This window comes from Cryptomeria japonica, chromosome 11 (assembly GCF_030272615.1).
Source record: "Cryptomeria japonica chromosome 11, Sugi_1.0, whole genome shotgun sequence".
Classification (NCBI taxonomy): Eukaryota; Viridiplantae; Streptophyta; class Pinopsida; order Cupressales; family Cupressaceae; genus Cryptomeria; species Cryptomeria japonica.
The window spans coordinates 189,314,823-189,459,001 of NC_081415.1; the positions used below are offsets into that span (position 1 = coordinate 189,314,823).

The 144,179-nt window shown below is 38.3% G+C and overlaps 2 protein-coding genes across 7 annotated transcripts; one reads left to right on the forward strand and one right to left on the reverse strand.

The window, feature by feature from the left end:
• Positions 1-25,542: 25,542 nt before the first annotated feature.
• LOC131071100 (transcription factor bHLH121) lies at positions 25,543-117,094 on the forward strand. 5 transcript variants are annotated; one of them, XM_058006802.2, is made up of 6 exons: positions 25,582-25,847; positions 25,948-26,048; positions 113,669-113,796; positions 113,987-114,721; positions 114,900-115,075; positions 116,794-117,094. In XM_058006802.2, the coding sequence occupies exons 1-5, from the start codon at positions 25,711-25,713 to the stop codon at positions 115,053-115,055; spliced, it is 1,257 nt and encodes a 418-aa protein (XP_057862785.2). In that variant the 5' UTR covers positions 25,582-25,710; the 3' UTR covers positions 115,056-115,075; positions 116,794-117,094. The 5 variants fall into 5 exon arrangements, with proteins under 5 accessions (XP_057862787.2, XP_057862788.2, XP_057862785.2 ...); XM_058006803.2 differs by having other exon boundaries at positions 116,809-117,094; XM_058006804.2 differs by lacking the exon at positions 116,794-117,094 and having other exon boundaries at positions 25,543-25,832; positions 114,900-115,469.
• Positions 104,789-108,176, reverse strand: LOC131859826 (uncharacterized). 2 transcript variants are annotated; one of them, XM_059213981.1, is made up of 5 exons: positions 108,041-108,176; positions 106,463-107,799; positions 106,019-106,354; positions 105,813-105,885; positions 104,789-105,710 (listed from the first exon to the last, which is right to left on the reverse strand). In XM_059213981.1, the coding sequence occupies exons 2-5, from the start codon at positions 107,795-107,797 to the stop codon at positions 105,181-105,183; spliced, it is 2,274 nt and encodes a 757-aa protein (XP_059069964.1). In that variant the 5' UTR covers positions 107,798-107,799; positions 108,041-108,176; the 3' UTR covers positions 104,789-105,180. The 2 variants fall into 2 exon arrangements, with proteins under 2 accessions (XP_059069964.1, XP_059069963.1); XM_059213980.1 differs by having other exon boundaries at positions 106,463-108,173.
• Positions 117,095-144,179: the final 27,085 nt, after the last annotated feature.

The window sequence follows — 144,179 nt, forward strand, 5'->3', positions numbered from 1 at the left end:
AGTTGCTCTTGCAGCCACATGAAATCATCATGTACTCAGCTTAGTACAAACTTGACCCACTGGGGTTTGAACACACGGGGATAGGTTAGGGCTTCAGTCAATCCCTTGATTTTGATGTGCTCATACTTGCTATCCATTTACCATCTGTGCACAATTCATCATATGCATCTTTGATCTCAACATGACCGAGTTCTTCAACACGACATTTGGTGAAGAATCTCACATCCTTGACTAACAAGACTCGATCTAGGATGAGTGAAAAGGCAGTTTTGTCATCCGGTTCAAATGCAATTTTGGGAGTCAAAGAGTATTTTAGTGAGGGCTTCTCTACATTCTTGACAACTATGGGGTCTTGGATCTTAGGTGCCATTTTGATTTCAGATAAAAATTGACACAGGAACCTTAGGGTTTGAGAACTTAACAAACGGTAGACGCTTCACATTCAACAGATAATAATACTCAATACGTTCGGTAAACCAGCTTAGCAGTGCGATGAGATTTGATGTAAATACCTTAAATTTCACTTTGAAGATGGTTTGATCGCCTTGATTCACTCTGCTCTGCTTCTTGAAAACTTGGTGAATGAAAATGATTGTGTAAAAAGCTTTAAGTACACAATAAACCTTATCGAGCTTCGTGCAAGTTAGGTCAAAACAATAAATGCACTTGATTTTACTATACTTTAGTCCCTTTTTACGCTTGAACCGAGTAACCAAATTTCCTTCATATACTGACTTGACAGGCTTCTTGTAAAGTGCTTCAAAAACTTTGATAGACTTTTCAAACTTACTACAACATCTTGCTATGCAGATTTTGAATTAAGTACATACTAAAGTAGGAACTATTAAGATTTAACCTTATGAGAATGCAGTCCCTTCATACCTTTACCAATTAACTTGGAATAGGACCACCTAACTCGGTAGGTAAGGTGCTTTCTTGATTTGGCACAATTTCCTTCTTTCTCCAAATCATCTTTAATTTCTCTTTTATTTCCTCAGTGTCTTCTCTAGGTTGATCTCTGCAATCTCCAGCCAAGTGTCCAACTTTGTGATAGTGAAAACATGCCATACCAGGATTTCTCCATGATCTTCGGTTGTTCATTCCAAACCTTATAAAATAGTTGGCACTTATATGTCCATATCTTCCACAACATTCACACCATATCCTTGTATTGTAATCCCATGGTACTACAGAATATTGTCGGTAAGGATGTGTGTGAGCTCGGTAACCTCTAGTATTTGCTCGGTGTGCAGACCACATGTGGTTCTTTTGCTTAAACTAGCACTTCTTGGTACTATGTCCATATCTATTGCAGTTTTTACAAAACCCTTTGAATTTTGCCTTCTGATAATTGTTAACAGACTTTGTCCTACATTGATTAGATGTGTGACCATATTTATTGCAATTGTAACAATAACCATTGGTCTTAGTGGCATTCGGTTGCTTACCTTTTCTAATTTGACACATGTTGGTAGTATGACCTTGATTTCCACAGTAGTTGCAAATAGGCTTCTTTTCTTTTGATGTTCTTCTTGATTCCAGCTTGCTTTAATGATTCTCCTCTCTCGATAGTGCAGATTCCCTTCTCGGTAGAGTCTTTTCCTTTGTAACCGGGTCCTACTTCTTTGTATGGTCGTCTTGTATTTAGTTGCTCATCCAACATCTTTGATGCTTCATAACTCTTCTTCAGTGTTTCTTTGGACTTCTCTATTTCAAGTTCATTGGTCAACCTTGATACTTCAAGTTTCAATGCTTGATTCTCATCATCTTTCAGATTTGCTTCATGATGTGCATAACCTAGTTGATCTAACAGATTTTGTTGAATCCCGGTCAACCTTATGATTTCATCATCTTTATCAGATACTAAAGCTTCAAGTTGTTGTTTCTCTCTTTCTAGATCTCTTTATCCTCAGTTGTCCTTAATGCATCAAGATTTTCAGTCATCTGTGTACTGAAATGTTCATGTTCTCTTTTCATTGCTTTTAGTTGACCAGCCAGTGCTTTGTTCTTTTCTCTCAATACTCCAATCATTTCTTCGGTCTCTTCAAACATACTCTTCTCAGATGATGTCTCAATTTGTTCCACTAACTCTTGAGAGTCCTACAAATCATCAGATAATCTTCTTCTCACTTTCAGAGATTTTTGCATTTGCCTTTGCATGTCTACAATCACTTGATTAGCATGATCCAATTCTTCTTGTAGATACACAATCCTCCGAGATTGTTTGTAGCCTTCCATTGATAAGATCTTTCTCTTAAGGTAGTTAAACCCTTTTCCAAGATTCAAGCTCTGATACCAATTGTTAGGCCCAATATGGAAAGCTAATGTACTGAGAGGGGAGGGGTGAATCAGTACTTCAAATCCTTTTATCAACAATATCTTTACTGTTATGCATAAACCAAAAACTATTGTAACATAACATAAAGCTAAAACAAATAAGTAACAATCATACATGATTCACTCCATAACACATATATTTTAGTTACGTAGAAACTCTTGGTTAGAGAGAAAAACTGTGGTGGGGATGGCACCCACAACTTCACTACTGCAATAATAAAGAGTGCTCAGTTAGAGCTACATATTTAGCTATTTCTGATAGCTTACCCTGTTAGGAGTAACAAGATCTGTTAGATCTACCTTGCTAAAGGATTTTACAACAATTTATATAAATGTTGCACCTGGTTAGAGGCTTTACAATTTATAGACTTGATTAGAGTCTTTTACCCTATTAAAGGTTTCTCTTACAACTTCAAAATTTTCAATAAAATCTTTACAAATATCTGCAACTTTACATCTGATATGTTGTAGCAGATTCTATGTGCTCAAAATAAGATTACCTTGCCTATAGCATACCTCAATAACTTATAAAGTAACTTGGTAAACCCTTATGTTTACTCTGTTCTTTAACTGTTCTCTGAAAACCTTCTCGGTGACCTCTGTGTCTCTGTAGCAGTCATAACACTTCGTGATTTCTCATGCATCACATAAGTCTTGCTTCATACACATGTGCACACACATTTTCCACTATGTTCTAACCCTGAATTCATGTTGTTTAAATAGATCTCTTATGTCAGTGATCTGATTCATTGCTTCGATCTTACAAACATGATTTCTCGAATGAATAACCATGCAAAATATTTCATTGGTTAGATGACCTCAAAATCATACAAAATCTATATGTGCAATTTCCAATGTAATAACGGTTCTATGTGCCTTGATCTTGTAACACGTTTTCTTAAGTGTGTCTAGGTTCAATGAATCTGGTAACATGTTTCACTCGGTGTATATCAACTCGGTGTATTATCTTTACTGCTCGGTAGACATGAAATGATGCTCGGTAGAAAGCTCGATGTGTACTGGGCTCTGTGACTATTTTCTTTCTGTAACCGACTAGACTGTTCATACCGACTAAATATTTCGGTAGTAGTAACCGACTAGAGTATATAGAATGACTTTGGATATAAAACTAATGGCAATTTGATAAGTAGTAACACCTTATTTGTTCCATTTCTCATGTCTTCATAAGAAGAGAATACGTGCACAAGATTAAGGCACCTATCCTTAGAAACTCATAAAGTTGAAGCAAAAGAACTATCATTTTTAACTTTAATGAGTAAATAGATAACAATTTACTGAACAAGGACCCTATTATACTCATGATTGCATTGAGCATGTTTAGAATGACTATATAACTATTTGTTATTTATTGTAGGTGAACAACAAAACTCCTAGGTCAATGACCTAGGACAACTTTTTGAGAAAAGATAAAAATAAAGCTTTACCAATTTTTTACTGTTATCAAATTGTTTCAACTAAATGAAAATAAACAATTTATGAAAGAATGAAGTTCCTTGAATAAATGACATCTTTTTACCTACTAATCATTTACTTTTTCACCACACAATATTTTTTTCTCTGCCTTTTAAGAGCCTTAAAAGAATAACAAAAAATATCTAAACAAAAACTACATTTCTTTAACCATGAAGCCCTACTAATCAAACATATAAAAATAAAACCCACTTTATTTCTTCACCTACTTGAAGGCTAAAATGAGTGCAGTATGCTCTTAGAACTATACTTTTGCTACAATGAGAAGAGGACAATACTAAAAATAAAATACAAAACCAACCCAACTCATTTTATGTTTTGGTAGTTCTCCATATGACAACAAGCATTAGCCCCTTTCTTCCAAGCTTTGCAATGAAAAATAAAGTATTTTACACCCAAAAAAGGAAACTTATATGTGAACTTTTGAAGAGTTGCTCTAAAATCTAAGCTAGAACACCAAGTGCTTAGGAGGGTCCATAATTGTACTTTTGGTATACAATATGAGTGAACACTAGTAAAAAATGATACACAAAAGTAGGTCAACCTCTTGTACATTTTGGTATCTCTCCTTCTAGGTAACAATTAACAACCCCTTCCCCTTCCATCTAGGCTTTTACATGTAGAACAAATTTGACTCAGTATCCCAATCTTGTTATAAACAAGGTATAAAGGAAATTCAGATATCAACTTTAAAAGATATATAATTTTTAAAAGTTAGGAAACCTTATTATCCCTTGCCAATATATGTCTTATTGTAGGATGGTCTATTAAAGAAAATATAAATTAATGTTGTAACTAACATAAATTCATCAATATCCATATAGCTTCATAAGCATCTACAAATTTGGAATTGAGAAAATATACGTTCTAATATTTGCCCATATCATATTATTGGGTATCTCATATAAGACCAAAAAATATGCAAACCACTTTATTAAAAGATGAAGGAATTTTAAGCTGATAAATCCTCTCTTTCAGGGAGTGGCTCGTCATGTCCAAAATAACATACTAAAATGATAAGAAATGTGTTACATAGATTTAGAAGCTTCTACAAATATAAAGTTGAAAAAATATTCAAATTATTATCAACCCACATCATATATTGGACATGTCATCTAAAGCCCAAAACAATTTATTGAAAGATAAAGAAGCTTTCAATTATGAATCTTTTCTTTCAAATAGAAGCCCATCATGTCCCAAATAACATGTAAAAAATAATAAAGATGTGTTTATATTTGATAAACATAAACATTTCATTCACTTCTCATGTCTTAAAAGAAAAAAATTCAAAACCAAGCAAATGATCAAAAACATAACAATACATATTCTTATCTAGCTAAATGTGGCAAAATGACATTTCAAGGCTTAAAAAATAACTGTCAATCTATATCTAAATTATTTTTCTTATCTTCCCATTAAATGACAATTTTGGTAATAACAAATTACAAAGTCTTATGCAAATACACAATTTTAATAGGAAGACAATCAATATTATCAATATATTGGAACTCATTAAATTGACAATGAGAAAATATACATGAATCTTAGTTGCCTATTTATCAATGCTAATAACAAACAAAAAATGAGGATACATTTAGAATAGCCATGTGACCTTATGAGGTTTATTATATGGTTTGTGAAAACAGTTACATACATCCTGCCTATACTCTTCTTAAGCTAGCCTAACAAGTGACCTCCCCCAAAGTGGATTAAAGGCCTCATTCCATTATGAACATAGGATTTCCCATGATGGTGTGAATCTTCCCATGGGTTTATTTTATTTATTCTGATGGATATCTATATATGTTCAAGTTGCACAAGTTGCTCTTTTCGAAAGGGCTTTTAAAGCTTGTAAGAAAATGCAAACAACAACTATAAAGTCTAGCTCCAAATCCTTTTACTAGCATCTTCTCTACTCATGTCAAAATCGTAGCTTAGGAAGAGAGTATGAAATTACATCGAAGCATGATTGTAAGATAGAACTCAATGGGATTGTAGATAAATGAATAGTTCAAGCACATAAATAAAGATGTATAAAGTCTTCAAACCACGAACAAAACAAAAGTGCACACAATATAAAAGCTATAAAACCTTGAATATGCATTTAAAAACATAGATATGCTTGAGAAAATTGAAAAAAAATAACAAGCTATCTTTGGTAAAGTTGAGTTGTTCATGATGGATCCAAACTTAAGAAGTATGAAAAAATAAAGCTTGTAGTGTAAAACATAGCTATTTGTTTATTGAGTGCTATAGGAAATCCATATAAATTGTTGGAAGCTATAGATGTAAAGGATGAACCACCATGCCACCCCCATGAACCCTAAGGAGGAAACCCCTATGCACCTATTTGCCATGGTAGTTTTTCCTAACACTGAAGTGAGGGTTCTACGAGACACCCACACTTTACATTCCTCTTGAACTAGCATTCTATGCTCCTCCCAACATACGAACATATAAATTAAGAAAACTTACTGATGCACTGCAAAATGGACAATGTTAGACTAAAACCAGTGGTGGAAAAACACACAAAAACACAAGAAACAAAGACAAATGTTAGTGTTAATCAACCAAAAACTAGTCTAAGCAGACATATCAAAAGAGACACTAAAAACATGATAAAATAGTTAACTATGGAAGTAAATACAACAAAGCATCTCCAAATGCCTTCTACCATGCTCTTAGCTCCTTCTCCCTTGTTCCTCTCCTCTCCAAGTTCCAAATTAGTGTAGCTCTCAACAACTTTTTGCACTATGGATGTCTTATGGAGATTCAAGATTGAAAATGCCTGTAAACTTATGCTATGCAAGTGTAAAAACAAGCTAAATATGATATTTTATGAAATGAACTAAGATTTATTTTAATCCAAAATGACAATACATTAGTGATTTCATGCTAAAATGCTCTCTAAAATTGACTATAGATTAAATGCATACAAGTTTTCAAGATCTGAATTATGAAGAAATGGGCTCTATTTATAGGAAAAATGGAGCAATGGATGGTTGAGATTGAGCAATGGATGGTTGAGATTGAGCAATCTCAACAAGGGTTAGGATTGAATGATATTCAATCTATGTGAGGGCTTTCAACCCAATCTCGAGATGACAAGTGTCAACATGAGATGAGTTGAGAGGAGAGGGAATAAACATTAAATGCTTGATATGACCTGAGAGTTAACTTAGGAGTTAAGGTTAAGGTTTGGTTGAGTGAATAAATTTATTATTCAAAGAATAATGCTTTTATCCAATGTATAAACTCTTGTGCAAAGGTTAAAGAGATAACCATGGTCAAAAGCAATAAATGCTTGAGGAGACACATGGGTCACATGAGGGTTGAGTTAAGGGTTAAAGTCCTTAACCATGGGTGCAAGTGGAATTAACCATAAATGGTCATGTAAGAGCCATTAGTGGTTTGGAAGACTTTAGGGGTTAAATTGTTGAACACACAAAGCATTTAATGTTTTTCAAAGAGTTTGAAGTCTTTGAGAAGTGACTCCAAGTTGCTTAGGAATGTGACAATATTTAAGGGATGGATTAGGCTAATTAGGAACGGGTTAGAAGAATCTAGAAGGGGGTTAGGATTGCAAGTGGATTTGGTGGGTGAGGGAAAATATGATTTTTATTAAAATAAATTTCATTTATTTCAACAAAATATGTGCAAGTTGCATTTTTAGGAGAATGCAAGTGGGGGGATTTAATGATTTAAATAAATGTTTTATTTAATTTATTTAAAAGAGAAAAAGGGATTAATTTGAATAAATAGGATTTATTCATTTAATTGATTGTGAATTTGGTTTAATGAATGAATTAAAATAAATTGAATAATTTATTTAATTAATAGGAGAATGTTTTGAAGATGAATATTTTAATTAACTGATGGCTAGTGGGTTTTTAATCAAATAAATAGCAAATATTCATTTAATTAAACTAGACAGATTTATGTGACTACATTTGCCCTTCTTTGAGACGGTGCGGTTTATCGTGTCATTTCAAAGAAAGAAAAACAGGTGTGAAGAAATGCCCCATAAAATGTTAATTTAATGGGTTGCATGCCCCCTCGAGAGATGGACCGAAAAATTTCAAAAAATCAGGCGATCTCTCGAAAAAAAATGAAAATTGGCAGGGTGGTAGAAGAGAAGATTTTAACAATACTGGTGAAAAATAGAAGAAATCGAAGATAAAATGAAGAAATGGGAGGCTCGGGAAATTCACGAGGACCACGACGATGAGCGGGGGAAAATTAGGGTTATGATAAAGGGTATATATGGGGGGGAAGGGGTGAAAACAAGCTCATTTGCATTCGCATCCATAGTGAAATTTGAGCTTCGGGAGTGACTGTTTTGAAGAGCAAGCAGCAGTCAGGATGTCGGTTCCCATAGCAGAGCACCGATTAGAGCGAGTCTGTCGATTCCAACAGTCAGACGACTACGGACCAGCGGTATGTGAATTTGAATTTTTGAATTTCATGTATTTTTGGTATGTTTTTTGCTGAGTCCAAGTTGAGTCAACACAATAGCGCTAAAACTGTGTTTTGGCACTTTTGTCAACTAAATTAGCGCTATTGTGTTGCTATAGCGCTATTACATAGTGGTTTTAGCATTGTTGTCAAGTCTAGCGCTATTGTATAGCTACTTTAGGACTTTAGTTTGTTTAGCGCTATTGAATAGTTGATTGAGTGCTTTTGTTGTGAGGTAGCACTATTGTATACGTAATGTAGCGCTTTTGTTGGTTTGGCTCTATTGCATAGTTGATTGAGCGCTTTTGTAATCAGATTAGCACTATTGTGTGCAAAATAACGCTTTTGTTAGGAAAATAGATGCCCCAGTGTGTGTGAACAAGAATCTCCTGATGCTAATGATGGATGGATGGAGAGGTGAGGTGAGAGTTGTTTTGAACCATAGTAGTCCTTATGAGACTTAGGTCATTAGGATAAATATTCATTGTAGTCTAGGTGTGCCATGATTGCTTACCTGTTGAGACCCGAAGATTCTTGATCAAAGTATCTGTTGATAGTCTAGGTTTAAACTTAAGAAAGTTTGAAATAAAACAACTGATGATGATGGTTGATGCACATGTGTAGGAGGATCTTCGCATCTTACAGATGTGCGAGAGGCATCCCACCACATAGGGGCTGCGTGAGTGATTGACAAAGGTCGAGGTGGATTGCATTACAGCGAGAGGCCCGTACGATGTTATGCATATGCCCGTGATTTAGACAAATCGTGGGTTGATCACAACATTGGTAGAGCGATGGCATAGTGAGACATGCACGTTTCACTTGGCGCAGGGGGAGATGACAGTTACACTGGAGGATGTATGGTGCACCCCACACATTCCTATTCGAGAAGAGCTAGTGACATATGACCGAGCGTGGGGGACATTAGCAGTGCAAAGATTCTCTGAGGATGTCTACATTGATGGTGGGTCGATAGCCTAGGAGGATATAACAACTTTGTATGAGCCATTACGAACAATGCTATCAGGGATTGTTGGGGGACTGCTATGTCCAGATAGACGATCACATGGACTGGCCATTGGTTGGGGTTAGGTGATCGAGCAAATGATTACAGAGGGGACTCGGTTTGCATGGGGACCGTGCGTGCTATCGCACTTATATCGGGATCTACATGAGGTAGCATACCGAGGGAGGGGCTCATTGGGAGTAGGGATCACATTGCTGCATATTTGGGCGTGAGAGCACTTACCGGTTACCCGACCAGTTAGTCTGATATTTCGAGTAGTGGACCAGCTATATGTATTCATGTATGGAGGTATGATGAGTTAGCCCCACCTGGGGAAGTTAGAGTGGTGGTGGCGGGCACTGGATGATTTGGATACAGTGATCTGGAGGCCGTACATTGAGTGTGAGCCATGGGAGGATGATGTGGAGGCATTGTCGTACATGTTCATGACACGATACCTCATTGGTAGGACAACCTACAATGTGGAGAGACAATTGCCTAGCAGAGTTTTGAGACAGTTTGGGCAGCGATAGGGATTGCCTAGTGGTTCGGGAGAGTATGCATGGGTGGTACGAGAGAGGTACTTATGGGGGCCAGTGCTACCTTATGATTAGGTATTGGCATAGTTCTACACGCTACAGGTGAGACCATGGCATTGAGGTTGAGGATGGTAGATGCAGGGGTGTCAGAGGAGTACACTCAGTACATTGTGGCACATCCGATTCCGTGGATATCAGATCTAGCAGAGCCGATTCTAGATTTTGAGGAGGATAGGGGTTGGAGATGGAGGAGGAGAGTAGGTTGTGGATTAGTAGGTGGATGAGGGAGAGGGGATGGTGGTGGTGGGGATGGAGGAGGGGGTGATGGAGGAGGAGGAGGAGGGGGTGGGGGTTTTCGAGGGGGTGGTGGATTCAGAGGTGGAGGTGGGGGTGGTGGACGATTATAGCGGGGAGGGAGAGGTGGGCAGCCATTGCGGTTATCTCATGGACCTTTGATACAGGGAGGCATGAGACTAGGTGGCAGGGATGTAGGTGAGGGACAGGCATCTATGGATACAGAGGAGGGAGCCACTGGAGAGAGGGAGCTACTGTGGAGGCACCTATGGATATGGGGGAGGGAGCTACAGGTGGAGATCTGTGGGACCATATGATACTATATTTGCAAACACGACTCAAGGATATGGAGGCAAAGGTGGCAGCTAGGGATGTGCAGTTGTTTGCATGAGAGTCAGAGTTGACCGTAGTGCTACAGGAGAGGGATGATGCAATGGAGAGATTAGCAGAGCTGCAGGATAGAGTCTGGGTTGGAGTAGGACCACAAGGTCCTACTGGGGAGGTGATGAGGGAGATTCGATGAGCACAAGCTGAGATAGATTATTGGCGAGGGTTATATGAGCAGGTGGTGCCAACTAGTCAGCGAGCACTGAGCTATTCCTAGATGCGGTGGGCGAGATCAGAGCGGTCTCAGAGGATGCAGAGCAGTGGGGGTGTGATGGGTCCTCCACGGTGAGATAGATCAGGTGGTGCAGGGGGTAGTGGGGGAGCAGGTGGTGATGGTGGTGCGGGTGGTGATGGTGGTGTAGCTTCCGATCAGAGTGGCATCTAAGAGAGCATTTTGTATACTTTGATATTGTCATTTTGGACTGTACCTTGGATGGCTCTTGGTAGCCGATATTTTGGACTTCATTGTACTCTGATACATGTATGTTTTTGGCAATATGATAGGATATATGAGGAGATCCCATATTTGTTGCTGATATGCATTTTGATGATATGTATGGATGGTATGCAGGATGATGATCTTATGATTTATGCTTAGATGGATACTTATACTTGCTATATGTATGTGTTTATGAGATGATTCTTATATGCATGTTTCGTGATGATTTATTCTTACATGATGTCTATATGTATTTTTTATGAATGGGATGCTAACATGTGGATGCAGGTTGATGTGCATGATTTGATGTCATGCCTTATGTGTGTGGTGCCATGATGATTATGTATGCATAATGAAATGATGATTATGATGGTACTTTGGATTTTATGTTTGATGAGATAATGAGATAATGATATGCAATGATGTTATGATATAATGCGTTAAATGAATGATTTATATATGTAAATGTATCTAGATGTTTGTTAAAAGAATGTAACATGGATAAACAAATGTAAAGTACAAATGATTAAATGATGATTTCTAAATGAACGTATATGGATAATATATGAACCTATGTGGAAACAAATGGTTTTGTTTATGATTCTAAATGGCGAAAAATATGATGAAGTGAAATGATAATGTAATGATAATGCAACTCATGGGTAACGAATAACTGCACCTTAATGCAAATAAAAAGTAGAATGAATGCATTTGTAATGAATCCTAAATGAAATAAAATGAATGATTATAAAAATATACTAGATGGATATAATCAATGCACTTGTCTAATGGATAGATAAATAAATGTATGCAACTATGGGAATCTAAACAAATGTATGGTAAATAAGTCTAAATGATAATAAATGATGAGTTGTAAATGATACTAAATGAATGCATAGTAAATGGCTAATGATAGTAAATACAAATAAGGACAATTTTATCATATAAATGAATCTAAATGTCATGATTATGCAATGATGAAATGATATAATGAGACTAATGCCAATAAATGATAATAAACTATATGTAGTTAAATGTAATTAAATGATATGAAATGCACTCTATGCCAATGCAACTAAATGTAATGATGATGTGATTATGATAGGTGAATGCAAGGTTGTTTAGACTTTGCATGATGTAGTGATGATGTATCAGAGCACTTTGTCGTGATTGTATCCAAGACCAACTCATTTTTCCATAACTTCTCATATTAATCTTGTTCACAGTTGCATACAAAATCATGCATATGAATAATGAATGATTTAAATGGATAAGTGATATGCAATAGAATGCAATATAAACAAATGAGATGGAATGACGATCCATAGTGCTTTATTTTCATCATTGAGCTTAAAAATGTTATAAGAAAATACAAGCCACTTGATATAATGATTCAAGATGACTTGAGTATTCCTTACATGGATTTTTGATATAGCAAGTTAATACAGGCAACTTGATATAATAGATCAAGTTGAACCTGAGTATTTCAAGGATTATCTCCTTTCATGCATGACTTGGAACATCCTCCTTGATCTTTTGTCGATCATATCTTGAGACAAGTTCATACTGTAATAAGAGATAAACCATTATCGAGCTTGGATGAGGTAGTAGGAACCAAAGATGGAGCATTGTACCTGCAAGCAAACAACATATATAAAGAATAAAGAATATGGACCCTCGATAATGGTTCATGCTCATATGGTCAAGGTATACATTGTAGTCAGCAAGCCATAGTGATCCATGACTATATGTTTGCATATGATCACATAGCTTAGTGAACTTCCCACGTAGACACCATTAGTACATGCCCCAGAATTTCATCAGAATAATTCGTAGAAGACATACAAATAATGCTTAGGAACCATCCCGGCCACTCTAATCATTTTGTGGATATCCCGGAGTAGCGTAGGAACCTGATATAAATGAATAAATAACCTACAAACCAACCAAGTACTTGATAGCTTAAACATAATTTTCTTGTCAAAGAAAAATGTCATCTTGTCTTTGTTTTGATAAGGAAGGATGCATCCTTGTTAAGATAGTTTGTGTGTTGATTGTCAATTGTTTGTTTGATCGGAGAAGTGGTCATCTTTTGAGTATTTCAAAATGTTTGTTTGGTATTTACTTGGATGCATATGTTAAAGGCATTACCATGTTTTTATTTGATTTTTGATGTTTTATGATGTTTTTGTTTTTTTGGATTATTTATTTATTTATTTGTTTTTTTGGATTTTTGGTGAGACAATTTTCCAATGTTTTTGGTGTTTTGAATGAAGAACTCAATGAATCATAAGTAATGCAGAATCCACTTCCACCAATAGGTTAAAGGCATTGCCCCCTTTTTAGACATGACTAGGAAAGAGCGGGATGTAAGACGCATGAAGTACTATCCTTGATTGCAGATCAATAACAAGCCATGGTTTTGGACAGATGAATGAATGGATGAAATGAATGTGATCACAAAAAGTCTGAAAGACAATGAAGCCATAGCCTTTACGAGTGGCGCCTGTTTGCCAGGTTTTCACCATCACACTTACCCAAGGTGCCACCGGAGTGGTTGTTCACTGTTTGGATGCATGATTTTTCTTTACTATTTTGACGTTTTGTATTTTCTTCAGGACATTTTCTGAATGTTTTTGGTGTTTTTCTGGTATGTAGGGGAGTCTGATGCTCTGTGCAGCTTATGTATAAAACTGTTTGAGGTGCATGTTGTTGATTGGATCTGCTAGCGGTTCTCCTTCTGAAGTAGCCAATTGATATGCCCCAGACCCAAATACAACATTGATAACATATGGACCCCGCCAATTTGATTCAAAATTTCCCTGATGTTCTCTGTTTGGTTGGTTACGAGGATTCTCTCGAAGAACAAGATCACCTACCTCAAATGTGTGAGGTCTAACTTGATGATTATAGCTTCTGCTCATGCGTTGTTGATAGGCTTTGAGGTGATTGTATGTAGCTTGTCGTTTCTCATCAAGTAGCTCTAAATCTTGGAGACATGATACTCTATATGCTTTGTCATCTATGAGATTATTCAAGGAAACCCATAGTGATGGTATCTCAACCTTAATAGGTAAGATAGCTTCTGCACCATAGACCAGTGAGTAGGGAGTTGCGCCTGTAGGGGTTCGAATGCTAGTTCGGTATGCCCATAGTGCTGGATTCAATTGAACATGCCAATCATGACCGACATCATTGACTATTTTCTTGAGGATTCTTAATATGTTCTTGTTTGATGCTTTGGCCTGACCATTTCCTTGTGGGTAATAGGGAGTGGAAAAGCGGTGTTGGATGTGAAACTTCTCATAGAGCTCACGGACATCCTAATTTTTGAATAGAAGACCGTTATTTGTGATGATGGACATGGGTACACCATACTGGTAGATGATGTAATTGATGATGAATGAGGCGATCTACTTGCTAGTGACTTGGGTAAGTGGAACAGCTTCGATCCACTTTGTGAAGTATTCGATGGCGGTAATAATGAATTTGTGGCCGTTGGATGAAGATGGATGGATTTTACCCACAAGGTCAAGTCCCCATTGACAAAAAGGCCATGGTGTTGTGATTGGTTGCAATTCCTGTGCTGGTGCATGTATTAGGTCTCCATGAACTTGACATTTCTTGCACTTTTTGACAAAATAGTAGGAGTCTTTTTCCATGGAAGGCCAATAGTATCCAGCGCAGATGATCTTCTTGGCTAGTGAAGGACCGCTTGAGTGAGTCCCACAAATTCCTTCATGTACCTCTTCCAAGGCCTTTATTATCTCATCTTGTTCCAAACATCGAAGGAGAGTACCATCAAGACTGCGTCGATATAGGGTTTCAGCAATAATGGTATATCAAGCGGTTTGGCGAATGAAGGTTTTACGTTGGTTTTTTGATTGGTTGGGAGGAAGTGTGTGATCATGGAGGTAGGTGTAGAACTCACCGTACCATGGGGATTCAGAATTGACAAGGCGACATATCATCTTAGATTCAATGATATCATAAGCGGGAACCCAAAGCTGTTCGACCAAGAACTCGTAGCGTGTTGAATTTTGTGGAAGATCTAGGAGAGATGCAATGGTAGCCATAGCGTCAACAACTTGATTTTGATCTCTGGGTATCTGCTCAAAGGTGATAGTAGTAAATGATGCCTTTAAATTGTCCACCATTTGCTTGTACGGCATGAGTTTATCTTCCTCGGTCTGATATTCATCTGTTACTTGTCGAATGACCAATTGAGAGTCACCATATATCTGTAACTCTTTCAATTTCCATTGTATGGCTAGTCTGAGTCCTATGATCAAGGCCTCATATTCTGCTATGTTGTTTGTACATGGAAATGTTAGCCTGTAAGACTTCAGGATGTTGTCACCTTGAGGTGTGATAAATAGAATGCCTGCCCCCAAGCCATGCCTAGTGTATGAACCATCAAAGTTTAGTTTCCATGGTTGTGCTGCTATGATCATGAATATCTCTTCATCTGGAAAATTGGAAACGAGAGGATGATCGCCCATGAGTGGTGCATTGACCAACTGATCTGCAATAACTTGTCCTTTGATAGCCTTATGGTCCACATACTCGATGTCAAATTCACTTAGAATCATCACCCATTTGGCCAAGCGGCATGTCAATCCTGCTTTGCTGAGTAAGTACTTTAGTGGATCGATTTTTGCAATGAGCTATACTTTATGTGTCAACAGATAGTACCTCAATTTAGTAGCTGCCAAGATTACTGCTAGGCAAGCTCACTCAATAAGTGTGTGATTGAGTTCATAGCCAACTAGTGTGCGAGAGATGTAGTAAACAACACACTCTTTCCCTTCTGCATTGTGTTGTGCCAATAGTACACCCAATGTTGTACTTGTTGCTAAAATATAGAGCAATAGAGGTCTACTTGGATCTGGTGGGATCAACAATGGTGTATTCATGAGATAATCTTTAAGCATCTAGAATGCTTGCTGGCATTTGGTATCCCATTGAAAGTGGATGTTTTTGTGTAATAGATGTGTAAAAGGATGACACTTATCTACCAGTTGTACAATGAATCTTCGGATGGATTGTAGTCGTCCTTGTAATGTCCTTAGTTGACTGATGTTCTTTGGAGGTAGCATGTCCATGATTGCTTTGACCTTTGTTGGATCGACCTCAATGCCTTTGCTTAAGATAATGTATCCTAGAAGTTTCCCCGAGGTTACTCAAAAGACACATTTCTTTGGGTTGAGTCGCACATGATATTGTTCCAGTCTGTCAAAGATTTTCTCTAATATTTCTAGATGACTTTCTCTTGTGAGTGATTTTGCCAATAAGTCATCAACATAATCTTCCATTATGGTATGCATCATGTCATGGAAGATGGTGGTCATTGCTCTTTGATAGGTCATTCCTGCATTCTTTAGACCAAAAGGCATTACATTCCAGTAGTATGTTCCTCATGGACATGTGAAGGTCATCTTATGTTGATCTTCTAGTGTGATCTTTATCTGGTTGTACCCAGAAAATCCATCCATGAGTGAAAGCATGGCATGTCTTGCTGTTAGGTCCACTATTATGTCGATGTTTGGTAGGGTGAAGCCATCTTTAGGAAATGCTTTGTTCAGACATTTGAAGTCAGTACAAATACGGATGCCCCCATTTGGTTTGCCGACAGGCACAATATTGGAGAGCCAATTTGCATAATCAATTGGTCTAATGAAACCAACATCTAGGAGTTTCTTAAGTTCTGCTTTGACGAGTACTGTAATCTGGGGATGCATCTTGCAAAGCTTCTGCTTGACAGGATTAGTTCCTTCTACTATGGTGAGATGATACATGACTAAATTAGGATCAAGACCAGGCATGTCTGCATATGACCATGCAAAGTTGATTTGATGCTTTTTGAAGAATTCGACAAACTTAGGCTGTTCCTCTAGAGTTAAAAGAGATGCCAGATGTATGTGGTGAGGAGTTTCAAGAGTCCCCACGTTGTATTATTTTGTCTCTTCAATAAGAATCGTTGATCGTTCCTACTATGTACTAGAGAGGAGAATGTCAAACCTTTCATCCTCAAGCGCCTCAAAGAGGTTTTCACCATTGGAAACATTCTTTATTTTTGCTTTTGTGGGATCAAACAGTGCCACAGTGTGGTTTTCACTGGAAGATCCATGTTTTATTGTTATATTTTTGCAGCTGAAAGGTTTGGCATCCACCCCGAAGTATGCTATGCTATTAAGTTCTATGGCGAATCCATCTTTGTGATCCCCGCTTGGTATGTTATCTCGTAGTTCCAAAAAGTCAATGATCGCCTCATCATTTTGGAAGTGGTCAAGGCATGGGGGATTAGGTTGGTTCCATTCGATGAGTTTAGGATGGATGATGGGCATTACCTCATCGATTAAGTTAAGTTAGTTAGATGTGTCAATGAGGGTTAAGACGTTGTGGTGAAGGTCGTTGATGGTACTCTCCCTGTCAGAATCAGGCGTAGGATGTGACGTAGGGTCTGTGGAAGATGTGTCCAGTTCAGGAACCCAAGAGGTCTTTATATTTGTTTCTCCATAAATAGGGATGTCTTTGTGAGGTGGAGGTGGTGATGCATCTTCCTCATCTGAAGTGTTAAGCTGTATCGAATCAAATTCCCACTCATGCGAGTCGGTCTCTGAGTCACTTTCCAGTAGCCGATTACTGTACCATACTGGGATATCTTTTGAGTTAAATACTGCAGGTGTGATTGGTTGATGTACCTTTGTAGATGAAATGATCGATGCTGCAGGAAGAATTATGGGGATCAATGAATCCGATACAGGGAGTATTGGTAGTGTTGAATTTGCAGCTTCTGTTGGAATTGTCGGTGTTGTTGATACTGCTAGGAATTCTAATATAGTTGCTCCTGCTAAGGGTGCTATTGATGTTATTGTTGTTGCTAATGGCGTTGCTGGTTCAATTGGTGAGATGACTAGTGTTGCAGATGGTTTTGCTGGGATTTTTAGCCTTAATGGGATAGTTGCTATGATTTTTGTTGCTTCTTTTATAATCAAAGATGACCTCTTTGTAGTAGGTTGATATAGAGGTTTGTTGGGTTTCCCTTTAAATCCGAGCTTAGGAAGGGTCTCCTTTTGAAAGCCTAAGCCTATGTTATCTTTGGGTTTTAATTTCAGCTGCAATGTCTCATGTCATCGTTGCTTACAAGGTCCTAAAGCACTTTGACCATGATATCCCATTCTTTGCATTATGAGAAGGTCTTTTCCATATTGATATGTGGGAAGCTTATCTTGTGGGATTTTCATGGTGATAGGATCTTTATAGATCCATTCTGCTAAGTCTTCATCTCTGGTTTCTTCTTCTTGACTCTTTCCAAGGATGAAAGGTGTCAAAGTGCATGCCAGCTTGACCAGTGGCGTTTGAAGTAACTATTGAGGTTTACCATGAGTTCTAGGAGAAGTGGTCATTTGTCTAGCATAAAAGAGTTGGCTTAGATTATACTCTCCAGGACCTTCCTCTGCTATTTTCATCTTGAGCTTCTCTTGCTTGGGTATAGTGGTGTTTAAACTGGAAAGAGAGGCTGGACTTATGTATGATGTGGATGAGATGGTGTCTCTGTTGTTGGGAACTATAATCTCTGGTTGATGACTGGTATTGTGACAATATGCAAAGGGGTTTGCATCACCCAGGATTGTGATTTCTACGCCATTATGCGGGAAATTGATACATTGATGGTAGGTGGATGGAACAGCTTGCATGACGTGTATCCAAGGTCTTCCTAATAATAAATTGTATGGAAAAGGAAGGTCCAGAACTTGACAGATGATGTGTTTCACCATTGGGCCTACTCGGATTGGTAGCACAACATCTCCTTTGGATGAATGCTTTGCATCATCATAGTCTTTTATTGTTATCTTCTTGTGGGGATCCACTGATTCAATTGCATATCCCAATGCAGTGACCAATTGTAGTGTGCAGATATTCAGGCCTACTCCATTGTCAATCAAGACCCGCTTGATCCTATGCTGGTTGATAAACCCTTCAATATGGAGTGAGGCATTATGAGGTTGCTGGAAGGATGTGTTGTCACTTTCAGAGAAAGTGAGACAAGGTGATGACCTTAGACTTCCAACCATGGCTTGGAACTGATCTGTATTTAGGTTTGCAGAAATGACACCTCTTGGAGAGCTTGATCCAAGATTGTTTTATGAGATGGAGACAAGTGCAATAGCTCTAAGATAGATATCAATGTGGGCATTTTATTTAATTGGTCCACAAGGTTATACTGCTTTGGGATAGATGTGGTGCCTTATGGAGCTGCTTTTATGGTAATCTTGCCACGACGTGTAACAACATTGCAGTTGGAATTGGGATTTTTTATGGTAATAGTTGCAATTTGTTCACTGCCATCATATAGGTGATTCTTAGTCTAATTATATGTTGCTTGCGTATAATCAGTGGTATCTGTGTTTCTCCCTGAAGTGGAAGGTTCCCTTTGATCTTGTGATGGAAGTGGATTTTTGAACATGAGATGATCATTGTTGGTTGTCTTTAGGTTGTGTCCTTCGATTTCAATTTCACCTCGGTCAATAAGATCCTGAATAAGATCTTTCAATCTGTGACAATTTCTTGTCTTATGCCCTTTCCCTTGATGGAAATCACAATGTTCAGTATCCCTCCACCATGAAGGTTCGACTTGAGGTTCATAATTTGATGTTTTGGGTAAGGTCACCAGATTTTGAGAAACCAACTGATGTAACACTGTTTCAATGGGTTCCCCTAAGGGAGTGTATGTTCGTTTTGGTTTAAAATTTTGCTGACCCTGTCTGGGTTCGTCGTTGCATCCTTGATTTGGAGGAGCAACTATGTTATTCTTGGGTGGGGGGGTCTGTTTAGAAAATTGGACCACAGGTTGTGCACTTTTGATAGTTCTTGCATCCACAACCCCATCATTGACGACGTTTTTATTTTTGTTCCAAAACTTAGGCTTGTCACTATTGAAGCGTGGGCAAGGGCCATCCTTCGGTTCATTATATATCTTGATACGCCCTTTTTTGATGAGAGCCCGTTCACATTTTAAACCTTTGGTAATCATGTCATTGACAGAGTCTGTGTCTTTTACATATAGGTGAAATTCCATTTCTTCGTTTAAGTTGGAAATAAATATTTCCACTAGTTCTTGTTCAGGTAACTGAAGAGAACGTCTACTAGACATTTGATGCCATCGTTGCAGAAAGACTGAAAATAGCTCACCTGGTTTTTGTTTAGTGATACATAGATCAACCATTGTGATATCACGTTCAATGTTGTGTGAGTAGTGTGCTAGGAACTTTTGGATGAGTTCTTCAAATGTCCTAATACCACCTAGTAATCGGGAAAACTATGATGTGGTTGTTCCTCCCAAGATTTGGGGATATCCTTATATGCCACTTCTAGGCAAGCTGAATGGAATTCTCTAAAATGATCGCGAGGATCTCCTTTTCCTCTATACTTTTCAAACTTGGGTGTTTCAAACCCTCGTGGAAAAGGTGGCATATGTAGATTCCTATCAAAGGGATAGGGACAAATGTCATTAAGTGAAAACTGACACCACTATGAAGTTGTTGGGCGAGTTTTTCAACTTGTTGCCGCAACATTTTTATTTCATTTGGAGGAGGAGGAGGTGGGGGATTACCTTGATGAAGGTTGTATCTGATGTGATCATGACCTCTTTCTTCCTCATTGCAACTTTGGCGTTCTAATGCTTGCCTTAGTTGTGCAACATTAAAGTCAGAGGGTAGTTTGGCTCCTTCTTGAGCAAGTCTTAAAAAGTGAGTATCGACATTGCTCCTGAGTATTTCATCAAATAGTCTATTAAAGAGAGGGTTGTGTTGTGCCCTTTCTATTGCTGCAAGAGTAGGAGTACTTGGATTTTCGTCATTTATGTTTCCTCCCAGGGCTTCTTGGAATTCATTGATATTTTCCTCCTCTTCTTCCTCAATTTCTTGTTGTCTAGACCATGATCTGGTATGAGCCATTTTGTTTATAAGTTTTTGTTGAAGTTGGGTGAAAATGATGATGAGTTGTTGATGAAATGAGAGATTTATGTTTGGTGGAGTGTTTTGCATATGAATCTCTAGCACTAAAGGTAGATGTTACCAAAGTTCTTTCTTGAATTGCTTGTTGTGTTTGATTGACAAAGTGTGATGTGATAAGGTTTAGAGAGATCTGAGATGTGTTACAGACCCAACTACCTAGTAATGAGAGGATGCACTCATAGACTAGTTTTAACCTGTGTAGAAATGCCTCTTAGGATGAGTTTATCCTAGATGTAGAGACAATCTAAAAAGTGATGTTTTTGTGTTTGATTCAAGCAACATCAAAATAGAACTTAGGACAAGAACCTCTTAATGTTTTGAGAGTTGAAAACGAATTGATGATGTGAATGTGGGAATGGATGAGATGCTAGCTTCAATAAAAACTTCGTGTGATATAGGGGACAAATTTTTCCTCTTCTCTTTTGGGAGTTGGTGGTTCTTCCCAAGCTACGTTATATGTGATGCAAATGTCTAGAAAGAAGTCAGGGTTGATCTTGCCTCCTTTGTTCTTGTGACAACTTAAATCATGATATTGCATAAAAGCTCAACGGTTTGGTTTAATGACTCTTGATCAAACTCGTTTGATTTCCCTTGAAGATAGAGACGCATGTGACGTAGAAAAGCTCTATGAGAGACAAAGATTTGTCTATTAAGATAGAAGAATTTCCTCCTTTTAATAAAAGCCTTTGAGCTCAATGGTCTTCTCTTCAAGTTGACATGTTGATGAAGATTCTTCTTTCTCAAGATGTGAAGAATGGTCATATAGTTTGACACTTTTGTTATTTGCACTTGTTTTTGATCTCTTATTTTTGAAAATGTTTGTGTTGGATGAATAATTGTTTTGGAATTGGATTTTATGATGTTTCTTTGACAAGAAAACAAAGCAAGCACACAAACACAAGAATGTTGCCTCAAAAGGCACAAGTAAGTATGGGTCTAGATCAACCCAATCTTTTGAACTTTTTTATGACCCTTTCTTTTAAATGTATTTTAGGTATTTTTCAAAGCCTGAAGTCGGCTCAATTTGCATTGGTCTTGACCCAAAATGAAAACATTTCAAGCACTTTTTATCCCTAATGTCAAATGGCCAGTTGCGATAATTTCAGCCCACATCTTGATATTTCTTCAACTTTGGTACTACATACCTTATGAATCCCGTCGTGGCAGGTAAGGATGTGATATACTAAGTCTTGCACGAACATAACAAATAGATGATCCCTATGATGGGGGAGTCACCACTTTTATCGGGCTACAAGTAACCTTTCAAAAAGCTATATTTCTATTCAAGGAAATATGTATGGTGAGTATCTTGGGAGCAAAACCTTCTACGCTCTTGCACTAAATTTATCACAAATATCCTCAATCAATAGAATGAGTGGGCTACTACTTAGAGGTGTTTAGTATTTTTTGATGTTTTTGGACATAAGTTCATTCTGCAGTGACTCACTTAAGAGCCTTGTAACTTGTGGTGGGGCCCATTTGTCCTTTCGGCAAGTTACACTGTAGGAACAACTATACCCAAGGCTACAACTTTTGCTCACACCTGATTTCTATAGCGGCTCGAAGGATTTACTGCACAAGGTCGTTCCCAATAGTGATGTGTCTCTTGGCAGGCCTCTCTTAAAAATAGAAACTTGAGTGTTACTAACACTTTTCTCTTGCACCTAGGACCACGAAAGCCAAGGGAGAGGATAGTGTGTGTTAGAAGTAGGACCACTCGACAAACTCTTTTGCACAAGTGTGCCAAACATAAAATACACTTGTTCTTTTTAACTTGTCATTGCAATGATGTTTTATCTATTTGGAGATGTTGCTCCAACATCCATGGTGTTCTTTTTATCCTTCAAAGGTAATATGTTGAGTAAACTAGGAAAAATGAACTCTTGGTCAACTGGAATTGAAACACGTATGCATGAAGTAAATCGTTTTACAAAAATGAGACAAGTTGATTGTTCTTTTTACTTGCACAACAAGTTCAAGTGTTGATTGTGAATTTTTTAAAATTTGATGCAAGAAATGAGATTTTGCCTTGTCTTATTTTAAGCACCAAAATAAAGATTTGTTTCCTAACTTGCAAGTAAACAAAATTGTGTTGTGATTTTTAGAGCACCAAATGAAAGTTTGTTTCCTAAGTTGCAAGTAAACAAAATTGTGTTGTGATTTTTAGAGCACCAAATGAAGTGTTTTTGATTGTTAAGTAACAAAAGGGTTAGTTTAAAACCTACACATGAAACGAAAAGTTAGTAAAATCCGAAAATATGGTGGGCTTCCACAAGCCTAATTTTTTTATTATTATCGATTACAAGGCCTTTTTTTACAACGTTCTATTACAATAGCGCTACTCTGTGTGATAACAGAAGCGCTACTTAATACAAACGCGCTAAAGTATAGACAAAAGCGCTAAAGTAAAATATTTAAACAGCAATACAAATGCGCTAAAATATTGACAAACATGCTACTTAAGAGTCAAAAGTGCTAATATATGGATAATAGCGCTACATTTGAGACAATAGCGCTATTGTAAAAACAATAGCGCTAAAAGATCAAATTGCAATAGTGCTAAAGCGCGAACAAAAACGCCAAAGCGCGACCTGTGTGTCAAGCTCAACAGTCAAAAAGTTAGTTTGTTTTAAAAAAAATTGTTGTTGGATTCACATCGGGTTCACCAAATGATGCACTGCAAAATGGACAATGTTAGACTAAAACTTGTGGTGAAATAATGCACAAAAACACAAGAAACAAAGACAAACGTTAGTGTTAATCAACCAAAAACTAGTCTAAGCAGGCATATCAAAAGAGACACTAAAAACATGATAAAATAGTTAACTATGGAAGTAAATACAACAAAACATCTCCAAATGCCTTCTACCATGCTCTTAGCGCCTTCTCCCTTGTTCCTCTCATCTCCAAGTTCCAAATTAGTGTAGCTCTCAGCAGTTTTTTGCACTATGGATGTCTTATGGAGATTCAAAATTGAAAATGCTTGTAAACTTATGCTATGCAAGTGTAAAAACAAGCTAAATATGATATGTTATGAAATGAACTAAGATTTATTTTAGTCCAAAATGACAATACATTAGTGATTTTATGCTAAAATGCTCTCTAAAATTGACTATAGATTAAATGCATACAAGTTTTCAAGATCTGAATTATGAAGAAATGGGCTCTATTTATAGGAAAAACGGAGCAATGGATGGTTGAGATTGAGCAATCTCAACAAGGGTCAGGATTGAATGATATTCAATCCATGTGAGGGCTTTCAACCCAATCCCAGGATGACAAGTGTCAACATGAGATGAGTTGAGAGGAGAGAGAATAAACATTAAATGCTTGATATGACCTGACAGTTAACTTGGGAGTTAAGGTTAAGGTTTGGTTGAGTGAATAAATTTATTATTCAAAGAATAATGCTTTTATCCAATGTATAAACTCTTGTGCAAAGGTTAAAGAGATAACCATGGTCAAAAACAATAAATGCTTGAGGAGACACATGGGTCACATGAGGGTTGAGTTAAGGGTTAAAGTCCTTAACCATGGGTGCAAGTGGAATTAACCATAAATGGTCATGTAAGAGCCATTAGTGGTTTGGAAGACTTCAGGGTTTAAATTGTTGAACACAAAAAACATTGAATGCTTTTCAAAGACTTTGAAGTCTTTGAGAAGTGACTCCAAGTTGCTTAGGAATGTGACAATATTTAAGGGATGAATTAGGCTAATTAGGAACGGGTTAGAAGAATCTAGAAGGGGGTTAGGATTGCAAGTGGATTTGGTGGGTGAGGGAAATAAAGATTTTTATTAAAATAAAATTCATTTATTTCAACAAAATATGTGCAAGTTGCATTTTTAGGAGAATGCAAGTGGGGGGATTTAATGATTTAAATAAATGTTTTATTTAATTTATTTAAAAGAGGAAAGAGAATTAATTTGAATAAATAGGATTTATTCATTTAATTGATTGTGAATTTGGTTTAACGAATTAATTAAAATAAATTGAATAATTTATTTAATTAATAGGAGAATGTTTTGAAGATGAATTAATTAAATATTAATTTAATTAACTGATGGCTAGTGGGTTTTTAATCAAATAAATAGCAAATATTCATTTAATTAAACTAGACATATTTATGTGACTACACTTACAATTTCATTTGTTTTATATTTAACAATATACTATTTTTTTATAAATAAAAAAATAATATTTCCAAAAAAACAACCAACCAATTAATTTATTATTAAATATTAAATATAAAAAATAAAATAACATTAAAATAATAATTATTTTTGAAATTTACACAAATACTTACTAAAACAATGAGCTCAATAATAAAAATGAACAAACACAATTTAAGTCAAAATCACCTTCATCATCCCTATGATAAAAGACTTACATTATCTCTATGATCAAGGACTAACCAACTTACTATACTTATGCCTCCATGAAAGAGTAGTAAAAATAGAACTGCGATAATGAAATTTTAAACGAGAAGATAAATCAAACAGCGGAAAAAATCACAATGGAGTTTCCTTAATTTATTTCTTTTAAATTTTTTTAAAAAAGGTCCGGATTCAAAGAGAAAAAGATACGACAGATAACTCATCTAAAAAGCACGTTTTGACTGCCATATTATTCCAACGGCGGGCTCTTCCCATCTTCAATGGCTATGCATGCGCGCACAAATTCTTTCGACTCTCACACATTCTTGGAACAACGATATCAAAATATATTAATACAAGTTCATCACAATGTCAGCGAATTCAGGCGATGCCTATGTTTCGTTTTGCCAACCGTTGGGCGAAAATATTCTTGCTGATTTTTCTGTAATTCCAGAGCTCGAAAATGCACCAATCCAAGATTTTGATACGCAGTTCTGTAATAACACGTCTGTATTTATAATAATTTATTTCAATGCATTGTTCCTACACTCAAATTTACTTAAATTTTCATAAATTTCTGATCAGTTTTGGGGAAATTTTGTGTAGTGGTGATAACAGACCTGCAAAAAAATCGCACAAGGCAGATAGAGAGAAGCTGAGAAGAGAAAAAATCAATGAGCAATTTGCCGATCTGGCTGCTGCACTCGGTGAGTTGAAGGTTCTTAATTAATTGTTTTTCAAATTTTTGCTTCAAGAGGGTTTGTGAGGAGGTCTCAGTTCATAATTAGATAAAGAATTAGGGTTTTGTGGAAGTGGAGAGTGTTTTTTCCCTTTATTTTGAAAATCTCAAGGAGGTTATATGCAACCTTTATTGCGGTATGAGATTAGCTTGCACCTAGTTCTGGAGATTTGTAAACCCGAGTCTTACTTGAATTATAATTTGGGCCTTGTTCTTCAGATTTGTAAAGCCTTTCCCCTCATGAACGTATAGCTTGAACATCATTATGTATATTTGTGAATCTCATTCTGTATGTAGCTTGGACTTTATCCTCTACATATATAGCCCATGTCACACTCCATCATACCCATTTGTTATTGCAAATTAACCTTGCTCCACTGGAGTTATGGGCTGCCTTATTGTGACAAGTGGACTTTATATGACACTAGAATGCACCTCATAATCGCTACTCCACAATCTTGCCACCTGTTTGCTGGAGTTGGTGGCTGTCATTACATTAAAGGCAGCTTGTATCGCACTGGGATCTGCTTTTAGCTATAATGTACTTCATATTCAGGTTTGTACCATACTTGAATCTTCTTATAGTCATAATGTACCACATTATTGTTACCCTGCAACCTTGCCACATGTCCACTGGAGTCATATAGCACCTTATTGTGATGTAGGGGATTTAAGTCTCTCTCACTAGCATACCAGTGTCTTTATTGGCGTTACACTACAGCTCCTCCAACAAAATTGATAAGAACTATTGACTATGGCTTGAGAATCTCCTTTGGCTATCAATTTTTTCACATCAGTAGGAAGTGCAACTTTTAGTCTTGCCATAAGAGAAAAATCCTCAGCTCCGATGTTTGTTTCCAATCTGATCCTTAAGTAATAAGCAATGATGCAGGAGCTTCAAGCATTGATGAAATCCATCTTTCCTCAAAAGCCTCTACAAAAGTTGAGATTTCTATAACCAATATCTGGGACCATCCACTTTACCTATTTTTGAATATCGCCAAGCCCAATTTTATGAACCCCATCGTCATATTTTTACTATCAATTTTTTTTTGTAACAATAGTTACTGCAAGAGACTCAAAAACTATGCCATTTTGTTAAATTCTTTTTGGTATTTGTTGCCTGAAAACACCAGGTTTCATGAGAGACAATATGGACCCTCGGGAGTTCAAAATATTTTTTGGTAGGTCATGTTCATGTTAGTGTAGCCAGCATGCAACTAAACCAGTATATTAAATACATCAGAATATAAACAACTTTTCTATTGATGCTCAAACCAGGGGGTTGAAGACTTGAAGTGAAATATACCTTAGCGTATGCTAAGTACCAGAGTCTGGAAAATAATAAAATGACATTGTTAGACAAACTGGCAGTCCAAGCACTGGCAAGCAGGAGGATGCATACTCAGACCTATGTACAGACTAGATCAAACACTGGAGCTCACACATATCTCCATGCACACAGATCATGAGCAAAGCCATCCATCAAATTGACATCCTCCATTTTTCTACAAAACTATTCCTACACACCAGAAGAACATTGGCTGAATGATTCTGTCTGCAATTTAACCAGCTAATTACATGCCTTGATAACTTTAATCAGTTTACAGGTCAGATTCTTGTCAAATGGAATTGAGCTTTTTCTCCATTCTTTGGCCAGGCCTCTTGTCAGCTCTTGCTGCTACTGCATGAGGACTCTCAATTTGACCTTGATCCAGTTGCTGGTTTGCTTCATGGAACCATTTACCACTTGCCAACAGCAATTGTGTATTGAGTTCTCTCCTCTTTTCCCCTAAGTTTGGGTAATTACTATTAAAAATCAAAGCCAGTTTCATCAAAATCAGCACAACCAACCTCTGTGTCTCCCACAGGTGGGTCATCGCAGTATATCTAGCTGTCTCAGAACTATCTGAAGTCATCTTTCTTACCTCACATAGGGTTTTTAATACTTATTATTAACAACGCTGTTGGTCTGAAGAAAACAAAGAGCAAAGTAGCTTAAATGGAGAGAAGCTAGTGGAGAAGCTTCTATGGATATGGTTGATGTGCAAGCAATGAGAGAAGCTAGTAGCAGCAAACAATGTCTTGTGTCTCCAGAATCAAAAGCTTCTTGGGTGTTGAGAGACTAACATCATGATGAGATGTCGATTCTAAGTATGGGAGACAAATGTCGATTCTAAGTATGGGAGACAAATAGTGTTAGGATCTTACCTACAAAATATTATCAATTATAAATAATAACATGCGAAACATACGCATTGCTTGGAAAGTAGTTGCAAATATATTTATATTGATAAATGTAGAACAAGTATTACAGCCCTCTTTGAGGGGCCAACTTTCTTAAAAGCAAAGCTCTATTACAAATTATGATTCCAAGGATGATCTTCTCTTTATTACAACATCCATATAAAGGCCTCACAAATGTGACTTATGAGGTAAAATTTAAAACCAATGTGGGATAGATCTATGCAGTTAATATGAAATCATTACATCATTACAACATTATGTGATGCATGTGGGATAAATCCACACTTGTAATATCAACTAAAAAACTTAGCTATGATTAATATGCTGCACAAAATAATAAAGGGTTAGGATGTAAGGGTCCTAACATTCCTTACTGCTTCTGAGAGTCCTGTCCTCGAGGTTTAAACTGTGCAAAATGCTGCTGAACTTAATACATTCCCAAGTGGCATCTTCTGACTGCAATCCTTGCCATTGGACTAAAACCTCTACGCAGGCACAATTGTGGAATTAGTGCAATTGTTGGCCCAAAATAGATTCCAACTTGAGGATGATAGAACCTTTGTTGATTAATTCAAGATGCACTGACTGAATGTGAAACCATTGTCCAAAGACCTCCTTTAAGTAGGAGACATGCAGAACATGATGTATTTTAAAGGATAGAGATATAACTAGTAGTCTACTTTGCCCATTCATTATAGTATCCAAAAGGGTCAATAGAATTTTGGTGCTTACTTTTGTTTGCTTATATATTTGAGGGGTTTCTGCTAATATGGTTGAAGACATAGAAAGACCAAGTCCCCTTTGGTGAATTTGTGCTTAGAATGCTGTTGATGTGCTTGCTGTTTTATATGGTTTTGAGTAAGGGTCAAGTTTATTGGGACTAGGTGTTGTCGACCAGATAAGTCTCAGGTCTAGTTAAATTGTTAAATATTTTTAAATATTCTAAAACAGTGCACCTACATGGAAAATGGTACTCCACTTGGAAGGAATCTTGAGATTCTTTAGTTGTCATCCTTCCACCATGTGTCATTGTTCTTACGATGGTTGAGTCATTGAATAGGGGGCTACTAGGTGTACTATGACTAACATCCTTGTGATGTCCCCATCCAAGTTCAAATACAAAACAAGACTTTGTTAAGTATGGTGTTGATAACATGAGAAAGCTCCTTGTATTATCTTTATAGATGGTAGAGGACATGAACAAACTATTACAAACCAAATATTGCGAATCAAAATGATCAAACTAAGCAAAGGAAAATACATGAAAGAACAATGACTATATTAGAGAAAACTAGCATAGAGATATCTATATGTTGAGGGGATATCTTTGTAGATCCGTGAAGATATAATGAAGGAATATGCAGTGACACGTGACAGTCGAATGTAGAACAAGACAGCAAACTAAAAGACTATTAGAGATTAGTCTCATCACTCAGTATTGTTGGTGCCAGCTGAGCTTGAAGTGTTAATACAGTGAATGAGAATGGAGATAGAGTGCAATTCATGGAATATTCAAAAGACACAATCAACAAGTTTGAGAATCATGTGATTGACTGCTTAATCTGCATTCTTGCATAAAGTAGCAACTAGTGCACCCGACAGAATTTATAGAGGATCGCAAGAATAAGTTAAAAATGAAATTGTGGTCTGTAATAGTTTTATGGTTGATTGAATTGGAGACTATTGGTGTGTCGACTCCATTTATGATTAAGAGCAGCGATCGGTTTTGGTAAAGATAAACAGTTAAAAATCATTTGAATAGAGATTCTTTTATGAACAGCGATCCATATATGCAGCGGTTTGTTCTTAGGTGGTGTGAGATCAGACAAGAAAGAAGTGTGATTTAATTATGGACTTATATGTCTCCACTATGACAGTGATTTAGTTACGTAGAATTACAGAGGAAAAGTCAAAGGCTGTGATCTTGTTTGAAGAAAAGTCTGCAAGGAAAAGATGGCAACTTAATCAGCATATTCGATTTGTTTAGTCCATTATGGTATGTGTGCTAATGGAGGTGCGATTGGCTTTAGTGAGGAAGTATGTTTCAATACATGGAAGATACAGTGGAATGCTGATCACATTCCTTGGAAATCAATTAAAGAGCAATGTTAACAATTATCTTTTATGATCAAGACAATGTCTTTTGACTGTTTTAGACAGCGATGACCATTAAGATAAAGCATCGATTTGATACATATAATCTACAGCGACTCTGAAGGAATACAATACACTACAAGTCATGTGATTCAATATAGAACATGGAGCGATTAACAAACAATGATTAGTTTGCAGTAATTTTGTTAAGAAAATACTTCTCTATACATGCGATTTAATTACCTTGAAATGGTGTGATTAAAATGTTAGTGAGAAGGGTCTCTTCCAAAAGGTGCGATCTGATAGTTTATCAAAGGATGTGATCTGTTATGGTTCCAAAAGGCATGTCTAATCTTATACAAGATATGTCTCTTTAAACTCAAAGATATATATGAAGGGGGTTACTAATTATCTGCGAGGAAGGGGGATTTTCTCTTATCAAGTCAAGCCTCTGCCTTCTCAGGTACAAGGCGGTTACAAGCACATAATTCTACTTCAGATACAACACCACTGATATATATATCAGAAACAGCATCAGACTAACGTTGCAAGGATCATATATTGTATATCTGAATATCTAAGATATCCATTGCATAAACATCAACATTCTTCAAATTAGGAGATAAGTCCTACCCTTTGAACTATTCTTAGAATTTTAAGTTAAATTTCATAATAAAATGTCTTCAGTTTGGGTAAATTTTGTATTACAGTTCTCACCTTAAGTTGGACTTGTCGTTTCAGGATTAAATTAAGGAAATTCCCAAATGGGGACATTACATCCTTGTCTAGCTAAATCTAGTTGTTTGTAAGAGGTGTATAAGTATAATTATGACCTCATCTTGGAAACCACTTGGGAGTTACTTGGACCCTTCTTGGTCTTGGGGGTCAAATGTAATGTCCCCTATTGTAAATGCCCTAGTTTTTGCCCTGATCACTTGACCAATGTTCAAGGGCAGTATGCCTTAATCTGACTATCTTATATCAAGACTGTTCTTATTCCTAAGATCCGCTTATACTGTTTCTTAAAGTCTGCTCATAAAATCTGGTTTCAATAACTTCAGATCTGCTTATAAGTTTGCCAATAGATTTGCAATAATTTGCCTCCAAATCTGATCATAAATCTACCTCAGACCTGCCCAAATGTCTGCTCCAGATCTGCTCTAAATCGGGAGTAATATTCCCTTTTTTTCACCTCCCCTTCACTTCTACTCGTATCCTTGTTTTACACCCGATCATACCCCTTCACCAAGGGACATGGCTCTTCCCAAGATGGGCAATCCATTCAAGAGGGGTCAGCCCTTGCAAAAACAAATATATTTAGGTGCTGAAATTCCAAGGGTTGGCTCATGTTAAAATGAATTTATTTCTTTTCCCCTTGAGTGTAGTCGGCCCTTGTAAAACAATGTCATTTGAATTTATGTTAAATATCAAACAGGTTGGCCCTGCTTTAATTGTTATCTCCTTAGTTTAATACTAATAGAGACTACGTTCTAATTCAGGGGCATGACAGTCTGCCCTTCCCGAGATTGCTTTTCCTCAAGCAACGATCTTTTTAACTAAATCTTTTCAATGTGAGGATCCTGTTGATGTGTCTATTGTACATGACCAAACACAGAATAAAATACCTAAAGGTACCTTATCCTCTCTTGAACAAAGTTCCTGACTGCTGAAGATTTCGCTGAAGGATCAATCAGAGTAACTCCAAGGTTCTCGTATGTAGGGTCTCTACGTGTGGATAAGCTTCTCGTGGTATGATGTGATTTTGCTGGAATCACAAGGGGACTTACACTCGATGACCTGAACGTCTGATTTGTTGGAATCACAAGTCCTATTTACTAACTGGAAGACAAACAAATGGTAAAAGATGCAGGGTTCAGGAAGTCTACTCTACTACCTAGAATGCGAGAAGATGGATGAACGACTAGGTGGAGTCCTACTGGGTTGGGTCTCACCATCAGGCTTGAACAATCCGACACCAACTCAGTGCGATCTTCTAAGGGATGCTTCCAATACGTTCAAATCATACACCATCAGACACTGATCACCATTCAAGATAATGCATGAACAATAGACATGTAACGACTTAAGGTTAAGCTCATTTTATGCTAGTTGACCACGCAAGGCACACTTACAATCAGTAAGAGGCTAGTGGTATGGATTAGACAGATTCCACAGGTGCATTCAACAACTTTTTTCATTCAATTTAATTATCTATCATCTAAAATGAAGATTCAACAAGAGACCATGCGTATTGCAACGAAACAACACACTTCATCATAACTTCAATGAAAATGGAGTTTGTTTACAATCACTGGCAACAATTTCTTGCCTTGTCCTCCTAATTTACTCTAATTGCTATTCTATTTGCTATTAATCATTAGCTATTCTAACCTTTATGAACTAACCATCCACCTTCTAACTATTGACTCACTATTAGCCTTTACAAATGAGGAGCTAGGGCTTGTATAACGCCCTCAATACAATTCAATGGCTCAGATCAATTTGAGATCAATGGCCAAGATTTTACAAAAAAACCCTAATTAGGGTTTGTTACAACAAACTCAATTCTAGCCAATGAAATAATTGCATTATTTGGACACATGTCTTCTCTGGAATATTCGACCAATGGATAACTGGGGTAGGTACATCGAAGTTTGTGTCATCTTTGATGAGTCAGGTTCATTGAATCTGGACATGCTGAGGCGGACCAATTTGACTGGAGGAGTGATGACTGGGATGCCACCTTGTCTGACACTTGGTTGATGCTCAATTTGGTGATGCTGAGAAGCTAACTTTAATTAACTCTTCTGAAACTATCTGCTTCTCCAACAGACCCTTGCTTTGACCTCCTTTGTCTTTGATGTGCAGGATGGATGGTGTACCTTTCCTTCAAATGCTGGACTGGAAGAGGTCGTCCTTGATGATGCTGGGCTGGAAGTGGTCGTCCTTGATGATGCTGGACTGGAGGTGGTCGTCCTTGATCTGGTCTTCTTTCCTCTGCAAAAAAAACCAAAAGATGATTAAGGACATATAATAAATTCATTTCAACATAGTATTTTACACCTTAAGTCATCGACAAAAGATATTAAAATGAAGCTTGCTCAAGATTCTCCCCAGGGACAGGCCCTATAAGAATTTCGCCTTGGACCCTCTGGAAGGGTCAGGAGTGAAATTTGCATTCCTGGCTAACTTAGACCTCTTTTCAACATTACCTCACAACCAGCTCCTCGCCTGGCCCAAACAAGGTGAAAAATAGGAGTTTCAAAAGATTTTGCCTTGGACCCTCTGGAAGGGTCAGGAGCGAATTTTGTATTCCAGGATGATTTTATCACTTGTTTACTCCAAAACTCCTCCCAAGGCAAACATATGATAGTTTTCCTTCCTCCAGAGCCTAGGGATCCATGCTTTGACCTTTATCATGAGCAATCTGAGTGAAATTGGGAATTTCGCTCTGGACCCTTTGGAAGGGTCAAGAGCGAAATTCCTGATTTGCTTGTTCACCTTCACCAAGGTCTATCTTTCTTCACTTTCTAGACTTGGACTTTCATCCTTGGATCCTTCTCCCATGTTTGCCACATTTAGTTTGACTTCAAAATGGCCAAAAAAGAGAATTTTGCTAGAAATCATGGCCAGGGATAGGACCTATAATTAATTTCGCCCTGGACCCTTTGGAAGGGTCAGGAGCGAATTTCTTCCTCTAGCTCAAAATTCGCACTTTTGATGGTCAAACATTTTTCCAAGGCATTCCAAACGACCTCTCTCACCCTAGTCTAGGCCTGACTTAGCACAAAATTTGGAGAAAAGGATGGTTTTAGAGTTTTTCGCTCTGGACCCTTTGGAAGGGTCAGGAGCGAAAATCTTGTTTTAGGCTCATTTCCTCATTCTTTCAACTCCAATCCACCCCCAAGACCAAGGATACATCGCCTCACACCCATTCAAGTCATAAAAACCAAAAACTTAACTTTGTCTTGCCAAGAAAATAGGTGATCCTAGGATTTTCGCTATGGACCCTTTGGAAGGGTCAGGAGCGAAAATCATGATTTGGCTCAAAATTTGCATTCTTGGTGATCAAGAGTCCTTCCAAGGCAATCCAAACAACTTCTCTCACCCTTGTCCAGGCTTGACCTCACTCAAATTTTGGAAGAAAAAATGGTTTTTAAGGTTTTCGCTATGAACCCTTTGGAAGGGTCAGGAGAGAAAATCATGATTTGAGCTTCTTCATTCATCCTTTCAACTTGAATCAACCTCAAAAGGCAAGAAAACACCTCTCCTCACTCACTTGAGCTATAAAAACCCAAATTTGACTTGATTTTGCTAGGAAAATAAGTGATTTTAGGAATTTCGCTCTGGACCCTTTGGAAGGGTCAGGAGCGAAATTCACTATTTGGCTCAATTCCTTCAAATTTGATAATCATTGATAAGTCAAAGTCATTCCTAAGGACCTCTACCATCAAAACTCACCTTAGTCTGCACTAGGCTTGGCACAAAATTGGGAAAAATTGAGAAAATTCGCTCTAGACCCTTTGGAAGGGTCAGGAGCGAAAATCTCATTCTTGACTTGATCCTTCATCTTTTCAATCTCATTCCTCTTTACAAGATAAATTTCATCATTTCTCATCCAAGGAACAAAGTCTTAAGCCTAAGCAAGGTCAAAAAAGTAGGCTTGGAAGGGTCAGGAGCGGAATTCACTATTTGGCTCAAAATCCTCACTCTTCAACGCTTCAAACATTCTCAAAGGCAAAAAACATGTCCAATCTTCCTTTCATGATGCCTTGGATGTCAAAATTTGGTCAAACAAGGAAGGGAATGAGGTCTAGGAGGATTTTCGCTCTGGACCCTTTGGAAGGGTCAGGAGCGAAAATCACAATTTGGGCTTGATTGTTCATTTTTCAAACTTCAATTTTCTCCTGGAGGCAAATATAGATCGTTTTCCACTTGAGGAACCAGGTTTTAAGCCCATTCAAGGTAGCAAATGAGGTTTATAGTGAATTTCGCTCTGGACCCTTTGGAAGGGTTAGGAGCGAAATTCACATTTAGGCTCAAATCTTGATTTCATTTCTCACATTTCTCCATCCAAACAAGTGTTTTGCCCTCAAAAATGCCTGGGAACGAGTTGGTTCTAAGTTTGGGTCAAACTAGAATGTCTTATGGAGAATTTCGCTCTAAACCCTTTGGAAGGGTCAGGAGCGAAATTTGACATTTTGGTCTCTCCGTCAGGATTCATGTATGGAATATAACATTTAAGTATTATATTCCATATATACTGTCAGGATGTTTGAGAGTGGTTTCGGACCTCCAGGAGTTATAATGCCAAATCTAGTTTTTGGAGGATTCTTCAGTTTTCCAGACTTAGTCAAATTTCAGGATCAGGATGACATTCCAAACAGCCAAATTTCAGGACATTTGAAGATCAGGATGACATTTCAGACTTCATCACTCACCCACTTGACCTAACTTAGACCTTCAAATAGGATTTTCACTCACCAAGCATCATTGACCCCCTCAAACTCAAACAAGACGTAACTAGCAACAAGAGCAAAACCTTGTCCTAAGGAAGACTTTCAAAGATGGCCCTAACTCTGGGGCCTTGTGGACTCACCCTGGGTCAAGCAAAGCCTGCAATCCAACAATCCCCTCGACAACACTCATCCTGCAAAGGCTAACAAACAAAACCCTAAAAGACCTAGAAAACAAAACCCAGAAAGCAAAAAGTAGGGGTCCCCATTTGCAATGGGGCGATGTGTGAATACGTCACAATAGATCCCTAAACTAATCCTTAGATCTCCTTGTGATATCTTAAGCTGTGCAACTATGATATCATTCTCTGTCTTTAATTCAATGTGAGTTATCTCGAGCAATGATTGTAAATTTGCAAGGTTTGAAATTTTTAGACAAGTTTTTTACTCATCAATTGTAATTGTAAGAACTGCTTTGGTTGGTCCTATGGATATTTCTTCGACACAAAGCAAGGGTGAACTTCCCATATATTGAGAAGAGAATTAGAAGCATGACACACATCTATGACCTTAAATGCAATTCATATCTCTTTTGGTTTACTCTAGTTATTCTCATATCTAGAACATATTAGGTATGAACCAAACATGGAGCATACACATAAAAACACGGAGAATACACATGAATATATGTAGACACGGAACATACACATAAATATATGAATTGTTAGATTCCTTCTCTTTGACTAGAATGCATCCATACACATAAAAACACGGAGAATACACATGAATATACGTAGACATAGAACATACACATAAATATATGAATTGTTAGATTCCTTCTCTTTGACTAGAATGCATCCATAGATTACCCTAGTACTCCAAACACATTAGGGTTTGGGGAATGAAACACGATAGGTCCACCCAAAGCCATTCCCATAATAATCCCAAGAACGTGCAATCATCCAATCATGGCAACTTGCCTCTTATCCCACAAGCGGCAGGAACGTCCAACTATGACCAGTTCCATCCCTTGGGGTAATCATTATTCCACAATTGGCAAGGATGTCCAACTATGACTAGTTCCATCCCTTAGGGTAATCTAACTTGCTTCTTATCCCACAAGCAGTAGGAATGTCCAACTATGACCAGTTCGATCCCTTGGGGTAATCTAACTTGCTTCTTGTCTAAAGATCCTCATATGTATTCTATCCATTCCATTATCTTCTTCTGAATGTCCACATCAATGGATGATGAACAATCACATTTGAATCAACATGCTCTTCTCTTCAAATCTGCCTATATAAATGATCTTCTTGTAGATATAATGCTCTTAGTTGTCCTCATAAATCTGCCATAGACTTCTCAAAATATTCTCTTCAAAATGATTCATAATTCTGCTCCAAAGTCTTCTTTATCTTTGCATGAAATCCTCTTCACAACATATGTCTAATTGTGATGTCGTCTTCCTAATTTGCCCTAAAATCACAATTGCAACGAATTAGGGTTAGGGTTACATCTTACAAACATATATCTCTGAATAATAGGATCCTTGATTTTTAGTCCTGCAATCACAACATGAACAACATATGCACACACACACACACATATGCAATTGTAAACATCATTCGTGAATAAATCTATGGTTCTAGTAAGGAAATTGTATATTCATCATTTCACAGGAAGTCTGATTTGTATGCGAATCTCAGTCGTAGAAGATATGGAGTAAGGAGGCATGGTAGGGTGCCCTAAGACAGCTGTTCTTTCCCTTCATGCAATCCTTCTCCACACACCCATGGCTGGAGATCCTTATGTTCATTAACAGTCCCTCAACGTAGGGGTTGGAAGGGAAATGGCAATAGTGTTCCCTTAGCTGTTCTCTCCCTTTCATAGTGTAGTATGGTGCCCTAATAGCTGTTCTCCCTAATTGCAGATTTCTTCCTTCCTTACCCTACTTGATGGATCATTGTAATCATATCATTAAATGCATAGATGTTTAGATCAGATAATTAAATGTGCATACAATTGATACAATTATACATCGAATATTCACATCTACATATATGGTGTATGGATAAATATTGTATTCATATCTGCATACCACAGTAATTTTATTATACCAATCAGTCTGCTGTGAGGAATTCTGCTGATGCTGGAGAGCCAGATCAGCTCCCTGCTGTGTTTGAAGTTATGTTTTTTGTCTTAGTCGATGTTGAGATCTTTGATTGCTATTTTTTAGAAGTTGTAGTTTTCAATTGATTGATGATCAATGGTGGCTTTCTCTATCACCCCGTCCTCCCTTCTTATATCTTCTTCCATCACTAAAGGGATGTATCATTTGGGGGTGAACCTTCCCTTTGAAGGGCGGTGTCTCCTCTTAACTCTTAATCGCTGCTCCTTACTATTTGTTGCCTTAACAAATCATTTGCTGTCTAATCCATCATCCTAATGGGTTGCACTTGCTGCTTTCTTCCTTAACAAGTGGTGATTACTCTTGCTCTCTCCTTTGCATGGTAATGATACCTAATAAATCGCTGAACCAAATGCATGTGATGTCTTCTGTTCCTTTTATTAATTTCATTCAGGTTATTGCAGATATGTATTCACTATAGAGGGCATGACACTAATATTATTGATCTTCTCTTAGATCTATTCTTCTTTAAATAACATTTGCTGCATTCTCACATGTATTTTCTTCTTTAGAAATCTGCTCATAAGTCCTCTGCTCTAAACTGGCTTATACGTCTGTTCTAATTGTGCTGTATATTTTCATTAGATCTGCATATGAACATCCTTTCATTCTTCTTTCTACCAATTAATACTCATAACTCTTCCATAGCTCTGTTCATATATCTTATCTTTCTTCAGTTGCTTGTGTATGTCATTCATCTCCTCCTCTAAACACTTGCCCACAGACATCTCAATCATACTTCATAATCTCTTTATATGTCTTCTTCCTTTATCTTGAAAAGAGTGTGACTCTTTCTAAGAGCCATACCTTTATGTATATTTTCATTTTAATAAACAAATTACATCATTGTAAAATAAATCTTAACTCTTGAAGAAATTCTCTTTAACAAGTCTTTTATTATATTTGCCAATATATTAATAGATCTCATAGATTGCTCCCTTTCTTCCCTTCATGAATCGAATGAATATTTAATTACTTTGATATAAATTACACTCCTTTGAACTTGGCTCTTATGTTTATTGTTGCTTTTAAACTTTGCTTATTAATCAAAGTGCTACTTTTACAAGATGTAGCTGCCGCTCTTAACAAATGTTTTGTCATCCCTTCTATCATGAGCACCACCTTAATATATATTGCTGCCTTTAATGATGTTTATTAAATAAAGTTTCCATTCCTTATGAATTCACCAATCCTTATGAAATGAATCACTTATACTATTTGCTGTTTACATAAGCATAATATTTTCCTTGATACAAGTTGCTTCTGTTGTTTGCGTGATCACTGTAGGTTGTATTACTGTTCAAATATTTCCCTTGTTAGAGTCCTTAAAGTCTTTTGACTAATTTGCATCAACTACTGTTCGTCCCTCAGGCTGGCAGGAATGTTGCTCTGATACCACTTGTAATGTCTCCTTTTGTAAATGCCCTAGTTTTTGCCCAGATCACTTGACCAATGTTCAAGGGCCGTATGCCTTAATCTGACTATCTTATATCAAGACTTTTCTTCTTCCTAAGATCTGTTTATACAGTTTCTTAAAGTCCGCTCATAAAATCTGATTTCAATAACTTCAGATCTGCTTATAAGTTTGCTAATAATTCTGCAATAATTTGCCTTAATATCTGATCATAAATCCACCTCAGACCTGCCCTAAGGTCTTCTCTATATCTGCTCTAAATCAGGAGTAATATTCCTTTTTTTCCACCTCCCCTTCACTTCTCCTCTTATACTTGTTTTATACCCGATCATACCCCTTCACCAAGGGATGTGACTCTTCCCAAGATGGGCGATCCATTCAAGAGGGGTTGGCCCTTGCAAAAACAAATATATTTTTTTTGTAATTTAAATGTCTAGGAGGGCGCTAAAACTCCAATGGCCGGCCCATGTTAAATGAATTTATTTCTTTTCCCCTTGAGTGCAGTCAGCCCTTTGTACTGTCCCTTACTAGGTTTAGGCCTGTTTTAACCATAATTAATCTATTTCAATATACTTATGACTTAAACTAAATTGATTAGGAGACAAATCTATTTTAACATGAATGAAATCTGAGATATCCATAGTTCAATTAATTTATCAGTTATTAATAAGTAAATTGTTCATCTACCATACTAGATAATTAATTCTATCATACTAGATAATTAATTTTATCATCCATAATTCTTAATGCAAGTGTCAACCTTTGTTACTACTTCAGTTCTAAGGAAGAAGAGGATGTTAATGTTACCAAAGCGCTTAGAGACCAAAATACAATAGGCTCCCTCAAAGTTTACGGATCCAAGCCCTTACCCTATCTTGGGATCATGCCCTCAAAGTTTACGGGACGCTGATCCTTACCCTATCTTGGGAATCATCCTATTGATTGGATTTAGACTGCCCCTCTTTGGAAACAATTCAGTCCCTTCTTCTTAGGTATTAACAGAAATAACAACAATTAGACTATAAGTATACTAACTTCTCATGTATTATGAATATATATGAAATTAAGTATGACTGTGATACATATTGCAGTCCATATTAATATTACTATTAAATTCTGCATAAGAACATTATCAGGCTTCATATATTAAGCATACATATTAAACCCCCATGCATACCACCAAGAACAAAGATGCTACTGCCTGTAAGTTGTAACTTAATTACAGTTCTGATCTGATCCAATCCATGGTGATGTTACCAGATGCTTTGATTCCTTTCCTTTATATCTCTCAATGTGAGGGACAGGTCACACCTCTTCATCATGCATGCCCTCTGGCAAGAGACACACCTTTTCACCATTAGCACCTTTTGAAAGAGTGCAACTCTTCATTATTTATGCCCTTTGAAAGGGACACTACCTTTCATAATCAGATCTGCACTTCTTATTTAAATCAGATGTGCACTTCTGATTTTCAAATTATCCCCCTCTCAAATGAGGTTCTCTTCTCCCTTTTATATCTCATTGCTGAGGGAGTCACAACTTTTCCTTCCATGTCTTTTGACCATTCATTAACTTAATTAAATTTTAATTATTTAATTAGATTCTTTTATATTTTAATTTAATTTTTAAATATTTAAATCTTATTATTATTAAATTCTATTTCAAAGTGGGATATCATGATTACCTGGAAGTGCATTTCTGGCCTTAAGGCACACGTTCTGGAAACTAAAACCGTTTCAGGGACTTGGGGACAGCCGGAAACGTTTCCAAGCTGTACCCGATCCCTGAAATTTTTTGGAAACCGTCCCAGAAACTTGGAAACGGTCAACACTTTTTCCGCGGACCGTTGACCATCCTTGGGACGGTTGGGGATGCCCAAGCTGTCCCCTAACCTTCTCGGGACGGATAGTCGTTTCGGGCAGTAGGGACAATTAAAAAACATTTTTTTTTATAAAAAATATTTTTCAGTTTTCAGACGTTGCCGTTAAAATTTTTTAATGAAAGAAAGCAATTAATTTTGTTTTAAGAAAATCCCTGATCGCAGTGAGTAATTTTTTTTTTTGATTTTTAATAATTAATAATTATTAATAAATAATAAATATTATAATAATTTACAAAGTGTCAAACACAGTAAGCGATTAATTTTTTAATATTTTTTTTACACAGTTTCGTTTCCGTTTCGCTATATTTCAATATAATATAATGTCGATATACTATATGAGATCAATATAGTATTATATCGATATCATATATGATATCTATATAATACTATATTGATATCATAATGCTTTCCCAAACAAAAAAAAGAACATTGCTTGGCGGATGGGAGGAGTTCATGGCAGCGCTCAGGAAAATAAAAAAAATACTGGTGAAAATATGAAGTCAGAGACTCAGAAGTGAAAGGGTTATTAGAATTAGAATTAGAATCAAGACTCTAATTTATAAATGTTATTATGTTGCTATGATGAATGTTGATTGTGTTACAATGTTAGTCATATATATATATATATATATATATATATATATATATATATATATATATCTGTATAGCCGTCCCTTGCCATCCCTTGTTCTAGGAAAAAAAAAAGTCCCGGAAACCCGTTTCCCCATCCCCCCATCCCGAAAACTCAGGGTAACATAGGGGGTCATTACACCCTTGTAAAACAAAATCATTTGTATTTATGTTAAATATCAAACAGGTCTGCCCTCCTTTGATTGTTATCTCCTTAGTTTAGTATTAATAGAAGTTGCGTTCTAATTCAGGTGCATGACATCAAACAGTCAACTAGGGAGTTACATTGTATTCCAAGAGGAGTTACTTTTAGAGGAGGGGGCATGGGTCTAATTTGGACCAGTTCAATGAAGACTTGGTTCATGGTTTTGGTAAACCAGTGATGGTTTCCTTGCTCTCCTTTGCCTTTAAGGGCATTGGAAGGAGATTGTACGATCATGTAGAGTTTTGCTGCCAAGATTCCTTCAGATATAGAGTGTTAATCTCTCGAGGAAGCATTAGACCCTATGAATGTATTGTAACACTTTTTGAAGACTACTATATTGGATGTACATTTTTCGTGGTTTTTTTCCCAAGGTATTTCTTATTTTCTCTCGCAATTTCTCATTTATGTTTCTTTCTTGTGTTGTTACTTTGCTGGAATATTTTTTTTTGATATACTTGGATTGTTCCCCTTGCTGGATCAAGTAGGAATTAGTTTCATTTCCTTTCAAAGTTGTCTTTGATGGTTCAAAGGAGATACTCTTGGTTGCTAAGAGTTGAATCAACGCCTTGTACCTTGGAACTCCACAACAAGTAGGAAGTGAGTGATGTTGGAGGTTAGCAACACAACTTCTTATGTTGTCTTCTTGGTAGAAGAATGATAGAAGGTTTTGTAACACCATTTTGCATGGGGTAGCCATATAACCCATTGAGTACGCTGTTACGAAGCAAAGGAACATAAATAAGTATCCAAGCATTTATATACTACTTTTGTTTGACCATTAGTTTGTGGGTGATTTGTCAAGCTCATTTTAGTTGAATTCCCTATAGCTTGAACCATACAATCAAATAGCTTTCTCGGGTATATCTCAACAAACTAAAAGAGAAAGATATTTTAATGTCTTGGGATAATATCGTGAAAATATCAAGAACCAAAAAGCATAGAAAAAAGAAGAAGAATTTGCTAAAAAAGAAGAAACAGTTGATGTTTTTAATATTTTTAGTCATCCTAATTACATAGAGAGTGAAAGAGAGAAAAGTAAAGGAGAGGAACAACATTAATTTGAATTATGGATTCTCTCATTATTTTGAAAATTTTTGTTTACAGTGCACATTGAACGGTGTGTTATTACATAGTTCCACTTCAAAGTTTGAGCCCTCAAAATCAATCTCAAATTACAAAATACAAATGTCAAGCTACAAAGTGATCAACCCGAGCCTCAAAAGAAGTTGATCCAACTTGTGTACCCATCCTTGCCTTCTTTCCCTTATTTTTTAAAAGAACTTCAATTGCTCGCTTCACTTGATAGGTGATATTGGGCGGATATTTATAGCAGCCTTTCACATCATGGCTTGACTACTTTACCAAATGCCATTTGAAATGAATAATCTCTCCATTTCACATAGTGTTGTAAAAATTGTGCTTCACTTTCTTTGTATCCTAAATTGATGTGTAGGATGTCCGTGCAAAATCTTTTTCATGTTGCATGATGACCAAATCTGAAAAAATAACTTACATTTAACCTTTGAAATTGTAGTGTTGTAAATTGTATCCTCATACAATTTCATATTGACTTAGGCATCACTTACTTGAGTGTTTCTGCCTTCTATGCCTTGATTATACTTGATTCTGCTCACACTAGTGCCATATTTGTGATCTCATTCTTTGCTTTGACTTCTGGACCTTGATTCAACTTAGATGGACTGGACCATGGCGCTAGGTGCCATAGTCCGGACCAAAAGGGCCCATTTTTGAACTCTCTAACGGTTGGAAATTGTTGAGTGGGAAATGGTTTTTCGATGTTGGCCTTCTTTTTAATTTTCAAAACATTTCATGAGGATAGGTATTAAAGCAAGTCTTATCCCCTCATTTGAAACATCTCTCAATTGTCTGTCATCAAGGAAATTTACTCCACAATTCAAATTCAAGTGAGCAAGCAATCAAGTGTCATTGGAGCAGCAAAGGAGAGGTCAAGTATGTAGATTTCAAGCATTCAAGATGGCATCCTGTTGACGTGTATTTTATACACCATCATACACAGAATAAAATACCAATAGGCATTTTATCCTCTCTTGAGAAAATAGTCTCTAACTGCTGAAGATTCGCATAAAGGATCAGTTAGGAAGACTCCAAGGTTCTGTTAGTAGGGTCTCTACGTGTGGACAAGCTTCCAGCGGTATGATGTGATTTGCTGTTTCCTCCAAGGGGCCTTACGTATTCCGAAAGTTCAAGATTTTACTAAACTAAGAAGCTTTTCAAAAAATAACAAAAGGATAGGGTTTGAAAGAGGTCTAATCTAGTCTAATCCTAAGAATGACTTAGTATGGACGAGACTTGGCAAGATTCAACCAACTTCAATTTTGCCATAAGATAACAACTCAATTGAAATTAGTGCGATCTTCTAAGGTAACAAAATGATATTCAATGCATCAAAGATCAAAGACACTACCACGAAGGTACATATCCAAGATACAATAACGGTTGAAGATTAAGGGATTTAAGGTATTCTCCAGTCGACCACGCAAGGCGTTCCTACAATCAGCAAGAAGCTAGTGGTTTGGATTACGAATCCTACCAAAGATCAAGTCTCACACTATGTCCTTCAAATTAACACACTACTTTGATTGAGCATGATTCAAGTAGATCAAACAACCATGAAGATAACCAAGAAAGTTGCAACAAAACACCATAACTTCAATATTTTATTGATTTCCAAGTCATCATGTACAACAATTGCTTGAATTTCTCTCTTCAAAACTCAATCTTGCTACAAAATAAAATTGCTTCTAACTCTAATCTCTCTAATCTCTATTCTCTCTTACATCAACTATTAACTATTACCAAATGAAATGAAAAATGGGGGTATAAATAGCATCCCCAATTACAATGAAAGGTCCAGATTGAAAGTAGATCAACGGTCAAGATCATGACACCTAAACCCTAATTAGGGTTTGTTACAAATGGCCTCCTTTTACTGAACAATATTAAATACATAGCCAAATATTAAATTTGGCACAAAAACCTAGGAGACATAAACCAATGACAAATAAGATGTCATGTCATCTGTAACAACCTTTCATCTAGAATCTTATTCCCTTTCCAATTCTCTTTCTTAGCATATGCAATGAATCTTGATACGATTCCTTCGATTTCAGCGATTGGAATCTTGGGAAGATTCTTCATACTCTCTTCCAAGTGGATGACCTGATCGAATGCATCTAGAAGAGCTGCGTCCCATGAAGGTTCAAGTTCCTTCGTTCTTTCAATCAGGAGCATGGTGGCAAACATTTGATCATATTGCTCATCTGTAACATTTGCGTCCTTGCAAAAGATGACCTTGATTCTATTCTCTAATTCCTGCATATCCACATCTGTCTCGACCTCGATCCTTCTGCCAAGAATGGTACGAAGTACCTCAAATACTCTGTCCTGGATCGGATTGATCACCTCCTCAACTTGGCCACATCTAACACTGATGTCCTCGAAGAGAACATTCTTCATATGGAGTAAGGTTGACCACTGAAACAAACTGTGAGATTCTCCATCCAAGATCTTTTCTTGCGCTAAGACCTTCCTTGATGTGTGTATAATTACTTTCAAGACAGGAATGATAACGTCCTTGGTATGGGCAAATGCGGCTACTGTTATCATCAAATTGTGGATTATCTCAAGAACCTGGATAGCTTGATGAATAATCTTCATCATCCTAGTTACAAATTCTGTGGCCACTGTATGAGATCTATCCATCCAATTACTTGTACGTTGGACCATGTTCCTGAATCTTTCTGCTTCATTGACTGATTGAAGTGGAAGTGCTTGCACTGGTGACCTAGCTGGATCCTGACGTCCCAAAGGCTCATTGATGTGACTGAAATATGTCCTCCATGCACCTCTCTCTCTCTCAAGCTTTCTATTCTTTTCCATTTCTTCCCTAAGCTTGTCTTTCAATGCCTCAAATGAGTCGGTGGCATCATCCAATGTCTGCTCTGCTGTGGATGGTCCTAACTCGAAAGTCTGTATATCATATTCCTCTGCTAGGATCTCACCTTCATATTTGTCTACTGCCGGTGTAGCTATCTGCAGCTTTCTGGATCCAGTCTCATCTCGAATCATCTTGGACATCTTGGTAGCCTTCCTTTTCTCTGTTACTTCGTGCGAGCGTCCAACAAGGCTCTCTAAATCAATTGCATTGTCCTCGTCCTCTACTACGATCACCTTAGTCAATCTTTCCTTCAACCAATCTGGGATATTCGATCTTGTCTCTTGAACTTGTATTTCTTTATGCACTATTTCTTCTTCTCTGGGAGGAGATGTCATTTCATTATCTTCTTTATCTTCATCTAACTCATAATCCTGGAGAGATCCATCTGGTGACCCTTGCTGTGCCTGTCCTTCTTCCTGCCTATCGTTCTGTACCATAGACTCCATGGATTCTTCCACTTGAATTGTTCTCTTCTCTGGTCTAGAAGAAGTACCGGATGATCGATCTCTGTTAGCACCTTGCTTCTTCTTGGAAGACTCTTTCTTTTCTGATCTTTCTTTTCTCTTCGAACCTCTTGGATGGAGATTGCCCTCACTGGCACATCGAAGGTTACCTTCACCTGAATTTCTAGGATTAGGATTGCCTTCACTCACACTAGCTCCACCTTCGGCTGGTTTCTCTTCCAAAGTGAAAGTCATGGCTATGCCTTGTTCTCTCAACTTCTGATGCTGTACGTCAACCCATCTGCGAGTACAAGACAAGATTGGTGCCATCAAAGTATCTAAATCCACGACCTCGGGCTCATTCCAATCCAACCTTATTGTTTTGCTTTCTCGATCATAGGAAGACTGGATATGTCTGCCACTGTCCTGAGCTTGGTCGGCCACTCTGTAAATCCTGCATTTCCTGATGAAATCCAAAGGCAATCTAGAATGCATTTTTCGTTTCACTTCAAGATCATCTAAGAGATTCATCATAAAATCTTCAATCTGGTACTCATGTCTAAACTTCCTGCCGACTGTCTCCTCTAAATGTCCGTGTGGATCAAAGCTTTCTCTCAAAGCAAAAGATGAAAAAGAATACAAGGCTAACTCCTTCTCTGCGTCATCAATAGCTAAAGCATTAGGACATACCTCAACTGAATTACCCAAAATGATAGGTACTGGAACTCCATTCTGATGTCGGTGTCTGAATGCCTTCGCATATGCTGCCAACTGTCTTGTTACTTCAAGTAACACAATTCTGTCTGTCGGATATCTCGGCAACATGTATGGAGGTAAAGGACATCCATGCACTCTAATATAAGTGAACTTGGGAAACTGAATGAACCAAGCACCATACCTCTTCACCAATTCCTGGGCATCCTGAGATAATCTGTTGTGAATTCCACCTTGCAACGTCCTTGTGATGTTCATCGTGAAGGTATCATTAACTAACTTGTAGTTATTCCCTGGCGGATGATGCAAGTAGGCATAAGAATCACAAGCTCTGACCTCGCCGGGTCCTCTTCCAATCACTCCTCTGTGAGGTAGTCCTGCGTACTCAACACTCCTAATCAAGGCATAGATGACGTATGAACTCATATGGAAGGACCTAGTAGCCTTGAGTATCCTCAACTGTACGTCTAAGCAATGGCTAATCATCCTAGCCCAATGTATCGTACCTTTCCCTTGAACAATCACCTGGATGAAGTAAAACATCCACTTCTCAAAATAGAAGGCATGAGGTGCTCCTATAACTCGGTTGAGCATGGTAATCAAATCTCTGTACTCCTCCTGAAAATCAATCCTGTGCGGTGTGTTCGGGATCTTGCTTAGACGGGGACGACTCTTGAGTAGCCATTTCTTGTTGATTATGCTTAGACAAGCATCTGGATCATCATCGTACATTGATCTGGCTCCTTCTATGCTCTTGTATATCATGTCCCTGTGCTCTGGAAGGTGGAAAGCCTCACTTATAGCTTCCTCTGAAAGGTATGCCAAAGTGTTTCCCTCTTTGGACACAATCGTTCTGGACTGTGGATTATAGTGACGAGCACACTCGATCATCAACTCATGGCACTGAACAGCTGGAGGAAAGCCGGCCGCCTTAATAATGCCACTCTCGATTATTCTCCGGGCGACAAGTGATGGCTTGCCAATGTAAGGGACCTCTCGAAACTTCTTCGTGCTGAAGTTGCCTAAGTTAGTATCTCCAATGTTGCTCCAATTCGACACGATCTTGGTCTCCACTTCTTCGGTCTTCTGATCTTCTTTCATGAGAGCTGAACGACTGGTGGATGCTCCCGCCTTCGGGGTTGCCATACCTACACAACATTTCATAATGAGAACTAGATTTTGCAATGAATAACATAGATTAGAGAGGTAAATTTTTAGGAAACCTCATGATAAGTCTAGAGTTATCATTTCCTAAAATGAACGATTGAGCTAGGAATTGAAAATTCAAAAAATTTCAAAATTTAAAATATGACGATCAACAAATAAAACAATAAAACCAAATCGCCATACCTCAATAGAGAGCTAACTCTAGAATGCAAAATGAAAAGGATTCGCCTAGGCAAAAAGATCGAAAATATATAGTCTTCAACGTGATCTCCTCAAGCCAACGTTCCTCTTATCAAGTTCGCCACCCTTCAAGTTTTTGACGTGATCTTCAATGCCTTTGACAATTCGCTTCAAATGGAAACTTGGAGTCGCACCACTTTGGATAATAGTTTGCACCACCTTGCTTTGTAAACTCCAAATCGCACTTTCAAACACAATTTCGCACCTCCTTGGATATAAATTCGCACTTCTCCCTTTGATCGCATATGAGATGAAAAATGATAATGTGAAAATAATGATTTTCACCTTTCCTTTTATAGCGCTCACCTCTTATCATTATTTAGGCCGACTTGTGTAAAAATAAGGCAATTTAAATGATTTTTAATCAATAATAAAGGCCGACCTCTATATACCAAGCGCTCTTTTTAATTTTTTAATTAATTTAATAATTAATTATTAAATGCCATCGTTTTTAATTAATAAACTTCGATTTTTTTTTTACAAGGCAAAAAATAATTAATTAATACCAAGCGCAATATTTAAATGCCATTTTTAATTAAATATCGATTTTGCTAGCATTTAAATAAATTCAAAAATGTTTGTTTGAGCGCCAAAATATTTTGAAAATGAAGTATACGTACCTCATCGCCCTGGTCCCTGATTGAGGGACAGGAGCGATCCATTACTTTGGTCATGATTCTTGCATTTTTGACGTCCAAAGTCTTCATCTCCACGTTCAAATCGACCATTTTGTCGGGTCCTTCGAGTTTGAGTGTCTTGCTTGTGTGAACAAATGCCTTTATAACCATTATCGCCCTGGTCCCTTGGAGAGGGACAGGAGCGATCTTCATGTTTTCTCCATTTCAAACTTGGATTAATAACATTTTAACGTTCACCACCTTTGTATTATCTTCCAAATGATGTTTTAAACCCCTTGCAACTTCGCTTAGACGTGATCTTGGAAGGATAACGAGTGCTTTAGTAAATATCGCCCTGGTCCCTTGGAGAGGGACAGGAGCGATCCTCATAATTTCTCCTTGACCTTTGTAACTTCGAGCCTCAATCATCTTTGTGAAGGACAAACAACGCTATTCTTTCATTCCACGCTCATTTCGCTTGAATTCCACAAGACATTTAATCGTTGGAAGGATCATCGCCCTTGTCCCTTGGAGAGGGACAGGAGCGATCCATGTGTCTTGGCTCAAATTACTTCGTTCTTGACATTAACTCCACGTTCATCATCTTCCAAATAGCATCTTTGGCGTTTCCTATCCTTGCCTCGTCATGATTTTGAAGGAACATGGGTATTTTAATAAAAATCGCTTTGGTCCTTGTCCAAAGGACAGGAGCGATATAAGTCCCTTAGCTCAATTGATAACATTTTGACGTTCAAAACTTTGGTATATCACCTTCAAAAGACGCCTTGAACCTTTTACGACCTTGTAAAGTCTTGACTTAACGTGATTTTTGCATGAATTGGCCAATATATTCAATATCGCTCTGGTCCCTTCCTAAGGGACAGGAGCGAACTTCAACACTTTGAGCTTATGCTTGCGTTCTCCAACTTGCAATTGCTATCATCGTGTAAAACGTAGTCTTTTGATCCTTCTTAGTCGCTTGGAACGTGATCAACTTTCAAATTTTATGCCTTTATGGAAATATCGCTCTGGTCCCTTCCTGAGGGACAGGAGCGAATTAGATGTCTTGGTGTGGTTCCTTCAATATTGGCAACTTTGGATACTTCGTGCTTGATTGAGATGCCTTGAAACGCCTTTGCCACCTTGTTCCTTGTCTTGGAGTGTCTTGAATTTTGAAGAAAAGGCAACATACTCATTATATCGCCCTGGTCCCTTGGAGAGGGACAGGAGCGATCTTGCTCTTGTGGGTTTCACTTCACTTCATATCCTTCAAAAACTATCTTCAACGGATTCGTAATGTTCCATTCCATTCATCCATGCCTTGGGATCCATTCAAACTGGGCAAGAAAATCACTTAAGACAAAAATCGCTCTGGTCCCTGCCTGAGGGACAGGAGCGAACTTAGGTATTTAAGTCCCTTGTTGGCGTTTCATAATCTTCAATTTGTCTTAAACGCTTTCGATTGACCTCCTTTCTTGCCTTCAAACTTATAACTTGCTTGATTTTTGCCTGAATTTTGCCTTATGAAGAACTTCGCTCTGGTCCCTGGGAGAGGGATGAGAGCTACAATGTACTTCGCCCTGGTCCCTCCTTGAGGGACAGGAGCGATTTTGCATATTTGGTGCATTCTCCTTCACGTCGGTACTTCAAGTTATATTCATTTGATAAAACATCTCTCCTTGGACCTTTTCAAATCATCAAGTCGTCAAAATCTTGCAAGGACACAGCAATATTTGATTTGTAGCTCCGGTCCTTCACTGAGGGACAGGAGCGATTTTGCTCCTACAGGCCAAAATATCATGATTTCACAAGTTTAATCACTTCACAAGGCAAAAACAAATCATTCTCAATGCCCAGGATCAAAATCAAAAAACTCAAAATTTGGTCAAAATTACTCAATTGGACAAAAATTCACATTTCATCATCAACACTTAGACAAATTTAAGCTCTGCATTCAACATTCCAATTGAAAATAGACCATTCTGGCGAATTCATTTCATTCAAAATTTGCATCCTTCGAAAGGAAGCTCAAAAGCCCTCAAAACTGACTGGATTCTGGCCTAAAAAGACAATAACTAAAACCCTAAGGCTTGACCCTAAATCCAGACAACTGACTGACTAACAAAATCCTAAAAACGAAGCGAAAGGCGAGCGAAAAACAAGCAAAAAGAGGGGGTCCCCATTTGCGATGGGGCGATGTGTGAAATGGTCACAACATCTGGCGACACCACTGAGAAATGTTGCAAAACATTTGGGAATCAATCCTTCTAAAAGAAGACTCAGAAAATCTCCCTCAACAAAACCAGGAGTTAAGAAACACTTACAAGAAGAGACCATCATATTGAGACAAAGTATCAAGTCCACAGTTACCGATGTGTGTGCAAATGCGTTAATTCCCCTCAACAAGACAATCATGATCTTCAGGTTCCCCTGTGATAAGCTACGTAGTTCGTCTAGACTTCAAAAGCATCCTGGATAGAGCCTCGCTGCCAGCCAGGCGTCTATAGCCCCGATGGAGTTATTCGTAAATTCCCTTTAGCCAATTTGATATTTCCTTTAGCTCATCTCTTTTCTTTTGATTTTTCTCATCATTTTTTTTTATCCTTTCTTTTGATACTGCTTTTCAATTCTGTCAATTCCTTGGCTCGTGAGTAGTGAAACTCACTAGGGTTTGAGGATTGCGGTGGTGCTGAAGTTAGACTTTAGATTTTTCACTGATCACAGCTTCGCCTGGAAACCATAATGACTCGGAGATTATAAGTGTGTGAAAATATAATAACTAGAGGACAAAAATACGTGAGTTCAATAAGTTAATCTACTTCAATGCAAATACGTCTTGACTCAAAGCTTTATTAAAAGAAACTCCCTTTGTAATTCCAAAAGACCTCATGATTTGCCAAATGCAACCAACAACCTAGCGGGAAGTCAAAGCGTTATATAACAAAATCACCCAATATCAAATGGATACCCCTCAGGACAAAACAACTAACCTAAAACAAAACACCTAAACTAAAAACAAAAAACAAAACAAAAGGCAAACAAAAACGAAAGAAAAGCAAACAAACGAAAAAAAAAAATGAAAGCAAACTAAACTAACTATGTACAAGGGAAGGCCTTGGCATTTTAGGACTGGAAATAATGTTTGAGATACCTCCCATTGACAGGCAAAAGGATGTCTTCTCCAGTTAAAGTCTGCAACCTAAATGCATTTTCTCCCAATATCTCTGAAATTTGATAAGGGCCTTTCCAAAGCTTATCAAACTTATCATGTTCTCCTCGTTTTTCATGTGCTTTGTCCCAATACAGGACGAGATCTGAAATTCGGAATGCTTTAACTCTTGCTTGTCGATCAAACCATCTCTTCACCACTCCTTGGTGTTTTGCAAAATTCTCTAATGCTTGATCTCTCTTTTCTTCCAGGTTCATTAATTGCGTCAATCTGGCTTGTACTGCATCAGTATCTTCCATGTACTCTTGAATGAATCTTAAAGTTGGAATCCTGAGTTGCATAGGGAAGACTGGGTCTTGGCCATAAACCAGAAAATAAGGCGAAATGCCTAATGCGTTCTTTGTCTTGATTCTGTCTGCCCATAAAGCGAATCTTAACTGGGTATGCCATTCTCTCGGACTTCTCTCTAGCAATTTCTTGATGACGCTGAGTAAATTCTTGTTGGTAGACTCAGCTAACCCATTACCCTGAGGATAATAATTTGATGAAAACTTAAGGGTTATTCCATACTCAAAAGCCCAATTTGAGAATCTCAATGATGTGAATGCCGATCCATTGTCGCAAACCAACGCATAAGGACATCCAAACCTTGTGATTATATTTTCCTCCAAAAATTTTATTACAACTTCAGTAGAGCAAACTTTAAGTGTTGTGCGTATAGGTGACAGGTTTAGAAGAGAAGGAATGCAAATCCAGAAAGTACAAACTGAGACAAATTGAACCAAATTTATCCCTTTCAAAATGGAAAACTAGGATACTTGCAACTCATGGATGTTGAGAGTAAGACAACTTTAGTTAAGTGGCCTATTTTCTTGCTTCTTGTTGATGGTGTTTTTATGCACTATGCAACATAGAATAAAATATTAAGTATTCTATCCTTTGTTGAACAAAGACTCCCAAATGCTAAGTTGCGTGATCAAGTGGGACGACTCCAAGGTTCTCGAATGTCAGGTTTTGACATGCTCTTGGACAGACTTAGTTGTGTATGATGTGATATTGCTGGGATCACAATGTGGACTTATGTTGAATGCTTGAATGCTCGGATGATGCTAGAATGTGGGATTTTAACTTGATTTGAAAAAAAAGGAAAATGGATAGGGTTGAAAGCTAGTTTAACTCTAGGAATGTAAGGGCAAAGAACAATGTTTGGTGAAACTCCAACTAAGTCTTGCTTTGGCATGCTATGAACATCTCCATAAGGCTAGTGCAATCTTCTAAGGATAGCTTTATGATTTTCAAATCATCACCACAAGCATAGACACCATCAAGTTGATGCATATCAATGAAGAAGCGATAATTGAAGTTAAGCCTGGCTAAAATGGATCCAGTTGACCATGTAGGGCACTTTACCATCGACAAGGTGTTAGTAGTATGGATATACAAATTTCACCATTGATCATACACAAAGTCGTCCATTCATCTAAACAACATGAAAATTAAATTGAGAAGTAGAGACCATGCAAATTGTTGAATCGACACATATAATTCACCATATCTTCAATGAAGTTTACATGCCTTTTACAACAATATCTTGGCAACAATCTTTGCCTCTCTTTCTACTCTAATTGTTTACTTGCTATCTAACTACTGACTCTCTATTTGCTATTAACTATTAACATTATAAATGAAGAAGTGGAGCCTTATATAGTGCTCTCATTACAATTCAGTGGCTTAGATTGATTTGCAATCAATGGTCAAGATCGAAAGATAGAAACCCAAATTAGGGTTTGTTACACCCATTGTAAAGCATTTAATGCTTGACCAATGATAAAATAACAATTGATGGGACACATGTCCTTCCTTGAAAATTGGACCAATAGATAGTGATGGTAGGTACATTGAACTTTGTGCCCATGTGGGAGTTAGGTACATTAAATCTAGACGCCTTATCTTGAAATGATATGATTGCATAAGTGATGATTGGGCGCCACCTCAGCTTGCTCGATCTTTGTACCTCATCACGAGTTTTAGATGGAGGAGGCATATCTCTTGATACTCAACATGTCCAAGCTCCTGATGTGATGATGACTTTGCTCATGTCGATCTTCTAACTTTGATTAACTCTTCTAAAACTATCTCTTTTCTTGATCACTTCGCCTTGAAGCTTCTATCTGGCTATACTGGCAATGTTTCTTGGATTTCTGAAGGAAATTCAAGATTGTGAAAATTTCATCCTTGAATGCTTGATGTTGATTTCTATCCTTTGCCTTGATGTTGCATTGGTCTTACTCGTTGTGTTACTTTGCCGTTGTGATGATCTTCTTGTTGTATACGAGCTGATTGTCATTGCCCTGAACAGATTGTGTTATTACCTTGGATGCCTTGTCTTGTTTTGGACGGACCTCTTTCTTGTCTAGGACACCTTGTGACATTGCCTTGAAGGACCCGAAGTGTAATGTCTTCCTTTATGAGAGTTTGTTGTGCTAGAGTCATCAGCCTCTAATTTTTGTCAGATCGGTGATGTAGATATGATAACCTCCCTCTAATTTGATTTTATACCAGGGCCTTCACTGCTGTGCCAAAACCGCCACCTCATGCTATGATGTTGAATGGTCAAATGTAACAATATTTGTATCGCTGTTCTCCAAAATGAATTCGCTGTGATGCAACCCTTCAATATTGCCTTAGACACAAATCTATGAATTGGCATCAATAACCAAATCGCCAATAAGGTTGAGTTGCTGATTAAAATGTAGTCTCTTTGCTGTGGACGAGGGATAAATTCTCTGGCTCCAAACAAGATCGCTAAGTGTCAAAATTACAATCACTTTCAGTCACTTATTCACCACCGAATATCGCCTTACAACCTGAATTATTTGTCAATGTCGCTGTTGGAAGTGATGGCATACTGATCGCTTTTGTTCATAATACAAAATCTCATCTATAGATGGATGATTTTCGCTGGACCTGCAGAGAGTAATTTGCTGATGAAAGCAATATCAATTGTAAATTGATCAAATGAAATGATCAATTTTAAGTTTATAGCTGTTTTAGAAAGGTCGATACCTCATCACTAGCATTTTGGCGATTTTCATTTAATGATGTTCGATTGGAGTGATAAACATTTTGGCCAACCTCATTCAATATTTAGTGGACATCGATTGCAAATTTAAATGCTTCAAATTGTGGCACTTAGGAAATCCAAACTCACCTCTTACATTAAATGTCTCATCACCAATCTTCAATGGTAAGGCAACATTCATTAAATGCATTGCATCTATCATTGGCAAGAGACCTCGTGCTTTGTCTTTTGAGTCTTAAATTAAATCGCCTTGCAATTAGTCTATAAAGGTGAGCCCTTCTTATTAAATGCATTTCAATGATGCCTATGCAAGACTTCGAGTTTTGAAACTTGTATTGAATTTGATATTGAGACTGCATTGTGGACATTCCAATGCTCATATTTCGCTCTTGTTAAGGTTGACATTGCTTCTCTGTTCATTGCATTCATTAAATGCCCTTGTTCTTTGTTCATCGCATTTTACCAAATGACTCGCATCGTTTGGAGTTCAAGGCATTGCCTCTCTTCTTTCCAAATCGAACTTGACTTGATTGTTCTCACTCATACATCATTGCGGCCAAAGACAAGGTGTTCTAGGCAATGACAAGGTGTTCAAAGCAATGACAAGTGGTATCATTTTCATGCCTTAGCCAAATTTTTGATTTTTCAATTTTAAAGGTGAATCGCTCTAGCTCATTTAATGTCTTAAAAGCATCAAAGAAAATAGTCCAGCCTATGTTTTGATTGGTCAAAGAAATCGCACTGCCTTAAAATTCTTATTGCTGCCCTTTGTTTAATCTATGGAACCCAAGGAAGGCCACGCTAGAAAAAGGTAGTTCTTGAAAAAATTTCTAACTCTCCATGTTAAAGTTTATGGTGGGCCCAAGTAAAGGCACGGTAGAGAATGGGGAGTTAAGATAATAAGGTGAGAAGGGTGTTGTGGTAAGAAAGAGCCACGGGGGTATGAAGGTGGTAAGAGGGGTAGGATAACGGCTGCAGGGAAGGAATTAGGAAAAGGGAGATACATGGGGTTAGGATAAGTGGTGTGGTGGGAGTTATAAGAAGTTAGGGAAGGTAAGGATGATGGGCGTAGGGTGTAGGAAGTGGTAAAAGGGGGTGACAGTAGTTTAGGATAGGTAAAAGGGTAAAAGGTGTAGGATGTAGGATAGGATAGGGGTTGTGAAAGGGTAGCAAGGAGGGTTATGAAGGGTGTTAAGGGGGGTGAGTTAGGATAGGATAGGGATAGGAGGTAGGGTGGTAGAGAAGTATAGATAGTGGATAGGTAGGTTAAGGGGGGGAAGGGTGAGAGATATGAGATGCAGGGATGGGAAGTCTGAAAGTGTGAGGTATAAGATGAAAGAAGGTAGATGAGGATAAAGGAAAGGAGATGAAGGGAATGAAGGTATAGGTAAGGGATGATGGGTAAAGGTAGGAAGTAAGGATAAGGGGTGAAATAAAGGGAAGTGAGGGAAAGCAGAATTGTGATAGGTAAAAGGGTAAAAGGTGTGGGATGTAGGACAGGATAGGGGTTGTGAAAGGGTAGCAAGGAGGGTTATGAAGGGTGTTAAGGGGGGGAAGGGTGTGAGATAGGAGATGCAGGGATGGGAAGTTAGAAAGTGTGAGGTATAAGATGAAAGAAGGTAGGTGAGGATAAAGGAAAGGTGATGAAGGGAATGAAGGTATAGGTAAGGGATGATGGGTAAAGGTAGGAACTAAGGATAAGGGTTGAAATAAAGGAAAGTGAGGGAAAGTAGAAATGTGATAGGTAAAAGGGTAAAAGGTGTAGGATGTAGGACATGATAGGGGTTGTGAAAGGGTAGCAAGGAGGGTTATGAAGGGTGTTAAGGGGGGTGAGTTAGGATAGGATAGGGATAGGAGGTAGGGCCGTAGAGAAGTATAGATAGTGGATAGGTATGTTAAGGGGGGGAAGGGTGTGAGATATGAGATGCAGGGATTGGAAGTTAGAAAGTGTGAGGTATAAGATGAAAGAAGGTAGGTGAGGATAAAGGAAAGGAGATGAAGGGAATGAAGGTATAGGTAAGGGATGATGGGTAAAGGTAGGAAGTAAGGATAAGGGGTGAAATAAAGGGAAGTGAGGGAAAGTAGAAATGTAGGATGGATGGAGAATTGGAGAAGGTGAATTGGAAGGGATGAATGATGGAAAGGAGAAGGGAGGGAAGCGATTCGGTTTGGGAAGCGATTCGGTTTGGGAACCCGTTGTGACGTATTCACACATCGCCCCATTGCAAATGGGGACCCCTGCTTTTTGCTTTCTAGGGTTTGTTTTCTAGGTCTTTTAGGGTTTTGTCTGTTAGCCTTTGCAGGATGAGTGCTGTCGAGGGGATCGTTGGATCGCAAGCTTTGCTTTGCTTGAGCTAGGGTGAGTCCACAGGGCCCCAGAATTAGGGTTTCTTTGAGAGTCTTCCTTAGGGCCTGGTTTTGCTCTTGTTGCTAAGTGTGTCTTGCTTTGTGAGTGGGTATCATTCTTGAAGGTCCGAGCTAGGTCAAGTTGGTGAGTGATGAAGTCTGGAATGTCATCCTGATTTTCAAATGCCCTGAAATTTGGCTGTCTGGAATGTCCTGATCCTGAAATTTGGCTAAGTCTGGAATGCCCTAATCCTGAAATTTGACTAAGTCTGGAAAACTGAAGAATCCTCCAAAAACTAGATTTTGCAATATAACTCCTGGAGGTCCGAAACCACTCTCAAACATCCTGAAAGTATATATGGAATATAACTTAAAGTATAAGCCTAGAACTAATGCATTCCTAGGCTTGAATGAAGGCAAAAACGCTTGTTTGAATGAAGAAATGTGAAAATGAAGTCAGGATCATGGCCTAAGGTGAATTTCGCTCCTGACCCTTCCAAAGGGTCCAGAGCGAAATTCTTATTTCCTCTATTTTTCTCCTTAGCTTGACCAAGTTTGTAGACTTTTGAGGCATAATTGAGAAGGTTTGATGCAACTTTGCCTTGAGAGGGAGTTTGATTGATTTTGAAGAACAAGATTTTGGCCTAAAGGAGAATTTCGCTCCTGACCCTTCCAAAGGGTCCAGAGCGAAATTCATCATAAACTTCATTTGCTACCTTGTTTGACCTTGAAACCTTCTTCCTCAGGTGGAAAATGATCTAAGTTTGCTTCTTGAAGTGGTTTGGAGTTTGAAAAGTGAGTAATCTAGCTTAGAAGGAGATTTTTGCTCTTGACCCTTCCAAAGGGTCCAGAGCGAAAATCTACCTAAGACTCATTTCTTCCATAGTTTGACCAAATTTTGATTTGCAAGGCACCTTGAAAGGAAGGATGGACATCCTTTGCCATTGGAAATGTTTGAAAGCATTGAGAAGTGAAGGATTTTGAGCCAAATAGTGAATTTCGCTCCTGACCCTTCCAAAGGGTCCAGAGCGAAATTCCTAGAAACACCTATTTTTCCATTGGAGGAGGTCAAGTCCTTTTTTTTTAATGGCATAGATGGAAGTGGGATAGCATGTTTTTGCCTCTTGAGGTGGTTTGGATTTGGAGAAATGGAGAATCAAGCTCAAATCATGAAAATCGCCCCTGACCCTTCCAGAGGGTCCAGAGCAAAAATCTTCATGGACCTCATTATCTTCCTTGTTAGGCCAAGTTCTTAGTGTCCAAGGCATGATGGAGGAGGGATAGACATATTCTTGCCTTGAGAAATGATGGAAAGCAATGAAAGATGAAATATCAAGCCTAGAATGAGATTTTCGCTCTTGACCCTTCCAAAGGGTCCAGAGCGAAAATCTACCTAAGATGCATTTCCTTCCTTGTTTGACCCAATTTTGATGTCCAAGGCATGTTGAAAGAGAAAATGGGCATATTGAAATCTTTAAGGACGTTTGAAAGAGTTAAGGAATGAGTGTTTTAGCCAAGGAAGGAAATTTCGCTCCTGACCCTTCCAAAGGGTCCATAGCGAAATTCCTTACAAGCCTATATTTTTAACCTTTCTTGAGCTTAAAACCTTGTTCCTAGGGCAAAGAGAGATGAGATTTTACCTTGCAATAAAGATTGGATTTGAAAGAATGATGATTTTGGTCTAAAAAGGGAAATTCCCTCCTGACCCTTCCAAAGGGTCCAGGGCGAAATTGTTTAAAACCTATCTTTTCCCTTAGTTTCATGCCAAATCTAGTGTGGATCATGATTAAAGAAGTCCTTAGGCATGTCCTTGAATGGTCAACAATTATCAAGTTTGAAGGTATTGAGCCAAATGATGAAAATCGCTCTTGACCCTTCCAGAGGGTCCAGGGCGAAAATTCTTCAACCACCCATTTTCCCTTGCAAAATCAAGTCAAACTTGGGTTGGATGTGAGAGGAGAGGTGTTTTCTAGCCTTTTGAGCTGAATTCAACATGAAATGATGGAGGAATAAGCCTAAATTAAGAAATTTGCTCCTGACCCTTCTAGAGGGTCCAGGGTGAAATTTTACCAAAACCACCTTTTTTCCAAATTTGTGACAAGACAATTGCAAACTAAAGTGAATTGGGATGGAAGAAGTCTTTAGGAGTAACGTCAAGTTGCTAGGAAACATTAAAATTGAAGGAATTGAGCCAAATCAAGAATTTCGCTCCTGACCCTTCCAAAGGGTCCAGAGCGAAATTCTAAAATCCACCTATTCCTTTCACATTTGTGCCAAGCCAGGCCTAGACAAAGATGATAGAAGCCCTTGAAATTGCCCTTGAATGGATTTTTGTCTCCAAAAATGATGATTTTGGGCTAGAGGAAGAATTTCGCTCCTGACCCTTCCAAAGGGTCCAGGGCGAAATTCATTAGAGGTCCTGTCCCTAGCCATGATTTCTAGTGAAATTCTCTTTTCTAGTCATTTTGAGGTCAAACAAAATGTTGCAAGCATGGGAGAGGGATCCAAGGATGAGAGTCTGTTGATGTATTTTTTATGCACATGCGAACACAGAATAAAATACCTAAAGGTACCTTATCCTCTCTTGAACAAAGTTCCCGATTGCTGAAGATCTCGTTGAAGGATCAGTCGGAGTAACTCCAAGGTTCTGTTATGTAGGATCTCTACTTGTGGATAAGCTCTCTGTGGTATGATGTGATTTTGCTAGAATCACAATGGGATTTACACTTGACGACCTAAACATCTGACTTGCTGGAATCACAGGGTTTCACTAGCATAGATTTTTTGAAAAAAAGGAAAAAAGGATGAGGGCGAGGGAAGGATCTAATTCTGACACTAAGAATGTAGGAGCAATGATTGATCTTTGACGAAATTCTAACTAAGTCTTGTTTTGACATCCCAGGACCATCTCCACAAGATTAGTGCGATCTTCGGAGGAAAGCTTTGTGATGTTCAGATCATTGCTGCAGGCATAGACACCATCAGGCTGATGCATGTCAATGAAGAAGCGACAATTGAAGTTAAGCTCAAGCTAAATGATTCCAGTTGACTACACAAGGCAAGTTTGCAATCAACAAACTGCTAGTAGTATGGATATACAAATTTCACCATCAATCAAACACATTTCTTCCACTCATCTAATAACATGAAATCAAATCTGAGAAGTATAAAGACCATGCAAATTGTTGAATCGACCCATAGATTTCACCATTTCTTCAATGAAGTTTTACAAGTCTTTTACAACAACATCTTGGCAACAATCTTTGCCTTCTCTTTCTATTCTACTCTAATTGCTATTCTATCAACGGACTATTCCCTATTAGCTAACTATTCACCTACTATCAACTATTGACTCACTATTAGCCTTTACAAATGAGGAGCCAGGGCTTATATAGTGCCCACAATACAATTCAATGGCTTAGATCAATTTGAAATCAATGGCCAAGATTTTACAATGAAACTCTAATTAGGGTTTGTTACAACAAACTCAATTCTGGCCAATGAAATAATTGCATTATTTGGACACATGTCTTCTCTGGAATATTCGACCAATGGAGAACCGAGGTAGGTACATCGAAGTTTGTGCCATCTCCCATGAGTCAGGTACATTGAATTTGGACACGCTGAGGTGGACCAACCCGACTGGAGGAGTGATGATTGGGATGCCACCTTGTCTGACACTTGGTTGATGTTCAATTTGGTGATGTTTAGAAGCTAACTTTAATTAACTCTTCTGAAACTATTGGCTTCTTCAATGGACCCTTGCTTTAACCTCGTTTGTCTTTGATGTGCAGGATGGATGGTGTACCTTTCCTTCAAATCCTGGACTGGAAGAGGTCGTCCTTGATGATGTTGGGTTGGAGAAGGTCGTCCTTGTTGATGCCGGACTGGAGAAGGTCGTCCTTGTTGATGCCGGACTGGAGAAGGTCGTCCTTGTCCTGACTTGATCTTCTTTGATGAGGGTCTGCCAAGTAGTTGATCCTCCGGCTCTGGGGGTCGCCATTTGATGCCTACACAAAAGATTAAAGTTAGTCTTTGAGCATCATACCTTAAAGCATAGAATTTAAGATCTTTCAAGGGAATAATTCAAAACATTAATTTGAAAATGACATGATAAATCAAGAATTCTAAATTTTCAAATTAATTATGCATGGAAATTAGATTTTTCAAGACTTAGACTTTAAAAGATTGCTATGGAAATCAAAACAAGTCTTAAATAAGAACTTCAAAATAATTCTTCATACCTCCTCTTGGAATGCTTAACTATGAACCTTAGAAAATGGAAGGAAGAAGATCAGATTTTGCTGGACAAAAATTGAATTTCTGGCTCTCCTTGGATGAACTACACCTCAATTAGCCTTCAAAAGAGCTTCACCTTCACTAGCCTCCAACACTTAGCAAGGAATTCTAGAAATTTAGCCTCCAACTTAGTAAGAAATTCGCCTCCAATCTGCCAGAATTCGCTCCTCCAATCTGCTCTTCTAAATTCGCATAAGAAGGAATGAATGAATGATTTGAATTCACCACAAAGCATCTCCCTTAAATAGGGCACTCACCCTAATTAACCATGAGGCCGACCTAGGTTTTTTAGCAATAAAACAAATAAAATTCCCTTTGGAAAGAGGCCAACTTGCTTGTAAAAGCAAAGAAATGAACTTGAGCGCTCACCTTTTATTTTTAAAATTTTTAAATTAATTTCAAGGCCTCCAAGGTGGATTTTATATTTTCTTTAAGGCTTTAAAAATTAATTTATTCAATTGTAATGGCCTTAATTCATGCGAATTTGCTTTATCCTCCCAAATGTCTTGAATTTGGCAAATTTAGTGAAAATTGTGGGCTAGCTTAGGAATATTATGGTTTGATCAAGGCTTAATAAAGCTTCTTTCCTCCTTAGGCATCAAAATATCGAAAGTGATGGTTTGAACCCCTCGTCTAGACTTGCTCACTTCATAAATTGAAATTTTCACAACCTAGATTTGTAAATTCCCATGTCCTTGTCTTCACAATCTTGCAACTTAATCAATCAAGGTTGAATGATAGGTTTTTTTTTTTATGATTTCACCTTGGACCCTTTGGAAGGGTCAGGAGCGATTTTCTAGATCAGGTCCTGAATACCTTGTTTATCATTTCCACAATCTCCCGGAGGGCGAGCTTATGTTTGTTTTGACCTAATCAAAGTCTTGCATTTCAAACTTTATCATTTTTCATGAGGAAATTAGGTGAAAATGTGAATTTCACCCTAGACCCTCTGGAAGGGTCAGGAGTGATTTTTGCTTATTGGGTCAAAATTCACCTTAATTTGATCGTTGACCTCCTCCAAGGCAATCTCCAGGGTTCATTTCTCTCCATTGCTGGGTTAGCTCATCGAAACTTTGAAGGAAATATTGCATTTTTGGGAATTTTGCCATGGACCCTCTGGAAGGTTCAGGAGCGAAATTCTCTCCTGAGCTCAAAATTCTCATTTTTGAAGGTCCAAAACCTCTTCAAGGCATTCCAAATAGGTTCTTTCATTGAAGTCCAGGCTTAGTCTCACTCAAATTTAGGAGAAAAAGGTGAATTTAGGGTTTTTCGCCCTGGGCCCTCTGGAAGGGTCAGGAGCGATTTTCCTCGTTTAGGCTTACTCCTTCATCATTTTGTCTTGAATCCACCCCTCAAGGCTAGGCAATGGTCTTCTTCATTCACTCCATCCAAGCTTGGTTTGTTCCTGCAAGGCGAAATAGGGGATTTTGAGATTTTCGCCCTGGACCCTTTGGAAGGGTCAGGAGCGATTTTCCTTCTCTGACTTAGAATCATCAAATTTTGAAACAAACATCTAATCGCCAGTGGTCTCAAAGGCCTTTTCCACCTTGGTCTAGTCTTGCCTCAGCACAAATTTGAAAGGAATGGGTAGGTTTTAGGATTTTCGCTCTGGACCCTTTGGAAGGGTCAGGAGTGAAAATCTTGTTTTAGGGCTATCTTGCCATCCTTCCAACTTCAAATTACTTCCAAGGCATAGAACATCTTGTCTTTCTCCTTCCCATGGTATAAAAATCAAAATCTTGTCTTGAATTTGCAAGGAAAAAGGGGAATTCTAGAAATTTCGCTCTGGACCCTCTGGAAGGGTCAGGAGCAAAATTTTCATTAGGCTTTCAATTTTGCATTCTTGGCAACCAAAATTCATTCTAAGGCAATCCGAATGCCTTCTCACACCCTTGTCCTAGCTTGGTCTTGCCCAAAATTTTGAAAAAACAATGTTTTCAAGGATTTTCGCTCTGGACCCTTTGGAAGGGTCAGGAGCGAAAATCACTTTTTAGGCTTATTTCTCTATCATTTCAAGTTGCATTCATCTCAGAAGGCTAGAAAACACTTCTCCTCTCACGTCCAACCCAAGTTTGACTTAATTTTGCAAGGGAAGATAGGTGTTTGAAGAATTTTCGCCCTGGACCCTTTGTAAGGGTCAAGAGTGAATTTCCTATTTTGAGCTTGTTTTGGCTACTCCATTACCTCAATCCAATATTCAAAGGCAAGAACACATCAAAGTCCACCTAACCATGCCATAAACTCAAGAATTTGACCATCTCAAAGAAGAAAATATGAGTTTCCAAGAATTTCGCTCTGGACCCTTTGGAAGGTTCAGGAGCGAAAATCTGGTTTTGAGCTAAAATCATCATTCTTTCAACTTGAAACTTCATTGTAAGGTAAAATCTCATCTCCCTTTGCCCTAGGAACAAGGTTTTAAGCCTGAGAAAGGTCAAAAGGTATACTTATAAGGAATTTCGCCCTGGACCCTTTTGAAGGGTCAGGAGCGAAATTTTCATTTTTGTCCAAAATCCTTCATTTTCAATGCTTTCAAGCCTTTCAAAGGCAATAAGAATGTCCAAGCTTCCTTCCAAGGTACCCTGCAAGTCAAAGATTAGCCAAACTTAAGATGAAATGTGCCTTGGGAAGATTTTCACTCTGGGCCCTTTGGAAGGGTCAGGAGCGAAAATCTCATTCCTGGCTAAATTACTCATTTTTCAAGCTTCAAACCACTTCACAAGGCAAAATTAGATCATCATCCACATTAGGAGCAAGGTTCTTAATCCATTCAAGTCAAGAAGCAAGGTTTATGATGAATTTCGCTCTAGACCCTTTGGAAGGGTCAGGTGCAAAAATCCCCTTTAGGTCAAAATCTTGTCCTTCAAAATCAACCAAACTCCCTCTCAAGGCAAAAACATACCCATTCATCTCCCATCAAGCCAATGCCTAGCCAAAATAAGGAGGAAAACAAGAGTTATAAAGATTTTCGCTCTGGACCCTTTGGAAGGGTCAGGAGCGAAATTCCTAATCTTGGCCAAGATCTTGACTTCATTTTCACATTTCTTCATTCAAACAAGCGTTTTTGCCTTCATTCAAACCTAGGAATGCATTAGTTCTAGGTTTTGGTCAAAGTAGAATGTCTTATGGAGAATTTCGCTCTGGACCCTTTGGAAGGGTCAGGAGCGAAATTTGACATTTTGGACTCTCCGTTAGGATCATTTTATGGAATATAACATTTAAGTATAAGTCTTATACTTTAAGTTATATTCCATATATACTTTCAGGATGTTTGGGAGTGGTTTCGGACCTCCAGGAGTTATATTGCAAAATCTAGTTTTTGGAGGATTCTTCAGTTTTCCAGACAGTCAAATTTCAGCATCAGGACATTCCAGACTTAGCCAAATTTCAGGACCAGGGCATTCCAGACTTAGCCAAATTTCAGGGCATTTGAATATCATGACATTCCAGACTTCATCACTCACCAACTCGACCTAACTCAAACCTTCAAGGATGATACCCACTCACAAAGCAAGACACAATTAGCAACAAGAGCAAAACCAGGCCCTAAAGAAGACTCTCAAAGAAACCCTAATTCTGGGGTCCTGTGGACTCACCCTGGCTCAAGCAAAGCCTGTAATCCAACGATCCCCTTGATAGCACTCATCTTGCAAAGGCTAACAGACAAAACCCTAAAAGACCTAGAAAACAAACCCTAGAAAGCAAAAAGCAGGGGTCCCCATTTGCAATGGGGCGATGTGTGAATACGTCACAACAGAGTCCAAGTAGACAAAGTGAGAAGAATGGACTTGAGTGAGGGAAGACAAGCTAGGAATGAATTTCGCTCCTGACCCTTCCAAAGGGTCTAGAGCAAAATTCTTCAAATCAACTATTTTTTCCCTTGTATGAGGCCAAGACTTTGATTCTTAGGGCGTGGTTGAGGATGGAAGGATGTTATTTAGCCTTGCAAGATAGATTGGAGTGAAGAAGATGAAGGATCAAGCTTAAAACTTGAATTTCGCTCCTGACCCTTCCAAAGGGTCCAGAGCGAAATTCCTAAAAACTCATATTTTTGCATTGAAAAAGGTCAAGTTTTTGATTTGTTATGATGTGGATGGAAGAGAAATAACTTGTCTTTGCCTCTTGAGGTCGTTTTAAAAGGGAGAAATGAAGAATCTAGCCCAAGTTAAGATTTTCGCTCCTGACCCTTCCAAAGGGTCCAAAGCGAAAATCTCTCTAAAACACATTTCTTGCCTTATTTGGCCAAAATTTGATGTCCAAGGCATGATGAGATGAAGTATGAACATGTTGAAATCCTTGGAGATGATTAGAAGATTGTGAAAATAAAGAATTGAGCTAGGAATGCAAAATTCGCTCCTGACCCTTCCAGAGGGTCCAGGGCGAAATTCTTATAGGGCCTGTCCTTGGAAAGAGTCTTGAACTAACTTCATTTTAATATCTTTTTGTTGATGATTTAAGTTGAAAATGCTATGTTGAAATGAATTTATCATGTGTCCTTAATCTTGATTTGTTTTGGCAGATGAAAGAAGACCAGGCCAGGACAAGGACGACTTTCTCCAGTCCAGCATCAACAAGGATGACTTTCTCCAGTCCAGCATCAACAAGGACGACCTTCTCCAGCCCAGCCTCATCAAGGACGACCTCTTCCAGTCCAACATTTGGAGGAAAGACAAGGTGGCATCCCAGTTATCACTCCTCTAGTCGGGTTGGTCCACTTCAGCATGTCCAGATTCAATGTACCTGACTCATCAAAGATGGCACTAACTTCGATGTACCTACCCCGGCTATCCATTGGTCGAATATTCTAAAGAAGACATGTGTCCAAATAATGCAATTATTTCATTGGCCAGAATTGAGTTTGTTGTAACAAACCCTAATTAGGGTTTTCATTGTAAAATCTTGGCCATTGATCTCAAGTTGATTTGAGCCATCGAATTGTATTGAGGGCACTATATAAGCCTTGGCTCCTCATTTGTAAAGGCTAATAGTTAGTCAATAGTTGTTAGAAGGTGAATAGTTAGCTAATAATGAATAGTCAGTTGATAGAATAGCAATTAGAGTAGAATAGAAAGAGAAGGCAAGGATTGTTGCCAAGATGTTGTTGTAGAAGACTTGTACACTTCATTGAAGAAATGGTGAAATCTATGGGTCGATTCAACAATTTGCATGGTCTTTATACTTCTCAGATTTGATTTCATGTTATTAGATGAGTGGAAGAAATGTGTTTGATTGATGGTGAAATTCGTATATCCATACTACTAGCAGTTTGTTGATTGCAGACTTGCCTTGTGTAGTCAATTGGAATCATTCAGCTTAAGCTTAACTTCAATTGTCGCTTCTTCACTGATATGCATCAGCCTGATGGTGTCTATGCCTGTAGCGATGATCTGAACATCATAAAGCTTTCCTTCGAAGATCGCACTAATCTTGTGGAGATGATCCTGCGATGTCAAAACAAGACTTAGTTAGAATTTTGTCAAAGATCAATCATTGCTCCTACGTTCTTAGTGTCAGAATTAGATCCTTCCCTCGCCCTCATCCTTTTTTCCTTTTTTTTCAAAAAATCTAGACTAGTGAAATCCTATGTTCCAGTAATATTCAAAGCGAATCAAATGTTTAGGTCGTCAAGTGTAAGTCCCGTTGTGATTCCAGCAAAATCACATCATACCACAAAGAGCTTATCCATGAGTAGAGTACCTACATACAAGAACCTTGGAGTTGCCTCGACTGATCCTTCGACGAGATCTTCAGCAGTCAGGAAACTTTAATCAAGAGAGGATAAGGTACCTTTAGGTATTTTATTCTGTGTTTGGTCGTGTACAAAATACACATCAATAGAACCCACTGGCAATACTGGGAGAGGTAGATTGGAAGCTTGCTTGGGCAAAGGAGGTGTTGTGCTTGACTTCATCTTGAAGCGAGAGACTTGTCCTGATTACATCTTAGCCACTTGGGATACTACACTTATTCCAAAATGCAAGGCTAATAGCTAAAAGACTCTACAACTATTCTAGAAAGCAGAAAAAAGGTGGGGGTCCTGTTGACGTGTATTTTGTACACAATCATACACCGAATAAAATACCGACAGGCATCTTATCCTCTCTTGAGAAAATAGTCTCTAACTGCTGAAGATCTGCAAAAAGGATCAGTTAGATGGACTCCAAGGTTCTTTTAGTGGGGTCTCCACGTGTGGACAAGCTTTTTTAGTGGTATGATGTGATTTGCTGTTTCCTCCAAGGGGTCTTACGTATTCAAAGCTCGAAGATTTTACTAAACTAAAGGAACTTTCAAAAAAAATGGAAAAAGGACAGGGTTTAAGGAAGTCTAATCTAGCCTAACCCTATGAACGACTTAGCATGAATGAGATTTGGCAAGACTCAACTAACTTCAACTTTGCCATAAGATAACAACTCAATTGAAATTAGTGCGATCTTCTAAGGTAATAATGGTATTCAATGCATCAAAGACCAAGGACACTACTACGAAGGTACATATCCTAGATGCGAAAATGCTTGAAGATTAAGGACTCAAAATGTTTTCCAGTCGACCACGCAAGGCGTTCCTACAATTAGTAGGAAGCTAGTGGTTTGGATTGCGAATCCTACCAAATATCAAATCTCACACTTAGTCTTTCAAATTAACAAACTACTTTGATTGAGCGTGATTCAAGTGCATCCAACAACCATGAAGATAACTCAAGAAACTTGCAACAAAACACCATAACTTCAATATTTTATTGATTTCCAAGTCATCATATACAACAATTGCTTGAATTTCTCTCTTCAAGACTCAATCTTGCTACAAAATAAAAATTGCTTACAACTCTAATCTTTCTATTTCACTCTTAACTCTATTCTCTATTTTTCTATTCTATCCAATGAAATGAAAAATGGGGGTATAAATAGCATCCCCAGTTACAATGAAAGGTCCAGATTGAAAGTAAATCAACGAACAAGATCATGACACCTAAACCCTAATTAGGGTTTGTTACAAATGACCTCCTTTTTACTGAACAATATTAAATACATAGCCAAATATTAAATTTGGCACAAAAATCTAGGAGGTATCAACCAATGAGAAATAAGATGTCATGTCATCTGTAACAACCTTTCATCTAGAATCTTATTCCCTTTCCAATTCTCTTTCTTAGCATATGCCATGAATTTTGTCACGATTCCTTCGATTTCTGTGCTTGGAATCTCGGGAAGATTCTTGATACTCTCTTCTAAGTGGATAACCTGATCAAATGCATCTAGAAGAGCTGTGTCCCAAGTAGGTTCAAGTTCCTTCGTTCTATCAATCAGGAGCATGGTGGCATACATCTGATCATACTGCTCATTTGTAACATCTGCGTCCTTGCGAAAGATGATCTTGATTCTATCCTCAAATTCCTGGATATCCACATCTGTCTCGACCTCGATCCTTCTGCCAAGAATGGTACGAAGTACCTCAAATACTCTGTCCTGGATCGGATTGATCACCTCCTCAACTTGACCACATCTAACACTGATGTCCTCAAAGAGAACACTCTTTATATGGAGTAAGGTTGACCACTGAAACAAACTGTGAGAATCACCTTCTAAGATCCTCTCTTGTGCTAAAATTCTTCTGGATGTGTGTCTTATAACTTTCAAGACAGGGATGACAATGTCCTTGGTATGGGCAAATGCAGCTACTGTTGCCATCAATCTGTGAATAATCTCAAGAACTTGGATAGCCTGATGGGTGATCTTCGACATCCTTGTAACAAACTCTATGGCCACCGTATGAGATCTATCCATCCAACTACATGTACGCTGGACCATATTCCTGAATCTTTCTGCTTCATTGATTGATTGAAGGGGCAATGCCTGCAATGGTGATCTAACTGGATCCTGACGTCCCAAAGGTTCATTGATGTGACTGAAATATGTCCTCCATGCACCGACCTCTTTCTCAAGCTTTCTATTCTTTTCTACTTCTTCTCTAAACTTATCCTTCAATGCCTCAAATGTGTCGGTGGCATCATCTAAAGTCTGCTCTGCTGTGGATGGTCCTAACTCAATAGTCTGTATATGATAGTCCTCTGCTAGGATCTCACCCTCATATTTGTCTGCTGCCGGTGTAGCTATCTGCAGTTTTCTAGATCCAGTCTCATCTCGAATCATCTTGGACATCTTTGTAGCCTTCTTCTTCTCTGTTGTCATATGTGAACGTCCAACAAGGCTCTCTAAATCAATTGCACTGTCCTCGTCCTCTATTACGATCACCTTAGTCAATCTTTCCTTCAACCAATCTGGGATATTTGATCTTGTCTCTTGAACTTGAATTTCTTTGTGTACTACTTCTTCTTGTCTGGGAGGAGATGTTACTTCATTATCATTATCTAAATCATAGTCTTGGAGAGATCCATCGGATGAAACATGCTGTGCCTGTTCTTCTTCCTGTCTGTCATTCTGTACCATCGATTCCATGGATTCTTCCACTCGAACTGTTCTATCCTCTGGCCTGGAAGAAATACCTGGTGTTTGATCTTTGTTGGCACCTTTCTTTTTCTTGGAAGGCTCTTTCTTTTCTGATCTTTCCTTTCTCTTTGAACCTCTTGAATGGAGATTGCCCTCACTGGCACATCGAAGGTTACCTTCACCTGAATTCCTAGGATTAGGATTGCCTTCACTAACACTGGCTCCACCTTCGGCTGGCTTTTCTTCCAAAGTAAAAGACATGGCTATGCCTTGTTCTCTCAACTTCTGATGCTGAACGTCTACCCATCTGCGAGTACAAGACAAGACTGGTGCCATCAAATCATCTAAATCCACGGCTTCGGGCTCATTCCAATTCAAACTTATTGTTTTGCTTTCTCTATCATATGAAGATTGGATGTGCCTGCCGTTGTCCTGAGCTTGGTCGGCTACTCTGTAAATCTTACATTTCCTGATGAAATCCAAAGGCAATCTAGAATGTATCTTTCGTTTCACTTCGAGATCATCTAGGAGATTCATCATAAAATCTTCAATCTGGTACTCATGTCTAAATCTTCTACCGACCGTCTCCTCTAAATGTCCATGTGGATCAAAACTATTCCTCCAAGCAAAAGATGAAAAAGGATACAAGGCTAACTCCTTCTCTGCGTCATCCATGGCTAAGACATTAGGACATACCTCAACTGAATTACCCAAAATAATAGGTACCTGAACTCCATTCTGATGTCTGTGTCTGAATGCCTTCACATATGCTGCCAACTGCCTTGTTACTTCAAGTAACACAATTCTATCTGTCGGGTACCTCGGCAACATGTATGGAGGTAAAGGACATCCATACACTCTAATGTAAGTGAACTTGGGAAACTGAATGAACCAAGCGCCGTACCTCTTGATGAATTCCTGGGCATCCTGAGATAATCTGTTGTGAATCCCTCCTTGCAGCGTCCTTGTGATATTCATCGTGAAAGTATCATTGATTAACTTGTAGTTCTTCCCTGGTGGATGATGTAAGTAGGTATAGGATTCACAAACTCTGACCTCACCGGGTCCTCTGCCAATCACTCCTCTGTGAGGTAATCCTGCGTACTCAACGCTCCTGATTAAGGCATAGATGACGTATGAACTCATGTGGAAGGACTTAGTAGCCCTGAGTCTTCTCAACTGTAAGTCTAAGCAATGGCTAATTATCCTAGCCCAATGTATTGTACCCTTTCCTTGAACAATCACCTGGATGAAGTAAAACATCCATTTCTCAAAATAGAAGGCATGAGGTGCTCCTGTAACTCTGTTGAGCATGGTGATCAAATCTTTGTACTCCTCTTGGAAATCAATCCTGTGTGGTGTGTTCGGTACTTTGCTCAGACGGGGACGACTCTTAAGTAGCCAGTTCTTGTTGATTATGCTTAGGCAAGCATCTGGATCATCATCGTACACTGATCTGGCTCCTTCAATGCTCTTGTATATCATGTCCCTGTGCTCTGGAAGATGGAAGGCTTCACTTATGGCTTCCTCTGAAAGGTATGCCAAAGTGTTTCCTTCGTTGGACACAATTGTCCTGGACTGTGGATTGTAATGACGGGCACACTCGATCATCAACTCATGACACTGAATGGCTGGAGGAAAACCGGCCGCCTTAATGATGCCACTCTCTATTATTCTCCGGGCGACAGGTGATGGCTTGCCGATGTAAGGGACCTCTCGGAACTTCTTTGTGCTAAAGTTCCCCAAGTTGGTATCTCCAATGTTGCTCCACTTGGACACGATCTTGGTCTCCACTTCTTCGGTCTTCTGATCTTCTTTCATGAGAGCCGAGCGACTGGTGGATGCTCCCGCCTTTGGAGTCGCCATACCTACACAACATTTCATTATAAGAAATAGATTTTTGCAATAAATAACGTAGATAAGAGAGATAAATTTTAGGAAATCTTATGATAAGTCTCTAGAGTTATCATTTCCTAAAATACAACGATTGAGCCAAGAGAAATTCAAGATTCAAAATTTCAAAATTTGAAATATGACGATAAATGAATAAAGCAATAACAATTAAATCGCCATACCTCGATAGAGAGCTAACTCTAGAATGCAAAAACAAAATTTGCCTAGGCAAAATTGAGGTATAAAGATAATCTTCAATATGATCCCCTCAAAATTGACTTCGCCACCTCTGGATAGAATGTGATCTTCACTTATCGCCTTGGACGTGGTCTCAAATGGATCTTCAAATTCGCACTAACAAATCTCCAAGTCCTTAGCAAATTCCCCTTTGGCGTGGTCTTAGATAGATCTTCAAATTCGCATCACCTTTTGATTGCTTACGCCACCTTGGATGGAATTCGCACCTCTCCAAACACACTTCGCACTCCACGCAAGATGATACTAGCGCCACCTTTGGTTTGAAATCGCACCACCTTTGAATGAATGAAACTCGCACTACATTCGCCTCTTCTCAATTCGCATGAAGGAAGGTAAAATAATGATGTAGAAAATGATAATTCTACCCCCCTTATATAGCGCGTTCATCCTTCACCCCTTAGGCCGACTTAACAAAAATAAAACCATTTCAACGATTTTTTAAATGATTTGCAATAACATGACAAGGCCGACCCCCTTAAATGAGCGCTCAAATCGATTTTTTATTAATTAAATAATTATTTAATGCCTTGCGTTTTTTTATTGCAAATTTCGATTTTAAATAAAGGCAAAATAATTAATAAATGTCTAACGCCATATTAAATGCCAATTTAAATAGGATTTTCAATTTTTAAATCGATTTAGCATTTAAGGAAATTTGAATTGTTTAATTTGGCGCCAAAAATATGAAAATAAAGGGACGTACCTCATCGCTCTGGTCCCTTGGAGAGGGATAGGAGCGAACTATGATTTTGGTCTAGATTCTTGCGTTTTCAACGTTTAACTCCTTTACTTCCACGTCCCAAATTGATCATCTGGTGGTCCTTCGAACTTGAATGCCTCTCTTGTGCGAGCAAATGCATCTCATGATCATTATCGCCCTGGTCCCTTGGAAAGGGACAGGAGCGATCCTTCCCTTGTGGCCACTATCTTACTTTGCCTGGTTCCAAGTTTATATTCAACGGACTCGTCCTTCTTCCCTCCATTCGTTCATGCCTTGACATCATTTGTAACTTTGCAAAAAAGCAATTATATCAAAAATCGCTCTGGTCCCTTCCTGAGGGACAGGAGCGAACTAGGCATTTAGCACTGGTATAGACGTCCCAAAAATCTTCAATTTATATTCAATGCATTCATCTCATGTTCTCCTTCGTTTTTGAACGTAAACTTACCTTGACCCTTGTCTGGATTTTGCAAAATGGAGGAAATCGCTCTGGTCCCTAGGAGAGGGACGAGAGCTATAAGGTACCTCGCCCTGGTCCCTTGGAGAGGGACAGGAGCGATTTAGTCAATATAGGTCATTTTCCTTCGTTTTTGCATCTCAAATTATATTCATTTGGCAAAGCGTCTTCCTTTGGACGTCCTCAAATTGCTAAGTCATTAAAATCTTGCAAGGACAAAACGAAATTTGAATCGTAGCTCCGGTCCTTCACTGAGGGACAGGAGCGATTTTCTTCCTGGAGGCCTTTCTGTGCTCATGAAAATCTTCAATTTATATTCAATGGAAAGATCTTGTCGTTCTCCATTACTTCAAACGTAAAATTTGTCTGGACTCTGCAAGGATGATGAGATATTTGAAATTGAGCTCCCGTCCTTCACCGAGGGACAGGAGCGATTTTGCTCCTACAGGCCAAAATAACAAGATTTTTCACATTTTAACACTTCACGAGGTGAAAACAAATCAATTCCAATGCCCAGGATCAAACTTCAAAAAAGTCAAAATTTGGTTAAAATATTCAATCAGACAAAAATTCATATTGACGGTCAACACTTAGACAAGTTTAAGCTCTGCATGAACATTCCAATTGAAAATTAGACCAATTTGGCGAATTCATTGTATTCAAAATTTGCATTCTAGAAAAGAAGCTCAAAAGCTCTCAAAAATGACTGGATTTTGGCTTGAAAAGGCAAAATTTAAAACCCTAAGGCTAGGCCCTAAATCCAGACTACTAACTAACCAACAAAACCCTAAAAACGAAAGCGAAAACGAGCGAAAAACAAGCAAAAAGAGGGGGTCCCCATTTGGGATGGGGCGATGTGTGAAATGGTCACAACAGGTCCCCATTTGCAATGGGGCGATGTGTGAAAATGTCACAACACTTCTTAATGCTCCGCATATACCATGGACATATTAATTGCACTTTTATATAGCTAGGAGTTCCTCAAAGACATAGTAGATTTGTTTAGTAGGTGTTGTGAGGACCCCATCAATCCTAATGTTAGTGCATGTGACCACAAGTGCCAACTTTCTATCATCTTAGGATCTTTTACTGAATGGGGAATCCTAGGCAATTTTGGTTTCATTATAGCGTGTGGGTAGAAAGAAATTGCAAATAACTGTATAATAGGGCTGATATTTATGGCCACACTATGTGCCGTGAGGGCCCCATCAATCCTAATGGTAGTGACTGTGGGTCACAATAGCCAACTTTCTCCATTTAGTGCATGGAGAATTTTGGTCATTTAGGTTTCATGAATGGCCTTTTAGATAGTGGGTAACAAGAAGGTGCAAATAAGTGTGTGACGGGACTGATATTTATGGTCACAGAGAAGTAGTCCAAACACATGTATAGGGAAATCTATCTATGGAGACCAAGTGGGGAAAAAAATTGGATTGAAATGAAGGGAAGTACACAAAACATCAATAAAATACGAACACATGAAAAGGTTACCTCCCATTTTGTAGCTTGGAATTGTTTATATAGATTTAGTGCTATAATGGCTCACAATCCTTATGTCAAGAAGAGGTACCCAATCCAGTTTGATGTTGTCATCTGTATCTTCTTCATAAACTATTTTTAGCAAAATCATGGTATCTCTGATCACTGGGGAAAAATGCATTTTAGCTTTAGACAAAATCTCCTTTCTTGTCGAAGTATATTGGCATTTCATACCCATTCTTCATTACCTAAAAAATATCTAATTCATCTCGCTCTTTCTCTTTGATTCGTGAATCAATATAGGCCTAATAATGCCTGAGCTCTGGATCCAAAAATTTGAGCATCCTTTTGAATGCTATGTTAGTGAGACAAGCTATTGGATTCCTATTTATAGATTGATAAATACAATGTTCCTACCTGTTGATGTGTTTTTTATGCACATGGGAACACAGAATAAAATACCAAGGTATCTTATCCTCTCTTGAACAAAGTTTCCTCGAATGCTGAAGATTTCGCCTAAGGATCAATCGAGGCAACTCCAAGGTTCTTGTATGTAGGGTCTCTACGTGTGGATAAGCTCAATTTGGTTTGATGTGATTATGCTGGATTAACAAGGGAACTTACATTCGTCTGCTTGAGCTTTTGATCTGTTGGAACTTGAATCCTATCTACTAGCTGGAAGAGAAAGAAATGACAAAAGATACAGGGTTTGGAGAATCTACTCTAAGACCTAGAATGCAAGAAGATGGATGAACGACTAGATGGAGTCCTACTGGGCTAGGTCTCACCATCAAACTGAACAATTCAACACCAACTCAGTGCGATCTTCTAGGGTAGTTTTGAAGATGTTCAAATCATCACTGCCAAACACTGATCACCATTCAAGTTAATGCATGAACAATAGACGTGTAATGACTCGAGATTAAGCTCATTCAATGCCAATTGACCAGGCAGGGCGCCCTTACAATCAGTAAGAGGCTAGTGGTTTGGACTAGGCGGATTCCACGCGAGTGCATTCAGTAACTTCTTTCATTCAATCTAATTATTTACCATCTAAGAATGAAGATTCAATAAGAAACCATGCATATTGCAAAGAAATGACACACTTCACCATAACTTCAATGAAAATGGGGTTCATTTACAATTTAGGCAACAATTTCTTGCCTTCTCCTAATCTACTCTAATTGCTATTCTATTCACCATTCTAGCTACTAACTCTTAGCTATTAACCTTTACAAATGAAGAGCCAAAGCTTTATATAGAGAGCTCTTTACATCTCAATGGCTCAGATTGATTTACAATCAATGGCTAGGATTACAAGATGGAAACCCTAATTAGGGTTTGTTACAACAAACTCCTTTAGCCAATGAAATAATTACATTCAATATTTGTGAGCCAATAGGAAATCGAGGTAGGTGCCTTGAAGTTTGTGTCATCACTGGTGAGTCAGGTACATTGAATCTGGACATGCTAAGGTGGACTTGTCTGATTGGAGGAATAGTGACTGGGATGCCACCTTGTCTGGTATTTGCTCGTATCTCTTTGAAGTTTTTATAAGATCTTTCTTCTGATATCTTGTGGTTTCTCCATGTGGTAGAATGAAGATCTTGAGGATAGCTTGCAACTCCTTGAACACTTGAAGTCTTCCAACACTTTAGAAGCACCTTGAGTCCTCCTCCATGCATTTGAGGTGTCTTTAATGATGATGGAATTGGAATAGGTCCTCCCTTTTCCTGGCCTGATCTTTCCTTTTAGCCCGGCCTTCTTGATCTACAAAGAAAACAAAAGATGATTAGGTATACATAATATATTCATTCTAACATGATATTTCTCACCTTAAATCATCAACAAGAAAGCATTAAGATCAACTCACTTTGGACCCTCTCCAAGGACAGGATCTATAATAAAATGTGCTCTGGATCCTCTCCAGGGACAAGACCTATAATGAGATTTTCGCTCAGGACCCTCTAGAAGGACAGGCCCTATAATGAAATTTGCTCTGGACCCTCTGGAAGGGTTAGGAGCAAAATTTGCATTTTAGCTCAAATTCTATCATCTCATTGTCTCAAATCACTTTTCAAGGACAAGTACACATCAATCCTTTCCCAACCATGCCTTAGGAACCAAGATCTTGGTCTCAACAAGGAGCAAAATAGAGGTTTTAGGAAATTTCGCTCTGGACCCTTTGGAAGGGTTAGGAGCGAAATTTGCATTTGCACTCAACCTTTCATCATTTCCTTGAACTCTGCTCCTAGGCTAGGCCTTTGGGTCCTCCCCCCATACTACCAAGTCTATCTACCTTCAAAGTGATGTCCATTTCAACGTTTTTGGCAAGAAATTAGGCTATCCTAAGGATTTCGCTCTGGACCCTTTGGAAAGGTCAGGAGCGAAATTTGCATTTTAGGCCCAAATCCTCCACCTTTTCACCCCTCAATTGCTTCCAAGGCATGATGACATCCTAGCTAAGGCTTCAATGCACAAAATTAGTTTAAATTTGAAGCAAAGGGAAGATTCTATGAAAATTTGCTCTGGACCCTTTGGAAGGGTCAAGAGCGAATTTTGTCTTTTGACCTCAAATCCATCATTGCCTTCACTTCCATTCAGTTCTTAAGGCAAGTATATATCCATCCTCCCTCAACCATGTCCTAGGAACAAAGATCTTGGTTTGAACAATGAGGAAAATAGTGTTTTTAGGAGAATTCGCTCTGGACCCTTTGGAAGGGTCAGGAGTGTAATTCTTCCAAGGCTCAATTTCTTCATCCATTCGTCCTTTCTTTGCCATGAATTTAACCAATCACACCTCCTCCCATCACCATCAAGTCAATTTGCTATCAAAACAAGGTTTATTTAGTACATTAGGCAAAATAGAGAGTTTTGCTAGGAATTTCGCTCTGGACCCTTTGGAAGGGTCAGGAGTGAAATTTACATTTTGCTTGATTTTCCTTCACAAAACTCCATTTCTCATCCTTTAATAATCAAAAACAAATGTTTTGTCTTCAAAAATGCTTGGGAAAGAGTAAGTTCATAGGTTTGAGCAAGATATAATGTTTTATGGAGAAATTCGCTCTAGACCCTTTGGAAGGGTCAGGAGCTAATTTGCTCAATTAGGCTCAATTCTCATCCAATTTTACTTAGCTTTGCCTTAAGCTTGATCTTTGATCCTTTTCCCTACCATGCATGACCATCATTCAATGTTTCTAGTGAGGAATTAGGTCATTTGGAGAATTTCGCCTTGGACCATTTGAGAGGGTCAGGAGCTTAGAAAAATTTCACTCTGAACCGTTTGGAAGGGTCAGGAGCGAAATTTGCAACTATGCTCAAATCCTTCACTTCTCATCACTTCACTTTGTTTCACACGTCAATACTCTCTCAACCATGCCATAGGGATAAGGTTTATGAGGCAAATTAGGACCAAGAAGGGAGATATAAAGAAATTCGCTTTGGACCCTTTGGAAGGGTTAGGAGCGAATTTGAGGAATTTGCCTTAGATACCATCCAAACACTCAAACTTCACCTTCAATCACATTGCTCTCACCTTAGGACACACCAACAAACCACCTTAAGGAAGTGCCTAGTCAAAATGTTGATTGAAAAGTGCATTTTAACAATTTTGCTTAGGTACCTTTGGAAGGATAGGACCTATCTAGGAATTTTGCTCTGGACCCTTTGGAAGGGTCAGGAGCGAATTTGGCAATTGTGCTCAAATTCTTCATCACTTCCTTGACTAAATGACCTAGAGAAGACTTTCAAAGAGACCCTGACCTGGACCACCCACTGACCCACCTCAACTCAAGCAGAGCCTGCTATCCTAATGATCTCTCTGGCAACTCTCCAATGCAAAGGCTAATAGCCAAAACCAGACAACTAAGAAAAAAAAACTAACCCTAGAAAGTAAAAAGTAGGGGTCCCCATTTGCAATGGGGCGATGTGTGAATACGTCACAACACTACCTTAGTTCTGAATGGTGAAAGATATCATCCAGGGTATCTGGGCACAGGAATACTTTTGTCTTTGCTACTGCTCTGTGCAACAATGATATTCTGATTCTTTTTTCCATGTGAGGTGGTGTCTAACTGAACCTGTGTGCCATCTTCACGGGCATCTTGCATATTTTAATAGATGTAATAAAGATCATTGTGATTCCTTGTTGATGATAACCCTGGCATGAATGCAGTGTCTCTAATTACTTAACCCATCAAAGATGAAGGTTCTAGAGCTTTGGCTTTGGCTTTGCCCTTGTCTTTTGTAGCCATCTCTAATCTGGTACTTAAAAACACTAAGCATGGACTTGCATTGGAACTGAAATCACCTGAATTCTAGCTGAACAGAGGTTTGCTATGGAGATTTGGGAGAATTCAATTAGGACGCAGAGCAAGATTCTAAGAATTCCATGCTGGGTTGCCTAAAACAGAATCAAAATTTGAAACCAGTGCTCAAACTTCAAACTTTGTTTACATTAATCTGAGAAGCCTCCTAAATGACGTCAAAGCATGCCCTGAAAGATCTCAAAATACACCCTGAAAGATATCAAAGCACACCCTGAAAAATCTCATCAAAATTTGAACACTTTTAATTATCTAATTTAAAATAAATGTTGCCATGCATCAACTAACACTCTCTTATGTTATTGAGTTTCCTCAGGGTCTCCAGGCTGTTAACGTGTTAACAACATTCAGTTTGAAAACCCCAGGAAGCTGGGGGTTGGTTAATTGTAGTTGCTTTTTAGAACCTGAGTTTAACCTTAGTTAAGTCTACTTAACACACACTTCACACAGGCCCTCAGACACCGTAAGTGATCAATGCAAGGCACGTACAAAGTCTGAGCCCAAGCAAAACAAATGAATAGCTCTTGGAAACAATAAAAACATTGAATCTTGAGATTTTGTCAATGAAGAACCTGAGATTGAGAGTTTCCAGAATATTGGGATCTTGGGGATTTCAAAAAGTGAAACCTAAGAGGAGTTGAATGCCATAAAATCCCAAGGAATTAAATTTGAAGATAAACAAAAACAACTTAACTTGTGATATTCAGATTAGTGACACGTGGACAAATCCCAGAAAATGATATCTTGGCTATACAACAACCACATCACACAAGAAAATCAGAAACTCTGTGAAATCGAGGAAAGAAACTATAAAATGGTATCTCATGAAAAGACCTACTTGGAGAAATAAAATGAAAGCTTGAAAAACTCAAAAATGACAGAGAATCTGGGATTGTGACACTTTCATGAATGTGGGACAGGATCTTTTGAGAACTCAAAAGCAAAATCATCCAGTCTGAGAACTAAACAGGAGCTGCCAAGGGGCTGTAGAAATTTACTCCCCCTGGAGCATTAAACACAATTATTAATATTTTTCATTGCCCTGATTTGAAAATTTAGGCAGTTGGGAGCAACAGTATTAAAATTAGTTTTACTGTTTGTGAGGATGTAATGTCTCCTACTGGGTTTAGGCCCTATTTTAACCCTAATTAATTCATATCAACATACTTATGCATTGCCTTTCCCAAGACACTGACAGTCCATATCAGAGAACATAACCTTCTATCTAATATGGAATTAATAATTCAATCTGATTTATAATCTTATATTTACTTATTCATTCAAATTACTATTTCTATATTTATTATTTATTTTCAGTCAGTATTAATATATATTTTACTAGAGGGCAGCTCTTATAAATTCTTATAATAATTACAACCATTATATTATTCCCTATAATTATATTATTACTTATTTTAAATAGTATTATAATATACGTTTTACTGCAGACAATTCATAAAAATATTGTAATAATTATAATTTTTAATTTTATTATTATTATTATTATTATTATTATTATTTTCTAAACTAATATCATTATTAATTCTGTATAAGAATGCTATCGGCTTATATATTAAGCACAGCCCACACATACCACTAAGCACACAGATATTACTGTCTGTAACCTACTAATAATAGTTTTGATCCGCTTAATGGTCTTGATGATGTGTTTTTTATGCACATGCGAACACAAAATAAAATACCCAAGAGTATCTTATCCTCTCTTGAACAAAATCTCTCAAATGCTGAAGATTAGCTTAAGGATCACTTGAGAAGACTCCAAGGTTCATGAATGTAGGGTCACTACGTGTGGATAAGCTCATTGGTTTGATGTGATTATGCTGGAATCACAAGGGGACTTACATTAGAATGTCTAAATGCTTGATTTGCTGGAACTTGATCATCTGATATTTCAATCAGGCGATGCTCTTTGATCCTAAACTAGCTAGAGAAAAAATGACAAAAGATGAGGGGTTGAGAGAGTCTATTCTAATCCTAAGAATGTAGGAAGATGAGTGAATGATTAGATGGAATCCTACTGAGCGAGGTCTCACCATCAACTTGAACAATTTGACACAAGCTTAGTGCAATCTTCTAAGGATATTTCAAAGATAATCGAATCAATACTACCAAACATCAATCACCATTCAAGGTAATGCATAAGCAATGAATGTAGAACGATTCTAAGTTAAGCTCATATCATTCCAGTTGACCACACAAGGCATGCTTACAATCAGTAAGAGGCTAGTGGTATGGACAAAATGGATTCCACACGAATACATTCAACAAATTCCTCCACTCAATTTAATCAACATAAAAGCAAGTTGAGAAGCAAAGACCATGCGAGTTGTTGAAGTAACGAATCAAATTCACCATAACTTCAATGAAATCAATTGTTTTCTACAACAAGGTTTGGCAACAATCCTTGCCTTCTCCTAATCTAACTTCTATTCTAATTTCTATTCTTCTATTCTTCTATTCTACTCACTATTAGCTAACTATTCTCCAACTATTAGCTATTCTCCATTTATTAGCTTTTACAAATAAGAGTTTGAGCTTTATATAAGAGCTCATTTACAATGAACTACCAGGATTGATTCTCCATCAATGGCCAAGATTTTACAATGAAACCTGTTGTGACGCATTCACACATTGCCCCATTGCAAATGGGGACCCCCACTTTTTGCTCTCTAGGATAGTTTCCTTAGTTATTGATCTTTGCATTGAAGAATTTCTGGAGAGCTCTTTGTGATAAGATGGTCTCTTTGGGCTAAAGTGAGTAAAATGGGTAACACAGGATGGGTGAATTTAGATTTCCTTTTTGAAAGCCCCCCCTTGGTTAGGCTTGGGACTTGTTTCTAGGTTTGAGTCTCGATTGGGTTTGAGGAAGATCAACTTGAATTCACTTTTGAAAGTGAATTGAGACACATTTGAACTTGAAGTTTTAAGTAAGGAAGGACAAAGAATTTGAGCATGAGTGCCAAATTCACTCTTGACCCTTCCAAAGGGACATGAGTGAATTCTCCTAGGATCCTCCCTTAGTCTTAGCTTAGACCATTACCCTTGCTTCTCAGCCTTAATTGAAGAAGGCGTGACCTATCCATACCTCGTGAAAGAGATGAAACAAGATTGAGTGACAAAAGGTTAGCAATTTGAGCCCTAAAGTCAAATTCACTTCCCTTCCAAGGGTACAGGAGCGAATTCCTTATAATCCTCTTTTATGGCTAAGTTTAGATCACAAACCTTGTATGAGTGAGAGAGGAAAGGAATGCTAAGGCCTTGTGGATGAGTTGAAACAAGTTTGAATCGCAAAGCATTGAGAATTTGAGTAAAAACATCAAATTCGCTCCTGACCCTTCCAAAGGTATAGGAGCGAATTTTCCTAAAGCACCTATTTGCTCCTTGTTTGGGTCAAAGTCTTTGTTCCCATAGCGTGAGTGAGAGAGGATTAATGAATTGATGCCTTGAAAAGTGCCTTGAAAGTGAATTGCATGCACTTGGATCATGGAGAAGTTTGGAATTTGAGCTTAAAGAAGAATTTCGCTTATGACCTTCCAAAGGGACAGGAGCGAATTCTCCTAATACCCTCCCTTGGTCCTAACTTTGGACCATAAACCTTACTCCTACGCCTTGATTGAATGAAGATTGATCGATCCATGCCCTTGGAATGAGTTGCAACAATATTGGATGAGGAATTTGAGTGAAAATTGCCAAATTCGCTCCTGACCCTTCCAAAGGGTCAGAAGCGAATTTCATTAGAAGGTCATGTACCTCTCTAGGCTACACAAGCGAATTTCTAAAACTTGATGTTTAACCTCAACTTTTGAGCAAAGGCACCTCCTGAAGGCAACCTCTTAGCATGATCTTAGGCTAAGGCAACTTGGATAAAGATGAAGATAGAGTGTTTGAGTGAGATCCAAGCTATATCCTCCAAATTTGCTCCTGACCCTTCCAAGGGTACAAGAGCAAAATCCTTAGAAAGGCCTAATTTCTCACCAAAAGCATTGAGTGGACATCACTTTGAGGACAAATGGACTTGATTGAGATGGAGGAAGGACCCAAAAGCTAAGTCCAAGAGCAAAGTTGAAGGAAATGATGAGAGTTTGAGTGCAAACACCTATTTCGCTCCTGACCCTTCCAAAGGGTCCAGAGCGAATTCTCTTGAAACCTCCTTTTGCTCCCAATTTACATCAAGCCTAGCGTTGATTGAGGTTGATTGAACTTAGAAGCATCCTTAGACATGCATTTGAGTGAGTTGCGGTCACAAAGTAAGAAGAATTTGTGTAAAAATGCAAAATTCACTCCTGACCCTTCCAAAGGGTCCAGAGCGAATTTTCTTGGAGGGTCCTGACCCTTCCAAAGGGTCCAAAGCGAAATTCCTAGGAGGTCTTGTACCTTGCCTAAGTCCTTGAGCGAAACCTATTCCTAAGCATTTTTGAAGGCAAAAGACTTGTTTTTGATGAGAAAAGGATGAGAAATGAAGTCTATGAAGGAAGAATTGAGCAAAAGGAGCAAATTTGTTCCTGACCCTTCCAAAGGGTCCAGAGTGAATTTTCCCAAGACCCTCCCTTTTGCTTCAAATATGGACTAATTTCATTTCTTGGAACCTCAACTAGGACGTTATCATGCCTTGGAAACAATTGAAGTAAAGAAAAATGATGAGAAAGTAAAGGATTTGAGCTTAAATGAGCAAATTCGCTCCTAACCCTCTCAAAGGGTGCAAAGCGATTTTTTCTTGAGGCTTGTACCTTGCCCAAGGTTCGAAGTGAAATCCTTCTTTTAGGCCTTTTTGGGGGTCAAATAAATGATGTCTTCAGGAGAGAGGGATTGAAAGGTCAAGTCGAAGACAAGGCTAAGTGAAAAGGAGTATGAATTGAGCCTAGAGGATCAAATTCGCTCCTGACCCTTCCAAAGGTACAGGAGCAAATTCTTTCAAAATCTACATCTCACCTCCAGTTTGGGTAGAATCCTTGGTTCAAGAACTTTGCATAAGGAAGAATGACCTCATCCAAGCCTTAAGGACCTATAATCATGGTTTGAGCTAGTAGAAATGAGTGAACTTAATGAATTTGAACAGAAATGTCAAATTCGCTCCTGACCCTCTCTAAGGTACTGTTGATGTGTTTTTTATGCACATGTGAACATAGAATAAAATACCAAGGTATCTTATCCTCTCTTGAACAAAGTTTCCCGACAGCTAAAGATCTCACCGAAGGATCAATCAGAGTAACTCCAAGGTTCTGATATGTAGGGTCTCTAAGTGTGGATAAGCTCTTGCGGTATGATGTGATTTTACTGGAATGACAAGGGGACTTACATTTGATGACCTGTGCGTCTGATTTACTTTGGATATCATTGGAACGTGAGACTTTACTGGTCCTTGATTTTTAAAAAAGGACAAAAGAATAAGGGTTGGAGAAGGATCTAATTCTAACACTAAGAATGTAGGAGCAATGGATGACCTTTGATGAAACTCTAACTAAGTCTTGCTTTGACATGCTATGATCATCTCCACAAGGTTAGTGCGATCTTCTAAGGATAGCTTTATGATGTTCAGATCACCGCTACAAGCATAGACATCGTCAAGTTGATGCATATCGATGAAGAAGCGATAATTGAAGTTAAGCTTTAAGCTGAATGATTCCAGTTGACTACGCAAGGCAAGTTTGCAATCAACAAACCACTAGTAGTATGGATATACAAATTTCACCATTGATCATACAAATTTCTTCCATTCATCTAATAACATGAAATTAAATTTGAGAAGTATAGAGACCATGCAAATTGTTGAATCAACACATAGAATTCACCATTTCTTAAATGAAGTTTACATGTCTTTTGCAACAATGTCTTGACAACAACTTTGCCTTCTCTTTCTACTCTACTCTAAAATGCTATCTACTATTGAGCTACTAATTATTGACTATCTCTCTTTTGCTAACTCCTAACTATTCTCTGACTATTAACCTTTACAAATGAAGAGCCAAGGCTTTATATAGAAATCCCTTTACAAATTGATGGCTCTGATTGACTTAAAATCAATGGCTAGGATTAAAGAATAAAAACCATAATTAGGGTTTGTTATAACAAACTTCCTTAGCCAATGAGAAAATTACATTCTAGGAGTGAGACCAACAGGAAGCAGGGGTAGGTACACCGAAGTTTGTGCCGTCCCCGATGAGTCAGGTACATTGAATCTGGACATGTTGAGGTGGACCAATCCAACTGGACGAAAAATGATTGGGATGCCACCTTGTTTGACATTTGTGTCTTGGTTGATCTCTTTTTTGTCTTTTGACGTGATGAATGATGTACCTCCTTGACTCCCATATGCTTGATGAGGCTTTCTCATTGTCAAGTGTTCTTTCTTTGGTAGCATACCTCGCCTTGAAGTGTTAGTAAGGTCATTCTTCTCTGTCATCATGTGGGTCTTTTGTGTGGTAGAATGGAGTCTTTTGAGGCTAGCCTGGAACCTCTTCGAACACTTGTAGTCTTCCAACGCTTCAAAACACCTCGAGTCCTCCTCCGTGCCTTTGAAGTGTCCTTGATAATGATAGGCTTATAATAGGTTGTCCTTGTCCTGGCCTGGTTTTCTTCCATCTGCAGAACAAACCAAAAGGTGATTAAGTACAAATGATATATTTATCTTACATAGCATTTTCTAACTTAAATCATCAACAAAAAGGCATTAGAATGAAATTCGCTCAAGATCCTTCCCAGGGACAGGCCCTATAAGAATTTCGCTCTGGACCCTTTGGAAGGGTCAGGAGCGAAATTTGCATTTTGGCTCAAATTTCATCATCTCTTTGCCTTGAACTTCTCTTGACCTTTGAATCGCTTTCTCCTAAAGACATCATTGATTTAACCTCCGAAAGACCAAAAAACAGGATTTCGCTTTGGACCTTGGCCAAGGATAGGATCTATAAGGAATTTCACTCTGGACCCTTTGGAAGGGTCAGGAGCAAAATTTGCATTTTAGGACAAAATCTTCACATTTTGTGACCACAACTTGCTCAAATGCATGTCTAAGGATGCCTTTAATCTCAATCTACACTAGGTTTGATGCAAAATTGGAGCAAAATAGAGGTTTTAAGAATTTCGCTTTGGACCCTTTCGAAGGGTCAAGAGTGAAATTCACATTCTAGGACAAATTCTATCATTTCTCTACTCCAAAATGCATGGAAGGGGAGGTGGAAATGGAAGGGGAGATGTGAGGGATGTGGTGAAGGCATAGAGGGGTGGAAGTGGAAGGAAGTGGAAAGTAGAGAAGATGGAAGGGCTATGGGATGGAGAGAGAGATGGAAAGAAAGGAAGGGTGAGATGGTGATGGTGAAGGTGAGGATTGGAAATGGGAGTGAGCGGGTTTGGGCACCTACTGGCAGTGCTAGGAGAATTGGAAGTGATATAACCTTGGTTGGGCAAAGGAAGTGCTGTCAATGCCTTGGTTGCTCTTCCAAGAGGGCAAAGGAAACTTTCCTATACTTAGCCAAATTTAGCATTTCATCCCTAGCCTTGCAAGCAAAAGATGAGTCATTCATTCCAAAAGCCTTGATAATTGACTGACTTCACTTCATCCTAAAGAGACAAACTTGACTTGATTAACTTTTGAGCCATTGGCTTCTTCAACACAAAGGTTAATAGCAAAAGGTTGTACCATTATCCTAGAAAGCAGAAAAAAGTGGGGGTCCCCATTTGCAATGGGGCGATGTGTGAAAACGTCACAACACCTGGTTCATCCAATATCCCAAGTTCACATACAATTGTTCAAGGATGCTCATCACCACCATATAAGCTTCTGAGGTATCCTACAGATAAGATGGTATTGTTGGAATTCTTGAGGCAATTGGTCATTTATGATAAGATTGAGAAGAATAGACATAAAGCTGGAATTTCCTTTCCCATCTCAATTGGGCAGTTAGTGGAGGTATGCCCGTCAATAAAAGTTGCTAAGAAGTCAGAAGAAGAGACGAAGTTCTATCCCCTTGTAATCCATCGTCCACAAACCAACTTTGATCCATATGATAACATAAGGACGATTAATGGGAGTGGGCAGAGGCACATGCCACACCTTGAGGACTATTGGATGAATGCCAAGGATGACTTTGAGGTCAAAAGGAAGATGTTCTCTAGGCTGCCTATTGAGATCATAAGGGCTTGTAGAGTGTTCCCTATCCCTGATCAAGTGTAGGCTGATGGAAGGCGCCTCCAATGTGCCTATGAGCAAGAAAGGGAAAAGGATATACAAGTCGATTGGAATGACATGGAGATCACAAAATTAGAAGAACTAACAAGACTTGTCATGGCAAACACACAAAGGTGGGTAGATGCTCAAATCAACAAATTGAAGAATCAAAATACACAATTAACATATGATGATGGAAGATCCAGATTCATTGGATGAAGAGACACAGAACATAAGTATGAGTGATAATGCAGCCTAGACATCTCAACCTAAGGGTTCCAAGAGGAAAGAGAGTCACAAAGAAGGATTGAGACAAAAGAGGTAGAGGATGAGTTCAAGTCATCCTTCCACCAACACCTCATCCATACAAGAGGTAATGGTGAATTGAGTATCCATCAGTGCAGGTCAATCACTCAAGAGAGGTAGAGATCAAGGCATGAACGAGTCCTTGGAATCTACTATACAATTTAATTTAGGTGAAAGAGCAGATAAGGAAACACGATCTCAGACACAAGATCCTCCAACAACGCAAGAGCAAGTTGTGGACAACATAGTCGTAGTGGATGAATACGTTGAGATCATGGATGAAGATGACAATGAGGAAAGAATCTCTGCACCTCGAGAAGATCAGCAATCCAAAGAATTTGAAGTAGAGGAAGAACAATCCACTATTCCAACCTGGCTTAAAGAAAGAGTGACTAAGGAAGTGATAGTAGCAGACGAAGACACAACATATGACTTAGAGAGCTTCTTAGAGAGAATTGGTAAGATGGTTGAGAAGAAGAAAGCTACTAAGCTCTCCAAGATCACAAGAGATAATATAGGGTCTCGAACTATACAAATAGCCACTCCAGGAGTGGACAAGCCAGAAGATGAGATCACTGTTGATGACTATGACTTAACAACTATTGAGCTAGGTCCTACTACTACTGAACAAGAGATGGAAGAGTTGAATGATTCAGTGAAGGTAGTCTAGGATAGATTGAAGATTGAACAAGAAGAAAAGAAGAGGTTGGAAAAAGAATTAAATGTCTTAAGGAACTATGTCCAGTAGCTCACGATTTCAAAAAGACAAGATGACCCTTAGTATATTCCTCCATCATTTTTTCCACCCGATTCTGTTGAGGACCTAGAAGAAATGAAGAGTTGGATTGATAATGCCTTCAACAAGGCAAATAAGTTCGTGGGAGAGTTAGCACACACATTTGAGAGTTTCAACTATCCTTGATAGGATCCATGCATTCACTACTTCCTATGATGTATTTAGCCATACTAAGGAGTTAACCATTCCAAGGTTGCAGGTATTGATGGATATCCCCACACAAACTTTGGTAAATGGTGGAGTGGTGGAGGATGGACAAACATGTGACTTCTACAGATGGTATTGCACATTTAGGATAAGAGGGACATGTTTGAAGATATCAGCAACGGTTGCACTTGAGTTGAGGAGATGATTAAGGTAATAAATGATAGAATCGTAGTTGCAGCTAAAGCAATACTTGGAAAAGAGATGAAGAGGTAGACGTGGCTGTTGAGAGATTGATAGAAAGAGTAAGGCGTGTCTTGTTCCAGACAGTTGGGTCAGTTTTAGAGAAGCCACTAGAGGATATTCAGTCATTCATGACACTTGTGAGAAAAATCCAAGACTTGGGGCTTGAGCGGGGGAGGATTTTTACTTCATCCTTAGTCAAGTTAGCCTACATGGAGAACCAATTAAAGATCATGCCAAGTATCCTAATGGATGAGATTGATAGCATCATGTCTAGATTCATTGAATTTTCTTCAAGAGAAAGGGATAAGGGAAATTGGCTTCTAGAAGATAGTTTGTTATGAGCCAAGTGTCATAGAAAGTGGGAGATCCCATCAACGCAATCAATGGATGTCCCATCCAAAGAAGTGGAGATGGTATGCTTGGCGGAAGGGAGGGGGGAGGAGGAACCAACGACAGACAGAGGAGACACACAGTAAGGGGGGGTTAAGGGAGGGGCTCGAGGTTGGTTGGGCTGTAGGTTGGAGCGGATAGGATCATTAATGCCAAGAAAAGAACACGCAAGTGAGGAGGGGAGAAGGAACGACAAGGCATACCTGGAGGAGCCGGACAAAGGCCGTTGGTAGGAAGACCCCTGCGAACCATCCAGCCGTTGAGAATCTCATCCGGAAACAGTTGATTAATAATGAAGTTGTCACGTTCATGGAAGTATTGATATTAGCATATCGGCAAACTTCTTCATTACTATCTAGAATTCAAGACATGGTAGAAATGTGGGAGGATCTTCAAAATATTCAAGATAAAATAATATAATGGTTGAAGGTGTTGAAAGGAATTCACAAGCAGGAATTAATAGATGGGTAAGTACTTGCAGCTAGAGATACCTATGACTTCAACACATGGTATTGGGAATTGATAGCAAGAAATGAAGTTTTATAGAAGGTAAAGGTTGATGATGTCAAAATTGAAGAGCTGATTAAAGAAATTCAAAATAAGATTTTGCTGGTGGCCGTTGATGTGCTTGGAAAGAAAGCAATTCGAGAAAATGAAATGAACATGGAAAATCTGAAAGTCAAAGCTCAAGAGAATTTCTTCACTTTCACAGGACAAATCCTTAAGCAAAATTTGACTAAGGCATCCATCTTCTTTTCCATTAAGGATGCCTTTTAGAAACAGGAACTAGATTGGGAGAATGCTTTTTCCACCTATGCTGATGACTTGGATGTATTCAAGATAAACATGCTGCTACATGTCACAATGGAAGAGGTTAATCCTCATGTGTCCAAGTTCACCGAATATGCTGCCACAGAAAAGGGATAAGGATGCAATCTTCTAGAAGAAAGCTCCTTATGACACATGTCTTTCTTATAACTTTTGTAAACCCTAGTTAGGATATCTATGTGTTGATCTTGATCATTGATCTCTGTTTGATTTGGGTCTTTCGTTCATTTTAAGACTATATAAAACCCCTCTTCTCTCATTTGTATGGGAGAGATAGGTGAAATTGTTTCTTAAGGCTATTATGATAATAAAGTTCATTTGCATTGCTTTGAATCTCTATGTTATCTCATAGTTGCATGGTTTCATATTTTCTTTAACATAAGATAGAATTTGTTTTATGAAAGTTATTAAATGATTGCAAGATTTGATAGTATTGGTTGGTGAAATCATTGCTCATACTTTTGATGAACAGATTATTTTTTGTTCATTGTGCAAAGTTAGCCTGAGCATATTTTGTGGATGTTTAACTTCTACCTTCGGATAGGTATTGTTCATTCTGATGGTACTATTCATGGTATGAAAATTTCAAGCACATCCCTTGAAGATTGCACCCACTTTGTTTAGTTGTTTAAGTTGGCGAACCAAAGCGTGGTTTAGTTTCACCCAATCATTATTGTTGATGTGTAGCTAGGTTGGATCCCTTCTAGGGCCAACCTAGTACATAAAATGCTAAGTGGCCTGTTGGCCTTAGCATTTTGGCATCCTACTTTATTGTGTAAATGTGTAAACCCTATTTGGGTGATGGGTGTAACTTGTCTTGTTAATGTTTTGTAGCTTCGGTCAGATAATTCTAATCGATGAAATCAAATGCTTAATTGGCCTATGAGCCTTAAGCATTTGATAACTATCCTCTACAAGTATTAATCCATTATTTGCATTATGTATTTAATAAGATTCTTGCTTAAATATTAATCTTGAAATATGATTATGAATTAATTATATGTATATATTTAAGAATGTATAACTATACACTATTAAATATACACATATAATTAATTTGATTATATCAAATAACATTTAATCATATGCTTATCGATATTTACTATCGATCAGATTATGTGCGTTTAGCAAATCATATTAACAATGTAACAAATGCAAATTGGTTACCAATAATTATCGATTGCATTTCATTATGTATCGGCATGTTCTTACACGATGGAGAGACATGTCTCTATGTGGACATGATCCACGTAGTGGCATGCCTCTACGAAGGCATGTCTCTCTCCTTATATAAGGAGGGAGACAATTGTATTGTGGATGTACAAAATAATTACAGTGCAGAAACAATATCGACTGCCTCCCAGAATATTGCAGGCCATTTGCTGTTGGAAATTTAATATATTAATTGATTCTATTTTCATGTAAAATTGCAATAAGATTAATATCAGTTTTAATTGATCATTGTACAACAGTTCATGTTAAATTAATTGATATACAAAGGAATCCTTATATTGATATAAGAAGTGGAAATTGCATTAATAAGATTTAAAAGATCCTATATTCAAATCTGATATAAACATTAACATGTATTACATGTAACTTGTTAATTAAATTGTAATTTGGTGCCAAAACTATACAAGGCCGACCGAGGGTAATTAAATGGATCATTCCTTATATATGTAAGATCAATTGAAGATCACATATTTATCAAGCAATCTATCTGTCATTCATTTGTGCGAATCATCTCTGCATCAGCCATTAACTAAAGGGCAGCAACTTGAGGTTCGGTTATCTTCACAAAGCAGAAAATTGAAGTACCAGTCAGCGAACCTGTCTTAGGTCTAGCAAAATCCTATTTTATGCTGAGCAATCAACTTCTAGGTAAAGCGAACTCGCTGGGTGAACTCTTCCTTACTGGGCAAACTCTTCCTAGGCTGGGCGAACTATCATTCTGGGCTGCCAAACCTGCTATGCACTACTGAATTCTTGTTCATGCTGAGCGACCTCTCTCCAAGACAAGCGAACTCCAATATATGATCAGCAATCTGCATTCTGGGTGGTGACATCAAGTCTGATTAGATCTATATATTAGATAAGTTATTGTGTGCCCTAAGAAGGGTTAAGATTGTAATCTGCTACTGTGTTTATCCTAATCTGATCTGAGACATTCTTGCTGGGTTGTTTACCTCCAAGAGGGAGGTTTTCCCAAGGTATCAATGTGTTATGTGTGTTGCATTTGTTATTTTCTGTTTACTGTTATCAGTCTGATCCTAAAATTAACATGGTATTAGAGCTTGGTTCGAATTGGTTGTGATCAGTATGATAGTAGTTTGCTTCACCTCTTCTTCTACACACAAGATGGTGGCAAGCATGCCAACTATAAAGGCTTATTTGATGATGCATGTGGTGCCTAGAAATCATGGTGGAGGGGAACAATCTCATCTTGCATGATGCAATATTAATATCACCTTGGCTCGTTATCTTTGTTTCCATACTGGACAACCTTGTGTGCAAACCACAGTGATGCTGCTATACCATAGACAACGATGACTTCATCAACCACAAAGAGTTCTCAAGACTTGTAGGGTCTCCACTTGAATAGATGGCTAGGAAAATCAATAAAGAGATAAGTAGTCCTTTAAATGTTAATGTATTGCATATGTAGTCACTAAATATGTGTGCTATTTACATTGGCAGTAGATAAGCTGCATTTGAATGTACTTACCATGAGAAATTTGCCCCTTACATGCAGGATATTTCATCACAGCCTGTTGCTCTTCAGGTTATAGGTTTTTGGAATTCTATTTGCAATGAAGAGATTGACATTCAGGAGGAATATGAAGGGGATTTCAGCGAAGCAATAGGTGCTCTTGCTTATGCTCTACAGGCAGTTTTTCAAGATAAAGAAAGGACAGACCAAGAAGCATTCAAGGGAGAAAGAACTTGTAGTCATAGAACTGAGATGATAGCCAAAAGTGTTTCTTCAAGGAAGGAAGATTTTGAGGCATCCTATGAGGAAGCATCACAGGCTGAAGTCTAGAGACAGCTTGCTGCCATAAAGCTGAGTTGGTGATACATAATTAGAGGTAACCTTGGAAAAGGAGGTCAGAAGATTGATTTCAGCTTTAGAGGGAGCTTGACGCTTCAACTTCAGAGGGAGCTTGACATTTCAGCTTCAGAGGGAGCCACATCATCATGAAGATTTGGTTAATGCATTTTTCTCTGTGATGGAGAAATTTGAGGTGAAAGCCCTTGTTAATGAGTTCTTCTCTGTGAGGGAGAAGTTTGAGGTGCAATCCCTTGTTAATGAGTTCTTCTCTGTGAGGGAGAAGTTCGAGGTGCAATCCCTTGTTAATGAGTTCTTCTCTGTGAGGGAGAAGTTTGAGGTGCAATCCCTTGTTAATGTATTCTTCTTTGGGAGAAGTTTGAGGTGAAAGCCCTTGTTCCACCCTCTGCGAGTAGGCATGGTGGAGATGCATTCTTCTCTGGGAGAAGTCTAAGGTTAAAGCCCTCATTCCACTCTCTGCGAGTAGGTATGGTGGATCCACCCTCTGCGAGTAGGCATGGTGGTAATGCACTCTTCTCTCAGAGAAGTTTGAGGTGAAATCCCTCTTCCATCCTCCGCGAGTAGGCATGGTGGATCCACCCTCTGTGATTAGGTATGGTGGATATCATGGAAGAAATTCCATGATGTGTTTGTTCACCCTCTGGGAGTAGACATGGTGGTAGTCACCATGTGACTTGGTTATTCAGAAGGAATCCTCCCTAGCTAAGAGGGAGTGTTGATTTGTAGCTAGCTCGGATCCCTTCTAGGGCCGACCTAGTACATAAAATGCTAAGTGGCATGTTGGCCTTAACATTTTGGCATCCTACTTTATTGTGTAAATGTGTAAACCCTATTTGGGTTAGGCCCTATTTGGGTGATGGGTGTAACTTGTATTACATGTAACTTGTGAATTAAATTGTAACTTGGCGCCACAACTATACAAGGCCGACCAAGGGTAATTAAATGGATCATTCCCTATATATGTAAGAGTAAGATCAATTGAAGATCACATATTTATCAAGCAATCTATTTGTCATTCATTTGTGCGAATCATCTCTGCATCAACAAATAACTTAAGGGCAACAACTCGAGGTTCGGTTATCATCATAGAGCAGCGAATTGAAGTCCCGGTCAGCGAACCTGTCTTAGGTCTGGCGAAATCCTATTTTATGCTGAGCAATCAACTTCTAGGTAAAGCGAACTTGCTGGGCGAACTCTTCCTTACTGGGCGAACTCTTCCTAGGCTGGGCGAACTATCATTTTGGGCTGCCGAACCTGCTATGTACTATTGAATTCTTGTTCATGCTGAGCGACCTCTCTCCAAGACAAGCAAACTCCAATATATGATCAACAATCTGCATTGTGGGTGGTGACATCAAGTTTGATCAGATCTATATATTAGATTAGTTATGGTGTGCCCTAAAGGTTAAGATTGTAATCTGCTACTGTGTTTGCCCTAATCTGATCTGAGACATTCTTTTTGGGTTTTTCACCTCCAAGAGGGAGGTTTTCCCAGGGTATCACTGTGTTATGTGTGTTGCATTTGTTATTTTCCGTTTATTGTTATCAGTTTGATCCTAAAATTAACAATTACTGTCTCTTAAATTGCCAGGAATAGTACGGAATTCCTTTTCCTTTTCCTTTTTACTTTTTTTTTGAAATACAAAATCAGAAAATCCCCCAAAAATAGAGTTTTGTAGCCGAAAGTCTTCATTGTGAATGAAATTTGCAAGTCCCCTTGGATTACTAGCATACATCACCAAAGGAGCTATATCTAACATTAAAGTCGCTAGTTCGCAGTGTAAACCTTGGAATCGGTATATGATCTTCTTTGTATTCTTAGCATATGCGGTGATTTTATTCAAGAGAGGATAGAGTGTCTTTTGGGCATCTTTATTCTATGTTAGTTGTCATAAAACACGCACCAACACTTCCCATCATTTTCGAATTTCAATTCCAAGGTTTGATAATTTTATGTGTATACACCAAGTGAGTGCAACCATTGCACTCCCAACACCAAATCCGTCTCAACAATTCCAATCATATAGAAGTCATCCTGCATCTTGTCCCTCTTAGAGTCAACTCCAACAGCTGAAAACCCCTCAAGATCGACTATCCTCAAAGCCATCGTAGCCACCAGTCTCTCATCAATGAAGTTGTGGGTTGCCTCACTATTAATCAAAATTGTTACCCTATGCCTCCACAAGACTCCTTTAACTTGAAGAGGATGATATCTAGGTGCTTTTGAAAGGGCTGCAATTGTACCACCTGAATGCTCTCCTTGATCCTCATGCTCCACCTCATTAACAACAACCTTGGGTTTAGATTTTATTGCATCAAAATTTTCATGAGAAAACATCTCAATGTAGCATATTTGTTCTTTTCCCAAACATCTGTGAACTAGTTGCCATGGCTCTCTACAAGTGAAGCACAATTTTTTCCTTTGAAGTTAATTCTTGGATTCCTCAACTTTGTTTGGTTTTGAGGGTAGTGCTTTAGATCGAGGGAAACTCTTATGAGGATGGTTGAATTGTTGGTGCATTCTTGGAGTAGAATTTGTTTTTGGTCATTTTATGCTAAAAAATTAGGGCTCTCCTGATGGCCTCATGCAAGGAATTTAGATCAAATGCCCTTACCAAACACTTGAATGGTTTGGATAGGCCCTCTACAAAAAGAACTCTGATTCTCCTCTTTGCCAGATCCGGAACCATCACTGATAGGCTCTAAAATTCTGCCACATAGTGCTCAACTGTGCCATCTTGCCTCAATTGTGCTAGCTCTCTAAAGTGAATCTTTGGATGCCTTCTTTCAAATCTCTCCATCAATCTTTGGCTGAAGTCCTCCAGGGTAGTGATTGAGCCATGTGCTTAGGTCACCATGTCATGCTACCACCACTCATCAGCCACAACCTCTAGGTGAAAGTGTTGCAAAACCTGATTGTTTCATCCTCATACATGGGGGTTTAAGGAGAAATAGATATCCAATTTTTGCAACCAAGCTCTAGATGTGACTCCATTGGATTCATCGTAGGTGGATATAGTAGTCTTTCCCAACCGTTATTGTATATCTCTCCTTGGCTGATCTGATATTTTTTCCCCTCGATGATCATTCCTTGCTTTCATATCATACTACTCCATGAATGATATGTCACAATGGATGGTTGGGTTTAGGGCACTACATTCAGCATGATACCTTGCCATATCATCCTCAAGTCTTGGTGGAGTTTGTTGCTCTTCCTCATATGGATCTTCTCTTTCTCTTTCCAAAAATTTGGCTCTGAACGTTTTACTTGGTGGATTGACCAAAACACTGGCTGAGTGACTGCCTTCAGCACCATTTGGATTAGATCTCCCAGCACTGCATTGTTGATTCATTCCTTTCAAAGTCCTCACAATCTCTACCATAGACTCTCTCGTGGTGCACTGAAATTTTCTGGCCAATTCTTGTTTTCATTCCTAATAACCTCCTGGAGGTTGATTTCCTCATCTCTATCCACTCATGGCCTCTTTTTTTCTCTTTTCCCTTTTCTGGTTCCTAATTTCCTGATCACTTTTCTGCATAAGTCTGCACACACACATCCATACGTTGGTAAAAAAATGGCTTTGATACTACTGCAATAAACCTAGGGTTTTTCAATTTCAAAATCACTAGGTTAGGGTTATTGTTCTCAATATAACTCAGATTAGTAACGCATCAAGATTCCAGTGAACTAACAATGAGCAGGAGGAGGTATAGACACCAGATCACACTTAATCAAAGAATAATAACAACAAACAAGATTGATTCTAAAATTCTGAAATGAAATGAAGTTTAAACTCTATAGATCAACTTCCCAGTAGAGTAAGTACATTAGTGGAAATCTAATTTACATTTTTATGAGGTAATTACAGGTGTACATAACTCAGAAATTGTGCTCTTATAACAGTCCTGGCATTAATTTTCTGTCAAATGGCAATTTAGCTCACAGATGGCAGTACCTATGGTTTGTGTTTACTTGCTGCTCCTGAATGGCATCTTAATTAATCCCTGCTCAGCCACAAACTGGATGCCTTGATGTTTATTATGCTGCACACCCTGCACAAGACCTCCCAGTAGGTGTGAAAGCCCTCCAAACAACAGTGATCTACTATCCAATACCTCCCAGAAGGTATGAAAACCGTCCAAACAGCAACAATTTGTTGTCAAAACCCTTGTGCTACTTAGAGGTTGCCAATGATGATGAATGCTCTAGGACTTCACCAAAGGTTACGACATGCCTATAAGGTGCCTGGGCAGGTTTGCCATTTATCAAAAGGTGCTCAATTTTGCTAAATTGTGTGCCCAACCAGAAAATAGTTGACCAGTTGCTAGGCTGCAATGCTTGATTTCTTCATTCCCACAATGACGCTCAAATTGGAAACATTTGGACTAGGATTGAGTTGTGATTTCAGATGACAAAATGACATGAATTAGAAGACTAAGACAAGATCCAAACCAGGGTTTTCGCCTTGACCTGTAGTGGCAGATAGGTTTTTCGTTTTGACTCTCAACTAAACAGCTCGAGGTAATCCTAAAAAATCATGCCAAAAGTTCTAGATGTAGCACCTTGTTTAAAACAAACAATTATATATGGTGCTAGGATGAAGGCACTAGGTTCTAAAATTGGTGCCACAAATATATATTGATTAGCATGGTGTTAAAAGACACCTTCTTGGAATGGCTGGGCCAACCCAGCTAAGGAGGGGATATGGCATGGCTTCTTTTTGTATGTTGTAGGGTGCACAAGGAATACTCTAGAAAATGTTCTACTCAACAGAATATTACATTATTGGTCATTTTTATTATTAGTGTAGGCTTTTTTTTGGATATCATGAGATAACCCGGCGACCCAACCACACCTTGCCTCGGTCTTACTTTTTTTGCCAAGTTTTGGGGTATGGAGGGGGCGAGCTGAGGCGAGAATATCTTGATGGACGACTGAGTGGGCTCAAACAATCCAGCCGCTGGGTAAACCCAGCTGGCGAGAGCTGAACCTTGGACCTACATGGGAAGAACCCAAAACCTTGGCATAACCTTACCAACCGTTTGAGCTATGGGTTGAAGCCCTATTAGTGTAGACTTTTTATTTTCCTTAGTTGGATATTGTGTATTTACCCAACACATTTATATTAGCTTGCTTAGTTGTAGTGAGTGTGTCAAATGTGGGTGGATGACATCTTTTTGTGAGTGTAACTCCCACCTATTTTTGGGTTATAGGAGTTTTGTGACCAAATCACACATCACCCCATCACAAATCGGGACCCCTCTTTGCTTTGTCGTAGTTTAGAATAAAGTGTAAAAATTTGGCTAAGGCATTAAAGCAATTTTGTCGTTCTAGACTAGAACACCACCCGTTCTAGGCTAGAACACCAGTCGTTCTAGACTAGAACACCACTCGTTTTAGGCTAGAGCATCAGTCCTTCCAAGCTACAACATCATCCGTTCTAGGCTAGAACCGTTTTATCCTTTGACTTAGAGCATTTATACAATTGCATGATCAGCTTGTTCTAGGCTAGAACACCATTCGTTCTAAGCTAGAACATCAATCGTCCTAAGCTAGAAAGCTATCCGTTCTAGGCTAGAATGCCTTGTCCTTTGGCCAAACACACCTCGTCCTTTGACTGTGATGATCTTTGAATGGAGTGATCTCAGCTAAGCCCACCTTGAAATGAGAAAGAATGACGTCGCCTTGAACTTTAAAAAAACGATGCGATTCATTTGATGAGGCATGATGAACCAGGAGACGATAGTATACCCAATGCGTGCAAGGAATAAGCATTTAGTGATGCCACCTTAAGACTTGAATTTCCACGATGCAATTTGTATACCACATTTAATGTGAGTTTTAAAATTCAAGAACGATTTCAAACGATGAATTTAGCACATGTAATGAGAGGTGTCGCACTAGTGAAAGACATTTAAAATTGATATCCACGATTTTGTGAGGATCAATGTGGATCATTAACTTCGATATAGCCAGTTGATCCATAATTGAAGTTCAAAATTTAAAAGTTCTAAGCATGGCTATGAATGATAATTGCGACATGTAAATGGTATTTGCATTCCACATTTAAGGATTGGGATGCAAAACTCGAGATTGTTTTGTCATGATTAATTGGGCCATATGCAATATATGAGGTTCGCTTTATGAATTGATGGCAATATATTCGAACTGATAATCATGAGTTGATTTGATCAATGCGATGTATTGCATTTAATAACGCCAAGGTAATTACACCTAATGACTCGAATTGCAAAACTCGAAGTCCTTCATGGGCATTGATTGCAATCATTTAATTCATGGCACCTTGTGTTCATAAATGTATCTCAACACATTTGATCTAGGTGGCGACTCACAAGAATGTCATGATTTTGAAATATGGTGCTCTCATTTAGCTATGCAGAATTGAATGATTACAGTCAGATCGCCCTATTGTTTTAATTGCAAGAACATTAAATGAGAGTTGCTAGACGATTTGTGATGAAGTATCGACCTTTCTTAGTGATTATAAGCCAGAATTGATCATTTCATTTGATCAACTCAAAATTGACATTGCCACTGTATCAGCGATTCAACTCTCAATTTGATTACCAGTGATTCAACTTCATCAGCAAATTGATTAACAAGTGACAGCGATTCATGTGATATTGGATCCATGCGACTTTGATTAGAACTGTGATGAATTCATGGCGAGTGATTCTGATTTTAGGATCAACAATTTGTATTTGGTTATTATCCAACCCAAATTCGAATCACACAAGGTCACAGCGATTGTTGAAGGACAGCGATTAGAGATCATCATCAAGGACAACGAATTCATCTTTCACATACAGCAATTGCATCCTAAGCCACAGCAAATTCATCTGTACATGCAGCGACTTCATTCGGTGATGATTGTTCATATTCAATGGCACCCTAAGCTATAGACAACTCATCTCATTTTGATAAGTGAATTACCATCATTTTGAACAACGAATTTGATCTTTTTCTTTAGACAGCGATTTGATCACATATCAGTCGAATTCATTGATAGAGAGGCAAATTCATTGCAACTAGTGGTTTTGTCAAGACAAAAGGTGAGGCTGTTGAGGTATCAAACTTGTTTATCTTCCACATCGAATTGGTTTCTTTCAAACAATGAACCTATCATCCAGAAAGTGATATTACATTTATCAATGACAATCAAAGGGAGATTATCAATTCTACAATGGCGTTGCCTTGACAAAGGGCAATTTTGACAAGTCACTGGGATCAAATTGAAGTTACCAGCCTGTTTTAGATTAGTTCGCAGGTCTGAGACAGGTTAATTTTGTCATATCAGACCTGATTTCGGTGCTGGTATACCCTATCATTCATCAATTTTCATCTTTGAAATATTTACTTAGAGCATTTTGATCATCTTTAAGTGTACACAAGGGCTAATTATTATCATAGATAATCATATCATATATGGCTAAGGATTAGAGATGTAGCTAGGGTTGAATTCATGTTATCCATCCTAGGGTTATGAATCCTAGCTGAGGCGGTTAGGTTTTGTTTGCAAATCAATCATTGTTTTACAAAACTAACTTAGACAACTCTCAAAAGCACAAGATGGCTGGAGCAAGGCAAGCCCTCATCAAAGAAGATTCAAAGAATGTCATCATGGAGTCTAAAATTACATCATTTTGGGGCAATGTGGGCGATATCAACCTAGGCCAGATTGATACGAACAAGTTTCAAGGTCCATTATACACTACCAAGCCGACAGGTTGCTCCAGGGCAATGATGGATAGCAGCATTGTGAAGGCGGTAGGCTTCCCTTTGGCAGTGCAGTGCAACAAACTCATTTTGGAATGTGCTAAGTGTTATGATCCGAGTAAGAGAATGATAGTGGCACCAGATGGAAGAGAGCTCGCCTACCTTTCCGAAGATGCAATCAGCGAGGCTTTCCACATACTAGAATTCAACAACATGGTGTACAAAAGTAGGGATGCCACAAAGGTGGTTTATGATGATCTCGACAAATGCCAAGAGATAATCAATAAGTATTGGGTACTAAAGAGTAGACCCCGTCAATCCAAGCTTCCAGGCAAGCTCCACTTCAAGGAAGAATTTGGAGATTGGATCACGCTTATTAGCCGAGTCTTCGGGATTCCACATGCCTTTCAGTTTGAGACATGGATGTTCTACTTCATGGAGATCATTTCAACAGGAAAAGGCAGAATCATTTGGGCAAGAATTATCAGCAAAAACATTGATGTACAACTCAAGAGGCTAGAGCGGACAAGGACATTCTACATGGGCTCATATGTCATATATTCACTTGTCAAGGCTTGTGAATACGCATGATTAACATACAGAGGACTAGTTTGTACAAGATTAGGACAGTTGAGAGCATGTGAATCTTACACCTAGCTGCACTACCTTAACAAGGCACACTACAAGAGAGCAAATGATGCATTCACTATGCATATCACGAGGACACTACAAGGAGGTATTCACTAAAGGTTATCACCAGAAGCAAAGGAGTTAGTGGAGGAGTTTGGTGCATGGTTCATTCAGTTTTCTAAGTTCAGTTATATAAGGGTCCAGGGATGCTCTTGCCCACCTTATATGTTGTCGAGATATCCTACTGATAAATTGATTATTGCTTGAGCTAGTGAGGCAACTAATAGCATACAATAAAGTACAAAAGAACAAATTGAAGGCAAAGATTTCATTTCCCATTTCACTAGGACGATCCTTGGAAGTTTGTCCATCATTGCAGGCAGTAGAGAAGATAGATGAAGAATTGAAGTCTTTTCTCCTAATGCTGTATAGTCCTAGAGACAATTTTGATCCCTACGGCAACATCCAGAAGACTAGCAGAAGAAAGCATAAACGCAAGTTACAAATTGAAGATCATTTCATGAACGCACTTGACGATTTGGAGATTAGAAAGAAAATGTGTTCTAGGCTACCTATTGAGATCATCAGAGTAACCAATATTTTCGACATTCCTGATCAAACAAAGGAGAGTGGAAAGCGTCTTTTACCAATATACAAAAAGGAAAAGATCAAGGAGGTGAAGGTCAATTAGATTGAAGTAGAGAGCACAGACTTGGAGGACTTGATGAAACCACTCCTATCAAACACGAAGCGATGGATAGAAGCACAAATCAATATGTTGAGTGACTGGGGTGTTCAAGTGACATTCCAGATGATGGGAGAAGTGGACTCTTTTGATGAAGAGATGGAAAGTGAATGTCAAAATGAAAGTGCCACCCATTCAGCTCATTCCAAGGGATCCAAGCAAAAGGGAGACAATGTAGAAGAGCATTTGAAGAAGAAGCACAAGTCAAGTCAAACACCTCTTCCTTCTACCAGTACCTCGTTTATACACCAAGTAGAATTGAATCAAGTAATTGGAACATGTATTGATCATGAAATGAATGATAAAGGAAGACAACGAGTGATCCAAGACAAGATAGCCTCACCCAAGCCAACCAATGATAAGGCAGGTAATGTCACATGTAAGAACATAAAAGATGGAGAACAAGAAGTGACATCTCCTTCGTGACAAGAACGACAAGTGAATGAGATGTAGGTAGGAGAAGAGAGATTTGCTATACCTTCATGGTTAAGAGAGAGGTTATCAAAGAACGTGGTCATAGAAGAAGAACAAGATCATTTTGATCTAGATAGCTACTTGGATAGAAATCAAGAACATGAAAAGAAGACAGCCATTAGGATGTCAAAGATGACAAGAGACGAAGAAGGATCCAGGATCATACAAATTGCAATTCCAAAAGTAGACAAGCCAGAGGATGAGATTACAGTTGAGGAATTCGATTTGGCGACAATCAATCTAGGTCCTATCACTGATCAAGCATTGGAAGACATGAATGACACACTGAGGACAATTCATGACATGCTCAAGTTGGAAGTAGAAAAGAATAACAGATTAGAGAACAGTGTATTGCGAGGTTACCTCCAACAACTCAAATTCCTGCTAAGGCAACATGACCCATCATCTTCACTATCGTCGTTACCTCCTCCATATACAATTGATGATTTTGAAAAGATAAAGGCATCAACACAATTGATGGATGCTTGGATCACTAAAACTTATAGAAGAGAAAAGGCATTCGTAAGGGAGTAAAGATATTTGACAGAACCATGATGATTCTTTAGAGGACTTAGACACTCAAGGTAGTATATGACACCTTTGTCTACACAAGAGACTTCACCATACCTATCTTGCAAGTAATGAAGGCTACACCAAGACGGACATTGATGGATGAAAGAATACTGAAGGATGGACAATCACCTGATTTTTCAGTAGTGGACTAACTTGCTTCGCATGAGGAGGCTCATATTCGAAGACATCAGCGGTGGATGCACCCAGGTAGATCAAGCAATCAATTCAATACATGATAAGATCTTGAAAGTGGCTGACATTATTCTTGAGAAAGGGAAGAATGAAGGAATCGACATTGTTGTTGAAGAATTGATGGAGAAGGTGAAGATTATCTTCTTTGAACCAAATGGAGCACCTTCCGAGAAACAACTAGATGCTATCCATTTATTCACCATACTTGCTAGCAAGACAAGAGACTTTGGACCAGATTGGGAGAAAACTTTTACTTTGAGCTTGGATGAAGTTAGCTACTTGGAAGAACAATTGAAGAACTTGCCTGCAGTCCCAATAAAAAAAAATATCTATGACGTCTAGATTCATTGAATTTGCAAAAAGAGAAAAAGATAAGGGCAACAAGATTCTAGAAGAAAGTTTGTTATGATCCTATGTGCCATCATTTTTTCTATTGGAGGATTTTTTCTCGTAATTTGTACCAAATGGATGTCATATTCCCATTGGTTGTCATTTGATGCTTTGCAATAAGTTAGTTATTTTGTAATAACAAACCCTAATTAGGGTTTAAATGGCAAAATCTGGGTCCTTGATGTTGATTTAATCTTGGCCATTCATTGTAATTGAGAGCTCTATATAAGCTCAACTTGTTTTATTTGTATCATAGTTGAAAATCTCGGACTCGCCTCGGACTCGGCAAACCAAAATTTTGGACTCGGACTCGGACTCGTGAAAGACTCGCGAAAGACTCGGCAAAGACTCGGCAAAAAAAAAAAACCGTAGTTTTACAAAAAAACATAAAGAAATTAATGCATTTAGAGAACATAAGTGCCATAATTGAAACATTACACATGTCATATGATCTACAAAGTACAAACACGCAATATTTGAAATTTCATCATTCATGGCAGCATATTCAAGTTTCAAGTTTCAACTCTAAAATGTATAATACTATAATGGCAGCATAAGTATATAAATGTTCACAAAATTACATATAATGATATGTCCAAGTCCAACTGCAAATGTGAAAAACAGCAATGTGAATGAACAAACCAAAGAGAAGACTACATCTTCCTCTTTGTATTTTTCCTAATATAGCTCAATTTTTCAGGCCTTGAGCTAGAAGTAGTAGCAGTGGGTGTTGTGGTATCTAAATGGTGAGATGAGTCTTCTTCAAAGTCATAGTCCTCATCATCATCCTCATCTTCGTCCTCATCTTCATCCAATCTTGCTCCTTCTGCATCTTGTGCTGCTTCTCTCTCTATTTCTGCAATTTCTTCTTCGGTAAGGAGGACATCATCACCATCATTTTGTTCATTCATGGTCCAATCACCATATGGATCAATTTCATCCAAGTCAATGGCCTCATGTGAAACACCCTCCACCTGTCTAACTCGAAGGCGAAGGTTGTACCGAACAAATACTAGATCATTGAGCCGCTTTTGTGACAATCTATTTCTCTTCTTTGTGTGAATGCTTTCAAAGACACTCCAATTTCGTTCACACCCAGAAGCACTGCATGGCTGAGACAAAACACGGATAGCTATCTTTTGAAGATTAGGCGTGCCGGCACCATAATTCTCCCACCATAAATCTACAAAAAACATTTAGAAATATTAGAATTGAGAAAAAAATGTAACAATCAAGTTTGTAGGTTTTTTCTTGCACTGTTGAACTAAGTTACTAAATGTTTTACCTGGTTGTTGTTTTCCTCTCCTATCAATTGCTAGTTGTGATGAGAAGAGTCTCCCCTCTGCACTTTTGTAGATCTTGAACAATGGAATGAACATTTCCAAATTCAGAAATAGATACTAGATAGTCAAAGTGTCAAACTCAAATTCAATAATGAACATTTCCGAATTCATAAATAAAGATAGAGCAATTGCAAATGTCAAATCTCACCTCCAACTCATCAAGAACCTTGTCTCTCAACTCAGGATCAGGTGTCATCTTATCAATGCATGTAATAACACCTGCCATGACCTCCTCATCAGCCCTAAATGAATCAGAGAAGTAGAATTTCGGGTTCAAAAAGTAGGCGAAGGCATGTATCGGTTGGTGGAGTTGGTTTGTCCACCTACGATCAATGATGCGCCAAAAGATTTCACATTTTCTTGCATTTCCACGATAGTAATGTGAAATGGCCTCTTTGGCCCTATCCATGGCCTCATAAATGAAACCCATTGGCATGCCCTCTCCATCCACCATACGAAGAACCCTCACCAAAGGTTCTGTCACCTAAAAAAATTAAAACAAATTTTAAATTAATACAAAATCAACCCCTAAAAAATAAAATCAGCAAATAGACAAGATTGTATAAACTTTACTTTTGTGTTTGTTACTTACCGCAGTCAACTCCTCTCCACTTTTATTGAACCCATCATCAAAAACAATGGTCACAATCTTCTCTGCTTCAGGTCTTTTGGAGTATGCAGACCCCAACCAAGCATCTGACACAAACATCTGCTTAAGATGAGGAATGGCACTAAGAATGCTCTGCAAAGTGATGAAGTGGCTAGCAAATCGTGTCACTCCAGGTCGCACAAGGTCCTTGCCATTTGTGTATTTTCTCATCAAAGCAAGCACCCAAGTATGGTTGTAGATGAATTTGGTGACACTTTTTGCATCTTCAACCACCTTCTTCACCCATCCAATCTTCCCAATGTCCTCTAGCACCAAGTCCAAGCAATGTGCAGCACAAGGACTCCATGTAATCGAAGGATGCCTCTGCATAAGCATTCTACCTGCAGATACATATGCAGCTGCATTGTCCGTGATAATTTGGACAACATTCTCAACTCCAACTTCCCGAACCACACCATCCAACAGATTACACAAAGTCTCTGCATTTTTTATTTCATTTGAGGCATCAACAGACTTTATGAATACCATTGCACCATTTGAAGCCACCAAGAAGTTGAGAAGAGTCCTATTCCGTCCATCTGTCCATCCATCAGATAAAATGCTGCATCCTTTTCTCTTCCAATACCTTTTCTGATCATCAACCACACCTTCTGTATTTTTCACAGCTTTCTCTAGCAATGGCCCACTGAAGTCATGACCTGTTGGGGCCTTAAACCCCTTACCCGCCATTGTACATGCATTAACAAAACTTTCCCAATACACATTGTTTGCTGCATTGAAAGATAGATTATTGTAAAACCAAAAGTTTGAAGCTGCTATCTGTGCTTGTTCATGCTTCTCTTTATTCCATCCTGTACCTTCAAGTGAAGGTTGTGCACCTGGAACATTGCGTGGTACAAAAAAATTAGGGTCTGATCTAACAGGAGTGCCACTAGCCTCACCCTCATTGTCACCAAAAGATGAAAGTGACTGACGACCCCGACTATGACCAATGGGACCCGAAGTGGACAATGTGGGATTCATTGCAGCTGCTATGGCTTCTCTTGTTTTTTGCCTTTCTTCCTTATGCATATCATTCTCAGCAAGAATGGCCTTCATCTCTTTAATAATTTCAGGAGTTGATTTGGGGCATGCCTCCACACCATATCCAGGTATTTGTGCAAGGTGGTATTTTAATCTATTGATTCCACCAGTCATCCATCTTGTGCATTCGGTGCAAGTGACCTCCCCCTTTTTGCTTCCTGCAATCCCATATTTCCAAGCTTTATCTCTTTGTCTTCCTGACCTTGGGGTTGCCCTTGGAGTTGAACTTGCCATTGCTGATTTAACATGAAAAAAAAAAAATCAGCAGGGTTTTATGGAAAATCAACAAAAAAAATGACAATGAATCATTTGGGAAAAATAGCATTCAAAAACAAGAAAAAAAAAAGAGGAAATAACTTAGGAAAGAAAATAGAAAAAAATTTGGCAGCATATCCCCTTGTTTTTCAAGATTTTTTTCAGTTTCAAAACAATGAAATGATTCAAATGAAAAAAAAAAAGGAGGAGAAAAATCCTTACCTAGATCTCTCTTGCTGATTTTTCCTTCTTCCCTCTACTCCTCCAAACCCTTCTAACCTGCTCCAGCCAAAAAAAACCCAAATTGAAGTCAAAAAATGAAAAAAAAATTGGTTTTAAGCCCCACGGGCGCGTTTTTTCTGGGCCCGCGAGTCCCTGTGAAAGACTCGCGAGTCCGAGTGAAAGACTCGCGCGAGTCTTTGCGAAAGACTCGCGAGTCTTTCGCAGGGACTCGCCTGGACTCGCCACGCGAGTCCTAGGCGAGTCGACTCGGCTCGCCAAAGGACTCGCGAGTCCGTGGCGAGTCCGAGGCGAGTCAAAGAGTTTTAAAACTATGATTTGTATATCATCAGATGAGAAATTAGAGACTAGAAGCAGAATTTAGAGAGATCAATCAAAAGACTTTGAAGAATTGTTACTTGATGTTTCAGAAATTAACAAAATCATTGAAGTGTTGGTGATTTATTGAGTTTTGGAACATTTGATTATTTCTTCATTCCCTTTCGTGAGAGCTTATAATTGAAAAAAAAACCAAAAAAAAATAGAATAGAGTTTGTTTTGAGTATTTTAGATGAGTGAAAGATGTATGTGCATGATTCATAGTGAAGCTCCATTATCCATACCACTAGCAATTTGATGATTGCATACTCGCCTTGTGTGGTCAACTGGAATCATTCAGCTTAAGCTTAACTTCAATTACTATTCATCATTGATATGCTTCATTTGAAGGTGTCTATGTTTGATTTAGTGATTTGAAAATCATCGAGCTACCCTTAGAAGATTGCACTAGCATTGTGGAGATGTTCATAAGATGTCAAAGCAAAGCTTAGTTGAGCTCACTTGAGATTGTCCATTATCTTGCATTTCTAGTTTAGAATAACATTTCTAAACCCTACCTTTTTCACCTTTTTATCAACAATCAGTAGAAGTAGAAAAGAGCGATATTGCAACATCATTTGAAGAACGTCATACCATTGAGATTGAATCAAGATACTATGTAAGTCCCCTTGTAGGTACAACAAATCACATCATACCATTGAAGCTATCCAACACATTAAGACCTAACATCGAGAACCTTGAAGTCATCTCAAGTGATCCTTTTATGCAAATCTTCATCATTTGAGAGTCTTTATTCAAGAGAGGATAGAGTGCCTTTGGTATTTTATTCTACGTTGCTTAGTGCGTGAAAACACCATCAACAAGGAGTTACTTTTCTCTTTGGTTGGTCTTGCCTCCCCTTTTCCTATATATGCAACCAATCCTCTAGCTTGTTATTCATTCATGCTTTTATAGCTAAGGTAATGCTATTTTGCTTCTTGAGCATTCACATTTATCTTGTATCATTGGAAGCTAACTCTATTTTCCGATTTTGGTTTTAATATCATTTGCATTAATGATTTCATAGTATCCTCTTCTTTCACTAGGTTTTGGGTTATCTTTTTCTTTTGTAGATTCTAACACGGTTTTAGAGCCATTGTGAATGGATAGGATCTTTTTAGTTTCCATTTTTGAGAGATTTTGGTGGTGGTGGGTAATCATTTTGCATGGGTGTTTTCTTAAATCTAGTATGCTCTTCTGTTGTATTTTTAGATGCTTTGGAGGTAGATTTGTTTGATAGGAAAAAAAATTAACTCTAGGGTTTGCATTTATGTTTTTTATGATTTGAGTGTTTGCGACATTTTGGTGATTCTATTAGTACTTTTGATTGTCGCATTGTGTCTAGGAGGCTGATAAAGTCAACTTTTGTTTTTGTTTCACTCAAATTAAATTTAAGGAAACCAATTTTGCAATTAGGGATTTGAGTGTGGCATTAGCCAAACAATTTATTCTCTCGAAATATTTTGAGGCTAAACAAAGCTTGCCATTGCATTTGGAATGCTTGAAAAGTGAATAACCCCAATTTGATATAAACTATAAAGTTTGTCCAATTTCAGTTTTGGGCCTAGTTGGGGCAATCTTTTTGTAGGTTGTATGAGTTGCACAGTTGTACAGTACAACGTTTCAAAAAAATTGTTTCATGCTTAAAGTCTTTTTTTAAAATGCCTTGTGGCATATGTGGTCCCCTTTGGAGGGGTTTGTGGCCTTAAAATTCCAACAAACCCTTTGTTGAGATCCCTCAAACCATCAAGGTTTGCACCAATTGGCCAATTTAGGGTACCTATCTCTTGTATAGGTTGCCCAAGCAGCCATAAACAAAACTTTGCTGCTTCTAATGTCTTGACAATGCCCAAAATTTGTTGATTCCTTTGCTCCTCCAAGTTGTGGCCATTTAGATCATGCCATAATGCCACCCAAGCGTCCATCCTCCCAAATGATTGCCACCACTGCTGGTGTTGTTTGTGCTCTACCCTTCAACAACCGGAATGGTGCCCCCCTTCACTAGTGTAGTTGTTGATGTCCCCAACTCAAGCCATGAGGCTTAACGGTGCATTGGCTGTCCTTTCCTTGGATCACCCAAGAGGAAGAGGACGTAGAGGACCATTGGGTAAGTGTTGGAGTCTTTGGCTTGTATTCTATTCTATTCTTAAGTTATGGGCACATCTATTTATGCAACTTAAGCGAGCTTAAGTGATTTTAAGTTGTGGGCATGTCTTTTTATGCAACTTAACTGTCTCAACCTAAAGACTCAAGTTTTCCCTCTTTTTAAGTTTAGTGACTTAGGAGACATGTACTTTAAGTGATTTTATTAAGCATGTGCCAAAAGGGTCAAGGGAGCATGTGATTTCAAGTAGCCTATTGGTGTTGACTAGATTGAAAGAACCATAATATTGAGAGGGTGGGTAAATGAGTATTCCCACAGATTCAAAAACTTTCTCCTAACTTTAATCTTCCATAGAGATATCAAACTTCATCCAACAAACTTAACAGATATGAAGCAACAAATGTAGAATAAACATGAAGAACACAACCACAAATCAAACACTTGATTTTATACGTGGAAAACCCAAATAGGAAAAACCTTGGAGAGTGTCAACTCTCAGGAGAATATAACTAGTTACATGGTGATTACAACAAGGTGGATCATTGCCAGATTACAAAAGCGGCTCATTGCCGGACTGCTCACTGCAAAGATACAAAGGAACGACTCGCTGTCAGAATGCTCACTGCAACATAAGAGGTTGAACTGAAAAGGATTGCATCTTCAAATGCATGGGATTAGTTCTCAGGTTAAGCTCAGATTACAATTCACAAACTTTACAACAGATCCTGTTAGAGATCTCTGTATAACTGTCTTGCAGCAGGTCCGGTGAAAGACTGCTGTTTTTTTGGTCAGTAACTCACACTTTACACACTGCTACCTTCCCTGCTAATTCTCTTTCGCATATCACATGAACTTCCTTAATCTCCTCACACACACCTTCATATCATGCTTTTTCATTCCTCATGCTACTACATATGTATATGTACATATATATATATACTGAAGGGTACAAATAAAAAATAGTGTGTCTGCCAAGCCCAACATGTTATCAAGACACTCATGTCGGCCTCCGCAAGATCTCTACATGCTTCCTTTTACATACTTCATTTGCCAATGCATATACCTAGATTACCGGAATGGGGCAGGGTCATTGGGACCCAAGAATACTGACCCATTATAACAAAATTAAGTGCAACATCTCCAAATCGCAGACTCCACACATACCAAGAATACCGCAACACGAAGCTCGAAGAGATACTACATATATTGACCAAAACAGCTAATACCGAGGCACATGATTGATACCGGGATTAATGAGAACTCAAAATTCTGGAACAAGGATCTTCCAGAGATTGCCACAATATATTACCTCCATCATACTGCATCATAACATCTGTCCAAAACAGCAACATCTATCCATAACCAAAGAACTGCACATACTGACTGCATATAACATCTGGACCAATCCGGGTCACAAATACTGTCCGGTCTAAACCAAATAGCTGGTTTGACATCAATGACAACAATATCAACAATATCTACACAAGTCTAACAATTGGCTCATTTTTAGTGATTTAGAGCATTGGATTGAGTTGGTAATGGATCAATGGCTAAGGTTAAATTATCCCTTTGGGAGTCTTTATATAATATTTTAGGGTTCTTTTGGAGCTCATTATGTGATCAGTCTTTTCTCTATTGCTGCTGCAATCTTTGGCTTGAGGCTTGAAACCCTTGAGTATCCTTGGTTTAGGAGAGACATATGGGCGTTCCCTAGTTAGAAGGGTGTGTTTTGGTGGAAGGGCTTTGGTCTGTGATGCCTTAGCACATCATTTTCAGAGCTGCATCTTCTTATCAAGTTTAGAGGCCATTGTGTAGGTGTGATTCAAAGTAATTAGACTCAGATTTGGATAATGTACAGAAAATTCTTGCATATTTGGGAGCATCATTGAAGCTAACATCAGCAAGGACAAGTGGGATGTCATTGGGAGACCTAGCACTGGTTTTCTGAGGATCTTGGCAAGGGCTGCTAGGGTTTTGAAGGCATTTCTGTTATTTGGGCATAAATCTGCATATTGCTGGTCATATTCATCAGAAAGATAAGGAAAAAACAATGTAAGTTATTTCTGAAAATTCTGGGCAGATTAGGTCTATTTTTTGTAACTTCATATTCTGAAACACTCAGAAATCTCTATAAATTAGCAGAAAAATCAGATAAATATTCTGAGCTTAGATCTGAGTTTGATGAAGGGTATTTTATTTGCAACTTAAGTTGCATAAAAGGATGTGCCCACACCTGAAGAATAGAATAGAATACAAGCCAAAGACTCCAACACTTACCCAATAGTGCTCTAGAGTCTACATCCTCTCCCTCTTGGGTAATCCAAGGAAAGGACAGCCAATGCACTGTTAAGCCTCATGGCTTGAGTTGGCGACATCACAAATGAAAATGTACCCCTGTTGAATGGCAACATACAGTTGTTACCCTTTTCTACAATGCGGAGTTCTATGACTGCATACTTCTTTAGGGGAGCTGACAATTATAAAATGAGAGAAAACACATGTAGAAGGAGCAAAGCATGATTGTCTACAGTTGTAAGGTGAAATCATGCTGAGAGCATACAGTTGTAGGAAATATATGTTGTTATTACATTTTTCATTTATGATTTTATAGGGGAGCAGACATATAAAATGAGAGCATACAGTTGTAGGAGTAAAGAATGATTGTGTACAGTTGTGAAGTGAAATCATACTGAGAGCATACAGCTGTAGGAAATGTGTTGTTATTACACTCCCATTTATGATTTTGTAGCCTTTGGTCCTTCTGTCATAATGAAGACAGTGAAGAATGAAATCATAAATTGATAATTTTTATTGGCACTATACCCAAATCAATGAACATATTACATTGAAAAAGGATTTTGATTGGAGGCTTTTATTGTAACGAAAACATTAAAGAATGAATTGGATACATTATATAAATATCTAAACTTGAATTTTGAGGCCATGTATAGCTAAACTTGAATATGTCTGTTTCCCACTGTCCCCTGCTGCTCCCATTCTCAAAATACCATGGAACATAGTCATACATGTTTCCACGGTTTTGATTCAGAAGTCCCAGAAAATTATTGTTTCCCATATCCTATTCAGTTTCCTGGAAACTTATATGTACATCATCATTAATGATAGTCTTCAAATTTGTTTTTCGACAGATCCTGATCGGCCAAAGAATGATAAGGCATCGATACTCATTGAAAGTACACAAGTTGTGAAGGAGCTTAGAGCTGAGTTGAAGCGGCTGCAACAAGAACATTCTTCACTTCTGAATGAATCTCGTGAAGTGAGTAGAAGAAATGTTTATCCTTCCATGCCTTTGTTGACAACTGAAGCACTGGCTTTAGAAGCAAATAACTTAGACATAAAAGCAATGCAGAAATGTTTGGGAAAATAGTTAATTATTTGATTAAATTCTTATTCATTACTGTTCTTTAACATGTTTTCTTTCATTGAAACGATTTCTGTTGAAGCAGTTGACTGAAGAGAAAAATGAGATAAGAGAGGAGAAGATAAATTTAAAGAATGAAACGGAGAAGCTACAAGATCAGTTACAACGACAATTACGAAGCCTTTCACCATGGATGATGATGGACCCTGCAGTTATGATGACTGCTCCATCTTTTCCTTATGCTGTGCCTGTTCCTCAGGCAGCAACTGTGCCTTCATCTAACTGCCAGCAGCCATTTGCATCTAGTCAAGCTCAAGGGCCACTTGTTGCACCATCTGCATATGTTCCTCTGGCAACCGTGGGTACTTTTCCAGTACATCCTGTACTGCATGCATATGCTTTTCCAACTTATGGTCCATCCCTGAATGGTCATTCCCATGTTGAAAGGCCATATGCCCAGTACCCTTCTCAAGTGCATCCCATTCCTCCATATCTTGCACAAATGCAGCCCCACCAGGATTCCCAACCTACAGTTTCATCATCGGGTCCAGCAATATGTCAACCCCTCACATCTGCTGCACTCAGTTCTCCTTTACAAAATATAACTCAGCCAACTATTGTGAATTCATTGAATCTGCAGACTGAAGAAGTTGGGAAACATGCAATTTCCTCTTCAGATATTGCTGTTGCAGAGCATAGAGAGTCAAGTGTAAGTGCAGTTAGCCGCAGTTCTAAGTCTTTGCCAAAAGATGCGAATAAAGAACTTCTATCTTCCCCCTCAACTTCCTCTACAGAAGTACATTGTGGATCCAATGCACTGGTTAGTGCCTAATTTATCATATGGTACATTTTCTGATTTGCGGTAATTCTAATATAGTTGACTACAGTGTCTTTAATATTGATGATCGACAACTATCTTAATCGAAAGTTGTTATAAAAAATGTTTTCCCTACATTTTTACTTGACCAAAAGAACTAGGAATATCATTTTTGTTTCAGGTTTCTGGTTTGGAGGGAGAAGACAAGCTATCTATTGAGCTAGGATCTACAGAACAAGTACATGAAGTAACTTCTGAACAGGGAGCACAGGAAGCTGAAGTGGATAAACCAAAACAGGACAGGGTTGATGATGCCTTATCTTCTCCTGCTGTTTAATGAAACTTATACGATGCTAGGTACTTCTGTGAATGTGTGAAGAGCTATATTTTCAGATGATTATAGGTGAACAATTTTGTTTGTACCTTCAATGTATTTTCATATATGGCAATATGCAGCTCATTATTAGGCTCAAAAAGTTTGCAAACATTCATCTGTATATTGTTTTAAATAAATAAATAATTACAAGAAACAGTTTATTATTAGATTAAAAAAGTTTGCAAACATTCATCTGTCTGTATCATAGTTTTAAAACTCGTGGACTCGCCACGGACTTGCGAGTCCAGTGGCACCACGAGTTGATTCGCCATGGACTCGCGAAGCGAGTCCTGGCGAGTCTTTTGGCGAATCTTTTGACTAGACTCGTGCAACCCCGAAAACAAGTCAAAAAATTATCTAAATCTTTTTTTTCAAGTCAGTCTCATTCCCTTCATCAGAATATATACATTAAATATAACATTTAAGTATAAGAAAGGAAAAAGACATTTTTATATTTCATGTATATATTGGCAGGATGTTTGAGGGTGGTTTCAGATCTCTAGGAATAATAATGCAAATTCTAGGTTTTAGAAGATCTTTTAAATTTTCAGACTTAGTCAAATTTCAGTAATCAGGAGGCTCCTATTAGCATTCTCTCGCCCTCTCTATCTCACTCACTTTATCTGCCTTGAATTTTAGATTTATCTATCTCCCTGTCACTCTTCTTCTATTCCCTCTCTCTACCACTCTCTATCTTAGTCTCTCCTCTCTCCCCCAAGATCTAGACCTATCATTATATGTAATTTTGTAAACATTTATAAACTTATGCTTCTATTATACATTTTAAAGTTTGAAACTATGAGTATAAATGATGAAATTTCAAATATTGAGTGTTTGGAGATCATATGACGTGTAATGTTTCAATTATGGCTCTTATGTTCTCTAAATGCATTAATTTCTTTATGTTTTTTTGTAAAACTACCGTTTTTTTTCTGCCGAGTCTTTCGCAAGTCTTTCACGAGTCCAAGTCCGAGTCCAATTTTTTGGTTTGCCAAGTCCGAGTTTTAAAACTTTGGTCTGTATATTGTCTTGTGAAACTGAATTATTATAAGAAGCAATCTTCCGAAAAAAGGTTTGATTGCAATGGGGCATTGGATTGGTTTAATGTTTAGTTAATGGACATCAATCTATACGCTGTATTTTATTTCTATTCTTAGGATGTTTTTTGAAAGTTTATTTTATATATATGATTTCTTGAAGGAAACAGTAACAAAGATTCGAATGTAGTGTCATTCAGGTATAGAGTGTAAAAATAGAGAAAAGTGTACATGTTACAGTCAATTACTACCACTTAAGTGTTTATAATATTGATTTAGAAAACTGATTTATGTTTATGATTTTTTGAAGGAAACAGCAACACACTAAAATGCAACGTTTGTCTGGTACAGAGTGTACAAGAAAATCAATTTGATTAATATTTTGGGCAATGCCAACCATATGAGTGTTTTATAAAATATCTGGGTGTAGAGGGACTGTAGCAGTCTAGTCAGCAGAATAAGATCATATTGCATATTTATATTTGTCAGCCATTTCTATATTTGATGCAAATCTGGATGGTTTAAGAAATATATTATTTACTTCGGAACATTGTCTCTCTTGAGTATTCCTATATATGCTCGTGAATTGAAGGAATTGCTTGCTGTGTAAAACTTTTGAAGTGCATATGATACTAATTGAGGTTAATTTGTTTTGCATGAAGCGGAAAAACAATCAGGAATGAGATGGAGGACAAGTAATATAGCAAGTGTGAATATCAGAGATTTGGGCATTCCATATAATGTAGAGTAAGGAAATCAATGGTTTATAGGGGTGAATGGAAACTAAAAAGCATGGCAAATGGAAAATAGAATATAAGTATATTCAGGGATCTATAGTTATTCAGTGTGTTGCAATATTCAATAACAAGTGTGTAAGCAGTCGATATTTGAATGTATACAATTTATTCATATGAAGCATATAGTTTAATGGAAACATTAATGGTAGTAATAAATTATTAAGTACAGCAAGGTTTTTCCATCTCTGACTCATTTAGTATGCACTAGAACCTGTGGCAGTTTTGAAGTGTCCAATCAGTAAGCCTTGTTAATCTCTGTTTGGAGCAAGTGTTTGAACATTCTTTGTACCTGAACAACCTATGCAGCCTAACCCTGCAGAATCTTACAGATCTTATCCCTTTATTCATTCACGATATTAAACAAGGATCAAATTTATTGTTTACTGGATTTGAACCCAAAAAGTAGATTTGCTGTTTGAGGCTGGAATCTTTGGAAAGTAGTCATATGTACAAAGAACACCAAGAGATAGCTATTGCAATGAATTTTAGCAGTAGTGTGAGAGTGTCATTTATTCCGCATGGAAGCCATGTACAACAATCTTCAGTCTAGAATTGTTTCCAATTAGAGTCTGATTAAAACTGCCAAATTTAACTAAGCTTTTCAGTTTTTCTTTTTTATTAATTAGAGGGACTGAGCTTTTACCCATAAAAATATAGGGACTATCAGTGTGTCAAGACTTGGAGTATGGATGCTTTACATGGCAATGCCTCATCTCAGGAGCCTCAGATTGCCTTACCACTTGGTCAAAATGTAGTTTCCAAATTACTTATCTACATATTTTCAAAATTTCAATTTACTAGCCACAAAAGATGAATAACATGCATATGTAGCTTACATGCCATGATATATTGTCAAATAATTGTAATGCTCTGTAACAATCACTGTCAAAGTTAGCCCGTACAGGTAGGTGAGTTGGCTTGGGCCGTGGGTTTGCTCCCCATTGGTCTCAGGTTCGATTCCCTTCCGGGTTTAAGAGGGGGGACTTCTTGTGGGTTGTGGATCCTCCCCATAGGGGACTAGTCTCGCCTCAGCTCGCCCTTGCTGGACACAAGATGCCATTGAGAGGGGGGGTGAATCAGTGGTTTTCAAAACTTTTGACCATTTAATCCCAAAAGAAAATACCGGTTAGCACAATAAACATTGAGCAACCCTACTGATGAGATAAGAGGAGATAACAAATGCAACCACACAAAAGCACACCACATAACATCGGTATATACGAGGAAAACCCAAGATGGGAAAAACCTCGGTGAGAAATGCTGTCGGAGTCTATTGTTCCAATCCACCCTCACAGTGAAACAATGGTTACAATAATTTAGGGCACCAACCCAAGGAGTACAACTCCTGCTTTAGGGCACCAACCCAAGGAGCACCAACCCAAGGAGCACCAACCCTTGATTTTAGGGCACCAACCCAAGGAGCACCAACCCTTGCACCGAGCACCAACTCAGTGATCTACAATGAACATTATCAAATACAAAAGTAATAATCCGGTTACAAGTGAGTCTTGTAACTACTGCATATACTTCACCCTGCTGGTTTCACTTCTCTTCTGCCTTACCGGTTAACTCCTCCTTTTCCTTTTGTCACTCTACCTTTGTTCAGTTCTCTGTTGGTTTTTTGTCCTCTCCTTCCTTCTTCTCACCTCCTCTCTCTGCTCACCTTCACTTGCTGCTATTGCTAATACACCGGTTCGGACTCTACTGGTTGTCTACCTCTACAACTGGTTACCGGTTCCCTGTTCTCTCTGTCTCTTCTCCTTCTGCTCTACTTCTGGTTTGCTGGCTCTCTTTTGACAGTCACTCTCCACCACTTCACTCTCAGCTGCCTTCCTGCTAGTTCTACCACTACCGGTTGTCTTCACTGATGCACTCTTGTAGTTTACCAATTGCTCTGGCCTTACCGGTTAAACCTCTGCTAAGCCCTTTCACCGGTTGCCCCTCCAACACTTAGTCTCTATGATCTTTGAATAAGTCTCTGATTGGTTGGCTCTTTGCTGCTCTTTTCTCACTCCACTCTTCAACATGCGACACCTAATCTTTTAGCAGCATCATCGATTCCTATCTTTGGCATGCATACATATACGTGAGTTTTCCCGCCAAAGCTGCAGTTCAAACTCCGTGCCTTAGGCTTTCTCCTCGATCACGAGGCATACCAAATCCAGTCTTATCTTATTAGATTTGATCTCAGAGATAACTGCCTGCACATCTTTGCCATTAACGTGCCTTCCATTGCACGTTTTCTAACCTCAGCGACCTGCATTTAGTCTGTCGGCTCATCTCTTGGTCAATCACCATAAATGGTTTGGCGGTCTGCTTCACCAATTCAATCTATACCCATACATCTTGCATCGATTAGTGCACTCCATGGATCATCTCGATTTGTCCTACCTCGAGCCGCAACCCTTCTGCAACTCGACTCATAACAGTCACAACCAACATTAATGTCGACCAACCACCAACTACCTCATCGACTGCAAGGTTCATTCGCCACTTCTACTCCACGTGGCGTCTCTGTCGGTATCCGCTTCAGCCTAGACCTCTGTGTCGGTTCAGATAAGATCACCGACCAAACAACACACAATTGGTCCTTCTTCCCTGCCGTTTCTCTAACTCTGTTGGTATGTCTCACTTTGCCGGTTAACCATCTTGCCATACAGTCTCTTGCACTATCAAAGCATCATATTTACTGGTTATCACTTTGTTGGTTAACCTTTGTGTCTGCACTTCTCTTCATCATGTGAGAGCCTCTTACCTTTGCCTCTTTGGTCTCTCACTGGTTGACAAAGTATATCCACATTCTCTATTGCAGATACTGGTAGATATGTTTACTGATGGATAACTCTCTTGCTTGCACACGATGATACCCTTGATGACACCATGCCATCAATCTCCAACTGTTGTGACGACACCTTTCTCCATCTACATCCCGGTAACTCCATGTTTGTGACTGCAGACTTATTTGCATTCTTCTTCATCTAACCGGTTCGCCTCTCAACCAGTTTGTCAAGGTGGCATACACATTTGTTTAAGTGACAAGCCCATCACACTTCATCTGTCCCGGTAGCTCAATATGCCTACTCTTGCAGATTCGGTGCATATCTTTGATTTCATGCACTTGAGGCATCTTTATGATTCATCGGTGGATTTGGTGTGAGCCACCAATCTCCCGCCTTCAATTCTTTTGTCTTATCTCAGAGAGATATGCTGCATTCCATGCACTCAGTATTACCACTAATGGTTGGAGTGGATCCTTGTCTTCTCATTCTACTTCTAGCATAGCATTGACATTCCTTAGTTGACATTGAGCATAAAGTTCTTCAATCAGGCACATGTGATCCAGTTGGGCACACTCACCGTTAGTCTTCTCTTCATCCGGTGGGAGGCTTGTAGATTAACATCCAATAACATATTGGTGGCCTGCACATAATTCAACTTCGATGTTGATGTGATTTTTGTAACATTCCGCCTCTTCATCACAATCAACATCCCAACATATTGCTCTCTTATCGAGCACATGCCTATCGATTGGAAACCACTCAATTGTCAACACATTACTTACCGGTGAACATCAACATGTATACTAGGCACCGGTTCCTTCTCAGCAACACAAACTTGTATACCGGTGACACCACTATCCACACAACCGGTTGACATCAATGACAACACAATGCCAACAACCCCAACTTGGCAATAAAGTAAGTCCAAGGTAAGGCAGGTTGGGCGCTGGGTTGGGTCGCGGGGATACCCTTGTTACACCCCCCACCACCACCACCCCCCCACCCCCCCCCCCAAAAAAAAAATCACTATCAAAGTTGTTGTGAACAACAACCATTCTGTAATAATGCGTGTCAGGTTGAGGGGTCCACTGTCACCTCACTAGAGGTGAAGACCTCAATGAGATCTTTATTCACCCTCTTCTTAAGTTCGATGCATTCTAAATTCATTAGGTGTAGGATCTTTGCCAATCATATAATCTTCTCCCAATTTTCTTACTTGGATCAACGCACAATCAACCATAAATTGCATCCATCTGTTTTTGCCCTAACTGATCATCACTAGCAGAGACCTTTTGTTGCTTTTATAGGTTTTCTAATGTCAAGAGTGCCTTGAAACTTGAACTGTTGCATGCCTTCGTGGACACAAGTTTGTTGTGGCCACTGAATAGGACAATTGGACTAATATTAGGTGAGCAATATTAATAATGTTTAATCTTAAGAGTGGAATGCCTATACAGTTGTACAAAAGACACAATCCAACAAAGACCTTTGACCCAATCTCGATGAGAGGTGAACATTAAATAGATTGGGGTAGCCCCACTTTAGTAATTGGGGGTTCTTGATGGCTTGAGTTAGTGCTTTATTCATGTACTTAATGATCTTTGATTCACAATTTCTCAAATTCAACTTGTAGAAATCAATAGAACACAAATTTAAGCACTTTTCTACTTGCTTGAACCTCTAACTATATTCAAAGGAATGAATGTTGTTCAAAAGTAAAAAAATGCAAAAAATTAAAGAGAAATTCACAATTCAGCTTTTTACCATGGAAACCTCCCCAAGGGAAAAAACTAGCTTGGTAGAAGCAATTGCTTGTCTACTTCAATATATTTGATTACCAAGAACAAGTATAGAGAGTAGATAGAATTGCATGTTGCTCCAATGGTTCACTGTCAAGCTCCAAATGACATACAATTGAGTTTTTGTGATTGTAATCACTACAACATTCACACAAGATTCCAATGACGCAATCCAACCTCCTTACACTTTTAAATAGATATTGAAGCACCTCTCTTCTGCACTAGAAGGAACAAAAAGTCAAATTGTAAGTGGAAGCCAAATGTTCATTTCAAGTTTTGATTTTCTAATTGTGATGAAATCGCTAGTTGTGGTTAGGAAATGATTTTTTTTAAACAACACCTATTTCTAATTTTCCACAAGAGTTTTGTTTCTATTGTAACACCTCGTGTTGGAAACTTAAGGTGTAGTTTTGGGAACAAAATCTAGCATTGTTTGCTGCTAATCTCTTTTTGGAAGCCCCATATTGGTGTAGATTTTACCTTTCTAAATCTTTATGACTCACACATCTCTTCTTAAATAGGCTTTTGGTTTCACAAAAGCTTAAGGAGGCAACGAGTGTGAAATGAATTCTCTCACTTATCCTTTAAGCACCTCTTTGCTTCACCTTTTGGCCCTTGTATCCCACCTTCCAAGACTCGTGTTTTGCTATGGGTCTTCTTTATGTTTTGTTGTAGCACTACATAAGCATTGCTTGGTAATGACCCAAGTCCTCTAATGAAGGTATCATTTGTTCTTCTTCATCAAACATTGTAGGGTCATAAAGATGCATGCATTCATAGTGCACTGGCAAATACATTTTTATTAAAGGAAGTAGAGTAAGTTTGAAATCATTTTTGCCAATTTCCTCCAAGATGGAAACTGGTCCATACTAAAGTGGTTTGATATTCTTTGCTTTCTTTTTCAACCTTTCCTTGTCCAATGACAGTCATACCATATCTCCCTCTTTTAGTTTATGCCCTCTTCAATGTCTATCCTTGTAGACATATCTTAAGTTGTTTCTTAATTCATTCATCAAATTTTGATGCTTTATTCATCTTGAAATCTTGTCCTTTTTTTGATCTAGTATAATTCATGGAATTGAGAGCAAATGCTCCAAACATGTTTCAAAAGTTGATTGATTTGTTCAAGAATGCATCAAAACTCTATTGGTTGCTTCTATTTTGTTGAACACACGATGTCCTTGAGAGGTGGGGGGGGGGGGGGGTAATAAGTGATTTCCAAACTTGACCCTTTTCTATCCTATGTGTGTATACCGGTTAACTGATCCAACATAAAGTAGAGATACCGATTAGATGGGAGGATAACACAAATGCAACCACACATAAAAGAGACATCACATAACACCAGATATACGAGGAAAATCTAAGAAGGGAAAAACCTTGGCGAGAAGTGCTGTTGGAGACTATTGCTCCAATTCAAACTCATAATCAAACGTTCGGTTACAACATTTAGGGCACCAACCCAATGAGTACCACTCCTGCTTTAGGGCACCAACCCAAGGAGTACCAAACCCTTCATCTAGCTCCAACTCAATGATTACAAGATCATATCATAAATACAAAAGTAATATTCCTGTTACAAAAGAACTTTGTAACTCTCATGTATGTCTCTCCATCGGTTCTCCTCTGTCTAATTCTCTGCCGGTTCTCTGCTCACCCTCTCACTGCTGCAACTTTATCTCCTGCTGCAACTCACTCTCTGCTGCAACCTTACCGGTTTAGCCTCTTCTTCTTCTCTACCAGTTCTGCTCTCTGCCGGTTCTCCTTCCTCTCTGACACACTGCTGCTAGTCACCAACAATCTTCTTCTTCACTCAGTCAGATATCTACTATCTGATTAATGTTGGTACTCAGCTTACCATATCTTCACTGCAGTCCTCTGTGGCTCTTCTCTGTTGGTTTTCAGTCACCACCGGTGTACTCCTTTGTTAGACTCAATGGCAGGCTACCGGTTGCCTCACTCTTGCTGGTTGAACTCTTCAACCCGATTCTTTCTCACACTCAGTCTCTTCAGTGATTGTTATTGAACACTTCACTGGTTGGCTATCTGGTTTTTCTCACTCATGCAGCGACATCAACTACATCTTTGGCTCACACTCTTATAGCCAGATTTTCCCGCCTAAACGTGAGTTCAAACATTTGCGTTCTAGGGTTTCTACGATGCATTGAATCTGCATCCAATCTGATCTCTGATCATCGTGGCACATCATATCCGATCAGATCTCATGTCCTTGATTGATGACATACAACTCATCAATCAACATTGCCATACTCTTTACCTTTCAACCCACGTCTTCTATCTTTAGCCGTATGTAGCATGATTTTTGGCCTTTTGTCTGATCAATCACGTGCATGATGCTTTTTTCTTCACCCTTTTCTATACAGGATCTCTGTTGTTTCTTTGATCTTGAGCCACAATCCTCTGCCATAATCCCTCGAGCTTCGCAGTCGCCATTAAATGCTGGATCAATCACCAACAACCTCATCGACACATCACACCGACTTGTGCATGCATGCCACTTCAACTCCATGTGGCCCTTTAGTCGACATCCACCTTTGCTAGGTCTTTTGTGTCGGTCCAGACTAGATCACCGACCAACCACAAAACTAGGTTCATCTACCGGTTCACAAACTTGCCGGTTATACCCTAACCGGTCTGTCTTCAGCCTTGCACTTTGCTTCTCTTCCAGTGGAACACTCAAACCGATCAACACACTTGCCAACCTACCTCATGCACATCTTCAACAGATGGGAGCCTTCTGGATCTGCACTTTGTTAGCATTACCGTTGGACATACTTACCGGTAAACACCTTGATGACACCATGTCATCAGCCTTCACCAATCTCCATCTGTGTGCAACTTCTCAAACTTGCCTTCTTGATTAATAAACCGGTTTTCCTATCAACTATTTTGTCAAAGTGACAAACATATCCTTCCTTCTATGTTCCGACAACTCATCATGTCTACCCGGCTGATCCGGTGCATATCTCTGATCTCATGCACCTAAGGCAACATAGTGTTTCACCAGTTGATCCAGTGTGTGCCTTCAAACACCTTCCTTTAACTCTTTTGTCTTATCTTGGAGGACTATGATGCATTCCATGCATAATAGGAGATAAGCTTCACTTACCGGTGGGAGTGGATCCTTATCATCTACATTCGTCATTGCACCAATATGGCTTCCCTATTTGAGCATGCATATCTTCAAACAAACACATATGATCCGGTTGAGCACAATCGCTATCAGTCATCTCTTCATATGGTGACTACAACTTTATCCGGTGGGAGTCCTGCAATTTTACATCCACACGACAGACCGGTGGCCTGCACATACTTCACCTTCAACGTTGATGTGATTTTTGTAACATTCATCCTCTTCATCACAATCAACAGCCCAACATCTTGCTCTCTTGTTGGTTGGCAACAATGCATTGCCAACATGTCACTTACCGGTCTATAGTTCTTATGTCTTCAACACAAGTCAACACTAACTTGTGTACTAGTGACTCCAATGGCCATTATGCTTGATGCCATTCTCTTCCTTACCGGTGACCAGCTATGCTAGTTGATTTCAATGACACCATTTCTGGTATGCATCAATGACAACACTTCCCATCAATCTCTCATATCGGTTGCCATCCTATACTGGTTGACATCAATGACAACACAATGCCAAGATATTTGTCCATCTATTTGTGGATGAAAAGTTGTACTCTCATTTTTTTGTATCCATCAAGTTTCGTAAGTGGAACAAAATTTGCCAACAAGCATTGTGCTTGTCAGAAATTGTGATGGTTAGAATCAATCAAGCACTTTGTGACTTTGGACAACACTTGCACTATACCTTTCTAAGACGTTCTTTCTAAGTCACTCTAATTAATTATTATAGAAAAAAGAGTGGACCACATAATTAATGGGACTAATTATGTTACAAGGGGGACAATTAATTACATTAAATTAAATTAATTTTGAGTGTCTAGATTTTGCCCCTCTTTGATGCGGTGTTGTGAAATAACTTCAAATCAAAGATAAAGATGCCCCAATGAGGAGACTAGTGTTTGTGTTTTCTATAAGATAGGATGACAAATATACTATTCTTAGACAATTGTGGAAGGATGATGGCCCCTAGAGAATTTGGCAGGAAAAAAAGGTTTTCAGGGCAACGTCTAGAAAAAAATGGAAGGAAATTAGGAGAAGGGGACGAGAAAGAAAGAATTAATTTGGTGAAGGAACGATAGTAAAAGGAGGAAGTATGCGTAAATGGTGGAAGGCGAAATATGGCAGGCACCACGACTAGTAGAAAGGGGAAAAGAGGGCTATATAGGCTATGGGGAGCCAATTGGTGGGTCATTTGTGCAGTTTTCTTTAAAAAATTGACAAGAGCCCTAAAGAAGAAGAAATGACAAGATGGTGAGTATTCCATGTCATCAACAACATGGGGGGCGAGTGAGACAGTTCTAGTGGTCATTAGAGCATGAAGATCCGGTATGTACCAAAAGTGACTTTGTGATTTAAGAGATTATGGCATTCATGATGTATTTATGGGGGAAAAATGTGTTAGGGAACAAACGTTGATAATCTGTTTGGCATCTACTCTTGGGAATTGACGTAGGTGCAGATGGAGAGATGCACAAGCATGCATAAAATTGCATGCACAAGTGTTGATCAAGCGATTGGCATCTACATCTCCACTAAGGGGTCTATAGAGGGGATATGATTGAGGACCAATGTCTTTGTTGTTCGATGTAGGCCCCTATGAAATGGCATTTGCACCTCAGTTTGGATGTTTGTGTTGTTCAATGCAAGAGAATGAGAATTGGTGTGTGCACTAAAGAAAAAGGATGGGCTAGGAGGTAAAAGGGAAAACGGTTAAGGTAGGTAAGGAGAAGCCTTAGTTTTTTGCAGGTAGAGAAACGATAGGCTAGAATAGAAGAAAGGATAATGGTTGGATTTGGGTATAGATGCAAGAGTAACTAGGTCCTGTGGAGTTGAGAGCACTAGCCTTTGGCAATGGGACTACATGAGAAGCTTAATAGTGGACAAGATGTTTCTCCATGCAACAAGACTTGAGTGGGTTGGCAGGTGGTCACGTGTGCCTACACACAAGAGGATGATGATGACATTGATCGTGAGGTGGCACAATGACACTAGAAGCTTCCACCTACTAACAAGGGAGGTGTCCACCACTTTGGAGGACACTTGGTGGATCCTTCAGATCCTTATTCATGGGGACATCCTAGAGTATAGGTTAGAGCACCGAGAGTACTACATGTGACAAGTGTTCAGGACAGATAGAATGCCCATGCATAGGACACAAGTGAGATTGGAGGGGTGCATAGAGAGACAAAGATGACTTTTGAGGATAGATTTACATGTAGTGGGACTAATCAATAGGCGACTAATGTCATTGATCAGTGGCTAACCAATGTTAGGCGAGCGAGCATAGATTTTTCATCGGTTGGGTGAGAGTCTTGTACTAGATAGTAGGAGATGCAGTGAATTATACATGGGGATATGTGATGTTGGGACAACTCTACCATGATATCCACATGTGTATACTAGGGGTATAGGAGCTTAGGGACAATTGTTACACATTTGGGCATTTGGGCACATAAGTGTTTGCTGACCTATTGGAGTGAGGGACAAGGAGCCAAAGCACCCCTATGCATGTAGATACAAAGGCCTATGCCTTGGGACACTAGAGGAGGTTCCTAGATGAGACGATGGACTTTACAGGGAGGCCCTGTAGGAAATGTGAGGTGTGGGCAGAGGACGGGTACTACTTGTCTTATACTTAGGCTACATGCTAGTTAACTGGACAGACATTGCACGTGATTGACTAGTAACAACTCCACAAGGTGATAAGATAGTTTGGGTTATGACAGGATGTGGTGAGAGAGGAGCTCACACATGCATGCATAATGTAGGAGGTAGTAGCATGGGAGGATCAGATAAACCCGATGTGGGCTCGATTGAGATTTCTTGCGATGGTTCCAGTGTCATGGGACCCACGGGCATATGTGATTGATGTAGGCATGACCCTAGAGTATGCAACATAGTGGGGTCAATACATTCCAATTATATTGACTATCTCAGGGGTGTTGGATGCTAATGAGAGAGGGGATGCAATTGATTAGGTGGTAGGAGGAGATAGAGATGATGGAGGGGACATGGGAGATGGGGGAGGAGATGGAGGGAGGGATGGCGAGGGAGAAATTTCTATGGCAGTCTCTGACGACAACATATCATGGGCATGGAGGCTACCATTAGTAGTGAGATAGAGGAGGTAGGGAGGAGGACAAAGGGAGCCACAAGTACCAACATAGGTACAGGTCAGGGGACAAGCCTAGGTACAAGCACTTCCACAACTATATCTAAAACCACAGTCATAGCCATAGGTGCTAGGATAGGAATAGGTAGGTTCTCTGGTACAGGTTTAGGCTTAGGAGCAAGAGGGAGGACATAGGGTGGGGTCGAGGGAGAGGCCCAGGGAACTAGTGATTACCCAAGAGTAGTATGATTAGCTATAGGGGGTGAGAGATGCACTATTTAGGACCATAGATGAGGAGATCTCTCAAGCCGTGAGCCTACATGAAGAGTTAGATACAATGCAAACACAAGTGGAGATCTTCCAAGTGGAGGTGGAGAGAGAGGGAGGGTGAGTAGAGGTCCTCTAGGTAGAGAGGGATAGCCTACAAACAACTTTAGACACTGCCACAATGGACAAGGATGCCTACAAGGCAGAGAGGGACATTGTACAAGAGGCGATGCAAGAGATGGGGGTAGGATAGATGGTGGAGGAGTTGGAAGCAATGAGGACAAATCTAGATGGGGCTTGGGCACATCTAGCCAGGGCACAAGTGAATATGACATAGTTGAGGGGGGAGATGGATGTGGCATGATAGATATTGGTACCATAGGGGCTTAGATAGGTTTCCATAGATGTGCTAGTAGCTCGGAGAGATGTAGAGAGACAGATGCGAGAGACCCAATATTACCTGATATTATATGAGGATGTGGTTCCCGAGGGGCAACAAGCTTCGTCATATGTGGAGAGTACACAGTCTGGGAGGACCAGGTTAGAAGCATTAGAGGGATCTATTAGTATGAGAGCACCTTGGTCACCACCACTAGAACCTAGCTAAGGATGGGAGGCCTTATTGGCATTTACATGAAGATTGCATTAATGATATGTTATGTTGTCATTGATGTCAATTGAACTAGTAATGATATTAATGATGTTGCTGATATTGTTGTTATTGTTAATATTGTCTTGTAACCGGTAGGAAGAGCTTTGTGAAGGTTATTGTATATCGGTATGTAAGTTTGTGAGTTGAACCAGTAATCAAAGTAAAAGGTTAAACCCTTTCTATGTTATGTAATAGGTAAACCCTACCAGTTGTTTTTGTTAAACCCTAACCGATTAAGGTTGTTGAATTGGTTATGTTGGTTGAGCGGTAATGATGGTGACACGTAAGGTCATTGTATGAAGACAAGTTCAAAATGTTTTGGCAGGTTTGTTTGTCTAGGGAAGGAACAAAATGTATTGCATCTAATGCAAAGGGCGTGATGAATTACTAAGTTCGATGAAGCGGTAATCAAGGAGCAGTTGAGGTTTTCTTGATTGATGTGATGAGATTGCGATGAAATCCAACGGTCATGCTTGTACCGACTTGTTTGTAATCTTGATGATGAGAGGATTAGAATTTTGTTGTGTTACCGACCTAATTGATTTGTATTTAAGGTTGATGAAGTTGTTTTGTTTTAGTGTTGGCAAGAGTTGGCATAAATCAATTGAGTGTGTGGTTGCTTAACCGGAGAATGAGTTTGTAGTTTAAGTAAAGGCAGATAGAAGCTTAAATGGATCTGATCAAGCAAATGTAGTGCTATTCAGACAGATAAAGAAACTCCTGTTGTTTTCTGACAATTACAGCAGAATTGAAATCCCCTAACCGCGTAATCTCTAACAAGCTTGGTTACTTATTAAATCCTCTAACAAGGTGGTCCATTAGATTGGATTTTTAAATACTCTATTGAGGTTACTCCTTACAAGGTATTTGCTTCTAACAAGGCATTTGTAGTCAATCCCTTAACTGGGTGATTCCTAATAGGATTAGTTCTTAACAGGGCTTTTGTAAAAGCTTTAACAGGCTAGGCTCCTAATAGAGTGAATTTCAGAAGAGTTCAAATATTTTCTTGTGAGTCTCATCTCACCGTGGTTTTTACCTATTTGGGTTTTCCATGTATAAATACTTGTGTTATGTGGTGAATGTTTTGTGGTTATGATCTTATGATTGATTTTATTAATTATTTCTGATAAGGCATGATAACCGGAAGTGTTGAGAAATGAAGCATTTGGATGTTTACAAGTTTGATGTTGTTTACTGTTAAGTTGCTATAACAGTCAACCGGTATTCTTATGACTATTGATGTTGACAGTGGTATTTCATTGATAAGTTTACTTTGTGAGTTTGAGTTTGAGTTTGGGAAGTTTGTATCAGTTTTTCTAGTTATTAATTCACCCCCCCTCTCAGTAATCTACCAGATACTTATTCTTTCATCATACCATCAAGCCTCGCACCATCAGAGGTCAAGAGCATAGGGTATATGATCACATTACGCACATGACCATTTTTTTCACCCTATGGGGATATCCTTGTACTATGATTTAATACATTTTTTGATATATATGAGATGGCCATGATTTTGGCGACATGTATCCATTGTGTACACATACATTTATTATGGACTCTATGATGGGCATTTATTATGGTTATGATGATGTTTATGCATTATGATGATTTTGTTTATGATGGTCCTAACATGTCTGGATGTAGGATGTATCTATGTGTGATGATGTATGTGATAGTAATTTTTGATGCAGGGTGTGTGGATGCATATGTGATGGATCTAACATATTTGTGATGCAAGTGGAGTATATACATGTTATGTTTGAGATGGTTTTTGTGGATTTATATAATATGTGGATGTTATGGATATGTATGTGATGAACTTATTGATGTATGCATATGTATGATTTATTGCTGTAGGGTGTATGTATATGTGTATATAATTGATGGATGACACATTCATGATATTTTTATGCATGTTCATAATTATGTATATGTTATGACAATTCTTATACTATGATAATGTGTGTGATGATGAGATGGTTATTCTATTACGCTTGATATATGATAATTCTTATGAATGAAATGACATGCATAATGTACTTAATGAATCGAGATGGCATGCATAATGAAGCCAACCCATCTAAATGTAAATCTAAATAATGCTAAATGAAATGTATCTAAATGAATATAAATGGATCTAAATCAAAACCTAAATGACTCTAGATGGATGATGCATGTAATGGATCTACATGAGGGAGAGTGTACTAATCTGTGTGAGATATTCATGTTTGAATAAATGAATACTCCTATGTGAGGAAATATATGTGTAGGGGATTCGAGGTGGGGGAATCTAGATGGGGTGAATTCTAGGTGCGGGGAATTCACTAATTGCATGAGATATTAATGTTTGAATAAATGGATGGTCCTAGGTGAGGGGATATGGGCCCAATAGTATTGAGGTAATTGTTGAATCTCTGGTCAATGATGTACAAAAATGTGCAACTTGAGTGAGGGAAAGCATGAACATTTAGGATCAAGTATAACTAAATCATAGAAGGAGCTCTGGGACTAGTGTCTATTAAATGTAGACAGTGTTGGATATGATGTGTTGTTGTCATTGATGCCAACATATTCTTGTGTTGTAGAGAATTGGTTTATTGCAGAATGTTGAGTTGGTTTGGGTGATCTATTACAGATGTGATGATGCGGATTAATGGGTTTTGAGATACTTATCTATAGTTGATTGAGTATGAGTTTTAGTGTTCTGGAAGGTGATTTGGTTGAGTTATGTGATTCGGTGTGATGGTTGGTTTTTCTGTTGGTTATGTATTGCAGAGTTGTGATTTCTAGATTGTACTGCTCCAGAATTGATTCTTTATGTTGTGTGGATTTTGGAGAATGTTTGGGATGTTCATGTGTGTCCTCAGTTCGAATGGTTCATGACTTGGAAATTCACAAGCGTATCTTTTAGTTTGTTGTTGGTATTCTTGAGCTTCGATGGTGGTATAATGATGATTCTTATTATCTGAGTTGTTGTGGTTATTATGGTGGAATTCATGTTGCTTGTTGATGTTCTATGATCACGTTCTATGCATTTTGGTGGTTTGCATTGATCGTGGTGCGTGTTATTCAAGATTTTATTGGTCTGGTGATATTCTTCGCGTGATGTGACATATTCGGTGGTTTAGTGTGTGGCAGATGATCTTGGTGAATTATTTAGTGGTGTTGAGTGTTCGAGGATTTATGTATCGTGTGATGTAATTTTGTAATTAGGTCTTATGTGTTGAGTCAACCTTAAGGTTAAGGTTGATGATTTGTATAAATAAGTGTTGTAGTCATGTTAGATGTGTGTCTGCGTTCTTTGAGAGTATTGTATGCACAATCAAGAAAATTTATCTTTCGGTAGTGGAGAAGGGAAAAGAAGTGTTGTTGAGCAGACAATGTGCTTAACCAGAACTGTGATCAAGCATTTGGAGATGCTATTCTTTCAGTTCATGAAATCCAAATTGTTGTCCGATCTTTATAAGGCAATGAGCCTTCCCAGGGTTGTAGCCCTTTGTTGTTTTTGAGTAGTGAGCTCTAGGAAGTGTGCTTGAATGCATGTGCATTCTCCACTGTAATATTTACACATCCTACTACAGAGTATCATCATATTGTGGGTACGTTCCCATCGTTTTTTTCCACTTAACTAGGTTTTCCATGTCAAAAATCCATGTGTTATATGTGCTATTGATGTGGTGTTTATCTTTGCCATTGATTTTATTAATCAGATCTAAAGTTGAGATTAATTTGTTTGAGTTTGGTGAAAACTGATACAAAACTAATACACCCCCCTCTCAGTTTTCCTGCATTGTTGCTGCCCTGCTGCCAACAATTAGTATCAAAATTAGATCCTCTGGGAGGAACTTGATCACTTGGGGAGATCCAAGATGGTAGTTGTTGTTTTCAAGAAGAAGAGTCTGAGATTTGATGGAACTAATTACTCTATATGGAAGAACTGGATGGAAGTTCACTTGAACTGTCTTGGAGAAGACTATTGGAAGATCACAAAGAATGCATATATTGTTCCTCTAATTGGTCCTATTACTTCAGCTAAGATCAAGGATGCTGAACATAACATAAGAGCTTGTTGTAATCGATTTCAACATGGCCAAAATCATGAGGCAGCCCTATGAAACTAGTCCATTTCGTACCTCATGTCCTTCGAGAGAGGCTAGCCTACTTCGTTGGTTAGTCAAAATTTTCTTTTTGTCGTTTGTTTTTTTAGTTCTTAAGTTAGTTGATTTTTGCAGTTTTACCTACAAATTGGACTTTAAAGTTCAACCTACAGGGTGTTTAGATTTTTAGTTAGCTACACATCGGACTTTAAAGTATGATGTGCATGATTTGGAGTTTTACCTGCAGGTTGGGCTTTAAAATTTGACCTGCAGGGGGAGCACTTTTTCTTTCACTGCAGGTCGGACTTTAAAGTCCAACTTGTTAGTTGGGTCAAGTTTTAAAACCTACAGGTAGGAATTTAAAGTTTGACCTGCAGGGGTTTCTAAACTGCAGGTCGGACTTTAATGACACACTTTGCATTTATTAGTCATTAATTACCTTTTTGTTAAGGTTATTAATTTGTGTTTTAAGTCTTTTTAGTTTATTTTTAATGGTCATTTGCTCATGTTCGTGCTCTGCCTTCCTTGCTTCCTATGCATTTTAGCCCTAAATTCGCTAATCTTTTCGTGCTCCTTCGATCTCATTTGTTGATTGGTTTTCAGGTATGTTTAGTTTCATGATTTTCTTGTGTTAATGCATATGGTTGATGGGTTAGGGTTTTTAATTTTTTGTTTTTGATTATGTGTTTGTTTTTGGTTTAGTTTTGAAACTAGGGTACGTCAAATTTTAAAATCCAAAAATCCTAATTTCTTAGTTTTGCCTTGGTTTTTACATTTTCTTTCTCCTTCACATCGGATTTGTAAGTCCGATGTGAAGGGAGTTGTGCTTCTCCCTTCCTATCAGGTCGGATTTTAAAGTCCGAATTGCTAGGGTTTGTATTTTCCTCGGATGACATGTCGGACTTTAAAGTCTGACATGACATTATTTCAGTTTTTCCTTGGCTGCACATCAGACTTTAAAGTCCGATGTGCAGGCCATGTGTTTTCTCTAAGTGGGGGTCAGAATTTAAAGTTTGACCTGCGGAATTATGTTCTACGCTGCTATGTAGATCGAACTTTAAAGTTTGATGTGCATAATTACCTTACACTTTGTTGAAGTGCAGGTTGGACTTTAAAGTCCGACTTGGAAAGTTGTTCTACCCTTTTTGCACATCGAACTTTAAAGTCCGATAGGTAACTCATGATGTTTTTCTCTGCACATCAGACTTTAAAGTCCGATGTGCGAATCTTGGTCTTCTAACTTGTAGATCAGATTTTAAAGTCCGACTTGCAAGTTTTTGTCTAGTTTTTTCCTAAGTCCTTTTTGGCTTCGAATTCTTGTTCCAATTGATGAAATTTTCCTTTCTGATGCTGATAATCTTCAAAATACTAATGATTGGTATTGAATGTAGTACTTTGCAAATGTCTAATCTTTCTCAAGGAAAATCAAATCCTTCATCGAGTTAGTTAGAACCTTCACTGAGCAAGCCGCCTACGAAGAAAATGAAGTACAAGTATGATAAATACTTGAATATGTTCCCAAAAAGTTCAGTTGAATCAAATGTGAAGGAAATGAGGGACACTGAGATTGACCATGTGGACATGCAAGAATTTATTAATCGAGTTAAAAAGGCTCCTCATATAACACGGTTGATCAATGCAAAGCTTTCCTGGTAGCAACTTATGATCCAGACTTTGTGCTTGTAGTGGAGGATCATTTTGTCCTAATACAAGATAGGTGAAGGATGCAAATAACATTGTTGTTATGATATTAGAAAATGTTTTCGTTAACAACATGTTCAAGGGTTCTCTAGTAGAAGAGGTAGCATATGTAACCCAAGATAGTGCTCAGGAGTATTATGAGAAGAATAAGGAGAAATGTAGGAAGATGATTAATACAGTTTTGTTTTTGATTAAGGTAAAAACAAGTTTTGAAGGGGCCCCGAAACCCTTTACAATAGAACCTTACGAGATAAAAGCATTTAAGAAACCAAAAGAAACTAACAATAGAAAAACTAGAAAAACCAGCTAAAAAGCCCCAAAAAACCAGCGAAAACCAGCCAGACCAGACAAAGCATAGAAAAGGAACTAATTTATGTTTTTCAGGGCATTAGCCAAGTTGCTGCTAATCCCATATAGATCCTTGATATTATCCCTAAGATTAGGGATTTCCTTAGTAGTTGCCGCAACTACTTTCTTCACACTCGCCCTAGTTCTCTTTGCTACTCCACCAGGCGTAGCTTCCCCACTCCCAGTCTCGACAACATCATCATCAATGTCGAGGTCCACAACCAGTTTGGGAGAGCTGGAGCTTTCCAGGAACTTAGAAATATCCTCTAGGTTCTTTGTGACAGCAGACAAGATATTCAGGATCATTCCCAATAGGTTTTTCATTGCCACTTTACCTTCTTCCAGATAGTTAATCTTAGTTGCCATCTTTTTAGCTTTTTCCTCCATATTAATACAGTTTTGTTATCTTCAACCAGGGTTTCTACTACTTCAAGATGGCCAAAATAATTTCACTGAAGTGATTTTAATGAAGAATACAATGATATGGTTACTATGCTTTCCCAAGTAAGAGGTCTGAGAGATTATCATTACTTACAAAATTGGATGTGTTATTATATGAGAATACTCAGAAAAGGCATGATGCATTTTGTTCCCAACAGAAGGAGGTCAAAATAACACTGAAATTATATATGACCTCATACCTTGTGTATGCAGCCGCCTCCATGAGGCAATATCTAGGTTTGTCTACCAAGGGTGATAGGAGGCTAGTGCTAGTGTGGGATTATTAATTATCAACTTACAATTAATAATCCAAGAAGTCACTTCAGAAGGGTTAATGATACCTTCTTTGTTGTTTGGAAATGCATGTTTGATAAAGGGTTAGAGAAGAAAAGACTTTCAGAAGTAGCATACAACAAAGTTTCTTTCTTTGGTTGTGTATTCCTTCAACTTCCCACTTTTACATATATCTACATAGGATGTTTTTGAGGTGAACCATTCATGCTACCCTACGGATAAAATTGTCCTCATGGAATTATATCAAAAAATGATTTATGTGCATGGAGGCAGTCGCAGGCTCATAAAACTGGCCTCAAATTTCCAGAGTCCATCGACCGATATTCAATATTGACTAACCCAAAGACCAAATATGGAAGATGAAATGTAATGAGTCACTATGAGGAGGATCAAATCATATGATAATTTTGATTTTTGTGGCATGAAAATAAAAATAAAAAAGAGCTATACACATGTATATCGACTTGAAGATGCTTGGGTAGATTGTGAAGATTTGAGAAGGATGGATTTCATTCGTATCACTTTGGAACAGATTGAGAACCTAAATTTGGCCAAGATCCCAGACACAATGGAAGATAACGATGACATAGTAGACCCGACCTACTCTGAAAGAAAGATTGTTGATTCTCCCTTGCCACTCATCCAATGGTCCAGGAAGTAAAGTAAGTCTATTACTCAATAAATTGCTCCTATTTTGGCTAATACTAATGCATGGTTGTTGAAAAAGAGGATTAGAATGAATTGAATTCCTTCCAGTTCTGGTGATGATGATGATAGTGATTGTCCAATCGGCAAAACATCTGAATTAAAAAACCAAGAACAAATAATATGTGCAGGTCCCACCGACAACCCCTTCATCAAAATCTAAGGGAAAAGGGCTGAAGTTCAAATTCACATTCAAACGTTCAAAGAAAGGTGAACCTTCATTAGTCCCACAAGCAACATCTAAGGATTTTGAACCACTAGCTGTGAATAAACCGGAAAAAGAACAAGAAGAAGGAGAAATTCCTCATGAAGAGGAAATGCAAGAAGAAGAAGAATCGACTCAACAAGAGGAAAGCACTACCCCCACACAAGTTGTTATTTATTCTATTGAATCACATTTAGATCAAGATATAGAAGAATTTGATGATGAGGGGTTGAATATAGAATTACTACAAGGGGAGGGCGATCAGGAATGTGTTGCATTGTCTAGTCTCCCAAGTTTTGATGATGTTCTCACATCCATTATTGAATCTTCAATTCTAGATTTCATTGAATCTTTGAAGCAAATAGATGTAGAGAAACAATTAGTAGCCCTAACTTATGTAACTATCATGGCTGAAGCTCCACCTATTGTAAGTACCATTGTTACTACTGAAACACCATCAATAGTTGTTGTGACCATAGTTGTTTCAGGGGAGGCACCAATAATGACTACTGTTGCTTCATCAGAGCCACCATCCATTACCACAGTTGTAGTGTAGGTAATTCCATCTTTTGCTGCTATATCTTCAAGTTAGAATGTGTCTGAGATGCCTGTGACTACTCAGAAGGAGGCCACAACTCCAACCACCAAAGAAGATATTCCACCATGGATGGATGTCGTGGCACCTAAAAGGAAGAAACAAGTGATTTCACTAGATGACTTTGATTTTGAGCATTTAGTTCCATTCAAGGCAAAAGGGACTAAAAAGCCAAAGACTGTTTCTCGGGTGTTGGTGGATCCTGCTACAAAAAGAAAACATGCTGAGGTCATGGTGCCATTTTTAGATTAAAAAAAGGATAATATTCAACCTAAAGACTATACTATGTAGACTATAGAACTTGGTGTGGAGACACATGAGTGTGTCAAGTTAGACTCCCAAACTACTTTCAATTCTCTTGTGTGCAGGTTTGATCAAGAAAGAGATGAGAAAAATGTATGGAAGCAAAAATGTGAACAACTGACTAGTGTGCTTCTCAAAGTCACACAATCTTCCCAGGAGGTTGAGTCTATTGTTTCCTCTATAGATATTGAGGCTCTCAAAAAGGTAGAACAAGTGGGCATCAAGGGTCGAGTCATAGATGAATGGGTTGATTGTTTGAAATCAAAGGGCTCTCTTCTTTTGGATTCAACAATCAAGTTATTGATGGATTTTGAAATTGTTCAAAGTCAGATGCAAGGTACCAAAACCACTTTGACTAACAAAATGGAAGATATTGAAAAGAGTATAACTCTTTGGAGCAAAATGGAAGATTTCAGGATTGATGTTCTTGTAGAAAACAAGGTAATAACAACAAGAGAAAAATACATCAAAATTATGTCGTTATTATCTCATAAGGGTAAAATAATAAGGTCAATAATCTCATAGATAGATCAAGAAAATAAAGAATGTGATAATGAGATTGATTAGATTTTGGCAAGGATAGATGAGATCCCTTGTTGCTTGTATGATGAAAGTCAAAAATTAATATGCAGTGAGAACACCATGAAAGAATTTCTTTCCCTAATTACTCACTGGGCAGAAAAGGATTTCTCGTTGAATGCATTTGATAAACTTCTTGAGACACAGGTTGGTTTTGAAGTTCTTGCCTCAATGCTAAAAGATGGAAGAAAGAAGTATGTGAAAGATGGAGATGCAGTTTCTAGAGTTCACGCCATCACTAGTTCTACCACAATGCCGAACAAAGTCGAGATGAAAGCTGTTTTGGCTCAGTTCAAGGAATTCAAGAAAATCAATGAGGAGGAAAAAGATGAATAAACTGTCCCCTATTGAAACTATCTTCTGATGTAGTTGCATTCCTAGTTACTACAAATTTTCTTGCAGTTGCATTTTCATTTTATGCAGTAGTTGTAGTCAAGTGGGACTGTGCAATTGAATTAGTCAACTGTGCCCACCTTTTTCTCAACTTATTTTCCTATATAAGGAGGACCTCATTTGTACATATTGATCTTTTATTATGCTTAATAAAACTCTGCCAAATTTTTTGCCTCAACTAAGACTTTTAGCTTTTGTTGTGAATATTCAATCAAGTAAATAAAGGGAGCAATTCCATTTGATTCCAAACTTTGTGCTAGGTTGAAGATTGATTATATGAGTTAATGTTCCTGTGTTCTTTAATTCCTTGATATTGGTGGCATTATTGTTTATGTGAGTAAGAGAAATTTCCAATTGTGATAAGTAGGCTTTGTGTTATTTGCTTAATTGGGAAATCTTCTGATAGTCAAGTGATTACATAGTAAGCTTTGTATTGCTATTAGTTTCTCTTAATTTTTAGAAAAATTAATCATATCTTGGAGACTTTGAGCTACAAGTTGTGATTATAGCTGTAAGTGTGGTGCTTATAGTAAGTTCCACTCACGTAAGACTTTGAGCTTACATGATTGCCTAGATATTAAGAATCTTTATCAATAAGTTTTTATTTTAGTTGTTAAGTCTATTGAGTTATATGAAATATCACCAAGTGAAGGGAATACATTAATTTTGAAAAAAGATAATTACATGCCCTAAGCTTACACCCAAATTTTGTTTTGTTTAAGCTGCGGAAATACCCAAGATTCCAATAGGGAACCTCGCCTTGATGAGAGGAAAGACTTTGTCTTATCATAGCTGTGTGTGAAATATATATTTTGTCATTAGTACGTTGGTATTCACCCAATAGTTTTTTGGCGACTTTGTTGGGGATCAACGTGCAACCGATATTTTCTCTTTTGGGTTGTAGTGCACTTTTCATTGTAATATATGTATTGCTGATTTTCTCAAAGTACTAATCTGGCTAATCAAAGTTACACTCATGGACAATGAGCAAAAGGAATTGTTGATCCTACCTTTGAGTTTTTGCAGCTACATAATTTTCCTTTTGTGACTACTCCACAAACATGATCTCCTTTGCAATAGACACAAAGTTTTCCTTCTACTGCACAACAGTCTCCTATACCAAGTGAGGTGTCAAGTTTGCAAGTTACGGTTGTTCCACTTGCAAATTGTTTTGTAACACCACCATATAATCCATGAAGGATGGCTGTCCTAGGTCCTTGGGGTACTGCGTTTGGTCCTTTGATCCTAACGACACCTTTACATGAACTTCCAAAAGGAACAAGAAAGAATTTGCCTGTTTTTGGGAGATGGTGCTCAACAACCTGATAAGCACATCACTGCTTTTTATGTTGCATGTGGTGTTCTTAGTGTTGAACATGAAGATGTTTCTGTGAGATTGTTTATTGAAACTTTGCAAGGTGCAATTGCTGATTGGTTTTATCATCTTCCAAATAATTGTATTACAAATTGGGCTAGCCTCAGAACAAGGTTTGAGGCAAGGTTAAAGATTGCTAAAGATGATCATGCACTTTTAGCACAATTGACTCAAATGAAGAAAGAACCACACAAGCCTATGAGAAAATTTATTGTGAAGTTTAATAAGTTGGCCAATCACATTCCAACCGCTTCTCAACCTACTGCTGGAAACTTAAAATGTTTCTTTATTAATGATCAATTTTCAGAAGTAAGTTTTCTTTTGCGTAGGGATAATCATGTAGATTTGGTTGCTACACAACAAATGGCTATATCAGTTGAAGATGATCTTATCCTTGTTGGCAAGATAAGAATGGATCCTAACAAGGTCAGGAATAGTCAAATTATTGACGTATCACATTCTTCAACAAATTTTGCTGATCCTATGATTCAAAAGCTAGCAAATGAGTTGCTAGCACTTATGAAGCAAATTTCCTCTCAAGGGAATACTTCTTACCATGATGTTCCAACAAGGACTTATCCAAATAATGCTTACAACTATACTGTGCACAATAAAAAAAAGTTACCTCCCACTTCAAAGAGGCTTGCATTGGAAGCACTGCCTCAAAATTCAGCTACAAGCTACTATGAGGTTGAACAAAATGATCTTCCTCCATTTTGTGATGAAGATGCCAATTTTATTCAAGAGGATGATGCAGAATTGGCTGGCAACTCTGACATCAAATATATGCAGTATGAAGAAGATAATGTGCAAGATGCACATGATGGAGATGTCTTTGCAGTTTTTACCCGTTCGCAAGCACAAGCAACACAACCGCCTGTCAATTGGAAGAGTTGTGATTCCACACAAGTCAAGGATTCTCAATGATTTCTAGTTGTTATTGCTAAGTGTGGAACTCCTTTACCAAATCCACCAAAAGACAACTCCACTCCTAAAGACAATGCAAAGGATAAAAATGTAAGTACTCCTTTGACTGCTACAAATTTTTCTGCACCTACATCAAAGACCAGTGCATCTAACGTTTCAAGTTCTCAAAATGAGAACCTGAACTAATATTTGATGAATTATTTTCAGTCATTTGATATTATAGATCATACTAGAAAAATTAAAGTACAAATGTCTGAAGTGGAATATTTGAGATCTAATCCAGATCAATTTGATCGATTGGTCAAATTTTTAAAAGAGAAAGACACTTCCTCAAGTAATCCTCCCAAATCCAACATATCCCAAAATAATTTAGTGAGTTCTCCTTCTCCAATAGAAAAGATAGAACCATTTTATATCTCCTTGTTGATTAATGGTCATAGGCTAAGTAATTGATTTTGGAGCACCCAACAACGTCATGTCGACAAAAGTTGCCAACGCTCTTGGTTTAGCCTTGACTAAGATGTTTGGTAGATGCTTTTCTATGGATAAAAAGAAAGTTACACTAATAGGTCAAATTAAGGATGCATAATTTTCTTTTGCGGCATTCCTAGCCAAGAAGATCAAAATGATAGTATTAGTAGCCGATGTGCCGACTTCCTATGGCATATTATTAGGAAGGAATTTTTGTAGAGATGTTGGAGGAGAATTGAATATGGATATGACTGAAACATGTATTCTCGTCAAGGGAGAGATCAAAAAGTTATATCCAAAAAAGGAATCACAATACATCATTGTGAAATCTGACGATCAACGAGCTCAGATTCTTTTTGAGTCATCAGGTATGGGAAATTATTTCTTATATTCTAATGATGAGTTTGAAGTTGTACTTGAAATAGAGGATTTCATTTCACTTGATGAAAGTTCAACTGATTGTGAGAGTATTGCTGCTGAATCTATGGGATCCTCAACTCCATAAGAGCAACCACTCAATTTTGATACTATCAGTGTTGGTGATCCAAATGATGTTTGGATATTAGAGTTTGATGGTAGTTGCTCTTCTACTGGATTAGGGGCAGGTATTGTTTTGGTATCTCTTGATGGTAAGATGTTCCCAATTTCTTTCAAGTTACAGTTTGACAACACTAATAACACTGCTGAGTATGAGTCTCTTCTTTTGGGAATGAATGTTTCTCAAAAGAAAGGAATTAAGAATGTGCATGCTTAGGGAGATGCTGAATTGATTGTTTGTCAAGTCAGAAATATCTATCAGACAAGAAGCGATAGGCTAAGGAATTATCATAATCTTGTGTGGGACTCAATTGAGGCATTTGATGCCTTTGATCTATCTGTTATTTCCCAGGAAATCAATGACAGAGCGGATTCCTTAGCAATACCCTCAACCTTGTTGATTCCACATAAGGATTTTTCAGGACCAACATATACTATCGAGATGATATTTCAACCAAGTGTTCCTGATAATTCAGACAATTGGCAGGTGTTGAATGATGATCAACACATAATCGATTTCTTGCAGACTACTGATAACTTTGATGATTTGTATTTTGATGGCAATCAGCATCCTTCAAGAGATGCCATTGAAAGTGTTGATGCAAAAACTGGTGAAAAGTTCCTATAACTAAAGGGTAATAAGATTCCTAAGGATCTTGTTTCTCTTGAAAAATTGTTTGACAAGCATGATTGCTATGTCAAAAAGCAACAAAAATCAGCTGCTAGTACAATGGCGTATGAGCAAATGAATATTGGAATGTATGAGAATCCAAAGATGATCAACATTAGAAAATGTTGTTCACATGAAGAAAGACGTAAATTTGTTGCATTATTGTAGCAATATATTGATATTTTGGCCTACTCTTATGATGACTTGAAGTCTTTCTGACCTAAAGAGCTTTGTCATGACATTGCATTGAAGCTGAGTTTTTCTCCCTTTCGTCAAAAGCAAAGGCAGTACAATCCAAATATTTCTGATACCATCTTTGCCAAAATCTTGAAAATGCTAAAGGCAAGGATAATCTTCCCTATTCACTACTCCACTTGGATAGCTAATATTGTGCCCATGCACAAGAATGGTGAGATTTGAATATGTGTTAATTTTTAGAATTTAAATCAAGCATCATTGAAAGACAATTACCCTTTGCCTCCAGTGGATCAAATTTTACAAGTTGTCACCAAATCCAAGATGATGTCCATGTTGGATGGATTTTCAGGTTATAATCAAGTGGAGGTTCTTAAGCAAGATCAACACAAGACTGCATTTACTACGCCTTGGGGTACCTTTGCATATCATAGAATTCCTTTCGGGTTAATAAATGCAGGAGCAAATTTTTAGTGTGCAATGAATTTGGCTTTTCAAGATTTTCTTGGTAAGTTCATTGTGGTTTATCCTGATGATTTGTCTATTTTCTCTAAACATCGCCAGGATCATTTTTATCATCTACAACAAGTGATAGAGAAGTGTCAACAACATGGGATATCTCTTAATCCCAAGAAATAAGTTTTTAGGGTTACAGAGGGAAAATTTCTTAGACACATTGTGTCCAAAGAATGTATCAAGATTGATGCTGAAAGAGTTAAAGCTATTCATAGTCTTTCCTTGTCGATAAGCAAAACTGTTGTGCACTCCTTTTTCGGTAAAGTAAACTTCTTGCAAAGGTTCATTCCAGAGTTTCTTGAAAAAACTCGTCACATAGTTGACACGATGAAAGGGAAATCTCTTTTCAAATGGAGTCCTGAAGATAAGAAAGCCTTTAATGAAATTAAGGAAGCCATTGCTCATGCTCCAGTCTTGGTATGTGTTGGCAAATGCACACTCCAATGAGAAATTGCAGGTGATTGAAGGTATTGTCATTGATGGCAACCTTGCAATCATATGATATCGACAAGCACCGACACCGACAGACTCTACACCGGCATACAGAACACCGGCACCGAAAAGGAAGATTATCGACACCCTGACTGACAGAAATTTTGTGTATTTATATTTTGTAATTAATTGTAAAATCTTTTGTAAGCCAACTTGGTGGATTGTAATATGACTCATATAAGTATGAGATCATTGTAGATCATTTAATAGGTGAAGTATGAAAAGATAATAGCAGACCTAATATGTGAATTATTGGATAAGGGTTTATGTATGTAGCAGAGCTTAAACCAGTACTGAATCTGGCATAGCAGATGCTAATTTGAAGCAGTACAAGACATTGGATTTGTATAATCCATTTTTGTAAGTCAGTGTGACTTCTTTTGTAATTGAGCATTGAGCTCTAGGCACTTGGCCTTCCTGCATTTGCAGGCCCCTATTGTAAATAGTAATATTCCCTTATTGGCCAGTAAACGAATATTGTGGGTCACAAATCCCATCGAGGTTTTTCCCACACTGGGTTTCCTCATTAAAAATACTATATTATGGTGTGCTTTTCATGTTGTGGTTGTTGTTCTTATTTGCTGCATTATTTCTGGTTTACCGGTACACAGTTTTAATATGCTTTTCATGTTATA

Excerpts from the sequence above, each read along its gene's own strand:
- LOC131859826 (XM_059213981.1), bottom strand. The coding sequence starts at position 107,797 with ATGGCAAGTTCAACTCCAAGGGCAACCCCAAGGTCAGGAAGACAAAGA. Across the intron at positions 106,355-106,462 it reads GTGGAGAGGAGTTGACTGCG|GTGACAGAACCTTTGGTGAG; the intron begins GTAAGTAACAAA and ends TAATTTTTTTAG. Across the intron at positions 105,886-106,018 it reads AGGTTCTTGATGAGTTGGAG|ATCTACAAAAGTGCAGAGGG; the intron begins GTGAGATTTGAC and ends CCATTGTTCAAG.
- LOC131071100 (XM_058006802.2), top strand. The coding sequence starts at position 25,711 with ATGTCAGCGAATTCAGGCGATGCCTATGTTTCGTTTTGCCAACCGTTG. Across the intron at positions 25,848-25,947 it reads ACGCAGTTCTGTAATAACAC|TGGTGATAACAGACCTGCAA; the intron begins GTCTGTATTTAT and ends AATTTTGTGTAG. Across the intron at positions 113,797-113,986 it reads TTCTGAATGAATCTCGTGAA|TTGACTGAAGAGAAAAATGA; the intron begins GTGAGTAGAAGA and ends CTGTTGAAGCAG.